Here is a 144,179-nt window from a genome sequence, read left to right as displayed (position 1 = left end):
GGCGCGGGGAGACTGGAGGATGCAAAGAGCTTCCAGCTGTGCTCAGCGAATGCAAACTTCATTAGTGGCCTAATCAAAGGGTGGAGAGTAACCGCCGAGAAGCGGTGTTCGGCTGCCTAAGGGTGGGATTCTGAGCCCATCCGACCTGGATTGAAATTCAGTTTCCTGGCCCCAGGCAGGTCAGAAACCAACAGAATTTTTATTTCTCCTGCAAAAGAAGCGAGGATCTTCCCGCGCACAAATGTGGTGGCAGCGGGGCTGCACAGGGGCGGCCTCGGCGCCCCGCCCCACCGGCCCTCCGCCCAATCCCCGCCCCCTCCCGCCCTCGGCCCCGCCCCGCCCCTCCCGCAGGGATGCCAGCGCGGCTGCGCGGGTGAGTGAGGGTCACGGGGTCCGAGTTCGCCCGGGAGGGGAGTGGGAATGCCGGGCCTCGCGGGACGGAGCGCTCCGGACGGTTGTGTCCCAGGCGGAAGCAGCTGCTGGGTGGCCAGCGGGCGGTCGCGGGGCGAAGGGGCGCGGGTCCCGAGACAAGCTTCCGAGGCACTTCCGGGGCTGCCACTTTCACTTTCTTTTCCGTTGAGGCGGCTCCGCTCTCTCTCCTGACTGACAGGAGCCGCCCGGAGGGGAGGGAGTTGGGCTAAAATCCCGGGCGCCGGGGGGCGCTCCTGGTCCCAGCAGGGAAAAGGGGCTCTTCTCCGGGGACGGCTAGCACCCGGGCTGTGCGGCGTCGCTCCTACCCCGCCGGGCCTGGCCTGTTTCTTCTGTCGCCCTTTGCAGGCTCAGCCTGGTGCCTCTGCCATTTCACCTCCCACTCGGGGGCACCCGGCCGGTTCTCTATCCCAGGCCCCCATCCCCAGCCTTCGGGTAGAGTGATGCTACCCGACTGGCCCCGGGGACACCGAAGCACAAAGAAAGCTCGGACCGCGCCAGAGGCCACCGGCCGGAGCTGAGTTGCTCGTGGTGGCCTGTCCTCTACCAGGTGACCCAGGGACAGCATTTCCCCGGAGCTGCAGCCCCCGCCTGGGGGGGATGGGCACAATCACGCGAGATGGACGAGAAGATCAAGAAAGGTGGGCACAGGCTGGAGGCGACTGAGAAACTTTGGGTGGGAGGGGGGCCCTGCCAGGACCAGGCCTCCCCTGCTCAGAAGGGCATTAAACCTCCCCTCCCATTGCCCTCTTGCCCCTCTCTTTCCTCCCTTGGGGCCCGGTTGCTTCCGGAGGCATCTTGTCATTCATTTATTTGATGCCTCTTGAGGCCTCCTGGGCCAGCTATGCTGAGAAGGGAGTGGGGAGTTATCCGAGGAGACAGGAGACCTCCCCTGCTGTGGGGAACAGACTTCTATTACCTGAATACTGGGGGTCCTTGCCTCCTCTCTGGCCCCCTCTGCTCACTGTGGTAGAACTTAAGTTAGGTCATGTGACCGTCCTGCTCATGTACCCCCCTGTGTTCCTTTGTTCTTAGGACAAGGCCCAGGGCCTTTGGATAGCCCACAGGCCTGCTAGCTTCATTGACCTCAGGGTCCTCCCATTTCCCCTCTTATTCTGCTGGAGCCCCAGGGCTTCTGTTCTAATCCACCCATTTCTTGCTCAAGACCTTTCCCTTTCTCTCCACCTGGAACGCTTTTCCCCAACTAGGTCTTCGAATATCCAGCTTCTCCTCCTTTCCGTCTGAGCTTCAGTGTCACCTCCTCCTAGAGGCCTTCCCGGATCTCCTCACCCTGTTCATTTCCTTCTTCAATTTGTTAATTGCTTACTGGGCTGGGAGACCCATGAGAGGGACCCTTATTATTTTGTTCACTGCCGAATCCTAGTTTCTGAGGCATTGATGCATCCATTAAGAGCTCGATAAATGTTTGTTGGGAGAGTTCCCCTGGTGATGCAGTGAGTTAAGGACCTGATGTCACTGCTGTGGCTTGGGTCACTGCTGTGGCACAGGCTCCATCCCAGGCCAGGGAACTTCTGCATGCCACGGGCACGGCCAAAAAGAAAAAATACAATAAAACTGGTATTGCACAATACAAAGATAGGTACTAAAAAAAAAAATGTTGGATAAATGAGTGTAAGTGTGGGAAACCTGGAGTATGAAGGGAAAACAGAACTAAATGAGCAGGGAGGGAGTGGGGGAGTATCAGAGAAGACCTCCCAGAGAAAAGGGACTTTTAAGCTGGATGCTGAAGGATATGTGGGAATTTACCAGGAAGACAGAGGAAGCAGCATGTACCAAGGATCACATCCTTCCTCAGCTCCTTATTCCTGGCTCCTAAAAAATAAACCCTGTGCTAACCTGCTTCTTCTGTGGATTTCAGCCGAGGAGATGGCCCAGAGGCTCACCCGAGCAGTGGCTGGTGGGGATGAACAGGTAGCTATGCAGTGTGCCATCTGGCTGGCAGAGCAGCGGGTGCCCCTGAATGTGCAACTGAAGCCTGAGGTCTCCCCGACACAGGACATCAGGTGAGGAGTGTGTGGCTGACCAGGGACTGAGGGCTTCCTGAACCCCAATGGGCTGCATTATAATCTTGCCTAGAGAACAGTTCTTCTTCCTTTTTTTTTTTTTTTGGCTTTTCTAAGGCTGCACCTGCAGCATATGGAGGTTCCCAGCCTAGAGGTCTAATCAGAGCTGTAGCCGCCGGCCTATGCCACAGCCCCAGCAACAGCAACGCGGGATCCAAGCCTACACCACAGCTCATGGCAACGCCGGATCCTTAACCCACTGCACGAGGCCAGGGATTGTACCTGTGTCCGGATGGATGCTAGTTGGATTTGTTTGTGCTGAGCCATGACGGGAACTCCCTACATCAACATTCTTATCAGCAGGAAGGAAGAAGGGAAGAAGGGCACCCTCCACCCACTCTCAGAAAGTTGCACACACTTCTTTTACTGAACCCCCATGGCCAGAACTTATTCTCACAGCCACTCTCAGCTTGAAGAGAGGCTGTGAACTAGAATTCAGGGGTTCTCTTAGCAAGGGCAGCAAGGGAAAATGGACACTGTTAGTCTGCCCTGGGAGGCTTAAACTTGATACTGAAACACTTAACACGTGTTAATCACGTAATAAACATTGGTGGGGTTTTCTCTGCATGATGTGGGGCCATGTCCTAATTTCACTGATTTACCTTTTTATTTTTTTCTGCTGCATAGTAAGCCAGTAGTTTTACAGTTTCTGATTTTCACTGGTAGGTCCCATTTGATTTTTTTTTTTTTTCCTTTTTTTCTTTTTAGGGCTGCACCCGCAGCATATGGAGGTTCCCAGGCTAGAGTTCAAGTCGGAGCTACAGCTGCCAGCCTACACCACAGCCACAGCAACGCTGGATCTCAGCCGTGTCTGCAACCTATGCCACAGGTCACGGCAACACCAGAGCCTTAAACCATGAGCAAGGCCAGAGAGCGAACCTGCAACCTCATGGTTCCTAGTTGGATTCATTTCCGCTGCACCACGACGGGAACTCCGCCCATTTGATTTTTTAAAAACAATTTTTTTGAGATACGATTGACATATTTAACAGTTTAAAGAATTCAGCAATTTAAAGAGTTCAAAGCTTTAAGTGTATTCACCACACCATCACCACACCCAATTATAGAACATTTTCGTCACCCCATTAAGAAACCCCGTACCCATTAGTAGTCACTCCTCATCTCGCTGCCTTTCCCAAACCCCCTAACCTTAGGCAACCAATAATTTCCTGTCTCTCTCTAGAGATTTGCCTGTTCTGGAAATTTCATGTAATGAAATCATACGCTATATGGCCTTGTGTGACTGGCTTCTTTCACTCAGCATCATGTCTAGATTCATCCATATTGTAGCATGTATCAGAACTTCATTCCTTTTTGTGACTGAATAATAGCCTTTGGATATACTGCATTTTCTTTATTAATCAGTTTATTGACATTTGGATCATTTCCACTTTTTGGCTAACGTGTAATGCTGCCATGAACATTTGTATCCAGGTTTTTTTTTTTTTTTTTTTTTTGTCTTTTGTCTTTTTAGGGCTGCACTCGCAGCATGTGAAGGTTCCCAGGCTGGGGTTTAATTGGAGCTACAGCTGCCAGTCTACGCCCCGGCCACAGCAACGCCAGATCTGAACCATGTCTGTGACCTACACCACAGCTCACGGCAATGCTGGATCCTTAACCCACTGAGTGAGGCCAGGGATCAAACCCGAAACCTCATAGTTCCTAGTGGGATTTGTTTCTGCTGTGCCGCAACGGGAACTCTGTATCCAGGTTTTCATATGGCCATATTTTCCCTGTTTTATTGAGATATAATTGAGTTCGTTTAAGGTATTGTGACTTATAATAAGAAATCTAGGAGTCCCCTGGTGGTTCAGTGGGTTCAGGATCTGGCATTGTCACTGCTGTGGCTGTGGTTTCTGCTGTGGCACGGGTTTAATCCCTGGCCCTGGGAACTTATGGGTGCAGCCAAGAAAATACATACATATATATATATATATATATATATGTATGTATATATGTGTGTATATATATATGTATATATATGTGTGTATATGTATGTGTATGTATATATATATAGCATATATATGATTGATATATGTGTGTATATATATATAAAATATATATCTTCTTTCTGTTCTTGGCACAGAGCTCCTGTTTTGTTTTTTTATAGTTGGTTCCTGGTAATCAGGAGCCAGATGAGATTGACACATAGCGTTTCTTAATATTGTCTGAGTTTCTTTTATTTGCCTTCTCTGTTTTTATTTTATTTTATTTATTTATTTATTTATTTTTTGCTTTTTAGGGCTGTACCTGCAACATATGGAGGTTCCCAGGCTAGGGGTCTAATTGGAGCTACAGCTGCCAGCCTACACCACAGCCACAGCAACACAGGATCTGAGCTGTGTCTGTGATCTACACCACAGCTCACAGCATCACCAGATCCTTAACCCACTGAGTGAGGCCAAGGATCAAACCCGAAACCTCATGGTTCCTAGTCAGATTCGTTTCCTCTGTGCCATGACAGGAATTCCTCACCTTCCCTGTTTTTAGTGCCATTAGTTTTTTAGGAAACCTGGTCTTTGACTCCCAGAATTTTCCCACATTCTCAGTTTATGAATTATCTCCTCATGGTGTCACTTATTATCTCTCACTTTCCTTGTAAACTTGCAGTTGGATCTAAAGGTTAGGTTAGTTGGGAGTTACTGCTAAATTTCCAGGAACTCTTCCTCATTTTCTGTTTCTTGCTGTTCTTGCTTTATGGGTGCAGCGTTTTCACAGATCAATCTGGAGGTTCTATGTGGACTTGACTGTTATTGTTCTGTACCCTAATTTTTCTGTTTCCTGGGGTCAGTTCTGTTTTTTCATTTTAGCCCTCCCTTTTCGTGCTTTTGTTCTTCCAAAAAAGTTTGAGCATCTTTGAGAAGATTGGTGTTTAAACCACTTTCTCTGGAATAATATTGTTTGGATTGAAATTCTGCATCTAACAGTTAATAATTGTGTACTTGGCAGAGTCAGTGTCACCTCTCTGTGCCTCCTCTTTTGTTTTTTTGGCCCCTCACGCAGGCATATGGAAGCTCCTGGGCCAGGGGTGGAACATGAGCCACAGCAGTGACAACACTGGATCCTTAACCACTGGGCCACTGGGGAACTCCTGTGCTTTCTGCTTTTATCTGTGAAATAGGGGTAAGCGCAGTACCTGCCTCATGGGTTCATTGAGAGGATTAAATGAGTTGATACAGGTTAAGTGCTTTGGAGAGTTGGCATAGAGTTAATACTAACTGCTGTGTCTTGGCTAAGGCCTGAGGGAGAGGGTAATAGAAGTGACTGGAGAGATTGGGGCGTGGCCGGAGCGTGGAGGCTCCTGTCTGGCACAGTGAGTTTGGATTTTATCCTAAGAGCCGAGTGGAGCCGTTTCAGGGGCCTAAGCAGTGAGTTCGGATACAGAAGGAGGCCCAGGGGCGTGGGAATCCAGGAGCTAGCTGGTGGCTGAGGTGGGACCTGCAGCCAGAGCCCTTGCCCTCTCCGCAGGCTGTGGGTGAGCGTGGAGGATGCACAGATGCACACGGTCACTATCTGGCTCACAGTGCGTCCTGACATGACGGTGGCCTCCCTCAAGGACATGGTGAGTGAGGGGGCTGAAGGGAGACATCGGGGCGGAGGTTCTCTCTTAGCCTGGTCTCTCTGCTCTGGACTTGTCCCCCACGCTCCCTCTCCTCCCCTGCCAGGTGTTCCTGGACTACGGCTTCCCGCCAACCCTGCAGCAGTGGGTGATTGGGCAGCGGCTGGCTCGGGACCAGGAGACCCTGCACTCCCACGGGGTGCGGCGGAACGGGGACAGCGCCTACCTCTATCTGCTGTCAGCCTGCAACACCTCACTCAACCCTCAGGAGCTGCAGCGGGAGCGGCAGTTGCGGATGCTGGAAGGTGAGGCTCTGCTCCTGAGTGGCTTGGACTCACCTGAGGTCGTAGGGCAAGAGGGAGCAGGGAGCAGAGCCCAGTGACTTGGACTTGCCTGGAGGACGTTGTCCGTTGTGGGGAAGAGAGGACAAAGGACATCCCAGGAGGGCTTTCATTTCGAGAACCATTTAGAGAACAGCCAGCCTTGGGGAGTGGGGCTGAGTTCAGTCCTGGGCCTGGCCATTTATCAGCTGTGTGACCTCGGACAAGTCCCTTCCTGTCTCTGCTCCTCAGTGTTCTAAATCTATAAATTGGATATGATGATAATAGCTGGTTTTTATTCTGAAATTTTTTACTTCTTGGAGTTCCCTGGTGGTTCAGCGGGTTAAGGATCCAGTATTGTCACTGCTATGGTGCGGGTTCAGCCCCTGGCCTGGAATTTCCACCTGCTGAAGGTGTGGCCAAAAATGAATGAGTGAATGAATAAATAAATAAATAAAACTTTTACTTCTCATTTTGAAGTATTTCAGACTTAACAGAAAAGTTGCAAAATTATACAAAGAATTGTATAATGAGTTCCCGTGTGCCTTTCATGTGGATTCCCCAGATACTAACATTTGATCATATTAGCTTTGCCTTCTCATTCCCTCTGTATAAAGCTATATATGCATAGATAATTTTGAGGAACTGTTTGGAGGGTACGGTGCAGCCATGATGTCCCTCTTTCCCTAAATACTTTAGCGTGTACTTCCTTTAAAAACGGGTCATTTTCTTACTATGTACAGTATCGTGTTTAGGAAGCTAACATGGATACAGTCTACTATCTCAGGTACCGAGCTTGCTCACATTTTACCAGTTGTCTCACTAATGACCTTTCTAGCAAAAGACCAGGCCATCGGCCGTGGTGTCTATTAGTCTTTCTCAATCGTTGGTCTCCTGTCTTCTCTTGACTAGCCTGATGTTCGAAGAGTCCAAGCCAGTTTTGGTTTTTGTTTTTCTGTCCATTATGTCCTCTTGAATGGATTCAGATTCAGTATTTTGGCAGGACCACCTCAGAAGTCTTGTTTGTTCCTTTAGGTGTGACACTTAGGAGCACAGGAGATGGGTTTTCAAGCAGAGGTGTTTTTTTCTCTGTTTAGGGCCGCAGGTGCAACATATGGAAGTTCCCAGGCTTGGGGTCAGATTGAAGCTACAGCTGCTGGCCTACACCACAGCCACAGCAATGTGGGATCTGAGCCCTTCTGCGACCTACACCACAGCTCACGGGCGACGCCAGATCCTTAACCCACTGAACGAGGCCAGGGATGGGACCCGCATCCTCATGGATACCAGTCAGATTCGTTTCTGCTGTGCCACAGTGGGAACTCCAAGCAGGGTTTTTTAAGCCGGGAGGACCCTGGAGGATTCGTGGGTGGAGGAGGGACTCTAACCCGGTAGGAGCCGGGACACTCAGCCAGGTCTGGGCCCACCTGTCAGGAGCATGCTGGTGATTCCTCCAAGAGGAGGGAGAGGACAGTAGCGGGGTCAGTGCAGGGCTGCGGTTCCCGGCTGGCAGAGGGTGTAGATGAAATGGGCTGCATGGATCTGCCATCCCCTGAACCCTCCTCCCCAGATCTGGGCTTCAAGGACCTCACGCTGCAGCCACGGGGCCCCCTGGAGCCGGTTCCCCCGAAGCCCGGGGCCCCCCAGGAGCCCGGGCGGGGGCAGCCCGATGCCGCGCCGGAGCCCCCGCCGGTAAGCCGCCCCGTGCGCGCCTCTGCGCCCCTGACCCGCTGGTCTCGGTCTCCCCGCACTTACCGTCCCTCCGCCCCCAGATGGGCTGGCAGTGCCCCGGCTGCACCTTCATCAACAAGCCCACGCGGCCGGGCTGCGAGATGTGCTGCCGGGCGCGGCCCGAGGCCTACCAGGTCCCCGCCTCGTACCAGCCAGATGAGGAGGAGCTAGCGCGCCTGGCCGGTGAGGAGGAGGCGCTGCGCCAGTACCAGCAGGTGGGCGCGGAGGTCCCAGGACAGACACCTGCAAACTGGACGGGGGAGGCGTAGGCCGGGAAGGAAGGCACCTCCACATGGCCGCCCGTGGCTGCCCCTCCCCCGTGGCCGTCCCCTCCTGATCACACAGCTGGTGGTGACCTTGTGCTTGACTGCGACCGGCCTCTTCCGAGGTCATCCTATCGCTAAGACCCTGCGCCCTGGGAGTGATGCACATCCGCGCTTTCGTGCCCCGCCCCCACGTGAGCCGTGGGGCCGCCCCTGGCTTTGGCTTAACTCGCCCGAGGCTTTGACTTACACATTGTGCACACCAGAGTACCTGGCCCTGACCCCTACACACTGGCTGAGACGCTGACCACGCCCCAATCTGCCACCCCTTTGTCCGCCTGTGACCTGGCTCCTGCCCCACTCAGCCTTGACCTTACCCTGAATCCTACTATTCCTACCTCCCCTTCTCCCCTGCTGTGGCCCACCCTGACTTCCTAGGACCCTGGACCTCGCCCGGTCGGCTCCGTGGGAGGTTGAGCCCGCCCCCTTCCTGCCCCTCACACAGCCCCGCCCCCACCATGACAGCCGCACGCACTGATTACTCAGATCCCTAACCCCCAGCGTTCCCCCATTCTGATCGGATGCCCCCACCCCTCACTTGTGTTTCCCTTGGACCCAGTGCTGCCCTTGTCCCACCCTCGCCATGACCTCACGGGTCTCATCTACAACCTTGGCCCGGACCTCGACCTTTCCCTCCTTGCTCTGCTCCCTTGCTTTATCACCACCCCCCATACCTCTGTCCTGTTCTGTGACCTTGACGTGGCTCTGCCGTCACCCCCAGGCTCCAGCCCTGCCCTGCTTCTTGGCAGGGATGGGAGCCCTGCTACCCCTGACTCTGCCCAGACCCCCTTCCTTTCCCGACACTCTCTCTCTGTCTCTCTCTCTCTTTCTCGCCTGGCTTTGCAGCTCTAACCTGCCCGTGCCTGGCCCGCCCCCTTGCCCGCCCCTGCCACTGCCTGCCCAGCCCCAGCCCCACCCCAGGATCCTGCCTTTCCTCCAGCTTTGCCCCTGCTGAGTGGTCTGACCCATCCCCTGGTCCTGCCCCCTTCCTGGTCTGGCCCGCCCCTAAGACCCTGACCCTGACCCTGACCCGTCCCACGGCCCTGCCCCCGTGTGCCCAGCGGAAGCAGCAGCAGCAGGAGGGGAACTACCTGCAGCACGTGCAGCTGGATCAGCGGAGCCTGGTGCTGAACACCGAGCCCACCGAGTGCCCCGTGTGTTACTCGGTGCTGGCGCCCGGCGAGGCCGTGGTGCTGCGCGAGTGTCTGCACACCTTCTGCAGGTGCGGCCCCGACCCCACCCTCAGCGACCTAGCTCCTCATGGCCACAGGTTACCCAGGGCTGAAAGAGGGCGGGGCTCGGCCGTCTTTGAATGCCTACGAAAACCTGTGAGGTAGGCGCGGTCTCACCGTTTTGCGGAGGAAAACTGTGAGGTGCAGAGAGGCCAGCAACCTGTTCAAAGCCACACAGCTCAGGGATTTTGGCGGCAGGACTTGCGCCCTTCCCAGGCCCATGCAAGGCCAGTGAGGCCCTAGCCTGACAACCTGTGCCGTCGCCACCCCACACCTCGCTGGTGGATGGATAGTCTGCCCTGTGAGGCTCCGCTGCTGGCCCTGGGCTGTGAAGAATGCGCTTCCCTTCACAGCCCACGTTTGATGAGCTTCCAGGGTGCCAGGGATTGGGCTGAGCCTGGGGATCCACGAATGAACAAAAAACCCCAGTTCCTGCCTCCTGGAACTTACATTCCCACTGGCAGGGCCCGTGTTAATCAGATCATCACTGATGTAATCGTAAATCGTGTCAAAAGCAAAGCCCCGCTGGAGTTCCCACTGTGGCACAAGGGGATCAACAGTGTCTCTGCAGTGGCAGGGACGTGGCTTCAATCCCCGGCCCTGCCCAGTAGGTTAAAGGATCCAGCGTTGCTGCAGCTGTGGCATAGGTCACAACTCCAGCTCGGATTCCATCTCTGGCTGGGGCGATCCATGTGCCATGGGGCAGCCAAAAAGAAAAAAAAAAAAAGCTAAGTACCACTGGATTATGATAAAAGCAACGGGGACCCTGCCCCAGGAAGGGGTCAGGAAAGTCCCTAGGAGGCCTCACTGGAGCAGACCAGGGAGGCCAAAGTGGGTGTGTGCCTGGGCTGCTGCGCAGCAGGGCCTCACTGGGACTGAAGCAGAGGGACGGAGAGGGTCGGGCATGGGGACAGAGAGGTAATAGGGAGGGCAAGCCCCGGGGCTCTTGGGCTTGCTCTGGATAGCAGGGGTGGGGGGCACATGGTAGACCCAGAGAGCCCAGTGAGGAGGCGCCAGTAGTCCCGCAGGTGAGGGGAGATGGGACCTGGGCCAGAGCGATAAGAGTGCAGTGGACAGAAGGGAACGTCTTGGTGGCATGTCGGTGGACAGGAAAAGGAAGGGAGGTTTTGAGGAGAAGACCTGGAATCGGCCTCACCAGTGAGGGGTGGATTCCTGGGGGATGGGGATCAGACGACCCTAACCTTCACCCCATCCCCTCCTCCCTCTCCAGGGAGTGTCTGCAGGGCACCATCCGCAACAGCCAGGAGGCCGAGGTCGCCTGCCCCTTCATTGATAACACCTACTCGTGCTCGGGCAAGCTGCTGGAGAGGGAGATCCGGGCGGTAAGGCTGGGTCGGGGGGCACAGCCCCGGCCCGGGGAACTGGGCTCTGACCTGGCACATGGGAACTGATTTGGGAGACCCAGTCTCAAAATGCTTATTAAGAGCCTTCTCTGTGACCTTCTCTGGAGGTTCAAGCAGTGGGCAGGACAGGAATTGGGGGAAATAGGTAGTAAGGAAACCAGCCTTATGCAGAAAAGAGAGCAGAGCTGTTAACAGAGGGGATTTCTGGGGCCAGAGTGGCCTGGGCGACCTCAGGTCAGATGCGCAGCCTCTCCGTGCCTCAGTTTTCTCATCTTGTTTGGGGTCAAAGAGTTAGCTTTTATTCTATTTCTATTTCAAGGCTTGTGACGATTATAGTAGGAGACTTTTATAAAGAATTCAGAGTGGGGAGTTCCCATCGTGGCGCAGTGGTTAATGAATCCAACTAGGAACCATGAGGTTGCAGGTTCGATTCCTGGCCTTGCTCCGTGGGTTAAGGATCTGGCGTTGCCATGAGCCGTGGTGTAGGTCGCAGACGAGGCTTGGATCCCGCGTTGCTGTGGCTGTGGTGTAGGCTGGCGGCAACAGCTCTGATTTGACCCCTAGCCTGGGAACCTCCATATGCCACAGGAGCAGCCCAAGAAATGGCAAAAAGACAAAAAAAAAAAAAAAAAAAAAATTCAGAGTGGAATTTCCATTGTGGCACAGCGGAAACGAATCCGACTAGGAACCATGACGTTGTGGGTTTGATCCCTGGCCTCTCTCAGTGGGTTGAGGATCTGGCGTTGCCATGAGCTGTGGTGTGGGTCTCAGACATGGCTCGGATCTGGCGTTGCTGCGGCTGTGGTGTAGGCTGGCAGGTGTAGGAACCTCCATGTGCCATGGGTGTGGCCCTAAAAAGCAAAAAAAAAAAAGTAGTAATGGATACATTTATATGTATGACTCATTCATTTTGTTGTACATCTAAAACTAATACAACATTGAAAGTCAATTATACTCCACTAAAACTAAAAAAAAAATTTCAGAGTATTGCTTGATGTATGGTAAGCTCTTGTATCAGTTAGCTGTTGCTGGGTAACAAGTCACTCCAGATTTAAAACAACCACAATTTATTTAGCTTAAGAATCCGAAAGTTGGCGATTGGGTAGGGCTTAGCTGGATGTTTCGTCTGGTCCAGGTTGGTCCTGGCTGAGCTCCTCTGGGCTTAACTGGTGGCTAACTGTGGTGGTCTGGTTATTGATGGTCTTATCTGTGATGCTGGGGCCCCTTTCCTCTTTGGTCTCATCCACCCCAAGCTGGCGAGGGCTCCTCACATGCTGGTGTCTCAAGGTTCCAAGAGCAGCCAATGCAAGAGCACTTCCCAAGGCTGCTCACTTGCTGCTCTCTCATTGGCTAAAGCAAGTCACATGCTTAGGCCCAGCGTCTGCATGGGAGGGGACCACTCAAAGACGTGGAATTGGGGAGACATGTATAAATTGGGGCCACTTCTCCAGCCACCTTTCACAGTGCTGTATGTGTCTGCATGTGTGTGTCTGCTGTTATTATTAATGTTCCTATTGAGCTTTATGCCCCTGATTGCTGTGGTCTTGAGTAAGTGCTTTCCCTTCTCTAGGCCTCCATTTCCCCATCTGTAAAGTGGACTGTTAGATTTGATCAGTGATTTTTTAAACTGCTGGAGAATGGCCTTCCCAGAATTGGGCATCTTGGGATTTCCAGACCAAAACACGAAGGCAGAGCCAAAGGTGGCCAAGGTGCAAATGGAAGATCCCGCGGTTTCTCCACTTCACTTCTGCCTCTCTTCTGTGATGCTGCTTAGAAGCACACCCCCCACCCCAAACTTTAGCAAGTATTTCCTGGAGCCCAAGGGATTCTGCCTCAGGGGAAAAAGGGCCGACAGAGAGGGTAGACTGTTGGAACTCCCAGCCATTACACTAAGAGCAGCCCCATTTTTAACTGCTATTTGTGGGGCATCTGAGAAGGGCAGCTCTGGGTGGATGCTGAGGTTTCTATGGGAGACCCCAAGACCCTTCCATACATCCGTAGGTCCATACATCCTGGCATCCATCCACCCTGCCAAGGGGCATTGTGATGGGGCCATGGAGCTGCGGGGCTTAGGCTTCCCTGGAGCCCCTGGGAGTTGACCCAAGCCTCAGAGAATGGTCAGGTGTAGCAGAGATTGAAAGGGGCAGGGACCAGCAGAGTAATGCAGTAAAGGTTGTTTTTACCAAAAACATGCCTAAACCTCAGGGAACCAGAACAGAAATCAAAAGGAAATCACCCACAAGCTGCCCTCCCAGACAGTCTGTGCATTTTCCCCTGTTTCCTTTGGTGCCTCTGGGCAGACATGGCTTTTTTTCTTTTTCAATCAGCTATGAAGGTATACTTTACACACAATAAAATTCATCCTTTGCGAGCATGCAGTTAGGTGAGTTTTGACAAATGTAACTCATGACTACCACCCAATCTGGATATAGAGGCATGATTTTTTCTTTTCTTTTCTTCTTTTTTTTTTTTTTCTTTTTTCTTTTTTTCTTGCTGTGGCATGCAGCGGCTTGATGTGGGCTCTGAGTTCCCAGACCAGGGATTGAACCCGGGCTGCAGTGGTGGAAAGTGTGAATCCTAACCACTAGACCACCAGGGAACTCCCAGGATGAACTTGTAGAAGTAGAATAAGTCTCAAAGGGTCAGGAAAGTTTGGGACAGTTGAAACATGATTGCCTCACGGCTTTCTCAGAGTGCAGTGTACCAGGAGGTGTAGTTTAACCATATCTTCCAGCATCACTTATTATTTTTGTCCCTTTAAAAAATTGTGGCAAAATATAAATAACAAAACTTACCATTTTAAGCACTTTTGAAGTATACAGTTCTGTGGCATTAAGTATAGTCACACTGCTATGCAGTCATCACCACCCTCCATCTCAAGAGGTTTTTTTTTTTTAGGGCCTCACCCACAGCATATTGGAGGTTCCCAGGCTAGGGGTCGAATCGGAGCTGTAGCCACCAGCCTATGCCAGAGCCACAGCAACGCAGGATCCGAGCCGTGTCTGCGATCTACACCACAGCTCACGGCAACGCCGGGTCCTTAACCCACTGAGCGAGGCCAGGGACCGAACCCACAACCTCAAGGTTCCTAGTCAGATTCGTTAACCACTGAGCCACGACGGGAACTCCATTAATCCACTTTCTGAATCGAGTTTTTAAACACTGCTGGGTTGGACTTTATGGGTTGGGGGCTTCCTGAGGGATGTTTGATGGTAAGGGGGCACAGAGCAATCTTCTGAACCCCGAGCACCAAGGTTGTGGTCTGCTGGCAGCTCCTGAGCCCCGAGGACTACCAGCGGTTTCTGGACCTGGGCATCTCCATCGCGGAAAACCGCAGCGCCTTCAGCTACCACTGCAAGACCCCGGACTGCAAGGGGTGGTGCTTCTTCGAGGATGATGTCAATGAGTTCACGTGCCCTGTGTGTTTCCACGTCAACTGCCTGCTTTGCAAGGTGGGGACAGGGACCACACTGCCTGGTCCCTCTGGTTCTGTCTGGAGCTCACAGCAGTTCCCTGCTCGTTCTCCTGGGATGGGAGCTATCCCACTGACCTCGTTGCCATGACTTAGAGATGCATACTAGCAGCTGGGCCTGGCTTGGGCCCTGAACTGAGCCTAAGCCTTGGACTTGAACCTTGCCCCCAGCCCACACCTGGCCTCTGATGGAATCTCAACCTAGACTGAGCCCTGCCCTCTGAAAAACCCTGGTCCTAGACTGAGCCCCAGACCAGGCCTCTGATTGAGACCGTGATCTCAGTCACAGACCAGCCACAACCCTGGCTCCAGACTGAGTGGCAACCACTGTCCTGAACTGAGCCCTGCCTGACCCTTACCTGCCCGTCCCTGCCTCTCAGCAGGTGACCGCTACAGAGACTGGTCTCTGGCAAATAGACAGGACGGAGCCTGGCTGCAGCCTAAGCAAGCGCACACTCAAGAGTGTTAGGCCTGCCACGGGGGCAGAACCTGGCTGGGGACAAGGGGCTGCAGTCCTGGGGAGGGGGTGATGTAGGGATTTCTGTGCCCATCAGGACTTGGCATAAATAGGTATATGTGATTATTATCATATGACTCCACCTTCCTGGCCTCAGTGTCCTCTTTTCTAAAATGGGTGTGTGGTTTACAAAGGAAGACTGTCACTGACAGCAACTGGAGGCCTTAAGGACTGTGTGGATGCCTGCTCTGGCCCTCACCTCCCCTGGCTTCCTAACCTCTGGGGAATCCTCTTACCTCGAGCCCCTCATCCTGCCGCAGGCCATCCACGAGCAGATGAACTGCAAGGAGTACCAGGACGACCTGGCCCTGCGGGCTCAGAATGACGTGGCTGCCCGGCAGACGACAGAGATGCTGAGGGTGAGGCTGGGTCAGGGCTGAGGGCTGGGGGGTTTGAGTTTGAGGAGCTACTGGGAGAGACGGGGGCGTCTCAGAAAGGGCTGTGCTTCACACAGCCCTGGAGACTCTGAGCTCCTGCTGGCTTCAATTCCATCCAGAGATGGGACTCAGGACAAGCGGTCAGGTGGCGAGCAGCAGGAAAAGTGCCGAGGGAGGGGGAGAGAGGAGGCTGCAGATGCAGAGAGAGGAGGTGGGATGCTGCCAGGCCTGGGCGGCGCAGCCTGGAGAGTGATTCTGAGATCCAGGAGGGTGGCAGGTTTCTCTCTACAGCGGGGCAGGGGCCAGGGAGCAGGCTGGGCCCAAGGTCAGCACCTGCTCTGCTCTAGACCATGCTGCAGCAGGGCGAGGCCATGCACTGCCCACAGTGCCAGATCGTGGTGCAGAAGAAGGACGGCTGTGACTGGATCCGCTGCACTGTCTGCCACACTGAGATCTGCTGGGTCACCAAGGGTCCCCGCTGGGGCCCTGGGGTGAGTCCCCGGGGAGCAGAGGGCTCAGGTGTGCTGTGGGGAGGGTGCCCGGGGAGTAGGGACAAGTCAGCCCACTGGCCAAATCTGACCCCATCACCTGCATTTGTACAGCTCCTGAACAAAGAACTTTTTTTACATTTTAAAAAATGGTTGGACATATAAAAAAAAAAAGACTATTTCATGACTTGTAAAAATTGTATGAAACCTAAATTTTAGTGTCCAATAAGTAAAGCTTTATGGGAGCCCCACTCATTCATTTGCAGACCGTCTGTGGCGCTTTTGCACTTCAAAGGCACAGGTCACCAGGCCAGTAGAGCTTAGATAACTGTCTGGCCCATTACAGAAATGTCTGCCCAGCCCTGCCCTGGAGGACAGTGGCCAAGGGTGCGGGGCGGGAGTCACAGGTGGAGGAGAGGGTTCCTGGCTGAGGCCCACGCCGATGTGCGGTTAGGCTGTTACCCCTTCTCTGAGCCTCAGTTTCTTATCTGTAAAATGGAGATGAGAGCAAGGCCTAGCTCAGGCTCACTGGCAGAATCAAATGAAAAATAATATAAGAGCAGCACTTAGTACATATGGTGCCTGTCACATGGCACACATGGCCGTGGTGGCTGTCATCGTGGGAGTGTGGCGGACAGATATGCAGGCGACAGTGAGACGGGTGGAGGCGGAAAGAGCCAGTGTGCTGACCCATCCTGAAGATGCAAAGATCCGTCAGGTCCTTTCTGGCTTTGGGTCTAGGGGTGTTTCGATGGAGACTACCTCATTGGGGCGCTAAGGGAGCCCAGAAAGGCTTTAACAGCTGCTTCCACCCAGTAGCTGAAGCCGAGAGGGCCGTTCTCACAGGAGGCGCGGCGCAAAGGCCCAGGGTGGGAGTGTGCACTTTGGGGGTGTGATGGAGTGCCGGGATGGGGCGCTGTCCTCGCTGCCCTGACCTTCTCTTCTCCCCGCTCATCCTCTAGGGCCCCGGAGACACCAGTGCGGGCTGCCGCTGCCGGGTGAATGGGATTCCTTGCCACCCCAGCTGTCAGAATTGCCACTGAGCTGAGGATGGCCTGGTCCCCATGCTGACCCAGCCCCACATCTGCAGGCTGCTGTGGGACAGGGCTGGTGCTTTGGCTCTGATTTCTGGCCTGGGAGGTGCCTTTGCTCTTGGCTGAGACAGGAGCCCTGAAGAGGCCCGGGCCCTTGAGCTGCGTGGATGGCCTTGTTTGCTGTGGGCGTCGTGGGGGGCCTGCCTGAGCTGGCCGTTGTCCACAGCCCCATCTGTCCCAGTGCCTTTGCCCTTCCCCAGGGGCCTGCCAGCCAGACCTTTCATCTCCTCTCTGCAGCTCCCACTCTGCCTAACCCAGCCTTAAACACAGCCCTGGCCAGAGGCCTTGCTGGATGGAGTCCACAGCCCCCATCCACCCCCTTGTCTGTTGAACCCTGTGCATTCACAGCCCGCCACCTCCCCTGTGAGCTTTCTGGGGGTGACTTTTTTTGGCTTTGCTGTTGGAGGCCTGGGGCCTCTTAGAATTGCTGCTAATCCTGCTCAGAGCCAGGAGGAAGACCTGGCAGTTTCCAAAGCACAGCATAGCTGGTCCGGCTTCCGTGGCTCTGTCTCTGCCGCCTGTGTAAGCTAATTAAAATGGTTTCCCAGGAAGGGATGTGCGATGTTGTGAGAGGCAGTGAAGGGGTCGTGGGCTGGGACTCTACACACGGTTCCCCAAGCTCTCCGGGAACTGCAGCTGACAGATGATGTGTTGGTCCTGTCAGTGCAGAACGAGGGTCGGCTAAGCACTGGGGTCCTTGCGCCGGATTTGGCACCTGCATGCCCTCTTGAGGTCAGCATTAGCCTGGACAGGTGACTTGCAGAGGTTGAGAGCCCACAAGGCAGGGTGTGCAGTCAGCCTGGGATTCAAGGGGAGGGAGGGGCTGAGGCAGCAGCTCAGGCTGGCAGGAAAGGCTTGCAGCGCACGTCTGGCCTCTCCGTGGGCATCCAGGGCTGGAGAACAGAGCTATTTCAGGAAGAGCTGAAGCTGCTGCAGTTGCAGGGTGAGGTCGTCCTCCTCATTTTTAACATCTCAGTCCTGGTATCGGTCCGGGACTCTTTACTAGGCCCACACTCAGAGATTAATGACACAGTTCTGGGTGTCCATTCTGTAAGTTTTTACGTCATTCTCAGACCCCTCCTATTCCCCCCTCCCCCCGCCCCCTGCCCATGTTGAGATCTGGTCTTTGAAAGGCCAGCACGCTGTCTGAGCTGGATCTGGGTCATCACTACAACAGGCGTCTCTGCAGTTCAAGGTCTGGACTCCAGGCTCCAGGAGTTGGGCCATGTCGTTTGGTCAGGTGGGAGGTGGGGAAGGGCTTCTTCTAGACCCTGGAAAGGTACCGCCTCTGTCCTTGGGAGCCAAGCCTCAAAAGAGTTGGACCCCAGGCTCTGGGAGCAGAGATCAGAGAACATGAGTGTGTCCTGCTCGGCGGTCTTGGCTGATAAGGGCATCCCCACCTGGGGAGCAAGAACGAGGCAGGGCCGCTGACCGGAGGAAAGAGCAGGCCGAGCAGAGCGGGGCTGCAGGGGGGTGCGGGGCCCCTGCTCTCAGCGGCTCCTCCCGCCTCCCTCCCCTGCCAGGGCCTGTGTCAGCGTCCCTCAGGGGCCTGCGCAGGAGGAAAACAGACCATTCTCTCGGTGCACAGATGCAAACTGGTAAGCCACAGGCTGTAACCAGTCTACCCAGTGTTGTCTCAGAATTTGAATTGGTTGCCAATACACACAAACACACGTTCACATATACATAAATACATATTTTATCTTTTAAGGGCCACACTTGCAGCACATGGAAGTGCCCAGTCTACGGGTAAAATCGGAGCTGCAGCTGCTGGCCTACACCACAGCCATAGCAACAGTGCGTGTCTGTGAACCGCATACACCACCGCTCACAGCAACACCAGATCCTTAACCCACTGAGTGGGGCCAGGGATTGAACCTGTGTCCTCATGAATACTAGTCAGGTTCATTGCTGGTGAGCCACAATGGGAACTCCAGTTGCCAATATTTTTAAATTGGAGCGGCTACATCAAAATCTAGATTCCGGAGTTCCCATCATGGCGCAGTGGAAATGAATCCCACTAGCAACCATGAGGTTGCGGGTTTGATCCCTGGCCTTGCTCAGTAGGTTAAGGATCCAGCGTTGCTGTGAGCTGTGGTGTAGGTCGCAGACGTGGCTTGGATCCTGTGTTGCTGTGGCTGTGGCTAGGCTGGCGACTACAGCTCCGATTGGACCCCTAGCCTGGGAACCTTCATATGCCACGGGTACGGCCCTAAAAAGACCAAAAAAAAAAAAAAAAAAAAAATCTAGATTCCTAGCTTCTCTTGAAAAAGTCCAAGTCCGGAGCTTCTCGGTCCTCGTTTCCACGTGGCAGGTCCTGTCACGTGATGCTCCTCTTCACCCGGCCCACTCCTCCCTCGAGCACTCCAGCGCCCTTGTACTGTTCCTTTTCCAGTGACTACTCGGTATTAATGACGCATTTCTTTACCCTTGGCTGATGAAAAGTGAGGACCAGACCAGCAGAGAGGGGACCACGTGGGCTGTGCCTTTTCCTTGGCACACTCCATTCACATCAAGGTGGGCAGTGAGTGTGTGTGTGCTGTGGCCAGATTGGGGGTCAGGAGGGCAAATGGAGGGGTGCAGAGCTGTCCCGGGGTTCTAGCCTTTGGTGCCATGCCAGCAGCTGAAAGATGGGCAGGCTCACAAGTGCTCCCTACTGCTGTGTCAAGCGGAGGTGCCTCCCACTCCCAAAGGGTCACCCCATGCCAGGCCCCAGCCCCAACTCCCCAGGGCAGACTTGAGCCAAACCCCATGGGCTTTGGACCGGGGCCTGCTGAGGAAGCAGCAGGAGGTTCCAAATGTTCTTGTACCACAAAGTCTTTCTCTCCAGGGGCAGAAGGCGAGGGGAAGCATGTTGCTCAGATAAACAGCAGCTGCTGTGGGCAGGAAGTGGCGTGTGGGCCCTGCAGCTCGTGCCAGAGTAACACGTGTCTTCTAGTGTCTGGGGCTGCCACGAAAGCCGCTCGCTTATAATGCAGGAAGCTGGAGGCCAGCCCACGGCCTTGCCAGCTCTCAAAGGCTGCTGGGCAGATTCCACCATATCTAAGTCTGGAGAAAAGACACTAGCAAGTAAATGGCCTTTGTGAGGACGGGGGAAAGGCAGCAGGAGCCACCAGCAGCAAACATAGAGGGGACAGTAGGGCAAAGGGCAGAAAGCACGCCAGGCCGATTTGGCAAAAGCCTCCAGCCTATTCTTCTTTCAGTCACCACGTAATCTGGGGCCCAAGTGCAAGGCAATTATAGATCAAAAGATGTTCACTGAAATGGGAACAAAACCACTCGCACAACTTCAGTTTGTAAAGCGTTTTCACAAACATCAGTTCATTAAACTGCCCATGTGGGATGGAACTATCCCTATTTTATGGCCACTGACAATGAATTTTAGAGATGTAGTGACTTGGAGAAGCTCACACAGCCAGGAAGGAATATATTTGCCATCCTGTCACCAGTACCCTCTCTCCAAACTCAGTTTTGATCACGGCCCATCCTCACCCCCAAACTGCCCAGAGAAAGAATCACAACTCCCTTCCATGGAGCTAAAAGCTCTCCCCGGCCTGAACCCCAAGTACCTTTCCATTGGCATTGCCCATTCCAGTTCTCAACAAAACACCCACTTTTTATTCAGCTATTATTACTATTATTTTTTTTTTCTTTTAAAAATTTTTTTAGGGCCCCACCCACAGCATATGGAAGTTCCCAGGCTAGGGGATGAACTGGAGCTGTAGCTGCCAGCCTACACCACAGCCAGATCTGAGCCTCGTCTGTGACTTACACCACAGCTCAAGGCAACACTGGATCCTTAACCCACCTGAGCAAAGCCAGGGATTGAACCCACATCCTCATGGATACTAGTCAGGTTTGCCAACCGCTGAGCCATAAAGGGAACTTCAGCTACTATTTTTACACTATTTTCCCTTCAGCCTTGCATGTTGTGCAGTATTTTCCGACACCACTTCAATTCTCCAACTGGGTGTCCAACAACTCAATACGGTTCTGATGCGAACTACCCGGAGTTCGCATCAGATGCCCCAAGTTAAAGGGCTCAGGCCCACAAGGCTGACCCACTTCAGACCCACCTGCAGATGGGGTGCCCAGACCCCTGACACTGCTGCATGCCCAGCTGCAAACTCAGTGGTTTCTACAAAACCCTCTTGTGTTCAACTTGCTAGAAGGGCTTATAGAACTCAAGACAACATTTTACTGGAGTTCCTATCGTGGCTCAGTGTGGTAATGAACCCAACTAGTATCCATGAGGAAGCAGGTTCGATCCCTGGCCTCACTCAGTGGATTACGGAGCTGGTGTTGCCATGAGCTGTGGTGTAGGTCGCAGATGCGGCTCAGATTCCAAGTTGCTGTGGAGTAAGTCGGCAGCTGTAGCTTTGATTCGACCCCTAGCCTGGAAACTTTCATATGCCGTGGTTGTGACCCTAAAAAGACAAAAAAAAAAAAGAAAGAAAGAAAACACTTTACTTATGTGTACTGATCTATTGTAAAGGACACAACTCAGGACAACCAAATGAGAGATGAATAAGGCAAGGATGGGGGAAGCGGGTGCGTTTCCCCCAAGCCCTCTCAGGCTTTGTATCCTCTTAGCACTTTGTTTTGTTCACCAACCCAGAAGCTCTCCGAATCTTGGAACTCAACTCGGAGTTTTTGTTTTGCAGAGCTCCATGTCCAACCTCCCCTCCCCTCCCTTCCCAGCTCAGTGGATGGGGCTGAAAGTTGCTCTCTCTGGTGACCTGTCCCACCCTAAGGTTATCTAGGGGTCCTACCTTAAGTCACCTCATTAGCATAAACTCAGGTAGGATTCAAAGGAAATTTTAAACAAAAGACACTCGCATCACTCAGGAAATTCTAAGAGTTTTAGGGGAACTGGGGACAAAACCCAAATATTTATTATACCACACACACACCTTTCCTTCAGTTTTCCATTTATCAAAATTCTCAACTTCTATGAAACTGCCACTGAAAACAAACTGCCCCTTTAGTGCACCTCACTGCTGTCCTGGCCAGCCCTGTGTCCTCCACAAGTCAAACCAAAGGACAGCACAGGCAGCTGGCCTGCGGTGGTGAGTCACGGTCAAGGAAATGAGTGATGCCTGCTCAGCCTTCAGCCCCCTCATGTCTCCCCTCTGGGTCAAGGAAACAGTAAAGAAGGTGAAACAGAAACAGGACTGCAGGTATTGTCCAAGCTCTCAGACAAGTCAAAGCCAACCCAGAGTCCACAGAGCATAGCACAACTCCAGGTCAGGGTGGACAGCAAAGGACATCAAGCCACTCTCAACAAGAACAACAGAAGAGATCAGTAACCATACATGGCTATTTATTTCATACAGGCTCTGTACAAAATATTTACACAGATTCTTTACAGAATAGTAAACCACCTGAAGGTAAAAAGATAATGCTTTCTTCTCATTGGCAGGGGAGAATCCTGTGGTTAGCAAAGCTATGAAACAAGTGAACTTTCTCCTTCCTAGGCCACAACGGTAGCAAATGCCACCTGCTTCCTGGGATCCAAAAAGCCCTGGCAGAGTTCCTGCTGTGGTGCAGTGGGTTAAATGGGTTGCTGCAGAAGTCTGGGGTTCTACCCTCAGCCCGGCAAGTATCCAGGGTTGCTGCAGCTGAGGCTCGGATTCAATCCCTGGCTTAGAAATTTCCATATGCCACGGGTGTGGCCATAAAATGAAAAACAAAAAACAAAAAGCTGTGGCCTTGGGCTCCTGATCACATGCACCCCCTTTCCTCTTCCCCATCAATTCCTTATTTACAGACAGGCCCAAGGGTCTTCGGCAGGGGGGCTGATGCTGTCCGTCTGGAAAGAGGATGTGAGGACAAACTTACTGTGGGAGAACCTGTCACATCATCTGGATCCTAGCAGAATTTCCTTTGTCTTGATGAATCTACCATTTTCTAGATTAATCATCGGCATCACACTCAGCCCAGTTGGGACTCCTGCTATGGAGAATGATCCATCACTTTGAGCTTTTTTTTTTTTGGCTGTAAAGTGCTTAGTGTAACTCAAGGGTAGAGAGACGCCTCTCCTAAGCACTCTGGGCTCGCGGCTCTTGCCAAACCAAAGGCCCTCCACTCTGCACACTATGGGTGTACGGGGAGGAAGCAGAGGTCTGACTGTGGTGGGTAGTGTGCTTCTGGCACGTTTAAGAAAACACCTGCCAAGAGAGAACAGTGCCCGCAACAGACCGGAAAACGAAAGTACACGGCTGCTTCATACTGTACACCTCAATTCCTCAAAGCAGCAAAAGGCACTTTTTTTTTTTTTTAAAGCCACAGTTAATCTAAAACAAACCTGGCTTGGCTTACAGGAAAAGCTGTACTGAAGAAGTGAATGATCCGTCTTGTTCCCTAAGGCCTAGAGAGTCCTCAGGAAGCCTGTGGTAGGAAGCTGGCTGTCCCTGGCTCCCAACACACTCTCCAGGCTGCAGTTTGTCCCTTTCTGGGCACTGGCAAGTTCCCAATGACATTTCCAACCAGGAAGGAGAGACCAGCAGTTGAGGAGGTGAGTCAAACCCCCACAACAAGCCAAAGTAGTAAGTAGGTGCCTACTTGAGAGAAAAACGGGAGGAAACAGGAAGGAAGGAAGGAAAGCTGGACAAGGAAGTAGGGGGCTGTTCATAAACAGTGACTCTGGCTAAAGTGAGATGTTACACAACTGAGCAGAAAAGAAACTCAGCATTTCAGAAGCTCATCTTTCTGATGAGAGCTTTCTTTCTTTTTTTTTTTTTTTCCAGAAGGAACTATTTAAAAGTGAGGGTACTTTACATGTTGGCTGTATATAATTCTAAAAATAGTAGCACTTTACATGTTGGATGTATGTAGTTCTAAAAATAGTAGTAAAAGTGTCTTTTATAAGCATCATTGTGTGGCTTGTGGAAGAGAATAGAAAGAAAAAAAAAAGGCAAAGCCAGCTGATGTCTGGGCCCTAAAACTTAACATTCCTTTTTGTCTGACTGGAAACACCCAAGTGAGTTCTAGGCTGAAAATAAGATTTACCGAGTAACCTAGTTCACATATGTCGCTTAGATTTCTGACCAGCTAGTGGAGCTATTCTCAGAAGGGGCCAATCTTGCTCCCGGGCTAGTCTCCTCTGCCCCCTCGCCTTCACTCCAAGGTCTGACTTCTTTGTCCAGCTGAAGCAGACAGGACGGATAGAAGGAGCCGCCAGAAGGGCATTCAGTGGTCCAGCTAAGATGCCCCCCGGTGACCAGGCCCAGTGGGTTCCAAAGGCAGCTGTGAGCTACAGAAACCCATTCCCTCCAATACAAGAGGAGGCCGTGGAGCGCCCGCTCAGAAGCCCACTGTGAGTGAGAAAGAGTTCTGTGCTCAGGCCCCCAGGTGCCCGCGTCACACAGGCTCTGCAATTGGCCTCTGAAGCAAAGGCAACCATGGATGGGGTGGGGGAAGGGTGGCAGGAATAGAAAACCCTCGACAGAAACCCTTTTAATAAAGGAAATTCCACCCCCTCCCAGTCGGTCCATGGAAGGGTGAGACCTTGATGTCATGTTAGAGGAAGTGTCTTCTCTGGCATTTAGGGAAACAGCTGCAGTTGAAACTTTGGGGCCCACTCCAGGGCACTCTTCACCACAGCCAGAGCAGCCGCTCCAAGTGCCACCGTCAGCCCCATCACCGCCAGCTTCACAAAGCGGTTGGTCCTTGGTTTGGTCAGGACATCTTTTGTTCGATCCTCAGGCCGCAGAAGTCCCCGAAACCGCTGCCTCAGCACCATGTCAGGCCTCTGCTGGGCTGATGCCAGCTCAAAGTCTTTGAAGGTAGAGGCTGCCGTTCTGCAGAGGAGATGGAGACGGAAAGAAGGAAAGAGGATAAAAGAGGAAGGAAAAAACCTAGATTAAACAGTCTGAGGGCAGAGCCATCCACTGCTCCGAAAACTCTTCTTTAAAAGGCCCATGAAGTCATGAGTGGGGATTGTGCTGGCTCAGGCACAGGTCTCTGGAAACAAGCACCCTCAGCCCTGTCCCCACCCGACACAATCTTCCACATTTTTGCTCACTTAACAACACCCTGTTCAACCTGGGCCTCGGCCGCACTCACCTCTCGGCCTGCTGCTGGGCAGCTGCCTCCCGAGCAAGTTCGGACGGGGGAAACTGCACAAAGAGGTCTCCTGCTCTACTGATCAGCGTCTCATAGGGCAGGTCCTGAGGGATCTGGGACAACAGGTGGTGGACCGAGGCCATGTCACAGTCACAGTCCAGGACTTCCTGCTCTCGATACAACACGATCTGTGGGGAGCGAGGCTCGCATCAGAGACCAGAACATACAGGGCCTTGGCCACTTCATTTCGTTCTCCTTAAAGATGAATTTAAATTGGTAATGAGCAGGGCTCACTTCAAGTATTCAGCAAAGTCTTGTATCCATCTGGGAAGTAATGATGTACGTATCTGAGTGTTTCTCCCACTGGCTAGACCTTCCTGCTAAGAGGCAAAACTTCCACCCTCTGATGTGAAAGGCTGACCTAATTACATGAAGGCAGATCTTTTAGGAGGAAGGAAGGAGAGGGATTACTGGAGATTCCTGGAACTCCAGCACAGACGGAGCAGTTCAAACAACATAGAGAGAATGGTCTTGCTCCCTTTAAAGAACAATGAAGAACGCTGTGAGCCCCCACCTCCAGCCTCATGCCTGACGATTCAGGGCCTTCTAACAACGGAAGTCCCCAACCCTGATAAAAGACATCTCAACTTTCTATCATAATACCTAAACACTTCTTTTCTTAAACCCAGAAGTTGGCCCTTTCTACTAGGTCCAGGCAATGTCAAGAGAAACCCTGATAGGAGTTCCTGCTGTGGTGCAACAGGTTAAGGATCCGGCATTGCCGCAGCTGCAGCTCGGATTCAATTCCTGGCCTGGGAATTTCCACAGGCCATGGGCATGGCCAAAAAAAGAAACATTGATAATTCATAACGCACATGAGCATTTTAAAGGTTCAGAAGAATCAAGCAGTAAACAAATCTGCTTAACTTTGTTAACCAGCATTTCCCAAAGTTAGTTTTACACAGAAGACGTTCTTCTCCCATGACTCTGCCATTGCCATTCTACAGAACAGTGCCCAGGGACGCCAGCCTGCCAAGTGCTGTCTTTTGCATCTTTCCATAACCACTGGGCATGTCTTTAGGGAAAATGATCAAGCTGGCCTGGGGGGTGCACACCTAGTGACTGGCTCATGGTCTGTACCTACCACAGCTGCAAAGTAAATGGGCATCAGCGGGTGGCAGGCCAGGAAGAAGTCGTATAACCGCACGACGTGCCTGAAGTCTGACAGGACGTGCCCAAACCAGGTGATGAGCCAGCTGAGCGCAAAGATGGTCCCCACCTCAGCACTAGGAGCAAGGAAGTCCAGATGTTAGCTTCCCTTTTGCGTCAAGCCTTCTCCCTCCCTGCGCCTTCTTTGTCCTCAGTGCATTTGGGAAATGCGCTTTCTGGAAAATTCAGCCACCTACAAATCAAGCATCTTCTCTTCACAAAATAGAAAGTCCTTACAATAGGAGTTCCCTTCATGGCTCAGCAGTTAATGAACCCGCCACGATCCACGCGAATGCAGGTTCGATCCCTGACCTCGCTCAATAAGGATCTAGCTTTGCCGTGAGCTGTGGTGTAGGTCGCAGACGCGGCTTGGATCTCCTGTTGCTGTGGCTGTGGTGTAGGCCGGCAGCTGTAGCTCCGATTCAACCCCTAGCCTGGGAATTTCCATATGCCACAGGAGCGGTCCTAAAAAGAAAAAAGAAAGTGTCCTTACAATATACCCAACATTATGACACTCATACCACATTGGGGCCCAGGTTGCCTTATCTCCCCGGAGGCTCTCCTAATGGCCAACAAATGTCAAAAATGTCAACTACAGGAACAGGAATCAGCTGTTTCCAGAGATTATACCATGATTTTCCTTCTGAAAAAGTCGCTCCCTTTTGGGAGGACACAGGCAATATTCTCAGGCTTGAAAACCGTGTTAATTTTATAGTAAACATGAGATGACTGAAACACCTTAAGACACAGCCATTATTTAAAAGAAGAGAGAGAGAGGCAGGCAATGGCCAAGGACACATTTCCAACTAAAGAGAAGAGAAAAGTCACATAAGATTTGCAAAGAAGTATTTCTTCTCTTTGGTATGAGGTGAAGAAAACTACCTTCACCTTGTCTCTCTCACCTGTGGATCCTACAGGACTTTGTGCTTCTCTGGCGGCAATAACCTCAAAGTCTACCTCTGCATACTTACCTTGTCCACCTCTCCCCACTAGATGTAAACTCCTCAAGGGCATGAGCTGTGACATCTCCTGTATCCCTTAAAGAGCACAGCACCCACAAAGTGTTCCAAGACTGTGTACAGAATTGACTTATCCAGAGTGCTGGTAACTGGAAAGGACAATTCGGAAGAACTTAACACTAATCAACATAAGGGGATGATACAACTGAGCTAGATTTGTGAGGAATAAACAAAGGCGAGGAGGAAGCTGAAGAGGGGGGTGTGTGCGCATGTGTGTGGACACACATAAATGCAGACACATATATACCTCTGCATGAAGTCATGGAGTTCTGGATTCACCTGGTCAATGATGGGCATCAGATAGTTTAATATATGCTTGGTGTTGTCCATTGTTGGGTCCATGAAATCCCTAGAGGGAGACAATCCAACGAGCTTGGTCAGACCAAACATTAAATCAGGGGTGGGGGCCGGCAGGGTGGAGTGGGCCTCGAACTAGAAAATGGGCCGGGCTGAAGAGATACCGCCAGGGGGGCTTGAGGAGCGAAGCTCCTTTGTGCTGGTACCTGAGGTGGTGGGTAGACAATTTTTCCACCAGGGATGTGGCCAGCCTCTCGCCTACCACCAGTAGAAACGTGACCACGATGTCGTGGTAGCCCTGGTAGTAGTGCAGCTGAGGGTTGCGCTCCAGGATGAGGAGGATGATGTCGATCAGCTCTTCCTGCAGCCCTTCCCTCTGCTCTTCTGGCATGCCTGGGGAGGGCAGGGCAGGGGAGACGCACCTGAATGCGGCAGGCAGCCTAGGAGGCTAGGAAGCTCGCTGGCAAGGCTAGGAAGACAGCCGCTGGTGGCTTTGCAGAGAAAGTGTTCAATGAAAGACAATAAATTACAACTGGGCAACCCATTCCAGGTCCACACACTGTTGATACCATCTGGCACACAGGAAAGATCCACAGACCAGCAACCTGACAGCGGGGGACCCAGCCAACACCACCTTAACCAAGTCGCCACAGTTCACACTGCCAGTGGTATGACCACTGGACAGCATGTGCCTCCTGATGCCCTGTAGTGAAGAGAACTCAGCCTCGTGTCAGTGGAATTCCTATCAAGACACCTCAATCTTTGAAGGAGGAAATACCAGACAGACCCAAACTGAGGGAAACTTTATATGATAACTGGCCTAGCATAAACTATAAAGGACGTTCCCAGGCTAGGGGCTGAATTGGTGCTGCAGCTGCTGGCCTACCCCACAGCCACAGCAATGCCAGATCTGAACCCAGTGAGCGAGGCCAGGGATGGAATTTGGTCCTCATGGATGCTAGTCAGATTCATTTCTGCTGAGCCACAATAGGAACTCCAAGCGTGATTATAAGAGTCGGGGTTGGAGTTCCTGTGGTGGCACAGTGGTTAACGAATCCGACTAGGAACCATGAGGTTGCGGGTTCGATCCCTGCCCTTGCTCAGTGGGTTAAGGATCCGGCGTTGCCGTGAGCTGTGGTGTAGGTTGCAGATGCGGTTCGGATCCTGCGTTGCTGCGGCTCTGGCGTAGGCTGGCAGCTACAACTCCGATTAGACCCCTAGCCTGGGAACCTCCATATGCCGCCAGGGTAGCCCTAAAAAGACCGCGAGAGCAGCCCAAGAAATGGCAAAAAGACAAAAAGACAAAAAAAAAAAAAAAAAAGAGTCGGGGTTCTCTGGGGTTTTTTTTGGCCACATCTGCAAGCCAGGTATTGAACCCATGCCACAGCAGTGACAATGCCGGATCCCTAACCCACTCAGCCACCAGGGAATTCCTAAGAGCTTTGTTAAAAAAAAACAAAAACAAAAACAAAACCAAAAAAAACAAACCTGAAGTATTTAGGGATGAAGGAGCACCGTGTATGTAATTTATTCTTAAATAGTTCAGAAAAGAATTATGCGTGTGTTTGGAGGAGAGAGAGAAAGCAATACTAAAGCAAATAGAGTAAAAACATAGAAGGAAATCTGGGTAAAAGCTACCTGGGGAGTTCTTTGTCCTATTTTTGTAACTTTTCTGTAGTTATAAAATGACATAAATACAAAAAATTTGAGATGCATTTTCCCCTCAGAACCAAACTAAATATCACAGTTAGTACTGATCTCTTTGATCCAAAGATACAGCTGGAAACAGGGGAGCCCATCCTGGGAGCCCTTTCTGAGAATGCACCCAGTTCTGGCAGTGGTCGGCATGGCTCCTCAGCTCACTTGGCTTTCAGCATAAAAACGCCGACCCCAGGCCTCATGACCTGCGTTTGAAGAATGGCACACAGCACAGCCTTCCTACACCATTAGGTTTTCCAGTCAAAAATAGATCTTGTGAGAGAAAAGAGCTAATGCAAGGCCCAGACTAAATTGAACAAAGGTTTTTAGGTGGAAGTAAAGCTCATCTCTTGCCATATTTTGCCCCACCACTTCTCAAAAAGGCATACTCTAAAAGATAAAAAAGAAAATGGAATAAACCAAGCACTTGGACAGGTACTAAGAGGAAAAAAAAAAATCAAACCTTATTTGAATTTTCAGTATAAAAATGGTCAGCCAAGCTCAGAACATGAATGTGAAAAGAATATGAAACCACATGGGAAGTTCAACCTACAGGAAGATCATAGACTGATGTCACATAAAAGGAAGAGGAATAAAGGGTTCAGAGAGAAAACAGGTTGCCTGGGGAAAAATATGGGATGCATCTGTCCTATGAGGTCTCCTCAAGACCAGTGGGACAGGAAAAGGGGACTGGACCCTAGGCATATACTTTATCACAACCAAGATGGTTCGACCACATTGGAATACAAGGGCCTTTCCAGGGCTCAAGGGTGTAGGCAGGAGAGAAGACCCTTTAACAGACAAAATCCAGCGCTACAGCATAGGTTCAGAAGAGTGAAGCAGTGGGTTTAGAGGCTCCTGTTCTCTCTAGCAATTCTCCTTTCTTCATGGACCTAAAGGTGGAATTGCCAAAGGAAGAGAAATTGATTATCAATATGGGTTTACTGGAGTTCTCACTGTAGCAAGGAGAAATGAATCCGACTAGTATCCATGAGGATGCAGGTTCAATCCCTGACCTTGTCCAGTGTGAGCTATGGTGTAGGTCGCAGATGCGGCTCGGATCTGGTGTTGCTGTGGCTGTGGTGTAGGCTAGCAGCTGGGTCCAGCTCTGATTGGACCCCTAGGGTGGGAACTTCCATATGCCATGAGTGCAGCCCTAAAAAAAAGTAAAAAAACAAAACAAAAAAACACGGGTTTACTGCCTGGTTTCCTTCATTGTGAAAGTAATTACTCATTACTCCTGGGAACGAGGAGGCAATTTTAGGCACAGACTCTCTACCACGTAGTGACTGGCTTTCCGTCCAGGCCAAGGGCCCCAATATATGTATATGTAAGACATCACTATTTATAAATCTAAGCAAATGAAGATATTAATAGTTCTTGTGAGTGACCACTTCCAAACCATTCTGCTCTTTAAAGCCAGACAGACTAATGGCTGTCTCAATTCCTATAAAGTCTTTTCTGTGGCTCTGAAGTGGGGGAGAAACCCCCTCTTCTCATTCACCACCTCTAGGCTAAGAGAAATTATTTTTGGCTCAGGCCTTCACAGTGGGGGTCCAACAGACTGGATTAATGCAAGAATGACTCAGCAGACTGGGAGCACAACAGGTCCCTGGGAGGCAGGATCCTGCATGTGGTCATGCTCTGTGCTGGGATGGAAACTTCCCGGAACGAGCAATCACCAACACAGGCAAGTGAGTGCGACTGAGACAGAAGCCCCCCGCCCAGGAAGACCCAGAGCACGTCTCACCAGGAGGGAACCGCCGTAGAGACCGCCGGACATCCAGCAGCACTTGCTGGTAGTCCTTGCTCAGCTGTCGCAGGTTCTTCCCTATTGGAGGAAAAGGCACACGTTACTGCTGGAACGTCTGGGAAGTCGAATTAAGGAGCAAAACATTCTGACACAACCCAAGAGGGCTGGAAGACACACTGCTGCTTTTTCTTGAAGAGCACATGACTCAAGACACATTTGAAGAGGGAGTCCTTGGTTCAGTTCCAAACATGCTGTTTCATGCAAGTCATGATGACAGTAAGAGGAGGGAGCACAGCTTATCCAGGAGGCAACAGAATGAGGTGGAAAGAGCGGCACTGAAGCCAGGAAGCCAGGAGCCCAGTGCAGGCTGCCACTGTGTATCACTGGGAGCTGCCCTGAATTTCAAAGCCCACCCTGTAAAATGGTGTAGCTCTGCAGTGGAGCCCTCTCAGATTATTATGTGGATCAAAGAAGATAATGAATGTGGAAACCACTGGAAAAATTCTAACATCTGTAAAGTCTACAGAGCACTGACCTGTTCAGAAAGGAGTATTAAGGTAAACTCAAAGATTCTATGGGATTTCCTGTCGTGGCTCAGCGGTAACGAACCCAACTAGTATCCAGGAAGACTTGAGTTCGATCCTTGGCCTCGCTCAGTGGATTAAGGATCTGGCTTTGCCATGAGCTGTGGTATAGGTTGCAAACATGGTGTAGGCCAGCAGCTTTAGCTCCAATTAGACCCCTAGCCTGGGAACTTCCATATGCTGCAGGTGTGGCCCTAAAACGACAAAGAAAAAAATTTCAGATAAACTCTGAAATTCTAAAACTAAGACACTGCAAAACAGGAGAGACTACTTGTGTTCAGGTGCTAAGCCCAATACGGGGTGAAAGTAAGGAGGCGGGCTCTAGCTGTTACCTGTATAATGAGTATACATTTCCTTCATAACTGAAATCAAAACTCACTAGAAGAGCCTGTACAATACAGGCTTCACACACAGACTTCATCTTATAAAGATATGGGAAATTTGGAATCTGACAGAACAGCATCTCAGGATTTACAGTATGAGTATGGCAATGCCTTTTCCTTCCAACCAAAAGCTCACTGCTCTGAGGCAGCCTGGTTCCAAAGATAATAACAATAACGACAACAATATAATAATAAGTGGCAACTTAAAATATCTACTCAGCTGTACCACGACACTGTGACAGTGTGAACTTTATTGGCAGAGGCTATTGGGGTTTTTTTTTTGTCTTTTTAGGGCCACACCAGAGGCATATGGAGGTTCTCAGGCTAGGGGTCTAATTGGAGCAATAGCTGCCCACCTACGTCACAGCCACAGCAATGCCAGATCTGAGCCACGTCTGTGACCTACACCACAGCTCGTGGCAATGCCGGATCCTTAACCCACTGAGCGAGGCCAGGGATCGAACCTGCAACCTCATGGTTCCTAGTCAGATTCGTTTCCACTATGCCACAACAGGAACTCCCGGCATAGGCTGTTTTAATCATCTCTAGTACTTACACACATTAGGAGCACAGCTAGTACTTGCCAAATGAATGAAAGAATCCCTAGCACCTGGACTTTTGCCAAGAAAGCAATAATGTTTGCGGAGTGAATGAATGACAATGTGGATTCATTGTTTGGAAGTACTTCCTTTTGTTTTTTGCATTGTATTCTAAGAAACTATTTTTTTTAGTACAAGGGCCTTGCAAATAAGTACACCTGTCCCTTGGTATTCAAGGGGGACTGGTTCCAGGACCACCAAGGATACCAAAATCCATGGATGCTCAAGTCCCTTATATTAAATGGTATAGTATTTGCATATAACCCCTGCACATCCTCCTATTACTTTATTTTTAGTAGTTAAAACTTTATTGGAGTACATTTGATTTACAATGTTGTATTAGTCTCAGGTGTACAGCAAAGTGAATCAGTTATATACATACACATATCCACTTTCCCATACAGGTCATTACAGAACTTTGAGTAGATCTCCCTGTGCTATACAGTAGGTCCTTGTTAGTCATCTATTTTACACATAGTAATGAGTATGTGTTAATCGCTTCCTCTTCCTATATACTTTAAATCACCTCCTGATTACTTATAAAACCTAATACAATGTAAATGCTATGTAAGCAGTTGACAAAGCAAGACAAATTCAAGTTCTGCTTTTTGGAACTTTCTAGAGGTTTTCTTTTTTTTTTTTTTTCTGCAATATTTTTGATGCATGGTTGGCGGAATCCTCAGATGTGGAGGGCCAACTGTAATAGCTTTTCACAGAATTATAGAATTTTAGAATTCAAAATGGTCTTAGCATTTCCTTACAAAAAGCTTTTTTTTTTTTTCAAAGGACTGGAGTGGTATTATCTCTCCCCATAGGTCCATATTTCTCAAAACGTAGTCCATCTGCATCAGAATTAGGTGGAGTGCTTGTGAGAATATAGATTCCTACAACCCACTTTCCACCCCCCGCCTTTTTAGGGCTACACCTGAGGCATATGGAAGGTCCCAGGCCAGGGGTCCAATGAGAGTTGCAACTGAGGTCTATGCCACAGCCACAGCAACACCAGATCCGAGCCACATTTGTGACCTACCTCCAAGCTTGTGGCAATGCCAGATCCTTAACCCACTGAGTGAGGCCAGGGATTAAACCTGCATCCTCATGATATTAATTGGGTTCTCAACCTGCTGAGCCACTGTGCAAACTCTAGATTCCTACAACCCACTTTTAAGTGAATGTAAACTGGAATATGCATTTTTAATAAACTCCCCTACCTAGCCAGTAAAAGCTACCTACTCACCTACCTAATAAAGGCTCATTCCATTTTTTAATAAAATTCTACATAGCAGTTTGGTCTTATTTTCAGAGTAGGCCCAAGTATATCCTAAAATGCTAGGTTTATTCATCTACTCTTGCTTTGAAATGAGCATAAAAAACAAAGACCCTGGACTTCTTTTTCCCTGCCTCCTAGACAAGCTCCCCTCATAGCACTCCCTTCCCGCGTTACCTGATGTAGGAGGTGGATCACTGGTGTTGACATTGAGGAGCTTGGGCCACACTTTCCGTCTGATCTCATCAGTCAGCAGCCCTCCTTCACTGATAGCCATGCGTCTAAGGGCAGCCACATCGGTGGGGTCACTGTTCAGAGCCTGGTAGATCTCTGCCACTTTCTTTTTCTTTTTGGCATTAAAGTCTGCAAAACAAGGAAAAGGGCATTAGGCACATATTCAGCATGTGTACATTTTCTGTTCAGGGCTCTATCTCCTTATTTGGTTTGATGTACAGATAGGTATATTTAAAGTGAATTTACTGATATTTAATTAGCATACAGTGTGTGAAACACTAAGGAGATATACCATATAAATAACACACAAGGAATTATAATAAATGCACAGTACATTCAGGCATATCTAACGGTTATTGTTTATGTTTTCCTAATAGAATGCTTGTGGCTTTCTTAAAACTAAACTTTACAGAGCATACATATCTCCTAATATAATTTTCCCTATTGTTTTTAGAAGAAAAATATATACATGTGTATCATCAAAATTCAATACTACGTTTTTTTCTTTTGTCTTTTTTGGCCCCACCCATGGCATGCAGAACATCCTGGGCCAGGTTTGAACCCACTCCACAGAAGTGACCCAAGCCACAGCAATGACACCAGGTCCTTAACCTGCTGAGCCACCAGGGAACTCAAAAAAGTAACTGTTTCTTAACAATCATATTAATTATGGATGATCAGGAAGTAATGTTTTAAGCATCTTACATACTTATATGGTAGTTTGTTATTTATACACAGGCATTTTACTGTGTTTAAATTACTCTTTTGGGAGACTTATTGAGAATTTGTGGTTAATGTGCATCATATTATAATTTTTCTATTAAAAATAATGAGGTAATAGGCTCTCAGAGACTTCATGCAGAAAGTCTAGTATAAGGAACAGAAAACACAAGAAAAATTAAACAAAACACCAAAGAGATGTCACAAAGCAGTGCACTATAATTGCCCAAAAAAGGTATGTGCAGACAGCAAAGAACTCAGAGACTGCTGTGGGTCAGGCAAATCAGAGAAGGCAAGAGTGCAATTTCCAAAGAAAGGGTAGGATTCTGAGAGGCTGGGAGAGCAGAAGGAAGACATGGAGACAGGAAACACAGGCTCTTTCATTAAACAGTAAGTGGGTTCATTAAAAAATGTTTATGTAGCACATACTAGATGCAGGGTACTAGGGCTAGTGTAAAGTGGAAGATAACACTGGGAGGCAGGCTAGGTTTTAGGGAAGACTATCTTTGGAAGTATGTTAGACTTTAGCAGGGACTAACATCGGAAGGCAGATGAGTCTTAGACAGATACTAAGCAGCTTTCCTCAGTAATGTCCTTTTTTTTGTCTTTTTAGGGCCTCACCCAAGGCATATGGAGGCTCCCAGGCTAGGGGTCGAATCGGAGTTGTAGCTGCTGGCCTACGCTACAGCCACGGCAATGCCAGATCCAAGCCACATCCGCAACCTACACCACAGCTCACAGCAACACCGGATCCTTAACCCTCTGAGCGAGGCCAGGAATCGAAACTGTGTCCTCATGGATATTAGTCAGATTCATTTCCGCTGAGCCACAGCGGGAACTCCAGTAATGTTTTATTCTGAGGCAACAGTCTACAAATTGTAGACTGACAAACCCGCACATTATTAACACAAATAAAACTTGGAACTAATGGCCGTGTTTACCTATATATGACAGCTGTGATATAAACTACATAACCAGCGGCACTGATTGGTTTGGAATTAACCTGCAATTGGAAGTGCAGGCAGGAAAATAATGCAGGTGCATTTTCACCCAGGTAAACCTGTTCTCCTGGCTAGACTGTCATTTCTCCTGGTGACCTAGCAGGTCACCATCTGTTTCGGCTTGTCTGAGAGATTTCTGGTTTATAGCCATAGTTCTGGCATAACTATTCAGAGTAAACCCCTTCTGCTATCTTGCACTCTCAAAAATGTCCCGAGTTGGACGCAAAATTAAATGGTTACTCTACCTAGAAATCATGAAAAATCAAGTCCCAATTAATTCCCTCTGTCAGCACAGCACCTAACGAGTCAAATGTTCTTCACAAAGTGCTTCAAGTTCTTGGCTTGGGCATGTCTCGCCTGCCATCCATCCATCCATCTATCCACCCATCCATCCATCCACCTGTCCATTAATCTATCCGTTCATTTATCAGCCCCCCAACTAATGTGCATCTACTTGTAGTAAGCACTGTACTGGGAATAAAAATACGAATATGACTCCTTCCCTCCCAGCCCTTGAGAGGCTCACAGTTGGTGGTGGGGGGCACAGTTACTATATATGCATAACAGAATCACAAAGAAATATAAAAATCCAGAGGTAAAAATGACTACTTCTGAGGCAATCAGAAAAGGCTTCACCAAGAATATACTCTGGTACCTCCTTAAAGAATAGTTTGCACAAGGACGTGTGTTGAAGGGAGAGCATTCCAGAAAGTCTGGTTATCCCACACTCAAGGGGAAGAAGGGTCAAAGGGCCATCCCTTGGAAGAGGAGGCTGTACGTTTTCAAAGAGGGATCGTGAACACAATAGGAAACAAACAAGACTTTATATAACAACATATATAAAGTCTGAGACAAAATATGAGCAGGAATTGAGATAATTTCCAACAAAGAAAAAATTACATATTAAAAAAAATTTTTTTTAACTTAAGAGTGTGCTGGTACTTTCCACACATCATAAATTGAAAATACTTAAATGGGAGTTCTCATCATGGCTCAGCGGAAATGAATCTGACTAGCACCCATGAGGATGGTTCAATCCCTGGCCTCGCTCAGTGGGTTAAGGATCCAGGATTGCCGAGAGCTGTGGTGTAGGTCGCAGACGTGGAGAGGATCTGGCGTTGCTGTGGCTGTGGTGTAGGCTGGCAGCTGCAGCTTCAATTCTTCCCCTAGCCTAGGAACATCCATATGTGGCCCTAAAAAGAAAAAAAAAAATCACATTTAAGCGGTAATACTAAATATTTCTTGAGTAAGCTGACATTTAGAAATCTTATTAACCTATTTGCTAAGAGTATGGAAAATTTTCCTCATTTTGTCTAGACATATATCCACCCTGCCCCTCTTTCACTTAAGCTATTCAGCAATCTGGGGGAAAAGGAAAATCGTTCGCTTGTGTCTTGGGGGAAATAACACTGTTTGTAATCAGCTGGATTTCCGGTGGGTTTTGGTAAATAATATGTCAGAATTTTAAGTACTTCTGAACCCACATTGCAGCTCTGATACTTATTTCTCTAAATGCTCTGGATTCTATTTAACTCCTGCATTTCAAATTTACGATCTTCTTGATTCCAATGCTCTGTGGGAACTCAATATATAATTTAGCGTAGCTATTGTTCCTCTGGAAACACTGGCCTAGAGTAAATGACATTATTTTCCCCATACTACTGTTAAGAATACCCTCACCGTACAACTCTAAATAGATTTGTAGGCTCTTTATCTAAAACCACTGGTGATTCTCAGGGTAGAATGCTGCTCAACTGTGGATTTTAGCTGGTGTCTGTTCAGATCATCTTCTGCAGTCCCATATTTTAGTGATTTAAATGTTAGTGGTAGATGAAGAAGGCATTCCTACATGTTCCGCCCCCACACCAAATATTGTATTGCACCTAATGTACAGGCTTTCACTGTGACACAAAAAGGGAGGAGAAAATAGAAAACTCAAGCGAGCTGGAGGTGTATAAATTACACAGCGATAAGGTCAACTGCTAAACTACACAATGAAGGAGAAAAAGTGAGCAGGTCTCAAGTGAACAACTAATTTACACATATCCTCTTCACCTCGGAAAGAAAAAAATTAGAGCTATGCTTGGGATGCTTGGAAAAAATGTTAAAAATTAACGTCTAGTTATCTATTTTAAAAGACATTTAAGATATGGATTTTGGGATAGGACACGTTTCTGGACTTTGGAATGCTATATTTGGGCTTGGGATAAAAGCCTACATTTCATCTGGAGATAGCATACATGAATCCCTTCTTCTCCAATTTCTTAATTGCCCCACTTATATGACAGATGCATTTTATATACTCCAAAGCTGCTATCTTCCAAATTCCTTTAGAGTAAAGGTCTTGGCTTTTATAACCATGACAGAATGGAAGGACTACCCTACAGCTGGCTGCAAAATATAAGACACTGCTATAAATAAATCATCTGAAAAGTACTTCATTCAACAAAGGAAAAACGAGTGGTGTACGCCCTACTTGGCCTGCTCTCCATCAAAATGATGACTTAAATAAGAGGCACCGAAACAATAGTTCCTAACAGTTCAGATAAAGATAGCTGAGTCTGGGAGTTCCCGTTGTGGCTCAGTGGTTAACGAATCTGACTAGGAACCATGTGGTTGCGGGTTCGATTCCTAGCCTCACTCAGTGGGTTGAGGATATGGCGTTGCCGTGAGCTGTGGTGTGGGTTGCAGACGCGGCTTGGATCGCCGGCGTGGGCCGGCGGCTACAGCTCCGATTAGACCCCTAGCCTGGGGACCTCCATATGCCTCGGGAGTGGCCCTAGAAATGGCAAAAAGACAAAAAAAAAGATGGCTGAATCTGTTATTGTCTCAAACCTCTCAACTCTGGCTCTGGAACCCAGGTCAAGATTTCTCCTTCCTCAAAGCAACAGGCATCTCCAAAAGCATTTGGCTTCGGAACTTAATATACCGGAAAGGACAACGACTAAAAATGAGCACTAGTTTACTTTCTCTAAAAGTCTTTCCATATTGGGAAAAAAACAATATTAGTGACTTAGATCAGGCAAATGATCCACATACTTAATAACCGAACCTGATGTGACAGTACAAAATTGCATAATGGTTATTTGGTTTAAGCTTGCATCTCAAGAAAACTCTGAGTCTTCAAATAGAAGTTAAGTAAGCAAACTGAGGCCTAAATCAAAACAATGGAAAAGCCAGTCAGAGGGACAGCCTCCCAGACATAAAGACACCCCCTTCAACTCCTGATACTGATGCTGGAAATTAACTTAAAAATTGATGCCTGAAAAAAAAATTATGCTTGAACTTCGTATCTATACCAGAGAAAGACAGTAGAAGAGGAAATCCTTTATTCTGAGAAAGATCCCTATAAAAACAAAACAAACTGTTTTGGAGGTCCTAATTAGTTTCAACAAACAGTACCCAAATCAGCAGAGATTCATTAACTACCTAAGAAATAAAGACAAGAACACATGAAGAAAGACTGCCTTACCCCCAAAATGCAGAAAAATGTTCTAGAGAGTAACCAATCTGATCATAACCTTTACAGAGGAGAGTTTATAGTGTTAGTAACTTCGCCATTTCTCCAGCATGATTAAAGACAAAGCAAGAACGAACAAGGAGTTCCTGCTGTGGTGCAGCAGAAACGAATCCAACTAGGAACCATGAGGTTGCGGGTTCGACCCTGGCCTCGCTCAGGGGGTTAAGCATCTGGCATTGCCGTGAGCTGTGATGTAGGTCACAGACGAGGCTCAGATCCTGGGTGGCTGTGGCTGTGGCTGCGGTGTAGGCCGGTAGCTACAGCTCTGATTAGACTCCTAGCCTGGGAACCTCCATATGCCGAGAGTGTGGCCCTAAAAAGCAAAAAACAAAACAAAACAAAACAAAACCCAAAACAAAAACAAACAAGAAAACCCCTTCTCATCTCTAAATTCCTCTCATTTAGCCAGAGAAGCAAAATCAAGGAAACTAGGGGGAAAAGCCTCACAGCCTAGGCACAGGGTTTACACTACAACAGGTCACAAGACTCATACCACTTGGGGCAATGACTATTATGCCATGAGGACAGATGTCACACAACACCAGCAAAGGGTTACAAGGCCAAAGGACCCAGAGAAGTAATATGAGGAGTGAGCCCATTTCCATGCAGGATTAGAACAGGAGAAAAGAGGGATAACAGAATGAACCCAGAGACAAAATGTGAATACCTGGTGCTTCATCAAACCATGGGCTGAATATGTGGTTGGTTCTATTATCTTTTCCACGAAAAGACGGAAAAGTGGGAAAATGACCTTAGTCCAACCCAGGGAGGGGAAAAAAGGGTATTTTGCTTGGTAAAGAGGAAACAATAATTTGAACTGTCCTGTATTAACAGTATGGAAAACATAATGGAAAATACAGTGCCCAGAGAAACCATGATTTCATGGAAATTACTGTTTAGTGTAAGACATTACAAAAAATAGAATTGTTCTTCACACAATTAGATAACATTACAAGAGGTGGCACAAGATTGAGACAGAAAATAGACTGGTGGCTGCCAGGAGCTGTGGAGAATGGGCTATGGGGACTGATGGCTTTTCTTTTTGGAATTAGAAATGCTGTGGAATTAAGACAGTGCGATGGTTGCACCACCTTGCCAGTGTACTAAGGACCACTGCACTGGACACTTTAAAGAGTGAATTTCGTGGTAATGAAAAGAAATCTGTGGTCCAGGGAGGCCGTGTCGATCCAGACCTGAAGTTTGGGAAACCGGCCTGACCACTAGGGAGGCGGCCCGGGGAACCTGCAGACGTGGCCCGACAGTCTCGGCCGGCCGGGGACGAGGCTTGGCCTCGGCTCTCAGGGACAGCCAGTTCTCCTCTCCAGATGTGACGAGGCCGGACTCGGGGCCCCCGCCTCGTCCTTCCCACGGGGGACCCGAGTCTGCCGCCAGGGTTCGTCGGGTCGCCTCAGTATCCTCTGACTCCCAATGCCAGGCTCTCTTCCCCTTCAGACGTGACCCAGGCCGTCCGCCTTTTCCTCCCTCACTGTCCCGACCCCGGCCGCGGCCCCGGGCGCACCCCGCGCGCTCGTCTCGGGGCCCCCATCCCGCGGTCCCCTCGGGTGCCGCCCGCGCCTCGGCCCGCTCCTCCGGCAGCCGTCCCCTGCCCCTGCGGCTGTCCTCGCAGGCCGCTCCCCGGCTCCCCGTCGGCTTCCGTACCTGCCTTCTCCGCGCCGCCGTCCCAGCGAGGAGACGTGGGGCCGTCACCCTGCGCACTCCGGAGGGCCATGTCCCGGGGGCCCGGGCACCGGCCCGAGCCCCGGCTGGTGGCGGAGCAGAGAGAAGGCGCGGCTGCAGCTGAGGCCGCGGGATTCGGCGCCGGCTCCGCGGGCCAAGCTCGGCTTGGTCAGCCCGCGGCGCGCAGGCGTCCCCGCGCGGGCCCCGCCCCGTGCCGGCACGTGACCATCCGCTGCGCTGGGGCGGGTGGCGGCGGGGAGGGCCGCGGTCGCCGGGACCCGCACGCAGGCGCCCTGAGCGGCGAGCGGAAGCGCGCAGGGAGCACACCCCTCAGAGTTAGTTCCAGCTCAACTTCTTGGAGTGTGGCGCCCTCGAACAATGTGTTCAGGAGATTTTATCATTTGTTTCGTTTTCCTTATCTATAAAATGGAACTGATGATAAGCCCCTGAACTTACAAGAGGTCTTGGGAAAGTGCTTAGAGCAGTACCAAGCATATAGTAACTACAATTTTTCGCTGTATCTTTTGCTTACCAAGAATTTTACTTCCAGTCTCGTTTCCCCACAGGTACTCCCATCATCGTACTTGGTGACTTCAGGGTTTAGCAGAACCATCGCTTATGGTTATGCAGGTTGGGCACAGCACAATGCCAGGAGCCGCTGTTCACATAGCCAGTATTCCCTTTCAGTTGTACAAAACTGGCCATTCATCCAAAATGCCCATCTGTCCTGTCAAGTCTTTGCCATCCTTCTCCGTCTCCAGTGACAATCCTTTCTCTTCTCTCCCTTATATAGGCCACCCATTCACTCCGTCAAACCCCTATTTTTGTGGCCAGAGGCTGCCCCGCCTCTGAAATCTCCAATGCTAGGCACCCCTCCCCTCCCCACGGAAATTTTCATGATTCTAGTTGCCCGATGACCCTGAACAGTAATTCTTTATTCCGAGGCCTCTAACCCATGGAATCCATTACTGCTGACCCCTCTTGATTTCATACCCATCCTGCCCAATTCGGGTTCCGTGGTCCGCCATCAGATAGTAAGTCTTTTTTAAAAAGGTCCTTGGGTCCTTGGGGTAGCTTTCATGAGCAGAAAAGACTCTGAAGTTAATTTGTTCAATTTATTAAAATTAGAAATCCCCAAGTCGAGTTTTTCCTTAATTTCAACTGACAAATTTTACAATCCCATTCAGAAATCTAGTAAATTTTAACAATCACTTTTTGGTACTGTAACTGAGCAGGACCCTATGGGGCCTTCCCAGGACAGAACCTCCCTTGCCCCACACCCTCCCCTCCCCAGGGCCCCTGTCTGCCTCTTGCCTGGAGGGAGACTTTAGCCTCCCAAGCCTTCCCTGAGTTCCAAAGAATAAATATAATAAGAAAAGTGAGAAAATGTAAAAATAAAGGAAAATAGTCAAATAAGACAAAAATAATAATAGTTTAGCCATTGAACAAAGTGAAGGACTTTTAGCTCCTCCTCAAGGGCTATAGATAATATTTCTGAGCCATATCCTTTGGGTTGTTTTGCAGATACTGAAACCCCCATTAGGAGGAAGAAGCACGGAGAAGAAGCCCACAAGCACGGAGACCCTAGATTGGTTGGAAACAGAAGGTTGATGTTGACTCTCAATTACCTCACCACTAACCAGTCAGGAGAATGTACACAAGCTGATTGTGAACCCTGCAATGCAATACTCTTCCCTCACTGTCTTTAAAAACTGATTTTGTGTGTGGGTGGGGGTGGGGGTTGTCTGTTTGTTTTTTTGCTTTTCAGGGCCGCTCTGGTGGCATATGGAGGTTTCCAGGCTAGGGGTCAAGTCAGAGCTGTAGCTGCCAACCTACATCACAGCTCATGGCAATGCCAGATCCTTAACCCACTGAGTGAGGCCAGGGATTGAACCTGAGTCCTCATGGATGCTAGTCAGATTCGTTTTCCACTGAGCCACAGCAGGAACTCCTCCAAAACCACTTTTTGAAACCCACTGGGAGTTCCATCCTTTAAGCACCAGCTGCCTGGACTCCTTCCTTGGTGCCCTGCAATAAATGCTGCACTTTCCTTCACCACAACCTGGTGTCAGTAGATTGGCTTTACTTCACACAGGCATCTGGACCAAAGTCTGGTTTGTTAACAGAACCATTAATAAATCTGGTCTATAAAGTTCCTTTGAACATTTGAAAATGCATATATAAATGTAATAATTCACTTTCCTTTTTACTTTTTTTTTTTTTTTTTTTTTGGCAGCACCTGCAGTATGCAAAAGTTCCCAGGCCAGGGATGGAACTTCCTCCATAGCTGCAACCTGAGCTGCAGCAATGACAACATTGGATCCTTAACCCACTGAGCCACCAGGGAATTTCCACTTCCTTTTTATTTTATCTTTTTAGGGCCACACCCGCGGCATATGGAGTTTCCCAGCTAGGGGTCAGGTCGGAGCTATAGCCACTGGCCTGCACCACAGCCACAGCCACTTCAGATCTGAGCCGCATCTGTGACCTACACTGAAGCTCACGGCAACGCCAGATCCTTTAACCCACTGAGCGAGGCCAGGGATTGAACCTGCGTCCTCATGGATACTAGTCAGATTCTGCTAAGCCACGATGGGAACTCCCTCTACTTCCTTTTTAAAAGTACCACATTTGCATGGATTCCTTAATGCAAAAATATCAACATTGAGAATTTAAAACATTTCTAGTCTTTATTCTAAATCATAGTTGAGATTGAAAAGAATTAATTGCTTTGAAGAATAAAGTCACCTTAATTTGGGAGTAACACACTCAAGCAATTTGGGGCATTTATTCCTTTTTTTTTTTTGTTGTTGTTTTTTTTTTTTTTTGGTTTTCACGGCTGCACATGTGGCATATGGAAGTTCCCAGGCTAGGGGTCAAATCAGAGTTGCAACTGCCAGCCACAGCCACAACCACAGCCACACAGGATCGGAGCCATGTCTGTGATATACAGCACAGCTCATGGCAATACCGGATCCTTAACCCAGTGAGAGAGGCCAGGGATAGAACCTGCATCCTCATGGATACTAGTCAGGTTTGTTGCCATTGAACCATAATGGAAACTCCTTTTCCCTTCTTCATTACTGTGCTGGCCAGTGAGCTGTCTGGATTCTTCCCTGCAGTAGTGATGGGACAGTGACTGGCTCCCCTCTCCACCATCACAAGTCTAGGGCTAAACAGTGTGTGGTTATTGTGAGGATTGGACCAGCTTGCATCCTCTGTAAAAACTGGAAAGTGGCTGGCCCTCAGGGAAAAAAGATACTGTCAAGTGTCAAGCTACTGTCAAGTGCTCAGCAGGATGAAGAACAGGATGTCCCATGGAGATAAACAGTTCCTATCCCAGGCTGGTACCCCATTTCTAGTTCATCACCAAGGAGGATGTCAGGATGACCAGGAATGCCAGTCATTTTGCCTCATAATTCCCCATGCCCACTCTCTCTGAAAGAAGCCTTAGGTGGTAGATGAGATTTTTTTTTTTTTTTTTTTATGGCCACATGTGTGGCATATGGAAGTTCCCAGGCTAAAGGCTGAATCAGGGCTGCAGCAATACTGGACCTGAGCTGCATCTGTGACTCTACACTGCTGCTTGCAGCAATGCCTGATCTTTAACTCACTGAGCAAGGCTTGGGATCAAACCTGCATCCTCATGGATACTATTTCAGGTTCTTAGCCTGCTGACCACAAAGGGAAAACTCCATGAGTGGAATTTTTACAAAGCTTTTCTGGGCGAATAGAAACTAACCTATGATTTCAAATCATTGTGATGGACATGCCCACTGCCCTGTGGCCTGGGCTTGAAACCTGTAGGTGAGCCAGAGCCTGCTGGGCTGGCCTGCCGTGGACACCAGGAATCATCAATATTTTGGAAGACCCCAAATCACAAACATGAAGATTAATGAAATGACTTGTTTGGTCAACAAATATTCCTGGTCCTTCCCTAGACCTAGCTCACGCTGGGACCCAGCAAAATGAAGCTTTATTCTCTGCTCTCCAGGACAGCTCAGGTTGGTAAGGGAAATGGACTCGTCAAGAGGTGACAAGTTCTAGGAAAGGGAAGAGCTTAGAGGATTGTAGAAGCCCAAAGAGGGGCACCAACCACGCAAAAGGGCAGCAAAAGTGGTGAAGGAAAACCTTCTGGGTTAGTGATTTCTAACCTTATGTAGAGGGATGGGTAGCAATAAGTTGCTCAATGTAAGTAAGAACATCCTAGTCTGAGAAAATAGCAGATACTATCATGACGCTTAGAAAAAGCAAATCATAGTCTAGAAACTAGAAGTGGCTTACAGCATAGTATGAAAAAGTTCAACTTTGATACTAGTGAGGGCAGAGAAGTGACAAATCAGGCAAGACCTTTTAAACCATACACAAGAGTTTGGACTGGATGGAGTCAGCAGGGTGAAATTAAAGATTTTTAGCACTGAATGCAGTCTTTTTTTTTTGTCTTTTCTTTTTTTTTTGGGCCGCACTCGCAGCACATGGAGGTTCCCAGGCTAGGGGTCCAACTGGAGCTGTAGCTGCTGACCTACACCACAGCCACAGCCACACCAGATCCGAGCCGTGTCTGCGACCTACACCACAGCTCATGGGAACGCTGGATCCTTAACCCAGAGTGAGACTAGGGATGGAACCCGCATCGTCATGGTTCCTAGTCAGGTTGTTTCCTCTGTGCCACTATGTGGTCTTTGATGTCATGGAGATAAACTCTTGTCTCCAATATAGGAGTCACTTCCACTTATCCATAAACAAATGTCTATAGACCAAACCAGTGCTAGGCTGTGAGGTGGGGTGTAGTGACAAATGTTGAATTGCTCAACTTCTAAAGGGGAAGAGACGAGAGAAACCAGGCAATTAATTGTAAAGCCAAATGAAAAGAGGTCACAGAGGGCAACCTAAAAGTCTGGGAGAACGTGGAAAATTCCAGAATCCAAGAGATTCATGATTGAGTATAGGGAACAGTGGGGGATCTGTTAGGTCTCTGTCGCAGGCAGGATTCTCAGATGGTCCCTAAAATTCCCACACCATGGTGTACATGCCTCAATAATTCCTTCCTCTTGAGTGTGAGCAGGACTTGTGACTGTAATGGAATCTCAGTTTCATGACTTGGTGATCTTATATGATTCTGCAGATGTAATGCCTTCCTTGGAGAAATTCAAAGCACTAGACATTCTCATACAGGCCGTTAATGAATTTGTGACAGTTTGTTTACACAGCCAAGTGACTGAAAGTTTCTCCCCTTCCCCAAAAAAAGCTCAGGCAAAGACTTACTGGCTCACATAACTAAAAAGTTCTTGCCCTTCTGTGGCCCCTCTCTCTCCATGTCTCAGGGGCCCATCTGCTCACGTTGACTGCGTTCTCCCACAGGCCTCGGGTTTTATAACATGACTCTGGCAGCTCCCAGCCTCACATACTTTCTTCATCTGACCCTGTGAAATACAGCTGAACCCTCTGTCTCAGCGCTTCCTAGGAAAGTCCCCAGACTCTGGGGCTGAGAATGGGAAAGATGTGGAAATGAATTTGTGATTCCCTAGGATTTACAGTACACATCTTTAATTACCCAGTTTGCCTTCCAATAATACTCTGACTTCACGGGGAGTATAAAGACCTCACAACAGTAGATTCTCATTTCCTCCCACTGTTCTTCATGCTGCTGTTACACGCTTTGCTTTGCTTCTTAAATCCCTTCCTTCTCGTCCCCTTCTACCCCACCCCTCCCTCACCAGGTACTTGCGGACAACTGCTTGACTACATTCTGTCACTAGGTTGGTTTGCACTGTTTAGAATATTATACGGATGGAATCATATAGTATATAGTCTTTTTGTCTGGTATTCACTTAGCATAATTAAGATTAATCCATGTTGTTGCATGTATCACAATTATTATCTTTTATTATTTTTTGGGGATTGAACTCTCACCACAGCAGCAACCCAAGCTGCTGTGGTGACAATGCTGGATCCTTAACCTGCCACTCCACAAAGAACTCCCATTTATTAATTTTTATTGGTTAGTATTTCGTCATATGGATATACTACAATTCATTTATCCATATTTAAAAAAATTTTATTTACTCAAATGAATTTATCACATCTGTAGTTGTATAATGATCACAACTTTAAAAAATTTTTATTTTTTATTATTTTATTTTTTTTGTCTTTTTGCTATTTCTTTGGGCCGCTCCCGTAGCATATGGAGGTTCCCAGGCTAGGAGTCGAATTGGAGCTGTAGCCACCGGCCCACGTCAATGCCACAGCAACGTGGGATCCAAGCCGCGTCTGCAACCTACACCACAGCTCACGGCAACGCGGGATCGTCAACCCACTGAGCAAGGGCAGGGACCGAACCCGCAACCTCATGGTTCCTAGTCGGATTCGTTAACCACTGCGCCACGACGGGAACTCCCTAAAATTTTTTTTAAATTAATTTTTTTTTATTACTCAAACGAATCTGTATTTTTAACTTATGCTAGCATTTTTTTTTTTTTTTCCTTTTTAGTGCTGTACCTGCAGCATATGTAAGTTCCCAGGCCAGGGGTCGAAACAGAGCTGCTGGCTTACGCCACAGCCACAGCCACAAGGGATCCCAGCAACTAAATCACAGCTCACGGATCCTTAACCTACTCAGTGAGGCCAGGGATCTAACCTGGTCCTCATGGACCACTGAGCCACGAAAGGTACTCCTATGCTAGCATTTAACATATATATTTTCATGAAGTACACAATTCATTGCTCATGTTTTTGCTTTAGACTAGGGGTTAACAAAGGATGACACACATGTAAGCCAAAACCAGCTGTCAGATTTTGTTTGGCCCATGAGCTGACAATGACTTTTACAATTTTTTTTTTGTCTTTTGTCTTTTCAGGGCTGCACCCGAGGCATATGGAGGTTCCCAGCAATCAGAGCCATAGCTGCCGGCCTACGTCACAGCCACAGCAACTTGGGATCCGAGTAGCTTCTGCACCCTACACCATAGCTCAAGGCAACACCGGATCCTTAACCCACTGAGCGAGGTCAGGGATGGAACCCGCATCCTCATGGTTTCTAGTCGGTTTCGTTAACCACTGAGCCATGAGGGGAATTTCTAAAATTTTATTATTTTTTATCGTGTGAACGGCTCTATTGTTTGCAATAGGAGGTGGAACATGAAGGACAGCTCTGGCTCCTTGGGTGGCTCCAAAGACCTAGTTGTAGCACTCAAAAAAACACACAAAAAAACCCCTCTAAATTATCTGCTCATTTACAGAGGGTTTGCTGCCTACTTTAGACTTAATTTTTTAAAGGTAATTAAAAAAAAAGTTATTTTCATTTATTCTATTTCTAGTACTTTTTTTGGCCACACCCACAGCATGTGGAAGTTATGGGCCAGGGATCAAACCCAAGCCACAGCAGTGATGACAAATCCTTAGCTACTAGGCCACAAGGGAACTCCCACTTCTAGTATTCTTAATTTTGTTTTGTAGACCCAAGTTTCTGTCTGGCATAGTCCTGCTGCCTGAACACTTCCTTTAACATTCCTATTTCTTCTAGCTTGCACAGTTTCTGAGAATTATTATTTTTTTTTGGTCTTTTTGACATCTCTTGGGCCGCTCCCACAGCATATGGAGGTTCCCAGGCTAGGGGTCGAATCGGAGCTGTAGCCGCCTGCATACACCACAGCCACAGCAACTCGGGATCTGAGCCGCGTCTGCAACCTACACCACAGCTCACAGCAACGCTAGATCCTTAACCCTCTGAGTGAGGCCAGGGATCGAACCCGCAACCTCATGGTTCCTAGTTGGATTCGTTAACCTCTGCGCCACGATGGGAACTCCCGAGAATTCTTTTTTAAATTTCCCTTTTTTTATGGCCAAACCTGCAGCATATGGAAGTTCCCAGGCTAGGGGTCAAATTGGAGCTGCAGCTGGGCCTCTCTCAAGCCAGCTCCAGCAGTCTCTCCTCTGGAAAGGCTTTCCTGACATTCTCCCTCCCTCAAAAGCTAAGTACTTTCCTCCTAAGGAGTTTTTCTTCTGACATCTTATCACAAAATTTACCTCCCAGAAATAACTGTAGCTAATATTTTGTTTTCTTCTAATTTTTTTCCGGAAGCAGCCTTTTCAAGTGGCAGGGGATTATTTGTTTTTACCTTCAAAGTCACCAAGGCTGACTCCTATCTCCCTGGGGGCACTCAAATCCTAGCCCCTAGCCTCTGAGGCTCATCTGTATCCAAGTCTGGTGTCCTGGGGCCCAATGTGACTTCAATACCCACTTACCTTTAGGATGAATTCTGTCTTCCTTTAAGCAGCCTGGGAATTTCCACTTCTTTCTTTGAAATTGGCTATTTATTTGAAAGTAAATTGCGTTATGTTAGACAGCATCCCATGTATTTGGAGCAGGAGGTAGGGAACTACCTGAGTTAGCTCAGTCTGCATCCTGACTATCAACGTGACTTTTCCCTGGGGAACAATTTTGTCTCCTGCTATTCTATTTGACAATAACACATTTCCCCATGGTCTTGTGTCTCATCTCTCCCAACTGCCAGTGTTTAGCATAGGACCAAGCTCATGGGCACCAACACATGTTTGTTGAGGGGAATACTTTACAAATAAATGAATTCTGGAATGACCGGTCAAGAAGATGAGTTCATAAGGAAATGTGATTCTGGGCTGAGGGGATGGAGCTGACTGGGTGAGCAGGGAAGAGAATGAGGTATATATCTCAGGGTCTGGAGACCTGTGGGCATTCAGGTTCTTCAAAGGACATTCTTCATAGGACGTTTACCATGGAGCTCCCAGAACTGTTCAACACAGAGAAGCCAAGTCCTCCTTTTCTAGATAAATCTACAAAAATGTTTATCTATAGCTGAGACTGACTCATAGGGTGGAATCAGGAAGCCACTTGCCGGCTGCTATGACTTTTCCTTTTCTTCATTAGAGGAGCCAAGAAAATTCTGTCAAAGCAGGTAATGCAAGAATGAGGCTGATTGAGAAATACCCAATCCCCTCAAGAACTTATCTAAGAAAGGGATTGGCCATCCTATAAACTCCCATCTGGGGGTGCTTGGGGAAGAGCTTCTTACATTGAAGCCACTAAGAATCCCTGGTGATTATGGCCACAGGGAGGCAAATTCAGCTTGTAATTTGCTACAGTGCAAAAATATTTGGCTTTTGGTAGAGAAATTAAAAATTCAGAAGAGACAGAGTGATAAGACTCTTAGAGCGGAAGAGTGAGGAGGGGTATGAACAAGGCAATGCTGGCCTCCATGCGAATTAGAAACTTAACCTGTATCTGTTGAAAAACTGTCATACTTAATGCATGTACTTTTTTCTTTTAGAACAAGATATTTTATTGCCATCTACTGTAAAATTATAGAAATAAACGCACAAATCTGGCATTCCTATAGACATGGCATCTTTTTTTTTTTTTTGCACATAATGTGCACAACTATACAGTTCAGAGTGGAAGCGAACATTTAGCACAACTCTACCATGTCAGACTTTCCAAACATTTATCATCTAATCTGAGTAACAACCCTACAAAATAGGTATTTGTACCCTGATTTTACATATGAAGATAATATTGGACCTCTGGGGCAGGAAGGAAAAGAAGAGGGGCGAAAAGGGATTCGTCTGTATTGGTAATGGGAACTTACCCATCAAGTGGGCAGTGGGTTCACGGGTGTTACAGCTTCTTTACAACTTAGTACATGTCTAAAATGTTTTACAATAATTTACATCACTTGTGAAGATTCAGAGAGGTTAACTACTAATCCGAAACTGCACAGCCAGAAAGAACTCTCATCAGAACCAGAGCATTTGGAGTTCTACTAGGTTGCCTCTCTGAAGTGGTTAAATTAAGCACAGCATCACAGGCTTATAAAATCAAGAAAGGAGTTCCCGTCATGGCACAGTGGAAATGAATCCGACTAGGAACGATGGGGTTGTGGGTTCCATCCCTGGCCTCACTCAGTGGGTTAAGGATCCAGCGTTGCCATGAGCTGTGGTGTAGGTCACAAATTTAGCTCAGATCTGATGTTACTGTGGCTCTGGCATAGGCTGACATTTACAGCTCTGATTAGACCCCTAGCCTGGGAACCTCCATATGCTGCTGGTGCGGCCCTCAAAAGACAAAAAAAAAAAAAAAAAAAAATCTAGAAAGCATTGTCTACTTTAAGACTGACTCCAGAACCAGGTTACCCTTTATATATCTGTTCTACTTGGAGAAAAGCCTGAGTTCCATATTATTATTATATACAAATGGTGGGAAGCAGGATATTGCAGCATTTCAGTCTATTAAATTGGTCAGGGTCACTGCTCAACCTTCAGCCACTTAAGATTTCACCAAGGGCTCACTAAATAAATAAATATTTTGTTATGTTAATCCAGTCTGGCTGAGGCTTATAATTACAGCTGCAAACCTATGAACGAGGTTCTTCTTGAGACATTGTTTATTCAACAATACTTCCACTAACTTACTCTGTGTGGGAGAGGGGGAAGATGAAACTGGGACCGGAGGATGGAATTACTATTTATTGAGCATCTATTATGAGCCTGGTATGGTGCTAAGCATTTTCCTTATGCTACTCCATTTGATCCTCATCAATTTTGAGGGACATTAACCCACTTCAAAAGAAAAAAAAAAAAAGTTGGACTTCCTGCTGTGGCACAGTGGGTTAAAAATCTGACTGCAGCGGCTAGGTTGCTACATAGGTGCCGGTTCGAGTCTTGGCCCAGCACAATGGATTAAAGGATCCAATGTTGCCACAGCTGCAGTAAAGGTCAAAGCTGTGGCCTGGATTCAATCCCTGGCCCAGGAACTTGCATATGCCACGGGCGTAGTTGTAAAGAAACCCTTTTTTTAAATGAGGATGCACAGATTAGTAAGACATACAAAGTCATCAAGGCGTTTACACGCAGGCAGGAGAGATAGACAAAAATAACGTAAAAAAAAAAGTTCGGGAGTTCTCATCATGGCTCAGTGGTTAACCTACATGAGGATTCAGGTTCGATCCCTGGCCACAGCCACAACTTGTGGCAAGGACGAATCCTTAGCCCGATGAGCAAGGCCAGGGATGAATCGAACCCGCATCCTCATAGATACTGTTCAGGCTCTTAACCTGCTGAGTCACAACGGGCACTCCAAAAAAAGGACAATTCTAATTGTAACCACATTTGACAATAGGTGAAACAAGATGAAATTTAAAGATTGAGAGGAGAAAAGCATTTCGAAACCTGTCAACCAATCTCCAATTTTCTCACTACTTTAGGACTCCAGTAATTAGACATACCCTGACCTTTTTGGCCATCCTGCAGCACATGGAGTTCCCAGGTCAGGGATCAGACCCGAGGTGCAATTGTGACCTATGCCACAGCTGTGGCAATGTCTGATCCTCTAACCCACTGTCCTGACGCTGCAGAGACACCACTGCTCCTGTAGGGCCACAGCAGGAATTCCTACCCTGAATATCTAACTTTACAAAATATATTCTTCTAATCAGCCCACACTAACAATTTAATCTTCCTATCTGCCTCGTGTAAAATAAGAATAAACGTTATATATTAAAGTTCATGTAAGTTAAGCATTTCAGATACAAGATTTTATACAATGGGTTCCTTTTATCTAAATCATGCTTCTCAACTCCCAATATTAATAACATATGGATGCCATAAAATAGTATGCATTGAACACTTAAAGGAATAGAAATTCAGGATAAAAGCTATTTCCTGATTTCAGTGTTTCAACTGTGGTAAAATGACAAAGAATACATGGTAATTCAAGTATATACTGTGTAGAATTTACTCATTTAGCATTAATAAGAAAGTAAACTCTGCCTCACCTCTTTTACCAGCCCTTCTGACAGTTTCTCTCTAAGCTGCCAAGTATGTTCCCATAAGCTCACCAACACACCTGCATTCCAGGCCCCAAGACTGCAAGTTGCCTCCTGCACTGGAGGTATCTCCAAAGCTGACCTTCCACAGGGCTGACTGCCATTCACTGAACACTGGTCTCTTCTGCTAACAAACAAGCTGCCTCCATGGACATGATTTGTGCACCACCTAGAAGTTTCTAAAATCAGTGTCAGAGTTGAAAAGGAATTCAGAAGATACCTCATTCAGTCTCCCGACTGAACGAACACACAGTCCGGAGAAATCCAGAGATCATGCTGTGAATTATTTGCGAAGCCAGGGCGAAGAACTAACCCTCAGATGCCAGACACTTGACATTTACTCTCATTCAATCCCAAAGAAGCAGTGGCTCCATTTTACAGATGATGAAACAGATTCAGAAGTAACCAGTCCTATTCAGCAACAACATCATGCTCTCTTCACTCTATCTCAATGTCAAAAACTCCAAGACTTCAGTGCTCCTCAACCAGCCTTAATCCATATCCCACTTCACATCTCCGTCAACCCAGTATTAAATTTCAAAGCACATGAGAACTAAGATCTATCACACGGTGTCGGTTGGAGAAGCATATTGCTCAGGCTGCAGGGACATTTTATTTGTTTAAATGTTTTTATTTAAAAAAAATTAAAGACCTTCATGGCACAACTTCTTCCCAGCACAGTTATGTTTTAGTTATACCAATTACAATACAATTACAACCAATAAATCATCAAAGTGGGGAGAGGGAACTTACGACTTCAAACTTAAAAAAGGAGGGTGGGGGCACTTCAAAGTTAAAAAATACTTAAAAAACCTTTCAGAGTAGTTGCCAACACAACTGTCTTAGATTGGCATTCCATTTCCTGCCATCTAATCAATGTAGACACAGGTAGTGCTGAGAAATGAAGTGTCCCAATACAAGGTATACAGATGAGGTAATTTACAACAACACAGAAGTTGTTACTCTGTAAACCCTTGCCCCCCACCCACCCACCCAGTTGGGTCTTTTTTTTTTTTTTTTCATGCTTCTGCAGTGACTCCTTATGTAGCATTTTAAAAACTTTTATTTATTTTAAAAGGCTCTTGGGTGGTATTTCAGAGTCCTCTGCATTCACCTTCCGTTTCTTACACGGTCTGATGCATGTCAGGAGGCTCAGCTGTTTGCAGCTCCCTGCATCAACCTCAGCTACACCCTAGGTTCTCTGAGCTACAAGGGGTGGGATGTGAAGTCCTGATTTATAACCCTCCTCCCCACCTCAAAAGAATTCATTAGTCATAAGTGTCCTGTTCAAATCACAATCCAGTGCAAACATAATCACAAATTGCATCTCTGGCACATCCGGTGCTTTGAGCTTCCGCACAAATTCAACATGGTAACCCCCCACAGCATTCTAGGGCATAAAGGGTCAAGAACAATAAATATCCACTGTAAGTGGCCACAAAGAAGAAAATCACCCTGCCACACAGAATGTTTTCCCTATGGTTGAGAAGCATTATAAAAGGAGGCTTTAGCTTCCTCTAAAGTTCACCATTATATTTACTAAAGCCGCCACCTTGATAAAGTTACTAGAGCCAAGATGGGTTACAAAGTTAGGTAAGTTCATTAAATTCAACTCCTCAAACAATTATGTTTATCTATGAGGCCCAAGTGAGAAAGGCTTGTGAATCTATAAAGGTAGGAGAATGGGGAACTAAGACTTCAGGCCTTAAAGCATGTTGGAAGAATTTTTCCTAGTCCCCACAAGCAGCTACTATAATGAAATACCAAGAGAAAATACAGAGCTGATGGTTTTGCTATTGTGCTTAAAAAACTAGGCTTCCTCAGTGAAGCACCTGATAAACTTAGGTGGTTGGATTACAGTGGAAAATCCACTTTACACACACACACAAACACACAAAAACTGGCGACTTCTCCCATCCCCAATCCCTGCACTGCTGAGACACAAAATGAATTTTATGGCAAAGGATCCTTAATCCCCAGAGACGCTTTGGCTTGTGGTGCTATTTTAAGGCCTCTCTGCCCTGCCCGGTACCATGGGTCGAACGAGGGGTGTATAAAAATGGGGGCCTTGGGAAGCCTCCACGGTACAGGGCTGCAGGCCCCTCAGATGTGAACGTGAGACACCCACCCAGCGAGACCTTTACACAGGGAACTTAAATCTAACCTTGATAAATAAAACCAAACGTTTATTTACACCAAAGAATTCCAACACTGGATCTTTCACATATGAAGGACAAAGTATTATATATATACACACAGCAAGGGGTGGCAGGGCTGTAACAAGAGAGTTTAGTTTTCCCACAATTACAGGTCTACCATTTCAGTTTCACTGGAGATAGTGGCTCTGCTCCTACCTCTCAGATACATTTACAAGACTGAGGGGCAGGTCTTCTCACTGGATGTGGCATGTGAGGGAAGGGGAAGGTAGGAGGAAAAGAAGGTAGAAAGCCTAAAATAAAACTCGGTGTGGCCACATCTCTCATTAGCTCTTAAAGAATTGCTAGCATGAAACATACATAGATGATTTTTTTTTCCTTTTGTAAAAAGCAATAAGTTATGCCCAGTAACTAATTGAAATCAAAATGGCTGAGTCAAAGAAAACTGAAAGACTTTGCCTTCCCCTCTCCTACCAGCTATAGAGCGTATTGGGAGATGAAAGGGGAGAGGACTAAGGTAAGGAGCCTGGGAGGTACAGTATTAAAGTTTGAAACTAAACTGAAACTAAATTATAAGTGAGTTGAATTTAGAGTTAGGTCAATAAGACATGATTCACACCAAACAGAATTTTTCAGAACCTGTCTGCACTTGGGGTACATTTTCAGCATCTCAACGTTAACTAAGACCTATGTCCAACAGATTCACCAGGATAACCCCACTGAAGCACTTTTGGAGTAAGGTGATATAAGTGACTAGCAGTACACTGTTCTTATAGGTTGGGTCCTCCCTTCCTCCTTCCTTCCCACCTCCCTTGAAGAAGCTACATTTGTGTAATCTCTGGAGAAGAGCATGAGATACAAACCCCCCAAGTGTGGCATGGTGGGGGAGTGATTGTGGGCATGGGAAGAATTCTTCACCCAAATGCAGCAGCCGGGATTGAGGCTGGTTTATCTTTGTTCTTTAGTGATGAGAAACTGAATTTGGAAGGGGAGAAAAGAATTTTGTCCGGGAAGTATTCCACCTGCAGATTATTTTTCAGGGAATCCCCTGAGTTATGAAAAGTTCGAGTTAAAAAAAAAAAAAAAAAAAAGAAAGAAAAAAGAAAAAAAGAAAATCAGCCTATTATAATTTTTTTTTATGACTGAACTACTATAAATCCACAAGCAACGGTTCAGACACGGTGCTTCTGAAGTATTTCACCCCTCCCCGCCAGGCGCAAGCTGCAGCAAGGGAGAGAGTGGACTCCCCAACCTCTCTGCTCAGGCATCAGGAGACAGAAGGGGCCATTACTGCTGAGCGCCAGCGGCAGCTGGAACAGGCATCCCGAGGGGGTTGGCAGCAGCAATCACTGGTGAGCCTGCCAGAGGTCCAAGGGGTGAAGGGGTTGGCACTGAAGAAATCCCTGAAAGAGAACAGCTGACAGTGAGCCAGAGACAACAACCATGGAAATCTTAAGTCACCTATTTTTCTGAGCACCTATCTCAAAAGTGACGTGATAATAATTCTCATTTTATTGAAGGCCTAGGTGTAGATTTTTTTTTTCTTTTTAGGCCCACACCTGCGGCATATGGAAGTTCCCAGGCTAGCGGTCTAATCGGAGCTACAGCTGCTGGTCTACACCACAGCCACAGCAACGTGGGATCCGAGCCATGTATTCGACCTTCACCAAAGCTCACGGCAACACCGGATCCTTAACCCACTGAGTGAGGCCAGTGATTGAACCCACATCCTCATGGTTCCTAGTTGGGTTTATTAACCACTAAGCCAGGAAGGGAACTCCTAGTTGTAGATTTTTACAAAATTAAATCTAATTTCAAATTAAATATTCACAAATGAAAATGGCAAGTTCTAATAAATTTAGTAGGCAGGTTAAGAAATCTTAAATTTGGAGAGTTTAAGCTGTTTGTCCAGAGTGCATGTCTAATGTCACAGCTATGCTTGGATTCCAACCCAAGCCTATCTAGGGCAGCACTATTTAACCAAACTAACAGCCACATGTGAATACTGATACGTGCTGATAATGTGGCTAGTGTAACTAAACAAATAACTTTAAAATTTCATTTGATTTTAGTTAATTTAACTAGCCACATGCGCCTAGTCACTAAATCTGAACAGCAGAAGGCTGGAGTCAAACTTCATGTGCTCATGACCACACTGCCTAGAGTTAGCCAGCACGGTCAGTGCAAAAAGGCTCACTTCCCTCTAAGCTAAAATGTTATTTCAGAATTTACTTCCATTTAGTTTCTTTCACCCAATGACTAAGTACCTGCTAGATTGCCCTCGACCAGCTGGTTCTTTAAATTTTCAAAACATTATAGATTTTGAACAAGTAATACAGTCATACGATTCAAAAATAGCAGAAAATTGAGTATACAGTGAGAATTCTCCTTTGGGTTCAATCCCCAGCCTAAGAACTTCCACATACCAGACATGGCAAAACAAAGAAAAACAAAAACAATAAAAAACAAACAAAATCAAAACAAACAAAACTTCTGAGTTTTAATGAAGCAACTACAATATGCCTAGTAGATTATATAATGGTTTATAGGGAATTATTATTATTATTATTTTTTGGTATTTCTGTCTTTATAGGGCCACACCCATGGCATACAGAGGTTCCCAGGCCAGGGGTCCAATCAGGGCTGTAGCTGCCAGCCTACGCCAGGGCCACAACAATGCCAGATCCAAGCTGCGTCTGAGACCTATACCACAGCTCACGGCAATGCTGGATCCTTAACCCACTGAGCGAGGCCAAGGATGGAACCTGTGTCCTCAGCAATGCCAGTCAGGTTCGTTAACTGCTGAGCCAAGAGGCGAACTCTGGAAATTATTTTTTATTGTTGAGGCATCATCACTTAGAACCCAAGCCACAGCAGGGACAATGCCAGGTCCTTAACTGCTAGGCCACCAGGGAACTCCCAGAGAACCATTTTTTGTTGTTGTTGTTGTTCTGGGTCACACCTACAGCATGTTTAAGTTCCAGGGCCAGGGATCAAGTTTGAGTCACAGCTGAGACAACAATGGATCCTTAAAGCACTGCACCAGGCTGGGGATAGAACCCATGTTGCCACAGAGACAACGCTGTATCCCTAACCCACCGTGTCACAGGGGGAACTCCTCTCTTTCCCCTCATTTTCTTAATCTTGCTTCTGAGGACCATGCCACCTACTTGTCACTCTAATCTATGAGATGAAAGGATTTTTTTTATGCTTCATGGCTTGTTGAGACTTTCAAGTCCCAAACAGTTTTTGGGATTCTGGCCTAGAAGAGACTGTATGATACCCTACTCAAGGCAGGGTCACTATGGTATATATCAAGTTTCAAAAGCATCCTGAAACCTGGTGGGGAGAACTACGCAGGTCAGTTGTCAATAAGGTAATTATTAGAGAAGAGGGAGCAAGAGTAAGAATAATAATTGACTTTTCTTTTTGAAAAATAAATTTACCAACGAACTGACCTGACATCATATTGGCGCTACTGACAGGTGTACTGCCCCCTGGCATGCTAGATGAGCCCATTCGAGCCTGGTCCTTCACAACAGTGTCTAGAAAAGAAACAAAAAGGTTAGGCTCTTACGATGCTTGAAAGATTAAACTAACCGTCTGGGGTCTTAAAGCAGTCATCTTTATTCTTTGCATCTTACTTATATTCCATATTATTGCCTTAGTAATAGAATTAAGGTGTCAACTGCCTTCACCATGAATCAAACAAGCAATATAAGATTGAACTATCTTTCTTGTCAAACTGTGATAAAGGCCAACTATTTAAACTAAATGACAGGAAGGTGAGGTAACTATCCACAGAGCTAATTTAAAACATAATCGATCCTGCTAGGGTTTAATGAGACAATACAATCTACCCTGACCTAGATAGTAATACATTATCAGAGTGAATTGGTTTTACTGCAGTTCACAGCTCAGCTTGTCAAGCATGATGCCAAGTAGGCCAAAACTACAGGTTTGTGCAAGTTAGTGCTATAACCAGACTTCACTTTCCATCTTGATCAGCCTGTCAGTCTGCTTCAGTTACAGGAGATTGAGCAAGAGTGTAATTGATTCACTAAAAACCTATCCCAACATTACCCAAGGAACAACCCAAAGTTAAAGCTAACATCACAGTGAGGATGGGCTGGGGCTAGGTGGGATTTTCACAAAGGACAATACACTCGCAAACCCAGGTCAAGGTGTTCATATAAGATTTTTAAGCCTCTCTGGCTCTCTCCAATGAATGATTAAGAGACAGGATAGATACAGGGCTGTATATTCTAATCCAACAACTCCAGACTAGCCATAGAGAAGTGTCACCCACACAGTAAGAAAAGCAGTTTATTTAGGAGTAAACATGTGTCAGGTACTCTGTTAGACAAGGCTCCTCCCAACAATTCTGCAAGACAGTTGCCTTAACTGTCCCCTTTGAAGAAATCATTGCAGGTGAAGTACCTTTTGCAACAAGCTAAGTAAGGAAGGTTGGAATTCCAGTTCTGTTCTGTAGGGCTCCTGACACACAGCTTTTTTCACAGCATATATTCTCCCCTACCCCGCACAGTCTGGAGGGCAGGCCTGTGCAGGGTCTGTGGACTGAACAGTTTTAACTCACAGAAATAGGGGTGCTCCATAGCCTCTCTTGCAGTGAGCCGTGACTGGTGGTCATATCGTAGCAGCTTGTCCAAGAAATCCAAAGCCTCAGGGCTGACAAGGTGCTGGTTTTCACTGTGGACAAAGCGTTCCCATCGCTTACGGGAGTGTCTGCAGAGTCAAAAGGGGGAATGAGATATGGACCAAGGGGCAGTTCACTGTGTACACTGTATGACTGTATGGACTAAGCTCAACAGTTCACTCCTACACTTTCCTTAGTGGCTAGGACCAGCCAATTGAAAAGAGATAAAAACTCAAGAGACTGGAGGAGTTCCTGTTATGACTCAGTAGGTTAAGAACCCAACTAGTATTCATGAGGATGCAGGTTCAATCCCTAGCCTCGATCAGTGGGTTAAGGATCCAGTGCTGCCGCAAGCTTGGTGTAGGTCACAAGTGAAGCTTGGATCCAGCATTGGTGTGGCTTCGGCGTATGCAGCTCGGATTTGATCCCTAGCCTGGGGACTTCCATGTGACGAAGGTGCGGCCTTAAAAAAAAAAAAAAAGGAAGGAAGGGAGGGAGTAAAAAATAAAAAAAACCCCACCCACAAGAGCCTAGTCTACCACTCTGCCACTGGAGACAACACACAACTAACTGGAGAGACTGGAAACAGCAGTGCTGCTCTAAAGAAAAATCTGGATCCTCATAATTTTAAGAAATAGAATTGAGGTTGCTTTATAGGACTGAATGCTCCTGCACAGCAAGGAGGGTCAGGTAACTGGGCTAACCAGGCCTCCCTCCACCCCCAACATTCCTGGCATCTCTGCCACTTGACCAGCAAAAGTTTTTGTATCAAGGAAGTTCACCCCGGCAGTTTCCACTGTGGCACAGTGTGTTAAGGATCTGGCGTTGTCTGTGGCGGCTTGGGTCGCTGCTGAGGCGGAGGTTTGATCCCTGCCCAGAACTTCCATATGCTGTGGGTGTGGCTGAAAAAGGAAAAAAAAAAAAGAAAGAAAAGAAAAAGTCCACCCGTTCATGTTGAGTGGTGAATGAATTACTACTGTGTTTAGTCATTATTTTTAGAGTCTGTTGCTTGCATATCAGTCTTGAAGCATGCACTTTTTATTACAATTTCTTTTTCTCAGAGAGGGGTTTTGTCATTTAGAGAGGCAGTTAAATCAAGAAATTTTGATTTCTGACTCAGCTGTAACCCTTCTAGAATCTACAGCCAGGATTCCTCTGACCATAACCTCTACACTGAGACTCCTGTAAGTGAATCTTGGAAAATGGCCATTCAATCCACTGTTTTTTTATCATATGCCTGCCTAGGCAGCATCCTATAGCAGTGTTGGCAAAGAGAATGTACCTATTTTGAGAATCCAAAGGTCAGTTTACACCCAAAGTGCTTAAGGCAAAGATGCATAATTTTGTTTTATGACTTACCTGCCCAAGATATCATTGAAACGTGGATCTAATTCAATGTTGTATTTGTCAATATAGTCATATAAATCTTCTGTCCCCAGAACCTTGGCTATCCTCACCAGCTAGGATTGAAGAAAGACAAAAAAAAAACCAACCAAGAACAAATTACATGATTAAATCAACAATTAACCATAACTGAATTAAAGAAAGGGACCATCGTTGCTATAGCTATGAATGTTACACTCAGTTTACCTCAAAATTCTTTCTACAACATGAATGGATTCCCACATAAAATTTCCTGTTATTACTAACGTGAAGCTATCAAACAGAAAAAGCAAACCACTATATAATCTGGTTCCTTTCCCCTGGTGAAGTCTTATTCCCCAACCCCACCCCACAACCCAGCTGAAGATGTTACTTCTTTTGGGAAGCTCCCCATGTACTCAGACTACTCACTCTCACTACAACTGCCTTTTGTACCCTGTCTATACTTCCAATCTGACATTTATGACTGTAACTGACTCTCTTATACACTGGGTTCCCTTAGTAGATAGACTATGAAGAACTTTTTGAGAAGAGGGATTATTCTTTCTTCTTTTTTTCCATACTCCTCAATCCTGCATGGCACCTGATAAAAGAGTTGCTGATTTTAACTGAATTCAGGTGGTATTCTTCAACTCATATGAAAAATGGTCATTGCATTCAAACAAGGCAACAGTAAGAGCCACAAGGCCCTAGCACCACTCCAGGTTTTTTTGAATGAAATGGTCCCTCAATCTCAAGGGGAAGAAGTATGGCCAGAATAAAAAATACCATTTATGTTTCTACTGACAAACATCAACTCAATCAGTTGTAGACAAAAGGATCACATATAAACTAACATGCTGGAGAAAACATTCCTAACCCTAACGGAAACTCACAACAGGAGATTCTAAGATAACATCTGCTATTTTAAACTATAATTCTTTTACATATTTTATAAAATATCTTACAAGCATATCTCACAGTTAAACAGCAATGCAAATTAAAGATGAGGGGGAAAACTCTAATTTCAAAAAGCTAAACCAATAGTTCCTAAAACATCAATCTATGAATCAATGTTGGATTGGCTGAACAAGCCATGAACTGAAAATTATTATAGGGTCCACACTCTTGGAGATTCGATATAGCTCTCAGGAGGGGGCTGGGCATCTATATTTTAGTAAGATACACTGCAATTTCTAATGGATAAGCCGAACTGGCCATTGCTAGGTTAGACCAGTACATTTCCTAATAGGAACAACATATATCACCTGGTCATAATTGTCATGTCCATGGAAAAATGGCTCCTTCCGGAAGATCATACTTGCCAACATACAACCCAAGCTCCACATATCCAAACTATAATCGTACATCTGCATTAAAGAAAATGTTGTCATCACACATGAAAAAAATGCTCTTTTTTAAAGATGAAAAAAAAATCACTCCATTGACTAGAAGTCTAAATACCAATAACATCTTCATGTACTTTTTTTCAGTCTTTTTTTGAATTCCCCACTATCCCTGCTTTAAAACAATCTGTGCATACATACAATTTTAAAACACTTTTTTCACCCCAATTGTTAGGCTATGGAAACCTATGTTAATGAGTATCATTATTTTATTGCATGAATGTTTCAGAATTTAATCTTTAATTTTTTTTTTTTTTGCCATTTCTTGGGCCGCTCCTGTGGCATATGGAGGTTTCCCAGGCTAGGGGTCTAATTAGAGCTGTAGCCGCCAGCCTACGCCAAAGCCACAGCAACGCGGGATCCGAGCCGATTCTGCAACCTACTCCATAGCTCACAGCAATGCCGGATCCTTAACCCACTAAGCAAGGCCAGGGATCGAACCTGCAACCTCATGGTTCCTAGTAGGATTCGTTAACCACTGAGCCACGACGGGAACTCTAAGAATTTAATCTTTAATTTTAGGAATTTTTTAGGTATAAAATGTTTTCTGAACTCAGGATTATATCTTCAAGACCCCAGAAAAACAACTTCTAGGACAGAGCTTGAACCTAAACACCTGGGAGGACTGGGGCATGAAAGGTACTCCTGAAGATTTTGTTTCTATGAGAGTGCTTTTTTTCTTTTTTGATAGAAGGAACATCTCCTTAAGAAGAGACGTTTACTCAAGGTTGGTTAAATCTAGCTTACAATGCTCAAACCAGCTCTGGAATTTCTGATTAGAAAAAGTGTCTTTGGTGTACTTTCTCTTCAGTTAGGATCAAATGCAGCTCTATTCATATTCTACTGACATGACAATATAAATGTAGGTGATAGCAGGTGAACTAAAGTGATTCATATTTTACATTTATATAAAAGAGACAGTCATGGATGTGCACAAATGGACTACTCAAAAGTGTAAAAAGACATTTTTGGGTTTTTTTTTTTTGGCAAATTATGTGCAAAATAAACACAGGACCAAGATTTTATCTGCCCTTCTTACCTGATAGTCTACAAGTAGCTCAGGACCTTTGAAATATCGGGAAGCAACTCGGACGTTATATTCTTGGCCGGGATGGTAAAACTCAGCCAAACCCCAGTCTATTAGCCGGAGCTGAAAGAAAAAAAAGATAACAATGAATGATTTTATGTTTCAAGTTACGTCCCCCCCACCAACTGCCATTAAAATACTCTCTTAAAAACACCAGCCATTTCACTCTCTGTTGAAGACTACCTATTGCCATTTTAGGATGAAAATCAAACTCCTTAGAGTCTGACATACTGAGTTCTCTCCCAGGTTCCTTTGCTCCAGTGAGACTTATAGATCCTGAAAGATAACAATCTCATTCTGTGCATCTGCAAATTTCTTAACTGCTCATCTGACTAGAATGTCTCCACTATTCAATCTAGACTCCTACTGTGGTGAACATCTCATCTTTTGAGTTAAGAAAGCCTATTCAATGAAGTCTTTTCTAATTATACAAACCATTGAACAAACCACTGAACCAACCATTGTCGTCAGTCCTGCCCTCAACCTCAGATAAATTTAACAGAATCCACAACTCTTTGTTGTATATTTGTTTTCTACCTTTCTTTTTCAATATGGACTATAAGCTCCTTGAGGGTAGGGGCTGTTTTATTCACTTTTGTTAATTTTTAGAATGCAGTGTAATACACAATACAGAGAAGAAAATTTAAAAAATTTGTTGAGTGAATGAAGAAAAAAAGCCACACAAAATAGCTCTTACCAAAAATGTATCCTGAAAGTGGAAACAGCAGTAACAAGGACAAGAGGCAACCTAATTTGCTCTTTGTGCAAATCATGACCAAGATTTAAAGTGTGAGCAGCAGGGCCTGAGTAATGCCTAACTGCCCTAGCTCCATCTCCAAAAGTTCACTGTTAATTAGTGTCTTCTTTTAGTAAACAAAGGGAAATACAGTAAGTTCCCAGACTAGGGATCGAACCTGTGCCACAGTGGTGACCCAAGCCACTGCAGTGACAACACTGGATCCTTAACCCACTGTGCCACAGAAGAACTCCTCTTCAACTTTTTAATATCAGTGCTCCAGAGCCGTATCCGAGCCTCCTATCTCATCAGTAAGTATTTCCAGACGACTTTTTCTTTTTCTTTTTTTGTATTTTAAGGGCTGCACCCGTGGCATATGGAGGTTCCCAGGCTAGGGGTTCAATCGGAGCTGTAGCCGCCAGCCTATACCACAGCCACAGCAACTCAGGATCCAAGCCATGTCTGTGACCTATACCACAGCGTACAGCAACGGTGGATCCTTAACCCACTGAGTGAGGCCAGGGATCGAACCCAAAACCTCATGGTTCCTAGTCGGATTCGTTTCTGCTGCGCCACTACGGGAACTCCCCCAGATGACTATTTCTGGTCTCGTGGCTTCATACCCAGTATCTTACCTTTTCCCACCTAAACTCTCTTATCTAGCCCCTGCTGCTTACCAGCCATCACCTAACAGACATTTCAAAACTGAATTTATTCCCTACAAAATCTGTTTCTCTCACAGACTCCTCCCCATTTGTTATCTTAAAGGTAATTCCACTTATCCTGTTATTTAGGTCAAAAAATTTTCACCCTGGACTCTTGCCTCCTTTCTAGTCCATATGTAACTTGTCAACAAATCCTGATAGCTCTACCATATTCTGATCATATCAACATGTTCACTGCCATTGACCTGGTCCATGCCATCACTAATACCTGTTTACTCCAACAGCTACTTCTCTTAATTGGTCTGCCTCTCACTCTTGCCCCCAATTCTCCACATAGGAACCAGAATGATTCCCCCCCACCTTTTCCTTTTTAGGGCCACACTTGTGACACATGGAGGTTCCCAGGCTAGGAGCGGGATCTGAGCTACATCCGAGACCTGTGCTGCAGCTTGAGGCAATGCCAGATCCCTAACCCACTGAGGCCAGGGATCGAACCTGCATCCTCATGGATACTAGTCCAGTTCGTTACCACTGAGCCACAAGAGGAACTCCCAGTGAACTTTTAAATATGCAAGTGAGAACTTACTTTCTGCTCAAACCCTACAAAAAACTATACTATTTAGCTCCCTGATTTCATTTCCTTCCCTGATTCCCCATGTTCATTCTATTCCAGCTCTATATGTGTGCCGTTCCAATAAGCTAGGCACACTCTTGTCTGAGGGCTTTTGAACCTGCTGTATCTTTCTGAGACTGCATGGCTGATTCCTCTCACGTGTTCTCTAACTTCCTAAAAAAACCTTCTACCACCCTGTTTAAAACTGTAACACCCTCTGATACTCCATATTCCTGTTTTATTTTTCTTCTACATCACTTTTAAAGTTCTATCCTATCAGTCGCCCCCAAATGCAAGCTCCTCTGGACAAGAATTTTTGTTTATTTTTGTCTCATGCATATACCCCCATCTTCTAGAACAATACCCATTACATAGTGTACGTTTAAAAAAATACTAATTGAATGAACAAATGACCTATATCCCCAAAGCCTACAATAGAGAGCCATCACTGCATGCAAGAGGTGGGCCTGGTTCACCTTAAATGGGAGTTCCTGTCGTGGCGCAGTGGAAACGAATCTGACTAGGAACCATGAGGTTGCGGGTTAGATCCTTGGCCTCGCTCAGTGGGTTAAGGATCTGGCATTGCCGTGAACTGTGGTGTAGGTTGTAGACGCGGCTCAGATCTGGCGTTGCTGTGGCTATGGCTGTGGTGTATGCCAGCAGCAACAGCTCTGATTAGACCCCTAGCCTGGCAATCTCCCTATGTCACGGGTGCGGCCCCAAAAGGACAAAAAACAAACAAACAAACAACAAAACCCACACCCCACACAACCTCCCCCCAAACAAACAAAAAACCCCCCAGAAATGTTATAGTGAGGCTTTCATTATAGGTAGTTGTAGAGCTCAGAGGCCTCATGATATCTGCTAGTAAGCAGCGTTTTTCTAAAGATCTGATCCATTTCACAACTATACACACTTATTCTCACAAAAATCTAGTGGCATTCAGGACAAATACTGTTACTTATATACCCACTGTATAGGTAAGAAAAAAAAAGTTTTTCAGTAAATAAGACTAAAGCCCTTAGGCCCCCTGCCCAAAACTGTTTTATCCACTATACTAATCTATTTTATTTTTGATAATATTCTTAGGAATATAAATGAATGACTTTTTTTTTTTGGGCAGCATGGAGAAGTTGCCAGGCTAGGGATTAAACCTGTGCCACAGTAACCAGAGCCACAGCGGTGACAGTGCCAGATCCTTAATCCACTGAGGAAACTCTGAAAGAATAATGTTTTAAACCTTCTGATTTGTCAATTCGTTCATTCACCAAATACTTATCGAGTGCCTAATAGGTACCAAGAACTATGACAGAAGCTAGGGATAAAATGTTAAAGATGGGCTGTTAACTCCATCATGTTCATAACTAAAACTTATCCATTGGTGCAACCACTATAGAAAACAGTATGGAGATTCCTCAGAGAACTAAAAGCAGTTAATTACCATCTGATCCAGCACCAATCCCACTCCTGGGCACCTATCCAGAGAAAACCAAGATTCGAAAAGATACATGTACCCCAATGTCCACTGCAGCACTATATACAATAACCAATACACTGAAGCAACCTAAATGTCCATTGACAGAGGAGTGAATAAAGAACATGTGGTATAAATGCACAATGGAATGTTACTCAACCATAAAAAAGAATGAAATAATGGCATTTGCAGCAACATGGATGGACCTAGAAATTATCATGCTAAGTGAAGTTAGTCAGACAGTGAGACACCAATGTCATATGCTATCACTTATATGTGGAATCTAAACAAAGGATACAATGAACTTCTTTGCAGAACAGAAACGGACTCACAGACTTTGAAAAACTTATGTTTACCAAAGGAGACAGGCTGGGGGGATGGGCTGGAGGTTTGGGATGGAAATGTTGTACAACTGGGTTGTGATGATGGTTGTACAACTATAAATATAATAAAACTCATTGAGTTAATAAGTAATGTACAATATGATCAATATAATTAACACTGCTGCATGTTATATATGAAAGTTGCTAAGAGAATAAATCCTAAGAGTTCTTATCACAGGAAAAAAATACATAAAGAAATAAAGGAAACTGGAGTTCCCACTGTGGAGCAGTGGAAACAAATAAAACTAATATCCATAAGGATGTGGATTCAATTCCTGGCCTTGCTCAGTGGTTCGGGGATCTGGTGTTGCTGTGAGCTGTGATGTAGGTTGCAGACATGGCTCGGATGCTGTGCTGCTGTGGTGTATGTAGGCTGGCAGCTGTAGCTTCAATTCGACCCCTAGCCTAGGAACTTTCATATGCCATGAATGCCGCCCTAAAAAAAAAAAAAAAAAAAAGGGGTAAAGAGAACTTATCTATCACTTTACCTTTCTGTGCTCATGATCAATCATAACATTATGGGGCTTCACATCTCTGTGCATAATCCCCATACTGTGACAATAATCCAGGGCCTGTGGGAGGAACAGGCAAGAAGAAAGAGTTAGCTCAGGTGAGAGTCATTTTTTTAACCTTTACTTTTTCCTCCATAGTTTTCCTTCTAGTTTCACAACACTCCTAAGAGTCAAAGTTAGGACAATCACTTCCATAGGTATTTTCCAAAGTCTTGTTCAAGGTCCCATGGTCAAGCAAACCCAGTGCCCTCTAAACTCCAAGTTCTATTCTTGCACAGTTGTTTCAACATCCTTTTTTGTTTAAAAAAAAGTTTCAAACCATACAACAATTGCATTATTTCTAATTTCTCCCCTATACCTAAAGCCTGGATTATTTTCACAAACACAGCCTCCTCAAAAGAGGAAAACTTCTATCAACCTCTTATTCAAAGAATAATTCTTTAGCACCTAAGAGTCTACAAGAGAGCTTGGCAAAAAAATGACCCATGGGCCAAACATGGCCTGAGTTTGTTTTTGTGGATGTTTTATTGGAACACAGCCATTATCTATTTGTTTGCATGCTGCCTATGGCTGTTTTCATGCTATAATGGCAGAGCTGAGTAGTGTGAGAAAGACCCCATGGCCCACAAAGCCAAAAATTTTACTGTTTGTCCCTGTAAAGAAGTTTTCTAGCTCCTGATTTATGACATCAACTCCCCTGGTTTTGCTAATCTAAGTCTTTAAGCCAGCGATGTCATTAGCTGGGTTCTTGTCCTTCCTGAAGGGCAACTTGGGTTCCTATGGTTTCCAAAGTTAGGCAAACACATCCTTAACTTTGTGAGGTCCTGCTTGCCCTAAGACTGCATGAGCCAATGGAAAGACCAAATATTTCTGCTGGCATAGTCTCTTCAGGGTACTTCTCAGGTTCAGGCTTTATACCAACTCTGATTTTGTAATATATTTTAGGCAACTCTTAGTGATTTCATCTATAAAGCTGGTCTTGCGACTACTGGATGCAAGATATTTGGCGATTCCACTTTAGAAACCAAAGTTCATTCTAAATCAGTAATCTCTAAGCAGAGATTTACATAATCCTTAGGAAAACAGCCTGAGTTAAAGTTTACTGTTTTACTTCTTCAATTTTAAAGTGAAATAAAGTAAACTTATTTTTACACGTTTTGACAATTTAACTGTAACTTTCATAAGAGCAAGAGAGAAGTTACATATATTTGCTAAGGAATCCCAGTTCTCTTCTAAATACCCTTTCCAGAGCATTATCAATCATATTCTTATTAGACCCCATTCCATAACCCTTATATCAACAGAGTTCTGGTGCTATTTATTAAATATTTCTATAGAGAGACCCCCACAATGTAGTTTACAAAGTCAATCCACTGGCTTTTCCACAGTCATCTGGATTATTTAACAAAAGGGAGATTAATCTAAAGATATTTAGTATACAAGGTTCCCTTACCTTTAGAATCTCATACATGTAAAATCGAATATCATAGTCTGTTAACGTCTGGTACAATTGCTGTTAAAGACAAATATAATATTTAAGCCATGAAACAGTACTGGTAAGAAGGCATTTTCTCAATCTCATTTGTAGTAACTCGAATCAAGACTTGGTTCATTTACCATTATTCCAAGATCTGTCTGCTTACCAGTCTCTTCTCCAATTTAACATTAATTTTTTTTGGGCTCAGCACGAGGAAGTTACCAGGCCAGGAACTGAGCCTAAGCCACAGCAGTGACAACAGAGTCCTTATCTGCTAGGCCACCAGGGAACTCACTAACTTTAAAAAGATACTTTGGGTCTTTATGTGCAAAAGTAAAGAATTACTTAAACTCGTATCTCTGAAGCTATAATCCACTTTTGGGAACATATCAATTTTATACATGCAACATGCACTGATACACATTTGCAATCTAGTTTGTTTTTCATTTATCTCCAAATTTTCTCGTAAAAGGCATTTGGGCAAGGTCATAGCCTTCTTAGTAGGGAATTAACCCATCTTTGGCCTCCACAGTTACAGGTTCTGCAGATCATCAGTGGACCTACAGACAGCTTATAGCTAAATCTTGTTGAGCCAATTTAACAGAACCTATTCTTGTCCCAATTTGAAAGTAAACTTTGAACATCTGTCATGCATCATTTCCAGTTTCCCAAATGGAAAAAAAAAAAGTACATGTCATCAAATGGTCAGTGATGTCCTCTGACATTTTCCTTAAAGTTACTCTGACTGTAAAACAATTCTTACTTTTTTCCTTTTCTCAGCAAAAGAACTCACCCATTTACTGATATCTAAACATTCTTGCTACTAGACTGGCGCAAAGGCAAGTCAAATACTTTTACAAGTTAAAACCCATGACAGTGCCCACATTCTTCTGTTGTACTAGTATTGAGAACATGTTTGAAACTGGCTGGAAGTCAGAGCTATCTGCTGCAGAGGTTTGTTTTAGCAGAATTTACCGCACCATTCCCCACCCATCTCTTTTTAAGCTTCTTAGAGCCCAAGTTTCTCAGGAACCCTAGGGTACAAGCAAGCTGTTCTTCCTTTCACATACACAGTACATTCCTTCTTGAACTTTGCCTTTTTTTTTTTTTTAAAGAGAGATGCCCTAAGACCAGATTCTGACTGAACATGAGCTGTTGCTTTCATTAAGTTTAACATTAGTAGAAACTGTCAAATAACTGGTAGAGGTGCTGAGAAGTAAACATTGGTTATTAAAAAGAGCACTAAGCAGGAGTTCCCACTGTGGCTCAGCAGGTTAAGAACCCAGTTAATATAAATATCTATGGGAGGATGTGGGTTTGATCCCTTGCCTCGCTCAGTGGACTAAAGGATCTGGCATTGCCTCAAGCTGCAGTGTAGGTGGCAGATATGGTTTGGGCTGCTGTGGTATAGGCTAGTGGTAATAGTCCAATTTGACACCTAGCCTGGGAACTTTCATATGCCACACCTGTGGCACTAAGAGAGGGCACTAAACAAATTAAAGGGCAAAATACCAAGATGTGGAAAGTGGACACTGCTTGTACAAGAGTATGTCCATCTTTAAATTTAGCCCTGTAAGGATGAGAAGTGCTTTTTAAGCAAGTTAGAAAGAAGCTCTTCTAACAGTAATATCCCTAAAAGATTCTCTATATGATCTAAAAACAGCTTGAAATGGTTGCTTATACATTATACCTTGAAGTCTGTGTTGTTTACGTGTTCAAAAACCAAGGCGGGAGTTCGTGACTAGGGGAAAGAAAAAGAAAACTCACATTAGCAATAGCCCTGGCAGCTTTAGTGGGCACAATGTTTGCGGACGCTACGTGGTGAATTTGGCAGTCCTCGCTTCAGTAGTAGGAAACCCTCTATTGCTACAAGCCCTCCCCACTCTGATCACCACCACACTTAGGTCATTTTGGGGATGGATTTCAAACAGAAGACATGGAGCTGAAGTCTCACCAGGCTCTAGGCAGCCCGACAATGCGCCCATCGCCCATCGGCATCGGACCTGAGTTTGCAAAATGGATTAACACATTTCAGTTTCCAGTGCTATCAGTCTCTTAGCCTAGAAGAATAAGAAATAGTCTGTGGGTGGAGGTCTCTTTGAAAGAAAGACCCAAACTAGTTAAATGGTATAACTGATTAAGCACTTTTAAAGCAGGACTTAACGGTAGAGGGAGGAACAGAAAGAGGCCAGATGTGCTCAGGGTCAAACACCACATCAGCCCTGGTGGGCCCTACAAGCGCCTACTATACTCACCACAGGGTCTTTTACAATGTCTGCCAGTGTGATGATGTTAGGACCGCCTCGCAAATTCTCCAAAATCTTTATTTCACGCTTAATTTTCTTCTTCTTTACTGGCTGAAAGGGTAAAAGCGTATCATTAAAATACATTATTTCAGGATATTTTAACAGGTAATGTAATAAATAAACAGCTTACTTAGGAGCTCCTTGAAGGAAGGAAATGTGTCAGACTCATCTCTGAATCCCCTTCTCCTAGCCCTGTCCAGGTACTCCGCAGGTACTTAGCAAATACTGAATTGAAACAAAAAGAATTCCACTCCATAGACTAAATAAAACTCCGTAAATTAGCATTTAATTCTAATCATCAGTCCCACTATGTTAACTTTAAAAAACCACACAAACTAGGAATGTAAAGGGTGTACCTTGAAAAATCTTTTCATTAATTAAGATGAAACATGGGGCTCTTTCCACCCTGTCCTCTAAATCGTATAAATACCCCCACAGAAGTGAAGGAAACCAGGAGCAACAGCAAAGATGGCCAAACCATTTCTGTACAGTATAACCTTCTGGGTTGAATGTGGTCTTGGGAATCAGACTGCCTAATGCGAATCCTACTTTCATTACCTGTTAGCTGTGTGCATATGGGCAAGTTATATAGCCTCTCTAAACCTTTTATTACAGGTGAAATGATCAATAAGAGTACCTATCTCATCATATTATTGCAAGAATCAAATGAGGTATCTGAAAAGACCTGTGAATATGGCTAAGACATAACACATAGTATCTGCCTAGACTTATATAACCGATATATTTTTCATTATTTCTTTGTTTTCAGCCATCATTTCCACATCTGTTCTGGTATTGAAACCCTTTTGATTTTTCTGAGAAGGGCTTTGGTCCAAATGTACCTCTTTCTTTTTCTTTTTTCTTTTAATTTTTTGGTCTTTTTTTTTGCCATTTCTTGGGCCGCTCCCATGGCATATGGAGGTTCCCAGGCTAGGGGTCTAATCAGAGCCGTAGCCACTGGCCTACACCAGAGCCACAGCAACATGGGATCTGAGCCTCTTCTGCAACCTACACCATAGCTCATGGCAACGCTGGATCCTCAACCCACTGAGCAAGGGCAGGGATCGAACCTGCAACCTCATGGTTCCTAGTCAGATTCGTTAACCACTGCGCCACAACAGGAACTCCAGCCTCTTTCTTTTTAAATAGTGGAAAATTTAAAAAAGAAATATAATACAAGCCACATGTGTACTTTGCATATTCTAGCATCCACATTTAAAAAGTATAAAGAAACAGATAAAAAATTCATTTAATTTTATTTTTTTCGTTTTTTCACAGTGGGAAGTTCCTGGGCCTGGGATTGAACCCACACTACAGAAGTGACCCGAGTCACAGCAGTGACAACACCAGATTCTTAACCTGCTGTTTCACTAGCAAACTCTGAAAATTAATTTTAATAATAAATTTTAGTTAGCAAAAATATATCCAAAAATCTTATCAACATATAAATCAACATAACAATTACTAATGAGCAATTTTATGTTTCTTTTTGTTCTAAGCCTTTGAACCTGCTTTATTTTATCCTTATAGAGTATCTCAATTTGGATCAGCCACATTTCACATTTCAAATGCTCTCAATAGCCATACATGACCTGTGTCTGCTACAGTGGACCATGCAAGTCTTTCCTATGGTATTGGTCACCTCAGACTACTGACACGCTGCACCCTCTTCTTAACTGTTGTAAGTATTTATCTCTTCATTAACAAGACTACTGTTTACTAAATTTTAATGATCAACCTGGGTTTTTCGATATATAGATTATAGACCTGCCAAATCAGAACTCTGAGAATGCAGCTGGAAATTTATTTTTAGAAACTTCCCAGGTTGATGATCTAGGAACAAGCAAACAATACCTGTAGAATCTTAACCATATCTTAAGTCCTAAATGGACCATCCTTAGAACCTGGCTTTATAGCTGTGCAGCTTGGAAAAAGTACTTAAGTGTTTCTAAACTTTACACTTGCCTTACAGAATTGTGATATAAATATCACAGCTAGAACAGGGCCCAGTACAGAGCAGACATTCAATAAATGGAAGCTGTTTTTACTAATAGTGTATTCCACATTTAATTCAATCCATGGCCTCAGCTTTGCTTCTATTAAAACTCAGTGCATTGGCTGGGAGACAAGCTGATCATAAGTTTTCTTTTTGCTTCAACTATCAGATCTTTCTGATCTGCTAGATTATCTAGGAAATGTTTCTATCCTCCAAGAACTATTCCATCAATCTCTCTCCTGTTTTCTACTAAATCACTATCTCCCAACTGCTGGACAATGGCAAAAAGCTATTCTTAAACCCTAATTTAATGTGATCAATGCAAATTTTGTCTTAATAAATAAGGGGAGATTTAAATATAGTTAGGAATGAACTTCATTCATAACTGTACCGTCTAGCTACATAGTTACAGTAACATATATAGTACAATTAGGAAAAAAGACTGAGCTGAAAAAAACAAAAAAACCCATAAACTTTCCACACCACCCTTCACTCAAGACCACCAATGGCTCCCAACAACCCAGAAGAGATGAAAATCATATTTTTTAAGACTGGAAGGAAATGCGGAGATTTATCTTTTCTAGGCCATCATCAATTTATTCTCCTGGAGCTCCCGTCGTGGCGCAGTGGTTAACGAATCCAACTAGGAACCACGAGGTTGCAGGTTCGATCCCTGCCCTTGCTCAGTGGGTTAAAGATCCAGCGTTGCCGTGAGCTATGGTGTAGGCTGCAGACAAGGCTTGGATCCCATGTTGCTGTGGCTCTGGCATAGGCCAGTGGCTACGGCTCTGATTAGACCCCTAGCCTGGGAACCTCCATATGCCGAGGGAGCGGTTCAAGAAAAGGCAAAAAGACATTTAAAAAAAAAAAAATTTATTCTCCCTTTCCAAGTTTACCTCCCATGTACAGTCATATGACAGCTTCCATATGAAATGTTTCTCTCATTTATTATTATTTCTTCCTCTTTTCTTGTATATTCTAGACCATGTTTCCCTTTCACACTCCCATGCAAACGATCCACACCCTCTTCCCCAGTCAGGGCCTGAAAACAGCTCCAGGGAGCTTTGCCCAGCCACCACTCTCTTCTGAACTGTAGGACTTACTGTTTGTGCCTTTCATATGACTCTAAATAATATGCCACCTCATTCTACCATATACTTTTCCATAGGAAAATCATTTATAATTATACAGAACTTTAGTTTCCAGTTTATTTCTATATACAATTTTATATTTGATCCTAAGAGTTCTGAGAAAGATAGGCAAAGTAAGACTATTTCATCTTCACAGATGAGCCAACATGTCTTACAGAAGTTAAAAGGACTATCATGGCTAATTATTTCATTTTATTTTATTTTTTTGTCTTTTTGCTATTTCTTTGGGCCACTCCCACGGCATATGGAGGTTCCCAGGCTAGGGGTCTAATTGCAGCTGTGGCCACTGGCCTACACCAGAGCCACAGCAACATGGAATCCGAGCCGCGTCTGCAACCTACATCACAGCTCACCGCAACGTCGGATCGTTAACCCACTGAGCAAGGGCAGGGACCGAACCTGTAACCTCATGGTTCCTAGTCAGATTCGTTAACCACTGCGCCACGACGGGAACTCCTTTTTTTTTTTCTTTGTATGGCTAATTATTTTAAAAGTTTGGATTAGAATCCAAAACATCCTGATTTCCAGCCTAGTTCTCTTTCTACACAGGATAAGATATAAGTACTTAAACTCTTTGGTTCCCAAAAGGTATGGCCAAAACACCCCAGCAAATTCAAAGGCTCCATGGGATTTTTAATTTTTGCAGGAAATACCAATTAGTATTTGCTATCTGACAGTCACTGAGTACACTACCAGCTTGAAGTAGCCTGTAGTTTCAATATTAGATTACTCTACATTCCTTTTGATGGCATATTTTTATGAAGCTAGGTTTTCAGCAGGTACTTTGACAAAAAAAGCAAGTACTGTGCAAAATTTAATATGCAACAGGAAATGAGGCTGCTCGTGTCCAGTCTGATTCCAACATTTAAGAAGCTGTGAAGTAACTACCGTGTATGCTTATCTGAATAGTAATTAATTATGATTACATAAAAATAAAACTACTTTTTTCTTATAATTTATTTGCATAATTTAAAAAATGGCTACCACATTAAAATACAAATACCTTTTAAAAAAGTTATTTGGACTTCACTACTTAATATTTCTTTTGGCTTGGAGGCACTACGAAAGTTACTGAGGCAATATGGGTTCTATAAATTGAGAACATCTGGGACCCTCTGCTTCTTGTGTCAAATACGGAAAAGTTCCTATGGCAAAGAACTACATTCCTGGTATATGACATACACAGTACAGTATGATTAAATCACAATTTGCAAACCAGTAGCCCACTGGCCAAATCTGGCCTGTACAGTATTTTAGAAAAACTCTTGAGCTAACATTTAAAAACCAGGGGAATTAGTATACAAGAATAAATATCTAGTTTCTTTTTGCAAAACAGAATCAGCCACACTGGACTTGGAGCACTTGCTGTAGTTCTTATCACTCACATCTTCTAGTGTCATCTGTCTGCCCTCTAAAAACCTACATTTGTGACTCCTCATCCTTACAACAGTAGAAGTAACAATATATTGAAAACAAAAGCATGAAACATAACTAAAACATATGAAATAGGAAATCAGTGTTAGGCAAGACCTAGGAGAGAGAAGACTGAATCCTTACTCCCTTCCTCTGCTTATAATAACAATCCAGGAGTTCCCGTCGTGGCGCAGTGGTTAACGAATCCAACTAGGAACCATGAGGTTGCGGGTTCGGTCCCTGCCCTTGCTCAGTGGGTTAAGGATCCGGTGTTGCCGTGAGCTGTGGTGTAGGTTGCAGACGCGGCTCGGATCCCGCGTTGCTGTGGCTCTGGTGTAGGCCGGTGGCTACAGCTCTGATTTGACCCCTAGCCTGGGAACCTCCATACGCCACGGGAGCGGTTCAAGAAATAGCAAAAAGACAAAAAAAAAAAATAATAATAACAACAATCCAGCTGTATGACTGGGGTCAAATCACTTCTCTTGCTTTAGTTTCCTGATCTGTCAAATAAAAATAATCTCTGCTATCGATTTCAGAGGAACAATAAAGTGATAAAGCACTTCAAAAACTCTTTCAAATGCTACTTTAAAAAAGGTATCACTATTACATAAAAAAAAAATCTAAACCCCAAAACTTCTGAAATTATAATCTCTCTCTTGTACTTACCTTGAGAATTTTAACAACAACTTTTTCATTATTTGTGATGTTGATGGCTTCAAATACTTCACTGTATTTACCCCGGCCTAATTTTCGAACCAGCTGGTAGTCATCTTGATTTCTGCGAACAAAATGATTCAAAGTGACAATGACTTTAAAAATTCAAATTATTAAGCACTAATTCAACTTATAAAACTATAACCAGCAGAGTAAAAGAAATAAGAGGTATTTCAAATAATTTCCAAATTAGTTTCTTTGTATTTTTAAAAACTTTGGCCAATTAAAAATGTGTGTGCCAAATCCTAGAATTAAAAAAATTCCAAAATGTTATCTCTGTTGGCACATTACACACAGCTAACCTGTGTGGGGGTTTGTTATGTACATTTCTTTCCAACAACAGACAGCTTTCCCTTGGAAAATAATTTTTACATATTCCTGTCCTGGTGTTGGCATCTAGCAGAATGTCAATACATGCTGTAAAAATATTTCAATTCAGCCACACTTTGGGAGCAGCTGATTTTAAGTGGGTCACTTTGCAGATAAGTGGCTTTTTCAGACATATGGGTTTAACTTCCTTCTTGCCCTCCAAGGCTCTGAGGACAATCCATGTGATGGGAGTTTGTAAACCACACTATAGATCACAGACCACAGTTAGGTGCCCCCTGCTCTACTTTTACCCACATTTCAAGACTACTATGCAACACTGCAGGAGAAAAAGAATAAGGAAAATGCCAACATTTTCTCCCTGTCTCTCCTTACAACTCAGGAGATTACTCTAAAGAAAGACAAACATAGTCTCTTCAATAAGGCCTAAATACTATTTACTCCTGCTGGAAAATCCAACATATAAAAATCAGCCATTCATTTTCCTTAAGCAGCTACAAAGAAAGTGAATGAACAGGAGTTCCTGTTGTGGCTCAGTGGTTAACAAATCCGACTAGGAACCATGAGGTTTCAGGTTCGATCCCTGGCCTCGCTCAGTGGGTTAAGGATCCGGCACTGCTGCTGGCTGTGGTGTAGGACAGCAGCTACACCTCCGATTAGACCCCTAGCCTGGGAACCTCCATATGCTGTGGGTGCAGCCCCAGAAAAAGACAAAAAAGAAATAAAGTGAATGAACAGAGAAGACAAAAGGTACTAAGGACAATGGACAATGTAATAATCACGGCAGACTTAGGGAAAGAAGCTCTTGGTTCTGAGTTCTCTTGCCAGGAGAAGGCATAGAAAACAAATGTCAGTAAGCAAATAGCACCATGACAAAATCCCAAAAGGCTTGTTAGCATCACCTAATCACTTAATTTGAAGAGAGTGGAATAGTAAAACTCAGGTATTCACACATAAAACGTGTGAAGAGGAAGAAGACTGTTAGATTATCAATAATGATTACTTATTGGCCTTATTCCATGGTTCTTGATTTTTTTTTTTTTTTTTTGGCCATGCCCCTGACATATGGAAGTTCCCAAGCCAGGGGTTGAACCCACATCACAGCAGTGACCCAAGCTGCTGCAATGACAATGCTGGATCCTTAACCCATTGTGCCACAAGAGAACTCCCTCTTAATAGTATTTTTGAAGCACACAGAGGCAGGATACTTACTGTTAAGAATCATGGCCCAACCAGGATTAAAATATACTGACAATTTTTGGAGACTATCTTTAACCACTTAGTCTATGAACATCACATGTGGTCTGACATAAAATGTAGTTTATGGGAGCTGCAGCTTTATGAGTTTTTCAATTGCTATCTTTTTGGGGGGTTTTTCTTTTTTTGCTCTCTCTTGCACTTGAATGTTAAGGTGTCACCAGATTAGTTAAATACATATAATGGTGGGACAAAAAATACAAAACGTCCAAATGAGACTGCACAGAGAATTAGGAGGGCAAACACAGCTGTTCAGGCAGACTGCAACTGTTCAGGATGGAATATGTGCTGAATTCCATGTTACACAGGGCTAGCCTCATGATAAGAGCAAATGTTTTAAGAATTTAATTTTGCTTTTCATCAGAAAGAGGACACCTTTCTGGAGAACTGCATCATCCTTCACTATCATCATGGGACAACATTCTCTGACCTCAAAATTACTTTATATAAGAGCCTGGTATTTTCAAAGTCTTTCAAATATTAATTTTCACCTAACTGCAAAGCTCTTAGTTGAGCAAGCTTTATACACAGAATATATATATCAGAGGAAAGAAGAGATTGAAATGATTTTTAAATGGTAAACCCATCAAAACTTAATTTGCCAAAGCAACACCTTGCTTCTTTGTTGTAGAAGAAAACAAAAATTGGGTTCGATCTTGAAGTTTATAAATGCACAGTCAGAGAGGCTTCCTGACATAAATCACTCAACAAATCCACAAGAGTCAGCCCTTTGGGTGAGTACAGTGAAATAAATGGAAATTATTACCCCCATTCCACCACATGTGACTCGTAATCCCAGTACTCTCGGGGTCTGTGCGTATTAACATCTGTGTAAACTCTGGCCCTGCTTGGCACGGGTCCCGACATGTCAGACAGGTTGGCGGACAAAGCTGGACTTGATGTTTGGAGATCTGGCAGTCACCGTGTTAAGAGGCAGCTGGAGGTAAAACCTTGTTTCAGACCTGTTTTCTTCAGACTGCAGAAACAAAACACACAAAGGCCAAGAAGCCACTTTAAAAAAGCATATGAGAAGTAAAGAAAATCATTCTACAATAATGGCTTCAAATATACCCCTTGGCTCTCCTACCGTTAACTAATGAATATATCCCAACTGTGCCTCCTAGAACATGGGGAAAGAATAAAAAACAAACACACACCACCAAACCCCCTAGAAACATACATAAACATAAACGGGCCTTAATTCTATTCTACAAAGCAGCCTGTGACCTCCTCATCTAACCTAAAGTCTGGATGTTCTTTATAGTGAAGAGCACAAAACCCCTCAAGTCTGATTTTAATATTTGATAAAACCAGGAATGGAATAAAGACTTGTTCCCATACATCAAAGTTTAATGTCATTTTATTATTTGGGTAACCTTATGTAATAAATCAGTAGACTGGTGATCACCATTTGAAACATACACTTGATTTCACTGAAAAAGAGATCAGTAATTTCCTTCTGATTTATTTAATATGAGTAAGCTTAATAAAAACTGGTAATATATATTGGCTGAAATAATGCAAAATTTGACACAGAGGAAAAGCAGGTGAAATTTTAGAAATATGCTTTCTACCAAATTGTTAAACTAAGTCTCCTTTATCATGTCTTCCCCAACCATACCAATCTATTATCTCCGTTTTCTGAGATTCCTATAGCATTTGTTGATTCCCTTTACTCTGCATTTAATTAAGAATGTACTGAGGGAACACCTTTCTATTTGTTAGACAGGATGCTGCATGATGCCTAAATCACTGATTAAGGCCAACGAGATTTAAAAAAAAATGTAGTCTCCAAATGTCATAACCTGAGGAAGACACATCACCTATGTATTTTCTGGCCAAGATTATGTAACCTCAATCTAATTACAAGGAAAAGAAATGAGGAAACTTCTATTTTTAAAAAGTCAGCGGTTGGGGGACAATATACTGCGCTCTTTGAAACTGTCAACATTATAAAACATAAAGCAAGGCTAAACAGACATGACAGCTAAATACAACGTCCTGCCCTAGACTGAATCTTGTAATGGGGGGGATGCTATAAAAAATAATACTATCAGATCAAGTGACACAACTGGAATTTAGATAGATTAGGGTATATGGAAAAGTACACTCACACAAGCACATGGGTTAAAATATTACAAATAGGTAAATCTGAATAAACGGAGATACAAACGTTCTTTGTACTATTTTTACGTTGTTGAAACATATTATTTTTTATTTTTATTTTTTGGTCTTTTTGCCTTTTCTGGGGCCATGCCTGTGGAAATTCCCAGGCTAGGGTTTAATCAGAGCTGTAGCCACTGGCCTATGCCAGGGCCACAGCCACACAGGATCCGAGCCACATCTGTGACCTACACCACAGCTCATGGCAACACCAGATCCTTAACCCACTGAGCAAGGCCAGGGATAGAACCCGCAACCTCACAGTTCCTAGTTGGATTCGTTAACCACTGAGCCATGACAGGAACTCCTCATTTAGCATATTTTTAGGGTTCATCCATGTTATAGCATATGCCAAAATTCCCTTCTTCTTTGAGGCTGAATACTTCCACTATATATATATACCACATATTATTTATCCATTTATTCATCAACAGACACTTGGGTTGTTTCCACCTTTAGGTTACTGTGAATAATGCTGTGATGAACACTGATTTACAAATACCTTCTGGAGTTCCTGCTTTCAATTCCTTTGGGTGGAATTTAGATCATATGGTAATCCTGTTTAATTTTTTGAGGAATCAGCACACTCTTCCACAATGGCTGCATAATTTTATATTCCCATTAGCAGTGCACAAATGTTCCAATTTCTCCACATTCTCACCAGTATTTACATAATGGATTTTTTTACATAGTAGCCATCTTAAAGGATATAAAGTGTTATCTTGTTGTGGTTTGACCTGTACTTCAATAATGATTAGTGACGCTGAGCATTTTTTCATGTGTTTATTGGCCATTTATGAATCCTCTTTGGAGAGATGACTATTCAAGCCCTTTAGCTTTTTTTTTTTTTTGCTTGTTAGGGCCGTACCTGCGGCACATGGAAGTTCCCAGGCTAGGGGTTGAATGGGAGCTACAGCTGCCAACTGATGCCGCAGCCATAGCAGCTCAGGATCCAAGCCTCGTCTGCCACCTAAACCACAGCTCATGGCGACACCGGATCCTTAACCCACTGAGCAAGGCCAGGGGTCGAACCCACATCCTCATGGATCCTGGGGTCCATTAATCACTGAGCCACGAAGGGAACTCCCTCAAGTCCTTTAGTTTTTAACTGGGGTTTTTTTTGGTGGTTGTTAAGTTGTAGAAATTCCTTATATATTCTAGACATTAATCCCTTATCAGAATATTATTTGCCAATATTTTATCCCATTCTGTGGGTTGCCCTTTATTCCGCTGATTCTTTGATCACAAAATTTTAATTTTTGTCTTTGGCTGTGCCTGAGGCATGCAGAAGACCCCAGGCCTAGGATCAAACCTGAGCCTTGGCAGTGACAATGCTAGATCCTTAACGCTCTGAGCCACCAGCAACTCCAAAACTTTTGAATTTCGATAAAGTCAAATTTGTCTATTTTGTCTTGTTGTCTGTGCTTTTGGTGTCATATCTGTACTATTTTTATTTCTGTCTCATATATAAAAAGGCAGCATCTGCAGCATATGGAGGTTCCCAGGCTAGGGGTTCAATGAGAGCTGTAGCCACACCATAGCCACACCAGATCCGAACTGCATCTGCAACCTATACTGCAGCTCATGGCATCAAACCTGCTTCCCCATGGATACTAGTCTGGGTCATTACTGTGGAGCCACAATGGGATCTCCTGCCTCATGTAAATTTGAAGTAACTTCCAAGTAAAAAGTTTTTAGGAAATGGGTAAAAGAAAACTGCAGCCAAGAAAGAGGGAAATTTACTTAGGATCACATAGCTGCTTAACAGCAAAGGATGAGAAACCAAACTTCCCATTCCTGTGACAATAATCTTTTTTGCCACGTAATAGTAAACTAGTTAGATAACAATAACATCTCTCAGCATTCGCTGTGTGCCTTGTGCAGATTCTTTTTTTTAAGTTCTTACTACACAAGGAAATGATAAGAAAAAGTTATTATTATCCTCATTTTACAGATGAGGAAAATGAAATAAACGAAGTTTAAGTAACTTGCCAAAGGACACACAGCTAGAAGAGAGCTGACATTCAACCAGACTAAAACAGAGAGAACTGTATTCACCTCACAGGTTTGTGGTGATTCAATGAGTGTAAAGTGTTTAGAACTATGCCTATTTGAGAGCTCTAAGAGACCCTTTTATAACAATCTGCATGTTCTTTCCAATGTTCTATTTAAGCTGGAGTTTAGCCAGCACACTAAAAGATGAGCCAGAAGAGATGTCTCCTCATGTCCATGATTTCAGTGGCATAAACCTTTCAGAGGAAGAGCAAGACACTGGGATGGGGATTAATGCTATACTTCAGAAGTGTGACCAACAGTGATACTCTCACTTCCCCCACATACAGGAGATCGAAAGATCCATGTGTCTACTTATGCATTCTCCCATTCATAAGCCCCCCTAAAATTTGCCTCTGCTCAACTCTAGGGGTCTGTAGGTAGAAAATTTAAATAACCAGAAAACAATAAAATCATTCAGATACTTATTAAAATGTCTTAACTGTGGCTCTCAAAGTCCTTCTCCTATGAACTTTTTGTGAAATCAGCACAAATTTAATAACTGGGATTAGATGCAACGAGGTGATGAAACAAGCAGTGGAGTCCTGGGTTCAAATTTATTAGTTGGCTATAAGATCTCTATTGGGCTTCTTCCAGCTTTAATGCATCACTTATAAAACCTGCCTAACTGCACTTGCAGACTGAAGGGAAGATCAAGTGAGATGATAGTCCAGAAAGGGCTCAGAAACACCAAACACATGTAAATTTTTTTAAATGATTACTATGCTATTGCTCTTTAGTGAAAACTAGTAAGTAGAAGCCTAGCCTTAAAAGGCTGCAGTCTTCATTCTTAGCTTTCTTCAAAAATACAAAAATTATAGGAGCTGTGGTTAACTCCCAGCCTCTGAGGGCCAACTCATGGGTGGACATGCCATTACAAAATGAGACCTCGTTTCTGCCTGGAAATCATCTGACTCACATGGAAAATATTCCCCAACTCCCATTTACTAGCCCACGAATCGATCACACTCATCGCCCAGGCTTCCTCTGTTCTCTTAAGGCCTTAGCATTCTCTAAGAAGACTAGAACTAGACTATTCACTAATGAAACTCTTGAGATTTTCAAGTACTTGTTTTGACTGACCTTTGCAGTTTTCTGCCTCTTCAGTTGGGACCTAATTTATGAACTAGTGAATTTGATTCTCTACTGGGAGTACAACTAGTTGTTTTGTAGTACCCCAAAGAGGTGCTTCACTTTACTGTTATGCATATCAAATAATTTGCTTAGAGTAAGAGCCATTCACAGGAGTTCCTTTGTTAATTATGCAAGGAAGAGAAAACGGGGGTAGGGGAGGGTAGAGGGTGTGTGTTCTTGAACTATTTACTGCTCAGTAACTTCAGATAAATAAAATGATTCAAGGAGGGATGAGGGAGGGTGTTAAGGGGAAAAGAGGGGGTGCAAAAAGATAGAAAAAAGAGGATAAACATTATTCTATTCAGAAATATTATTTCACTTGTACAGCTGCATGTATATATATTCACATGCAGCCTAAGATTAAGGAAACAGTGATGGCCTAAATTTCTCAATTATAGATTTGGTTCTTTCAGACATTGCTTCCTTCAGTCATCCCTTAGATATATGCACATTGCTATGGAAAAATACTCTGCTAGACCTTTGGGATATAGTATCAAGCAAGGCCGAACAGGGGTTAGATGAATATACTTTTAAGATTTTTATCTGTAGATTAAGGACTATGGAAATTCACTGAAGGGTTTTAGGCAGGAAAGTGACCTATATGTACATTCTGAATAAGTTTACTCTGGCAAGGTGTGAGACAGGCAGAAAGAAAAGATTCAGGAAAACAGAAAGTTGGCATTTAAAGCCAAGTTGGTTGGCCTCTAAGGTTCAAGTTTTTTCACTCTATATTACTTATCACTTTCTACCTCACACACAGTAGTCTTCAAACCTTAATTTCCTTATTAGGCCCTTACCTCCTTGAAGTCAAGATCCATATCTGATTCACCTTTTTACTTTACAGTACCTAGCTTGCCTTTGCATTTTGTAGAGTTCAGTAAATATTATTGAGCAAATCAATGGTGGTTTATTTTCAAAAAAATGAAATGAAAATGAAGTTGCCTCTAAAAGGTAGGGCATCCCTAAACAATTCAAGTCATCTGGTACATATAGCTAAGAAAATCAAAAGACCAACTCAAGTTCTTGAGTAATTTTCCCTTCTCTCCCCTCCATCCCAATGTTACAGCTTCTTCTGTTAAATAATAGGGCCACAGTTAAGACTTATTTTTTTTTCTCCCACAACAATTAAAATTAAGAGAACACTAGACAAACTTCAGCAATTTTTACAAGGGATTATCTTAATGTTGGGAAAAGTACTTGAGTCCTGAATATCCTGATGGTCAATTCTCCTATCCATCATTTGCAATACAAGTATACTTAAGAAAACACGATTTACAGAAAAACCATTACTTTTCCTAATAATTTTCCTTTTAAAAAACCTTACTTAGTCCTTACTGTATTACACAAAAGGAGATGTAATTTTCGTGGCTAACAATTTCAGATCACTACTTCTATTTTAAAAGCCCTCAGAGACAAACTCTGAAGACATGGCTAAGTTTTGTTTGTTCAATGCTTAGACTAATAAAAGCCAATTAATCAACTGAAAAGTTATCTTGTCAACAAAATTCTCCCTACTAAAGTCAAACCACACCTACAATCAAAGTCAATTACATGGCTCTGCTTGATCTATTTAATAAAATGCAGGGAAATGAAAACTTCATTAAACCACCAGGCTAAAATATGTACTGTTAAAACCATAAGTTTATTGACATAAATGTAACAGAACTAATTAATTTCAATAAAAACTCCTTTTGCCCTCTTCAGCCAATCTTTCCCTCTAATCTCTTCTACTCCATGTGATTTCTGTTTTTCAATCTGGCAACTAAAAAAGAAAATTAGAGATTAAGTAAATGGTCCAATATCAGAAAACTGCACAAATCTAATCAGTAATTTGTGCTTTTATATTTCTTTTATAGCTGCACCTGCAGCATATGGAAGATCCTGGGCTAGGGGTTGAATCAGAGCTACAGCTGAGGCTACACCACAGCCACAGCAACGCCAGATCCTTAACCCACTGAGTGAGGCCAGAGATCAAACCTGTACCCTCACAGAGACAATGTCGGGTTCTTAACCTGCTGAGCCACAATGGGAACTCCAACTAACATATTTTTATAGATCAGTTTTCTAGTATTAAAACTGTAGAGGATTATTCTGGAACTTTAAATTTAAAAAGTCTACCGTCAAGCTGTGATACAGTTTTATTAGGTCTTTTAATCCTAATGTTTATTAGGGTCTCCATCTTAAAAAAAAAAAAAAAAAAAATCCTTCTTCCATCCCTAGATCAATCATGGTGAATGAACAAGGTCTCATATTCATCCAGACAGGACAAAGACTTCTACAGTAAAGAATGAGGAATAGCAGTTGTATGAAGGAAAAAAGCAACATTGAAGCACTGCTACAGAGAATAACTCTTCTTAGCAATCAAGCAGCATAAACTGGTTAAGAGGATTTGTGGAAGAAACTCAGGGAGAGAATAACTATGTGTATGTTTTTGCCTTGTGGTAGAAGCAAAGATAAACATATAGTCATACAAACTTGCCCTTTCTCCTTTCAAAGTGGCATTTCTTAGAAGGTCAATGAACACCAAAAAAAGCATAAGGAGTTAATACTATCTGAATTACTTGCTTGAAATGTCCATGGTTGCCCTCAATTTCCAATTATCTCTTCCTTTCAAATCAAGAGCATAATGTTCACTCATTAAGCATTTATCTAATACTTATTATGTACCAGGAAATGTCTGCTTCATTGCCAGGAAGGGATCCTTTCTTTAAGCCCTGGAGAATAAAGAGAAAGCAACTCTGCCCTCCAACAAAGAAAACAGACCATTATAATCTCAAGTGATCAGTGCTTGAAAGAATTAAATCAGGGTGCTCTGCAGGAACTGAAGGGAATTTAAGTCACCTACCAACCCATTATCGTCCATTCAACAAATATTTATGGAGTACCCCAATGTTTGAGAAAGGCAGTCAGGGAAGAAATAACATCTAAGCTCAGTTTTGAAGGATGCATAAGAACCTTTCAGGTGAAAAACATCAAAGCAAGGAATTGTAAAGCAAAATTTTTTTTGATTTGTTTGTTTTAGGGCCGCACCACGGCATAGGGAGGTTTCCAGGCTAGGGGTCGAATCTGAGCTACAGCTGCCGGCCTAAGCCAGAGCCACAGCAACGTAGATCCTTAACCTGCTGAGAGGGGCCAGGGATCACGGTCCCTAGTCAAATTTGTTTCCCCTGTGCCACGAACGGGAACTTCTAAAGCACAATTCTTTAAATTAGGAATTTTGAAGATCTAAAATTTTGTACCCCAAAATGACCAAAAGCTGGAACAACCTGTTATCGCCTATAAGAAGTACATCAGATCAGCAACCCTTTTATATCTGATGTGGAAAACACTAGTGCACTCTACTTGATTATTTCTGTGTGTACGCCTCTTTCCCCAAATGATGATTAATTCACAACCACTGCACTTTAGATCTCATCTCTTCCATTCTCCACTCCTCAAACAAATCAGTTCAACTGCTGAGATCACAAAGCAAAATATCTAAAATTAAAAAAACAAAAAAAAACAAAAAAACAAAACAAAAAACGACAATACCCAAAGCTGGTGAGGATGTAACAGAAACTAATTCACAGTAACAGCTAGAGGGTGTGGATGATCCCTGAAAGTGTAATAGTTTCTCAGTTTTCAAAGTAAGAAATCAAGATTTGTGCAGGTAATTTCCTGTTTTCAGTAAAACAGTGGGCAAGGTTATGTAGGTTAACTCTCACAATGAGAACCAAAGAGAACACACACACTCTTTCTCACATTCTTAAATAAGACTGACAAGCATACAGCCAAAAGTGAAGAGAAAATGATGTGAGCCACATGGGAAGTCCCAAAAGTGAAGAGAAAATGAGAACCGAGAAAAGTAAACAAACAAGGAAGCCCAAACGGTCTTTGCTGACCCCTGAAAATTAGAATTTTGTTCTGACAGAAAACAAAGCCCACGGCTCTCACAAGGTGAGGCATTCTTCTTCATAATAAGGAACTAAATAAAAAATAAATAAATGGAAGCAAGGGAGGACAAAGAGGAGATCCTCACCATAATAAGTTGACGTGAGAGTTACAACCTTAGGATGGGAGTGAACGGGGAGTGGAAGATCCAAGGAAGAATTACAGCCCTACAGAGGGAATATATGATCTGAAGCTTGTTTTAAGGTGGTCCCTGGACAAGCAATGTCTGCGCGTACCTGACAGGAGCAAGCTCTCTATGGTGAAAAGTATCTTGCTATGGTCCTCAAATCAATCCTACAAATTTTTAATTACTCAAATCCAACATCCAGCTTGTTATCAAAGATCTTAAGCATTGATGGAAAAGACTTCAAGAGTAAGAACTGGCAGCTTGAGAACAGAAAAAACCGAGACTATTGATCTTGGACCCAAGCAATGAAATAACCTGGTTGACTATGCTTATAGAAATAAGCTTCAGAATATTTGAGGTGGACAGGATGCGTTACAGCATCCTGTAAACAGCAGATTTCAAAATGTAGACAAATAAAACAGAACTTTTAGAAATAATTACTGAAATAAATGAAGTAACTTTAATAGTAGATTCAACAAAGACGAAAACTGAGGAAGTGAAAAACAGGCTAGAAATTATTTATAGTACAGCAGAAAAGCCAAAGCTATGAAAAAATAAGAGACTAATAATACCGTGAAGTAGACTGATACACTTTTAATTGGCACTAGAAGAAAAGGAGAAAATGGGACAAGGCAGAGGCAACAGTTGAAGAGATTAACACTTGAGAACTTCCTTGAAGCAACTAAACACAATCACATTCCAGAAAACAACAACTATCAAACAAGATCAATAAAAAGAAATCCACAACCAAACATATAATAAAACAAAAGAAAAATGAAAGATAGAAATTTGAAAGCAAGCAGAGAAGCTAGATTGCATTTAAAGAAGCAACATTAGAACAGTTGTTTCTCCAAAAGCAACAATGAAGCCAAGACAGTTTCCTCAGCGTGCTAAGGAAAAAACCTGCAAAAATAAATTTCACATGCGGTAAATATCTCTAAACAAAGAAAATAAGGATAAATAATTCTATATGGAAGGTCTGAGTTGAAAGAGAAAATAAAGAGCAAAATTTATGGAAAAGTTGAAATACCAAATTATGATTAATATTATACTTTGATAAGTTACGGCTCCAAGTTATAATATTTATGATGATATCTACTTATAGAACAAAAAATACCATGTAGTTCCAAACTACAAAGATGTGTGTGCGTGAATGGAATGATAAATATCCAAAAATGCTAAAAAAGAGAAGAAAAAAATCCCAGAACATAAGAAACAGAAAAAAACTGAAATATGATTAATTTTGTTAAATATAAATGAATCAAATCACCCTTTGTAAAAGACAAAAGACTGTCGGACTGGTTTAAAAAAGAAACCCAAATGAACTAGAATTACCAAACCAGGTTTCTGGTTTTGTTTTTTGCTTTTTAGGGCCGCACCCGCCACATACGGAGGTTCCCAGGCTAAGGGTCCAATCGGAGCTACAGTTGCCAGCTTACACCACAGCCACAGCAACTCAGGATCTGAGCTGCATCTGCGACCTACAGCCTACACCACAGCTCAGGGCAACACTGAGTGAGGCCAGGGACTGAACCCAAAACCTCATGGTTCCTAGTCAGATTCGTTTCCACTGTGCAACAACAGGAACTCCTACCAAACCAGTTTTGAAAAAGAAAAATAAAGCTGGAGGAATCATATTATCTAATTTTAAATTATTTATTACAAAGCTTACAGTTATTAAAACAGTATGATTAGCAAAAAGGATAAAACATAAATCAATGGAACAGAATAGAGTACAGAAATAGACCCACACAAATATGGCCAACTGATTTTTGACAAAGATAGAAAAGCAGTTCAATGAAGAAAGGGTGATCTTTTTTGTAAATGGTTTGGGACACTTGGACACCCATGCGTAAAATCATAAGCTTCAATCTAAACCTCACACCTTATTAAAAAAATAATTCATAATTGCTTGTGGATCTGAAAGTAAAAATATCAAACCTTTATAGAAAATCTTGTGATGTGAGATTAGGCCGAGTTCTTAACATGACACCAAAAGCACAATCCATCAAAGCAAAAACTAAAAAACTGGACTTTATCAACACTACAACATTTCTTTCTTGTCTTTTTTTTTTTGGTCACACCTGTAGAAGTTTTGAGGCCAGGCATCAAACCCGTACCACTGCAGTGACAATGCTGGATCCTTACCCCACTGAGCCACCAGGGAACTTCCAATACTGCATTTCTGCTCTATGAAAGACTGAACAGAATGGGAAAAACACAAACAGACAAAAAAACAAAAAAAAAAAACTATAGATAGAATATATTTGCAAATCATGGCAAAAGACTTGAATGTATGTTATATAAAGAACTCAACAAAAGAAATACCAACTAAAGAACAGGCAAAAGATCTACACAAACATTCACAAAGGATCAAATTAAAATGAGATACACTACAGAGCTACTTACAAAAATCTGTAGGCAAATGTTGATGGCAGCTTTATTCATAATTAGAAAAAAAAAAAGGAAACCAAGACGTCCAACAGATGAATGGATAAACAAATGGCTGTGTAATCACACAATAGAAAAGAAACTATTGATTTCTACGACATGAATCTTAAATATATTCTGTTAAGTAAAGGAGCTAGATCCAAAAAGCTGGATATTCTACGTTCCCATTTATACGACATACAAAAAAGGGCAAAACCATGAAGACAGAGAACATAAGTGACTGACTCATGGAAATGCAATTTTTCTCTTTAATATTGTAGATGCAGATTTATTACTCTTAAGTATTGTCAAAACCCACAGAACTGTACACCACAAAGAGTGGTCATTACTGGATGCAAATTCCTATTTCTGTGCAGTTTCCATTTCTTTACAGCATCTAAAAGCAGTGTCAGTGAGTCAATGCAAGTAACTAGTGCCCAAATCTTGGTTTCTCAATACCTTTCTCCTAGGGCTCTCTAGGGAAATGGCTGATTCCAAAATTGGGGCAGGGAAAATACAAGACAGCCTGGTAAATATGTAATCAAAGGGGTATGAGAGCCAACCCAAAAGAGCTCCAACTGCAAAAGCTTGAACAATCCAAACAATACAAAGACAGTATTAGATTATAACCCCCCAAAATAATATCCATATAAATAATTAAACTTTAAAAATCTTCCTTACACAAGAATTCAACTTATACATGTAGAAAGAAAAAAATAGAAAATTATCATTAGATCAGCACAGTAATCGCTGCAGACAAGACCCAATGACTAGTGCTAAAACTGGTTAGTAAAACTTAGAAAAGGTTATTTGCACAGCCTCTAAGTGTCTCCTCCAGGACACTCATTAATTACTCTGATGGTTTTAATATATGTCCACAAATCATTCTACAATCTCACATCTTCTCCAAAACTAAGTTTTGAAAATCAAGGAAAGATTGAGGAAGTTTCACTAACTGGAAGAGACTGAGGAGACATAATAACCAAATGTAATTTGGTGTCGTGGATTAGATTCTAGAACAGAAAAAGGACATAGCTGGTAAAATCCAAATAAAGTCCACAGTTTAGTTAATAGTATTGCATCAATGTTATTTCTTAGTTTTAATAAAGTGTCATGGTTATGTGATATGTTAACATTAAGGGAAGCTGAGGGAATGGTATATGAGGATTCTATATTTGCAACTCTTCTGTAAATCTACAAGTTAAATACAGACAATATTAGGTGCAACACAGCACGTGGAACAACTGAATACTCTCTTACATTGCTAGTGGGAATGCAAAATGGTATAGCAAAGCCCTGCTAGAAACAGTTTGGCAGTTTCTTATAAAGTTAAAAATTTTCACATAACCTGGCAATCCCACTATGTTCTTAAAGGCCTTTACACCAAACACGTACATTTACAGCAGCTCTATTCATAATCATCAAAGAATCTTGTGTGGATAAGCAAACTACAGTCCATCCACACAGTGGAATTCTATTCAACAATGGAAAGGAACTAACCACTGACACACACAACTTCGATGAATCCCAAAAGCATTTTGCCAAAGAGTTCCCATCGTGGCTCACTAGTAACAAACCCATCTAGGATCCATAAGGATATGGGCTTGATCCCTGGCCTCACTCAGTGGGTTAAGGATCTGGTGTTGCTGTGGCTTCGGTTGCGAATGGCAGCTGCAGCTCTGATTCGACCCTGGGAACCTTCATATGCCACATGTGCGGCCCTAAAAAGACCAAAAAACAAAAAGCTATTTGCTGAGTGAAAGAAGCCAGTTTCAAAATATTATATATTACTTGACTCCATTTATATTATATAACATTCTTGAAAAGATAAAACTACAGTTAACTGAGAATAGAACAGTGGTTGGGAGGCTGGGTAATATGAGGGAGGTGATGTAACTGTTCTGTGTATTGGTTGTAATGGTGGTTACCCCAATCTCTGCATTAAAATTTACAGAACTGGGAGTTCCCGTTGTGGCGCAGTGGTTAACGAATCCAACTAGGAACCATGAGGTTGCAGGTTCGATCCCTGCCCTTGCTCAGTGGGTTAAGGATCCGGCGTTGCCGTGAGCTGTGGTGTAGGTTGCAGACGCGGCTCGGATCCCGCGTTGCTGTGGCTCTGGTGTAGGCCGGTGGCTACAGCTCCGATTGGACCCCTAGCCTGGGAACTTCCATATGCCGCGGGAGCAGCCCAAGAAATAGCAAAAAGACAAAAAAATAAAATAAAATAAAAAAATTTACAGAACTGTGCACACAAAAGGCGGAAAATCCTATCATATGAAGGGCAAATTTGAAATAGCTAGAGGAAAAAGCCCAAAACTGATATAAGAAATGAAAATCCCGGAGTTCCCATCGTGACTCAGTGGTTAACAAACACTACTAGTAACCATGAGGTTGTGGGTTTGATCCCTGGCCCCGCTCAGCAGGTTAAGAATCCAGCGTTTCTGTGAGCTGTGGTGTAGGTTGCAGATAAGGCTCGGATCCCTCGTTGCTGTGGCAAAGGCCGGCAGTGGCTACACCTCAGGTTAGACCCCTAGCCTGGGAACTTCCGTATGCCGAAGGTACAGCCCTAAAAAGACAAAAAAAAAAAAAAAAAAAAAAATCCTGAATAGTCCCATAACCATTTCCATTTCAATCAGTATGGTAACTGGCTATCAGTTTACCATCTCCATTCTATTCTAATGTCTTCCTACTGCACAGCTTAACATTTCTGTAACACCTTTTTAAAGGTTGAAAACTAAAAATGTTAAGCAAACAAGTACTGAACACATGCCCCCCCTCTTCTGTGTCTTTATACTTTATGTCCTCCAATACAGCTTGTTAGGGGAAACCCTACTCACCCCTCAAGAATCAACAAGTTCTGTACCCACAATGGAGCCTTTCCACACCTCTCCAAAATGAACCAAAGCACTTCCTCTACGGGGCCAAAACACCTCCACATATTCATTACATTATCATACATTTTGTTTACACACTTCTCACTCCCCACTGGATTATTAATTCAAGGACCTGAACCATAATTTATTTCTCTTAGTATATGCCCTGTATTTTTCACATTGCCTAAGCATGTTGATATGTTGCATAAATGTTTGATGAACTGAATATTAAGACAGTAATAGATACTATTTTGGCAAAAATCAAACTTGCTTGCACATGGACCTGCCCCTGTTCAAAAGTGAGAAAAGCAGTGTGGTTGTGTGACAGATATCTGAGCTGCAGCTGATTTTAAAGATGCTCTTCAGTCTTACATATAAATGTTATCACATCCATCACTAACACCAGAGGTAAAATAGTCATACACACTATCACTTCCCAATGAGAGGTGAAGCCAGTCAATGTGTGAAGAGAGATTTCTTTGGAGCCATAAGCTTTTTTATGAGGCCATGTAATTTACCCATGTGATAGAACAGTGCCCAACAATCATTGATAGAGCTACAGAAACAGTTCAGTATTCTATTACTGAAAAAATATGAACCTTGGATTTATAATGAATCATGTGGTTGTAGAAAGAACAAAAATACTGGAGCCACTAAGGCCATATATGGACCTTGGATCTGTCATTTAACATACCTGCTTACAATGAGGAAACTGCGGAACATAAAGATTAATATCCTCGGAGTTCCCATCCTAGCTTTGCAGTAATGAAACTGACTAGTATCAGAACGCACGTTGGATCCCTGGTCTTGCTCAGTGGATTAAGGATCTGGTGTTGCTGTGAGCTGTGGTGTAGGTTGCAGACACCGCTCGGATCCTGCGTTGCTATGGCTATAGCATAGGCAAGTAGCTACAGATTCAACCCCTAGCCTGGGAACTTCCATATGCTGCAGGTACAGCCCTAAAAAGACCAAAAATAAACAAATAAATAAATACAAATTAAAAAAAAAAATTCCTCTACCGTCCCCTCCTTTACTGTCATGGAGGTAGGTTATGCAGGAGACCACCATACTTCCTGCAGGTGATCAGTAAGCAATTACTAATAGGGTGGGTTGTCCTAGACTCGCTAACAACACAAGACAGATTGGAATCAAGGGCAACAATCATTATATGGCTTCCAGTTCTAAAGAAGTTTGAATGCCTATGCTTACACTGCTCCTTGGGATTTATGTTTATCACTTTTAAACCTAACAAGTCCAAGACCTAGATAATACCTTTCCCATTTTACAGAAGGTAAATCTGAGCAATTTTTGCAATGTTAGAGAGAGCGGTGGCAATTTTAAGTATTCTGTCTAGATTTACAGCCTATTCATTCTGCTTTATAGCAAATATATACATCCGACTTGGCTCACACAGTATTTTTTCTTCCAATTTTAAAACAGAAAAGGTCATACAACATCACATCCATCATCTTAAGGTGTACAATTCAATGGTTTTTAGTATTGTTATAATGTGCAACCATCATCACCATGTGATTCCAGAACAGTACCTCCAAAAGAAACCAAATATCCCATATTAGTCATTCCCAATATCATCCCACTCCTTAACAACAACTAATATGCTTTCTGCTCTATGGATTTGCCTATCCTGGATCTTTCATAAAATCAGAATCATACAATATATAACCTTGTGTGTCTGCCTTCTTTCATTTACATGTTTTCAAGATTCATCCATCATATAGCTTTTATAGTAGTTCATTCCTTTTATAGCTGAATCCACTGTAAGGATATACCACATTTTGTTCATCATTCATCAACTGATGGACGTCTGGGTTGTTTCCACTTTACAGTCATTATAAATAATGCTATGAACATTCTTATATAAGTTTTCCACATAGTGGTTTTAAAAAGTGAATTAGCTATTAAGTTGAATTATGTGTTAAAGATTTTCATAACAAATATTTTTAAGTTTGACTTGGTTGCCAACACTAAAAGAAAATTAACCTTCAGTCTCTTTTAAGAAGGAAGGAGAAAAGGTAGGTAGGTCTGTCTTTCCGGTAACAATGATATTGCATTCCTACAGACAAAATCACCTGGATCTGCTGACTGATTATCCAATGGGCTCTAAAACCAACCCACTGGAAGATGCCATAGGTAAACCTGGACAACTCTATACATTTATTTTACTGGCCCAACTCCTGCAGGTATTTCCGTTAGCAATCCCTGCTCTATACTAAATAAATTTATAAATATATAATAAAAAACTACATATTTTTAAAAAGGTAACTGGGGGAAAATATGGTCAAAGAAAATGTTTGGCATTATCAGATGCAACAGCAAGCACATTTAAGCTCTCAATTTAGGACCATTTACTCCTTGATTTAGTTCCCATAACTAGTCCAATTAGGACTTAAAACAAAACCTTGGAGTAGCACGCAATATGCTTTTTGCCAATTAAACACAGAACTTTGGAGTTCCTGTTGTGGCACAGTGGATTAAGAATCCTACTGTAGCAGCTTGGGTTGCTGTGGAGGTGGGCATTCAATCCCTGGCCCAGGAAACTTTGATGTGACACAGGGCAGCCATAAAATAAACCTAAAACTTTTTACAAAATTAAAAAAAAAGAAACATGGGACTAAAGATTTATAGAAAAGATCTTATGGTCAAGACCCCTCCTCTGGGAGTTTCTGCTCTGCCACAGCTGCAGTGTAGGTCAAAACTGGCTCAGATCTGACCCCTGGCCCAGGAACTCCATATGCTGCAGGGCAGCCAGAAAAAAAAAAAAAAAAAAAAAGACCCCTCTTCTGTACTCCAATAGCACACTTTGCTTACCTCTTCCATCTAGTACCATCAAAGTACTGTTTACACGTCTGTCTCGTTAGCTAAATAAAGCTCCAAGAGCAGAGAATAATGCCTTTGTATTCTTAGAAGTCTACCATAGAAGCTGATAGGTAGAAAATGGTTCAAAATATTTGTTGAAAGAATACTGTGACAAATGATAAATCATACAAATGTTACTATATTAAAAAATAATAAAAAGGGGAAAGAAATTTTTTGGACTACACAAATTATTTCAAAATTGAGTTCATCAATAAGATGAGAGGTCCATGAACTCTCTAAAAGCAAGCAGACACAAGTGGCATGTGCAGGTATATGTTTTGAAGAAAAGTTCTGCAGCTTTCATTACAGGCTGGGAGGAAATTTGTAAACTGCAGAATTAAGAACCACTGAATTAGACAAAAGGAAAGGTACATTTTAAACATTGTAAAATATCAATTTTAAAAGGTGAAGTTGAGTTCCTGCTGTGGTGCAATGGGATAGGTGGCATCTTGGGAATGCTGGGATGAAGGTTCGATTCCGGGCCAGCAGAGCGGGTTAAGGATCTGGTGTTGCTGCAGTTGCTGCGTAGGTTGCAACTATTGCTAGGATCTGATCCCCGGCCCAGGGAACTCCATATGCCATGGGGTGGCCAGAAAATAAAAAATAAAAGGTTGACTTGATAATTTACTTAAATATTAAACAATTCAATTTCTCAAGTATATCCCATCCTTTTCTGAAGGAAGAGAGGAAGACAGTGTATCCTAGGCTTCAATTTATGTTCCAGCATAAGACCCATGCTTGATGAATGATTAACAAATTGTCAGCTTCAGAAAAGATACAGTGGCATTCAGAGTCAGTTGGGTGAGGACACTAGTTTTAAACAAGAACTTCAATTCTGCTTCACATTACTGCTTTAAAAAACAACTTGAGGAGTTCCCGTCGTGGCGCAGTAGTTAACGAATCCGACTAGGAACCATAAGGTTGCGGGTTCGGTCCCTGCCCTTGCTCAGTGGGTTAAGATCCGGCGTTGCCGTGAGCTGTGGTGTAGGTTGCAGACGCAGCTCGGATCCCGCATTGCTGTGGCTCTGGCGTAGGCCAGCGGCTACAGCTCCTATTAGACTCCTAGCCTGGGAACCTTCATGTGCCGCAGGAGCGGCCCAAGAAATAGCAAAAAAAGACAAAAAAACAAACAAACAAACAAAAAAAAACAACTTGAATTTCTTTACAAGTGTCCAAACTTTAATCATTTAGAGCCTGACATTCTAAAGTGTATTCCTTTAATTATATGTGGAAAGAGAATTACGTGGGGGTATGAGAGATACTTTTAAAATGGCCTTTCCTAAACTTAAAGCCAAGACTTTTCTTTTTTCAGCTGCACCCGTGGCACATGGAAGTTCCTAGGTCAGGGATCAAATCCGAGCCACAGCTGTGACTTACACCAGTTTCAGCAATGCTGGATCCTTAACCTACCACGATGAACCTGTGCTGCCAGAGACAATGATGGCTCACTAACCTACTGCCACAGCAGGAACTTCAAAGCCAAGACTATTTGAGATAGGCAGCCTCTTGAATCTTAAAACTGTTAAAATACTCAATTACTGCATTTTCTAATTTAGTGCTTACAGCCTTTTAAAAAGTCAAAATACAGGAGTTCCCGTCGTGGCGCAGTGGTTAACGAATCCGACTAGGAACCATGAGGTTGCGGGTTCAGTCCCTGCCCCTTGCTCAGTGGGTTAAGGATCCGGCGTTGCCGTGAGCTGTGGTGTAGGTCGCAGACACGGCTCGGATCCCGAGTTGCTGTGGCTCTGGCGTAGGCCGGTGGCTACAGCTCCGATTCAACCCCTAGCCTGGGAACCTCCATATGCCGCGGGAGCGGCCCAAGAAATAGCAACAACAACAACAACAACAAAAAAAGACAAAAGACAAAAAAATAAAATAAAAATAAAAAATAAAATAAAATAAAAAGTCAAAATACAAAGAGAAATAATATTTATAGACAGACTGGGATAAATGATCAAGACTTTCAGACCTGAGGTCACTGGTTTGGAGGCCCTACACCCCTGCACGAATGGCCAAAAGGCTGAGGGGACAAGCATCTCAGCCTGTTATTCTCCCTGAAAGAGTTCACTGGCTGAAAAGCTGATTTAATTAACCTACAGATCATGAGCTGAAAAGTCAAAACCCATGCAGGGGGCTGAGAAAACTATTTCATAACTCCCCTTTATTTCAAGAGATGTGCGGGGAGTTTTCGTCGTGGCTCAGTGGTAAGGGGGGGGGTTTGATCCCTGGCTTCGCTCAGTGGGTTAAGATCCAGCACTGCTGCGAGCTATGGTGTAGGTTGCAGATGTGGCTCGGATCCTTTGTTGCTGTGGCGTAGGCCTGCTGTTGTGGCTCTGATTCAATCCCTAGCCTGGGAACTCCCATATGTTGTGGGTGCAGCCCTAAAAAGCAAAAAAGAGAGAGAGAGAGATATGTGATCACCTCTTGCAGCTTTCAAGCATAGTCCACTGTATACCATCATTTCTCCTAGGAGATCATCTATTTGGAGGCTACTGGCACAAAAAAACCTATCAAACTATTGTCATATTAAGTAATGGTGTATTTATTTTTTTTAATTGGGGAAGAATACACAGGTCAAAAAGGTTAACAAATAGCTCCTTGAGTTTCCCATTCCTACTCCAATCCTCAAATCCTAAGACTCCAAATGCATACTGAATAAGTGAGAAAACTACCTGATCCAGTAAAGGGTCTAAATTCAGAACATAAATATTCACAATAACACCTGATAACTCATGAATTCATCAAGTTACTAATTGCGTAAACTTGCAGGATTTTCAAGACATTATAATCCTAATGTATCACATTGAACCTTTTTTTAGTCCCATCTATAAAATTTAAAAGATTCTTGTTTAAAGGCTATACACTCAAGCATTTCAACACAATAAACCAGCAAGTATGGAATAACAAAAATTATCAGCAATTGGGCCCTCTGTGTGAATTTTATTTCTCCACCTTAAAGCAAGAAAAGGAATCAAAGTGTCAGTGTTACATAAATAACATAGCAACAGTGGGAGGTCTTCCAATTAAGGGAAGTATTATAAGAATACCCAGGCATGGAAAAGAAGGTGAAAAAGAATACTTACATACACACACACATATATTTATATATATATATATATATTTATATATATATATATATACACACATATATGAATCACTTTGCTATACACCTGAAACACTGTAAATCACCTACACTTGAATAAAAACAACCCCCCCCCCAAAAAACCCCAAGTAGTTTGATTTGTAGTAACATAGTTCTCCCTCAAACACCTGACAGAAGTTTGAAGTACAGTACTGTCTCCAACATAAACTATAATAAAAGACGGACAAAGAGGTTATCATCTACGTATCTTTTTACCGGGCAACACAAGCGAAACAAAGTCACAATCTAAAACTTTATCCCTGGCCACACCCTTGTGGAACCAAAAGACAGAAACACTATTTCTCCAATTCTGCACACTGATTCGACAACAGCCTACCATAAATACTACAATGAGATGTGTTGCTTTAAATTTGGAGGCAAGGTGGGGGGTGAGGGATGTGAGTTCATTATTCTCTTATCTGAATAGACTGGCCATGAGGCCACAGTGGTATACAAAATCATGTTTGAAAAGATGGAAGAACAGCTCCCAAGGAAGATGGCTATTTGTATAAATTCTGTAGAGAGTCATAAATACATAGTGTTGTAAGGTACTGATCCTGCTCTGCCTAAGGAGTGTATGATTTAAGAATACAGAGTAAAAAAGTGGATTACCTGAGAGAGCAGGACACGAGATATGTTAATGCAGGAAAAAGTTCTCCGAACATATTCCTAACACACAATACACAAAGCAATCCCCAAACTGTGATCAAATAACCACTGGGAATAAGACCTCTGATCCCAGGTTCACAAGTCCGTAGGTGAACAAACCTTGAACTTTCCCCAGGTCTGAGATGGGACTGTTTATTTTTTATCTAGATGCAAGAGAACCCCAGATCCCTCAAGACTAGATAACCACTCTGGCAATGCACACTGTAGATGAGTAACTGAGGCAATCTACACGGGCATGAGTTATATACTGACGCACCCTAAGCAGCAGCAATTCAGTACCTCACCCACATAGCAGGCCACACCAGAAACAGGAAGTACAGATCAAAAGGCCTCATTAAAAAATAAGAACCTCTGGAGCTCCCCCAGTGTTGTCACCGCTTTGGTACAGGTTCGATCCCTGGCTCAGGAACTTCCACATGCCATGGACTAGGCCAAAACCAAAAACAATACAGTACAAGAACTCCTGTAAGCAGAAAATGAAAATCACTTTTCATTTCTGGCAGCACTACCAATGAACACACTGTCTGACAGGGAAGGGCATATGGAAGTTCTCAGGCTAGGGGTTGAATCTGAGTTGTGGCTGCCAGCCTTCAGCACAGCCACAGCAATGCAAGATCCCAGCCACATTTGCAACCTACACCACAGCTCACAGCAACATTGGATCTTTAACCCACAGAGCAAGGCCAGGGATCAAACCTGCATCCTCATGGATACTAGTCAGGTTTGTTACCACTGAGCCACAATGGGAACGCCCCTGACCCTTATTTTAAAGATGAAGAAACAGAAGCCTAATGAGTAAGTTGCCCAAGGTAGTAGTTATTCTAATTGAAGAGAGGACAAAATCCAGGCTTGAGAGAGGTTAAGTAATCTTCCACAAACTTGGTCGGTCTCACTCCAAAGCTGGAGTTCTTTCCAACTACCCTGCTGCCTCCTTCCTTGCTGCCTCCTTCCTTCAAACCCCTCCCTGCGCCCCCAATCTCAGTTAAATAATTCCATTAAGAATGAGAATTCTCAACCCACTACCCACAAAATTTCTGCAGCTCTTTCAGAAACTATAAGATACAAAGCCAATGTACATCTTCATAAGAAAACACCCCAGAAAGCTACTAAGTTGTGGAATGATATATACATTATTACAAAATGTCACTCAATTTTAAGTTTGAGGTCAGGGCTAGAGATCCTTAGCACCTACCTGAAATATAGCTGGCACTCAGGGTTTGTTGAGAAAGAGTAACATTGTATGACTGGTTATAAATTCCAAATGGCTATTTTGTACTTTCTGACATGATATATCTTTAGGAAAATAATTTTCTTATTCTATTTCCTTTTTCTTTTTTGGCTGCACCCATATGAAAGTTCCCGGGCCAGAGATCAAATCCAACCTGTAGCTGTGACCTACACCATAGCTGGAGCAATGCCGATCCTTAACCTGGTACACCACAGCAGGAACTCCTACCCATTCATTTTTAACAAGGTTGCTTTCTTAAAATTTATAGAATATTAATGGGATAGCTAAATTGAGAAATGCCCATTAGTCATCAACTTCAGAAAAATTTCAAGTGTTCACCTTTCCAAGCAGATTAGAATGTTTCAGCTAATAAAAACCTGTCAGAAAAATCCACAAGACCAGAAAGTGTAAAAAGAAAAAAGTGGCCAATATAAAGGTATTTAAGATGTTACACATAAAATTATAAAACATTATTCTATGTGTCCCTGGTATTTAACCCTAAAACCCTCACTTCAGATAACACAATACTTTCCATGCAAGAAAACACTATCAACGTTAATGCAAAAAAAAAAAAAGCTTGCCCACCACAGTAACTGTTGCCAAGTAGGTTTCTTAAATCCAAGGCTGAAAGACACACAATTTGTAAAAATGAGCGACCCATCGCTCTTAGCATGATACCATGAATTCTTTCACACTAAACTTTTAGACTCAATCCTTGATTTCTACAACGTTAAGGAAAAAAAGTTTGCTCAACAAATAGGACAGCTAGAGTTCCCGTTGTGGCTCAGTGATTTAATAAATCTGACTAGGAACCATGAAGTTGTGGGTTCGATCCCTGGCCTCACTCAGTGGGTTGAGGATCCAGCATTGCCGTGAGCTGTGGTGTAGGCCAGCAGCTACAGCTCCGACTGGATGCCTAGCCTGGGAACCTCCATGTGCCGTGGGAGCGGCCCTAGAAAAGGCAAAAAAAAAAAAAAAAAAAAAGACAAAAAACAAACAAAAAACAAATAGGACAGCTGGAATCTACCCTGCAGCATACCAAGTACTTAAGAAAAACTACCAATGATCTATAAAGAGATGTAAATATACCCTTTATTACAACAACACGAGTTCCTTTTTTTAATAATCCTAAAGAAATTTCATCTAAAAAGTTAGCCAGCCTAGATTTCTATTAAGAAATAACTCATATTATAGTACCACTTCTGAAATTATCCATTTTAGGAGCCCAAAGAAAGTTAGGTGTACGAACACACTAATACTCTTGCTTAACAATCTACCCCTAAGTCACCCAATGAATTGTGATAGATCAAGGATCAAATCTGGTTTCTCATTTTAAATCAAATATCACAAACATTACCTTAAAATGCTAAGTCCCTACCTAATCCAACGCCAAATTATATTCTTAGTTTTTGAACTTGTGCAAACTGTACTGTAAAATTTATGCAAAAGCTGTCACACAATTGTCCAAACAATTATCATAAATGTTCTAACAGTCAGCATCTTTTGGGCATTTACTGTGTTAGGTACTATACTAAATGTGTTGCATGCATTATCTTGATCAATTCTCACAATGATCCCATAAGGAAACAGGCACAAAGAGATCCAGAAGAAGGACAAGCCAGTGGTACACAGGGAATATAGTTCAGAAGCCATGAAACTCCTTTGCCTGGACCAGAATTCTAGGCCAGCTGTAGGGCTGAGATACTTGGTTTAGTCGCCCAAGCTTCATGTGGCCCAATTTCCTTTAATCTAAACCTAAAAGTCAAACAGCTAATCATACCCTGAATGCTCTCATTTTGTAATCATCTTTCTATTCAGGTAACTAATTCAAAAAGAAACTGATTTTTTCTATCCTCTGAAGTTCCTCTTACTGAAGTTTAGAGTCCACATTTTATTAATCTAATCAATAGCATGTTGATCAACAACAGCAACAAACCTTTCTTAAAAGCTAGAACTCCATTCTGCAATTTTAATGACCAAATCTCATTTTTTTTAACTGTACTGGCTTAAAAAAAATTGAGATATAGTTAATCTATAACGTTGTAATAATTTAGGAGTAGAGCAAAATCATTTAGTTTTAGATCTATATCTATACATACATCCAAATCTTATTCTTTTTTTTTTTTTTTTGTCTATCTTTTTTTGTTATTTCTTTGGGCTGCTCCCACGGCATATGGAGGTTCCCAGGCTAGGGGTCTAATCAGAGCTGTAGCCACCGGCCTACGCCAGAGCCACAGCAACGAGGGATCTGAGCCGCGTCTGCAACCTACACCACAGCTCACGGCAACGCCGGATCCTTAACCCACTGAGCAAGGGCAGGGACCGAACCCGCAACCTCATGGTTCCTAGTCGGATTCGTTAACCACTGCGCCACGACGGGAACTCCCCCAAATCTTATTCTTAACCTCAAATAACGACAGGGAGAAAAGACCTTGCGACAATTTTGGGTTGGATGGGAGGCAGGAAAAAACGGATTACAGCATATAGGTGGTTATCAGTTCATAAAAAATAATCAGTCATGGGAGTTCTCATTGTGGCTCAGTGGTTAACGAACCTGACTAGTGTTGGTGAGGACTCGAGTTCGATCCCTGGCCTCGTTCAGTGGGTTGAGGATCCGGTGTTGGCGTGAGCTGTGGTGTAGGTTGCAGATGCAGCTCGGATCCTGCTTTGCTGTGGCTGTGCCATAGGCCAGCAGCTATAGCTCCAATGCCACCCATAGCCTGGGAACCTCCATATGCTGTGGGTGTGGCCCTAAAAACACCAAAACAAACAAACAAAAAAACCCCCAAAACAAAAACCCAACAGTCATTTCCATCTCTTCTAAAAAAATAGGAAGTCTTTAAAGCACTGTCATATAACTCAATGTTCTATTCACCCAAGAAAAATGAATGGTCCAAGATGTTTATTACAGGCATGCAAGAATCATCAATTTACAGTAATTCTACCAAAGTGGCCTAGAGCTCTAGAACATACATTTTACCAAGCTGGTCATCTAGCTTGGATGCATCTAATGACAGTAGTAAAAGAATGATTAAACATTTAAGAAGAATCCTAGGTTCCACTCAACATCATTATTCTGTGAAGTCTTCCAGGACCAAATCACTTTATAGAAGACTCTTTGTTGCCTTTATTCTCTAGAAAATAATCCCCCCAAAATTCTTAAATAAAAAATCTGTAAAACCCCTTTAATTAGTTTTCTATTATTGCAATAACAAACTACATAAAACAACATAATTTATTATCTCACGGCTGATATAGGTCAGAGGTGAGGTAGGCTCGGCTGGATCCTCTGCTAAAATCAAGGTGTCTGCAGGGCTGTCTGTGATCCTTGGTAAAAACTGGGGGTGGGGTTGAGGGAATCTGCTTTCAAGCTCATTTAGATCATTGGCTGAATGTGGTTCCTTGTGGATATAAGACTAAGGTCCCTATTTCCTTGCCAGCTGTCAGCTGGGGCTGCCTGCATTCCTTCTTGTGCCATGCGGTCCTTTCCAGTAATGGCAGGTTAAGTCCCTCTCATGCTTCAAATCTCTCTAACTCCAGCTGGATAAAGTTTTCTGCTTTTATGTGAATAGACTAAACCTATACAGAAAATCCAGAATAACCTTCCTATCTCAGGATCCTTAAATCACAGTTACATATCTGCAAAGTCCCCTTTGCCACAAAACAGTAACAAATTCAGATTGCAGAGGTTATAGCAGACATTTGTGTTGGGAGGGCCTCAATTCGAAACTCCCAAATCTCACCATCTAAATCTAATATGGCTAAAGCTCTGGGTATAATACAATAGGTGCAACTCCTGGGGCTCAAGTCCTAAAAACAAAAACAAAACAAACAAACAAAACAATTTATCTGCTCCCAACATACAATGATGAGACAGGGAAAAAGTTATTCCAGTTCCAACAGGGAAAATTAAGAGAAAGCAGATCCACCAATCCAAAGAAGTTTCAAAACCTGGGTAAACTCCATTCCATTTCAAAGCCAGGGAAAACTCTTCTGGGGCCTTCAGCTCCATCTCTCCAGGCTCTTGGTTCCACCCAGAATCACTCTTATTTTTTCATTAACATCTGAGTAGTTTCACCAGCCTTCTTCCTACCAGTAAAATTGGCGGGCGGGATGTGACAGCTCTCTTTAACTTCCTACTCTTTTTCAATTCCAGCTGGCATTGTTTCTGCTAATATAAAATGCTCAAGGAGTTCCCTTGTGACATAGCAGGTCAAGGACCTGGCATTGTCACTGCAATGGTTTGGGTTGCTACTATGGTGCAGGCTTGTCCATGGCTCAGAAACTTCCACATGCCATGGGTGTGGCAAAAAAAAAGAAAAGAAAAGGAAAAAAAAAAGCTCAAGAATCTAGCAGCTTTACATGAATTTGCTCGAATTTGTTGGTTTACATGAAATGAGGTCACTGTTAAGACTCACACCCACAAATAAACGAGGCTGTACCTTCAATACTTTGCTTGGAAATCTCAGCTAGATATCCAGGTCCATCACTTGTAAGTTTACTTTTCCACATGACCACAGGACACAATTCTAAGCTTATCTGCCACCATGTAACAAAGATTCTCTTTCCTCCTTTCCAATGCACACCTCATTTCCACCTGAGCCCCCACTACTACTATCAATCTGTTGTAGGCCTTTTCTATTTTGCTCCTCAAAAATGTGTTGGCCTCTTCTGCCACTTCCACATTTTTAGGTAACAGTACCCCACTCCTGGTACCAAAATCTATACTAGTGTTCTATTGCTGCCATAACAAAACCACAAACATAGTGGCTTAAAACAATAGAAATTTATTATCTCACAGTTTCTGTAGGTCAGAAGTTTGGTGGGCTTCTGCTTAGGGTCTCACAAGGCCAAAATCAAGGTGTTTTCCTTGCTGGACACTGAGGAAGAATCCACTTTCAAGCTCATTCAGGTTGTTGGTCAAATTCAGTTCCTCTTGGTTGTAGGACTGAGGTCTTCATTTCCTTGCTGGCTGTCAGCCGGGGCTGGTCTTTGTTACTAGAGGCTCCCCGCATTCCTTCTCATGCTTTCCATGTGGCCCCCTCTAGCAACAGCAAATGGAGTCCCTCTCATGATTCGATTCTCTCTGATTTCCCCTTCTGCCCCAACTCTCTGACTCCCAGCTGGAGAAAGTTCTCTGCTTTTAAGAGTTCATGTGATTAGACTGGGCCTACCCACAAATCCAGGATAATCTTCCTATTTTAAGATGCTTAACCCTAATTACATCTGCAAAGCCCCTTTTACTACCTAACATATTTACAGATTCTGGGAATTAGAGTTTGGATATCTTGGGTGGTGGTGGTCATTCTGCCTACTACAAAACCAAACCCTAAGTTTTAAGGCTTTAAACTCAGTTCCCAAAGAAAATCTCTCCTTTATCCAAAAGAGAATGTGAAGTGAAGGGGTATGTTCAGAGATAGAGACAATGGTAAAATCAAGGACTCACCCTGGAAGAGAGTGACTAGGCAACAAGAGAACTAAAAATACACTGAAAAAAAGAAGCTGCTACTTGTTTCATCCCCAATAGCAAGGCAATTAACCCATTAGGCAGAAACTAACCTACTGCTCCCCCTTAAATGTGTGATACTCTTCTCTATCGTATTCCATGATACACCTAGCCATGTTTGGTTTTTGTTTTTAAACAAATGTTACCCCAGGGTGACCTAATTTTGTAGTCAGCTGATCAACCAATCTATGCAAACTTCAAATATTTTTATTCTTTCAAGTCATACACCCTTCCCCAGTAGCAAAAGAAAGTCAAGTATTTCAGTCACAGGGGGGAAAAACCTGCCTATGTAAAACTGCAGGTAAACTTTTAAAAATGACAATGAGGAAGAACTAGTGTTGGTCTTGGTCTTTCAGCCCAAGGTCCACCAAGCCAGTTAAGCCAAGTGACTTACAACAAAAGAAAAACACTGCAACAACTACAAATATAATACTCTGAAGGCTTGCCTGTAAGATTACTGACCATAAATTTTACCTAGAATTGAGGAACCTCAAATATACCATTTAGTTCCTTTAATAAAAGTGAGCACTTACCACCTGCAGGGCACTGTGGTAAGCACTTGACACAAATTATCTTATTTATTCCTCATCATAAACTTATCATCTAGGAAATATCATCACCCCCATTTTACAGATAGGAAAACTGAGGCTTACAGCTAAGTAGCAGTGGCACTTATATTTGAGAATCTAGATATTTACTGCCACTCCTTAGATGGAATGGGGTCTTCCAACTCTTAGAAAAATCTTCCTTTTCTAGCTTTCTTCTCATTTTCTCTCTCCAAGACCCCTTCTCATAAAATTTAGCAGTTGAAAGTTAATCAAGTCTTCCCTAATTTGCCACCTCTTTTCCAAAACTCTTGCCTTCCCACAAGAGCGATAGCCAAGAAACCACTTCTCCTGACCCTGACTTTGCTTCCCCAAAAACAAACTACATAAGCTCCACCCATGACCTGCCAAGGCTAGAAATGTTCCAATGCTGCAAAAACAAAAAACAAAAAAAACGAAACAACCCCCCCCACAACAACCGAAAAACAAAAACAAAATTAAAGTCCTACTCTTCAAAAGGTCACAAACTAACATGTATACTCTCAGTCAACCTTTCATTCGAAATACCTCTCCTCTTCCACCAAGCTCCCAACTAACCCTTAACTTCATTCAACTCTACCCGTTCTGCCCCACTACGTGGTTCCCTTCCCCTTTATCCCCAGTGACCTCGCCCCGGGTCCCTCCACCTTGCACTCTAGTGTGCAGGTGGGAAGCCCAGCCTTGCCCAGAGGGACCTTAGTAGGCCCTCACTCCAGCTGCTGTGCTCCGCGAGAGGGCCCACCCCAGCCTACACAGCCGGCACCACTCCCCTAGGCACCCTCCTCCAGCATCCCCCCTGCGGCCCCACCCCTCAAGCTCCCTTCCCCCTCTGGCGACCCCCTCCTCCAAGTTGCCCCCTAGTCTCCGCCCCGACCCAGCCCTCTCCCCAGCAATAAGCCGGACTCTCGAGAGCCAGTTCCCACCCTCACATCAGCCTCTGCCCCCCAGCCTCACTCCCCGCCCTAGGGGATGGCCCCAGGCCTCCCCGATGGGCTGCAGGGGCCCCGGCTGGTGTGTGTGTAGAGGGGGGGGCAGGGGAAGGCGAAGGGCCGCTCGGGAGTCCGCTGGAAGCGTGAGAGGCGGCCGCGCCCCACTGCCCCATCCTGGGCCCAACCCCACTCCACAACGACCTCGCCTGGCGACTCCCACGGTACCTGTGGTGGAAGCGGCAGCGGTGGCGGCCGCACTCCCCTCTCCTCACACAGACAATATGGCGGCGGCGGAGGAGGAGACACACGGCTCGGCCGCCAGCCGCAGGGCCCAGAGCGAGGCTGCAGCCGCCGCTGCCGGAAGCGGAAACCCCCTCGGACCGGGAGGCGGGGCGGGACCGCTTCCGACTCCGCCCCCAGCTGACTGTAGCAGAGTGCGGCCATGGTGGGATGTCCTATTGTACGCTAGGGGTTCAGTTCCGGACCAGGGTGCAAAATGGAAGGAGTTCTCGACATAAAGCATAAAAGCGAAGCTTGTAGTAATTAAGCACATTTTATTTCAGCGCCTGTATGAACTGACGAGAGAGAGAACACGAACCTCCCACTAAGTGTACAGTTGGTTTGACCCAAGGTAAGATGGCGGTCCCTAGTTTCCCGCACTTCACCCCGCTGGCGAGTCCTAGCAGTCTGCAAGCTGGCCCGCCTTTCTTGAAAAGAAGCATGCGCGACCTGCAGAGCTGTAGAGCGAAGCATTTTGGGAATTGAAGTCTCTTGCTGTGGTCCCTCGTTTAGGGTCAGGGCTTTAGCAGCACATTTTTTTTCTGCTCAGACTTCGAGTTCTGGAACAAGTGAACGAAAGTTGGACCCCGGGAGTGGTGTGGCGCAGGAGTCGAGGAGGTGATGGTACTAGCCCTCTAGAGATTGAGACCCGGTTCCTCCCTCATACAGGAGTCCTAGTTAGAGCTGCCCATGCAGGATAAATTTTCTCCCTTCGATCTGCCGCTCCTCCACCCCGCTTGCCTGAGCTATCTTCCTAAGGCAGCTACAGGGCACTTTCTACCGTGCAAAACTGATCTTGACGTCCTCTTGGTTGAAAACCTTTCAAGGCTTTCCTTTGTGCAGCAAAGACAGCCCAAGCTCTTCTCTTGACATCCAAGTTCCTGCATAATTTGGACACTCCCCACACCCTATCCCCAGCCTCTTCTACCCCTCTTACTTCAGCTTCCTGATGCGCCCACTCACTAAAACTGCAGACTATTCCTGGAACTTATCTGTGTTGCCTCCTTCCCTTTGCACGGGCAGTTACTTCTGTTCCTGTCACCTCCTGGACCGGCTAACTTCTGTATGTTACTCGAACTAATTCAGGGATCCTTTCCTTTGTGGATCTTTCCTCCCTTTAGTTCCTCCAGACCTAGGCACCGTTACTCAGCAACCCTAACCTGCCCCTTCCATCAGACTGTGAGCCCCCAGTGGACAGGGCTGAGTCTGATGATCACCCTGTTCCCTGCAGGCCCTGCTAAAAGCTGGTGTCTTAAGTGTTACTGAGAGGAATTCAAGTGTTAGCCTCAGACAGAGGTGTGAGGTCTGGAACAAGGGTGAGGAGGCTGGGTTATTTTGGTACCAGCTCTTATCCCTGAGCTGCCTCAGAATAGCTGCTTGACCCAGGGATGGCCCTCCCCACCCTCTCCAGTCCCCCTTTCACAGTTCGTCAGCTGATTGGCACCTCTGCTCCCAAAGAGACAATCTCCTCCTCTGTGGGATGAGGGTGGTGGCAGCTGTAGACGTAGTGATGGCCTCAAGGAAGTGGCCATGACCCTTTTTGGGGCTCGTCTGTCAGACAGGTCTGTGGCATTTGACCTCAGGGGGCTGAGAGTGCACCGAAATGGCACTATAGGTGCCCTCAGGCTGGTGGTTATTCTTCCTTTATGGGGCTTGGTTTCCCCTCTTGTGGACTGAAGCAGTTAGACAAGATGATTCCAAGATTTCTGTGAAGCCCTCTTCCAGGAAATGACACCTTCACTTAGCTTTTGGACCACTTCTTTTCAGCTCTTGTGGTTCCTCCGCGCCCCCCCCCCATCTTTGTTCGCATTCAATTCACAGCTGTTAATCACTTGTCATGCACCAGACAGTGTGCTAGGTGCTGGGGATGTGGTATGAGCAAGACAGATACCAGTTCCTCATGAAGCTCACCTTCTAAAGTGATAAGTAATGCAAAGGTAAACAAAAGAGTAACAAAATAATTTCAGGTAGCAGTAAGTGCTATGAAGGAATAAGATAAATAGCTGTGGAAAAGAATGAAAAAGGGGGAGAACCTCCAGTTGAGTGGTTCAGAAAGTCCCTCTGAGAAAAAAACAGTAAGAACAAAGGTCCTAAGGCATGAGAGAGCTTGGTAAGATTGAGGAAGGAGGCCAGGGTAGCTCTGGAATTTCATCTGAAAAAGAATGGGAGCAGTCCTAAGACTTAGCCCTCACACCTTTCTTGGGATCTCACTGCTCCTGCAGCCTCAGTTCTTCATTCTTCCACCCAACTCCAGCCTCCGCCCATCACATCCTTAAGAGGGCTCGCCCAGGCACATTCATACCACGCTTCGAACTGTGCAGAACACCAACCCCAACCCCAACCCCTGCCATCTTCCAGGCCAGCCTGGTATAGGTCTCTGGTTCCAAAAAGCTTTCTGTCTCTACTGTTCACTGGTTATCGAGTCTCCAAAGACCAGTTCAGTTATCTTCAATACTTATTCTTCTTGACCCTCTACTGCACAACTCTCAGGCTAAAGCCCCTTCAAACAACAATAACAACAGCCACAATCACAGTTAAAATGTTCACAGTACTTGTTCCGTGCCATTCACTGAATGTTCAGCACCTTATTTAATCCTCAGCCGGATGAGGTAGGAGCTAAAAGTATCCTGTAGTACAGACCAGTAAATTGTAGTTCAGAGAGATTATAGGACATGCCCAAGGTCACATACAAGAGATGGAGCTTGCATTCTAGCCTGGGCCATAGGCACTGCCCTAAGAACCTAAGCATGTCGACTTTCTATTGTTGCTTAAGCAAACACTCCAAAATAGAGTGGCTTAAAACAGCAGTACTCCGCCTCCCCCCACCGCCGCCCCCCCATAAGTGGCAGGTGGAAATTCGTGGGCCAGGGATCAAACCCACGCCACAGCAGCCACCCAAGCTGCTGCAGTGACCATGTCAGATCCTTAACCTGATAGGTCATCAGGGAACCCCAACAACTGTAATTTTTTTGCTTATGTTTGCATAGATTGGCAGTTTGGCCATGTCTCAGGTGGAATAGCTCTTTTCTGCTATAAGTGGTCTTGCCTGGGCTTACTCCTATATTTGCAGTCAGTTAGCATGTTGGCAAGCTTACTGGTCCTATATGGCCTCATGCACATGTCTCCCAGGTGGCTGGGTCTGCTGGCTTGAGTGCCTGGGTTCTTCTCCATGTGGCTTCTTTAGCAGACTAGCTCAGGCTTCCTCGTGATGGCCTCCAAAAGGAAAAAAACTAAAGCAGCAAGGCCTCTTGAGGCCTAGGCTCAGAAGTGCTGTAGCATCACTTTCATTGCATTTTATTGAGCTGGCCTGTCACATGGCCAGCTCAGATTCAAGAAACAGATTCTGTCTCTTGATAGAAAAAAACATCAAAGTCGTATTGCAAGGAGTTATATGAGGATGTGTGAGCATGGGGGGTGGATCATTGTGACCATCTTGGTAAACAACATAGCACACTAAGTGACCGTGGGTACAGAACTGGTTAAGCAAATTGTGGTAGAGCTAAACATGGAGCTCTTGATAAGGAGAGCTAATATGCACTTACTATATGTCAGACACTACACAAGATGCTTTATGTGTGTTCACTCATTTAGTCCTCACAGCAGCTCTGTGTGACAGGTACATGTTTATCCCCTTCCAGAGATTAAGCACAGCAAGCCTCAGAGAGGTGTACCACGTGTGCGAGGTCACACAGCTAACAAGTGGCAAAGCTCTTAAAAAGGATGAAGACTGGAGATCCTGTTGTGGCTCAGGGGGTTAAGAACCCGACATAGTATCCATGAGGATGTGGGTTCAATCCCTGGCCTTGCTCAGTGGGTTAAGGATCAGGTGTTGCCAAGAGCTGTAGTGTAGGTCACCAATGTGGCTTGAATCCGGCCTTGCTGTGGCTGTGGATGTAGGCCTCAACTGCAGCTCTGATTCGACCCCTAGCTTGGAAACTTCCATATGCTGCAGGTGCAGCTGTAAAACAAACAAACAAAAAAAGCAAAAGACGGGATGAGGACCATTGATTTCTAGGCATGGAAAGCTCTCCTTGCGTACTATTATAGGATAAAAAGCAAGAGACGAAAGTTTGATGAGAACACATTTTAAAAAAAAAAATTTTTTTTTTTTTTTTTGCCTTTTAGGGCTGCACCTGCAGCATATGGAAGGTCCCAGGCTAGGGGTTGAATTGGAGCTGCAGCTGCATGTCTATGACACAGCCACAGCAACTCGGGATCTGAGCAGCATCTGTGACTTACATCACAGCTCACAGCAACACTGAATCCTTAACCCACAGAGCAAGAGTTGAAGCCCTCAGGAATTGAACCTCATCCTTATGGACACTGGGGGATTCGTAACACATTGAGCCACAAAGAGAACTCCCAAAAAACACACTTTAAATTGGGCATATGTATATTTAGACAAAGTTCAGGAAGGATTTACCACAAACTCTTAATGGAGGTAATTCAGAAGAGGAAGAGTTCCTGTTGTGGCTCAACGGTTAACGAATCCAACTAGGAACCATGAGGTTGAGGGTTTGATCCCTGGCCTTGCTCAGCGGGTTAAGGATCTGGCGTTGCCGTGAGCTGTGGTATAGGTTGCAGACATGGCTCAGATCCCATGTTGCTGTGGCTCTGGCGTAGGCCGGCAGCTGCAGTTCCGATTTAACCCCTAGCCTGGGAACCTCCATATGCCGCAGGAGCGGCCCAAGAAATGGCAAAAAGACAAAAAAAAAAAAAAAAAAAAAAAAAAAAAGGAGAGGAAGAGGAAGAAACTTTTACTTTAAAAATTGCTGTGTGCATTGTGTTAATTTTTTGTTTTTTGTTTTTTTTTACAATAAACGTAAATTTTTATTTCAACACCCAACAAAGAAATAAGCCTTTTAAAAATGTTCATCATGTCTCTCATTTCTTTCTATTTGGTATCTGCATCTGCTGGTGGCTGTTGTGGTTGTTTTCTTTTCTGACTCTACGCCAGCCCAGTCCCTTATCAACTCTGGCCTGAAGTTTTGTGACTATCATGGGGGCCCCGCCTCTCCTCCCCCGCCCCGCCCCATGTGCTCTGCATGCTGCTACTGGAGGACAGTTTATTAACTACCATGGTCCTTTCTTGCTCAGGAGTTTTCAGTGGCATTGCATGTCTTCAGGGAAAGTCCAAACCTCTTGACCTTGTGTATGTGGCATGTGTGAGCTTGATCCCAACTTGGTTGGATTCCAGCTGTCATTTACTAGCAGGATAATCTTGGGGCATGTTATTTGACCTCTTTGAGCCTTAGTTTCCTCATCTGTTAAGAAAGAAGAAAGAGAAGAAGAAAGAAAAGGGAGAAAGAAAGGGGAGAGGGTATAGCATGACATATCTGTTTTTTTTCCTGTTAGGATTCCATATGCTGATTACATTTGTTCAGATTTCTCTTTTTTAACTGAAATGTAGTTGATTTACAATATTATGTTAGTTTTAGGTGTAGAGAAAATGGTTCAATTGTGTGTGTGTATTCTCTTTCAGATTCTTTTTCATTTTAGGTTATTACTAGACGTTGAATATGGGTCCCTGTGCTATACAGTAAATCCTTGTTGTTTATCTGTTTAATATATGGTAGTATGCATCTGTTAATCCCACACTCCTAATTTATCCCTCCCCCACCTTCCCCTTTGGTAACCATAAATTTGTTTTCTTTGTATATGATTGTTTTTTTTTTTTTTTTTTTGTCTTTTTTGTCTTTTTTTTGCCATTTCTTGGGCTGCTCTCGCAGCATATGGAGGTTCCCAGGCTAGGGGTCAAATCGGAGCTGTAGCCACCGGCCTACACCAGGGCCACAGCAACGCGGGATCCGAGCCGCATCTGCAACCTACACCACAGCTCACGGCAACGCCGGATCCTTAACCCACTGAGCAAGGGCAGGGATCGAACCTGCAACCTCATGGTTCCCAGTTGGATTCGTTAACCACTGTGCCACGACGGGAACTCCTGTTTCTGTTTTATAAGTAAGTTCATTTCTATTTTTTTGATTCCACATATAAGTGATATCATATAATATTTGTCTTTCTCTAACTTTACTTAGTTTGAAAATGTCTAGAACCATTCATGTTGCTGCAAAAGGCAATAGTTCATTCTTTTTTATGGCTGAGTAATGTTCCATTATATAGAGAGTTCCCTTGTGGCACAGTGGGTTAAGGATCTGGCAGTTGTCACTGCAGTGGCTTGGATCGATGCTGCTGTGGTGAGGGTTTGATCCCTGGCCCAGGGACTTCCACATGCTGCAGACACGGCCAAAAAACAAAAAATTCATATATGTATGTGTATACACACCCCCCACACACATACAACTTTCTTATCCATTCCTCTGTTGATGGACAATTAAGTTGCTTCCACGTTTTGGCTGTGGTAAACAGTGCCACTAGGAACATTGGCGTGCAGCATAACATATCTTGCAACAAATTAAATTACTATTCAATAACTGTCAGTCTCTCCTCCAATCAGGGCTGGTGGGTGCTCCCTATTCTGTTCACATTAGGTGTGGCCATGCAATTTGGTTTGGCCATTGAAATGTAGATGAAAGCGATAATGTGCAAGTTCACCCTAGGCCTTAAGAGATCAATCATGTTTTCAATTGCCTCCTTGGATTTCCACCTCTGCCGTAAGGATGGGGCTGTCATTAATGCATTCTATCTTTTGAAACAGAGTCCCGATCAAAGTTGTCATAGGAAAGTTTGGGGTAAGAATAGTTTTGTAGTTTAGTTTGTATTAAATTTTAAATTTGTATTTTTTAAATGAACTGTCTTCATTAAAAAAAAATGTTAGAATCTCTTTTGAATGTCAAAAAGCTAAATATGTAGGAAGAAAATGATTTGTGACAACGTAGGGAAACAATAGCTTCAATCCAAATCCCCAGCATCAAACAGGCTGATCCAGAAGAATGAAAGACAGAGAGTTGGGGTTCATCAGTTATGAACCCGCCTAGTATCCATGAGGATGTGGGTTCGATCCCTGGCCTCGCTCAGTGAGTTAAGGATCCGGTATTGCTGGGAGATGTGGTGTAGGTCACAGATGTGGCTCGGATCCCACGTAGCCATGGCTGTGGCTATGGCTGGCAGCTGTAGCTCTGATCTGATCCCTAACCTGGGAACCTCCATATGCTTAGGCTGCAGCCCTAAAAAGCTAATAATAATAATAATAATAATAATAATACGGAGGAGTGAAAGACACATTTTGTAACCAAGCACAACTTAGCCCAGCCAAGATCAGCCAAACCACAAATGACTGCAGGTGGGAGAAGGAGAGATCAGTAGTTGCTACTGTTAAGACATAGACATCGGGGTGGTTTTTATGTAACATTATTATTATGATATACCCAGCACATAAGGCTCTTGTTAGGATTAAATCAGGGTGAAGCCCTTAAAAATATGCTGGCATATATAGCAAGGGTACAATGAATGCGAGCAATTATTATGGGGGGGTGCAACTATGAACAAAACAGTCCCTGTTCTACTGGATGTCGTGTTTTGTGGAGTGACGTATGCTCTGTTACATGCTGATGAGCACTTTGGAGGAAAATAAAGCAGGGAAAGGAGAAGGGAGTGCTGTGGTGGAAACTCAAATAGGTAATCAGTGGACACCTTGCTGGGAAAGTGGTTCTCGAGGAGCCCAAGGGTAAATGGGATGAGATTGTTCCAAGCAGAGGCTGGGCAAAAACTGTGAAGTGGACTTATGCCTGGTGGGTTTAAGGAGCAGCCAGTAGGCAGGGTGGCTGAGCTGACTAAGTGAGGGGAAGATGATGTCAGGGAGATTCCTCTGGGACTGGTTCCTACACACCTTTGTGGGTCTTTGTAAGGACTTTGCCTTCTGCTATGAGAGAGGTGGGCCATATTGGAGGGTTTTGACCAGAGAGAGGAGAGGACCAGCTTTGCATTTTTACAGATTCCCTGTAACTGTTGGCTATGGGATAAATGGAATGTGGATGGGGGCTGAAGCAGGGAGACCAGGTGGGTGGTTCCCACCACAATCCAGACAAAAGTTGGCGATGGTTTGAGCCCAAGTTGGACTCTGGGGTTATTTTGAAAGGAAAGCCAGACTGAAGATGAGGTGTTTGAGAAAGAAAGGATTTGAGGATAACTCCAAGGTTTTTGTCCAGAAGAGTTGAAGAAAGAAATTTGCCATTAACCGAGATGAGGAAGGCTATAGGAGGAGAAATTTTCTACAGGGGAAAGGAAGGGAGAATAACAATTCCGTTTGAAACTTGTTAAATTTGAGGCACATGTCAGACTTCCAAGTGGAGATGCCTACTTAGAAGTCGCATGTATGACTCCAAGCCCAGGCTGGAGATAAAATTTTAAGAGTTGTTATGAACTGAATTCTGTCTCCCCAGAATTTTTTTCTTTTAATTTTTTATTGTAGTTGATTTACAGTGTTCTGTCAATTTCTGCTATATAGCAAAAAGATCCAGTTATACATATTCCCTGGAATTTATTTGTTGAAACTCTAACCCCTAGTATGAGTGTGTTTGGAGATACGGCCTTTAAGGAGGTAATTAGGTTAAATGAAGTCAGAAGGGTGGGGCCTTAATTCAATAACCGTTATAAGAAGAGGAAGAAACATCTAAGTGCCCCCTCAATGTGGTGTGTGTGTGTGTGTGTGTGTGTGTGTGTGTGTACAGAAGAAAGGCCATGTGAGAGCACAGGAAGAAGTTGGCAAACTAGGAAGAGCATTCTCACCAGACCGACCCTGCTGGCACCTTGATCTTAAACTTTCAACCTCCAGAACTATGAGAAATAAAAAATAAATTTCTGTTTTTAAGCCACCAGTCTGTAGTATCTTGTTATGGAAGCCTGAGTAGATCAGTACAGGAGTCATCATTGTGACATGGGTTTTAAATGCGTGAGTCTGGATGAAATCTCTCATGGAGTGAGCCTAGACAAGAAAGAGGGCAGGACCAAGGGCAAGGAGCCAACAGAGGAGCCTGCGAAGGAGCAGCGAGTGACCTAGGTGTCCTGGGATCCAAGTAACAAGAACATTTCAAGGGGGGAGAATTGATGATCTGTGTCAAATGCTGCTGAGAGGTCAAGGAAGATGAGAACCAAAAACCGATTTTGCCAAGTGGAGGGCATTGTGACTTTGATGGGTAAATGGGGGTGCAAAAGCCTGATGGGAGTGGGATTGAGAGGGCGTAGGAGAAGGTATAATTACTTACGTATACGCATATGAGGAAAACGGAAAGCACTTAACAGTAGAAAGCCAACTGATAAATGTAAAAATAGAGAAAATGGAAATTCTAGTAACAATTATTTCTGGATGGAGTCATAGGGGTGCTGCAATAGTGGAGTGAAGGTTGAAAAGAAAGAGGATATATGCACAGTTTTTAGACTATCTCCTCACAAGATACCTACTAATTACAAAGGGTAAAATAGTAACTTCACAGTTGGAGAAACCCAGCAGATGCCACATCAACCAAGTGACCAAGTGAACATCGCCAAGTTGTGGGGCAAATCGACCTCACGTCCCTCCTGCTATGATGCGCTGAGGAGGACGCAGTATCCTCTTAGTGGTATTTCTGCCAAAAATGCATAACTAATTCATGAGGAAACATTAGACAAATCTAATTTGAGGGACATTTCTGCAGAAGGACTGGCTTGTACTCATCAAAAATGTTGGGGTTGTAAGATACAGACTAAGGGGCCGTTCTAGATGAAGGAGAACTGAAGACACTCAAGAATGAGGTGTGATGTGAGATCCTGGACCAGGAAAAAAAAATTGTTGTTATTTACTGTAAAAGATATTAGTGAGACTACTGGTAAAATGTGAATAAGGTCTGGAGATTAGATAATAGTATTATATCAGTGCAAAATTCTCTGGTTTGGTTATTGTAAGAGAATGTCCTTACTCTTAGGAGATACACACTTGTTTTTAGGGGTATTGGGAATCGTGTCTGCACTTTACTGTAAAAGAGGCCAGGAGAGGGGGGAAGAGAGAGAATGGTACAGCAAAGGTGGTCAAATCTGGGTGATTGGTATTTGGTTATTCTTTGTGCTATTTATACCTTTTCTCTAGTGGAAGGAGACATGGAGGCAGTGGGTATAGACAGTTTTTGAGCGGTTTGGCTGTGGGACTGAGGATGGGGTGGTAGGTAGAAAGCAAAGTGGGATCAAGAGAAGTGACTTAGATGCAGAAATGCTAGCATGTTTTTATGTTGATGAGGATGAGTCAGTAGTTTGGAAATGATGATGCAAGAAGGAGCAGAGAGTGGCTCAGAGAGAGAGGGAGAGAGGGAGAGAGAGAGAGAGATGGGTGAGGTCTCTACACAGGGGAGGGTCGAGCACGGCTTAGAGCACAGGGGGTGGGTCCCTGGTCACAGGAGAGAAGGCAGAGTATTTATAAGTGGGTACCAGTGAAGAGAGGCGGGTAGCTGTGTAGTGGAAGCTTGTGGAAGTGTTTTCTGACTGCTACAATTTTCCCCTCAGAATAGGAAGCAGGGTCCTCCGCTAAGAGCGAGAATGGGGGAGAAGGTGATGGAGGTTTGAGGAAAAAGTGGGAAGCGATTGCCTGGGGAGCATGAATGGACGAGGGGGCCGTAGTATAACTGTCAGGCAGGGCTGAGGACCCCACCGAGACTAGCCGTCATGCAAGTAAAGTCAGACCAGCCCCCCTGGTGGTGTGTTGTTCCTCAGCCACATTCCACGGCAGGGGAACAAGCGCACAGGGACAAAGGATGCCAGTCAGTGGGTGTTTAGCCAGAGAAAGGTGGGGCCATCGCCAGGGTGTGCAGTGCATGGGAATAACAATGCTCCGGGGCTTTCATCAGCGAGCAGAGAAGTGAGGACACAGGAGAAGGTGGTAGGCTCAGTGGACCAGAGGTCCCGGGGGGGGGGGGCCTGAAGGCTTGTTGACATGGAGGTACTGGAGAGAGCACCCTGGCAGGATCAGAGGTGACCTTCATTGAGTTGGTTGCTTGAAACTGAGAGGAAGGAGGGGGTGCAGGTAACAAACGTGACAGACCGGCTGCCCTGGGCCACCAGCGTAGAAAGGCCACATATTGGTGCTCCCAGCCAACAGCTAGTCATTAAGCCTTCAGATGTGCAGGGGCCTGCCAGCATCTGACCGTAACCTAGCAGGAACTGTCCAGCTGATCCTTTCAAACTCCTGATTCACACAAAAGTGAGGAAAAAAAATATTTGTTTGAAGCCACTAAGTACTGGAGTAATTGTGATGCAGCAAGAGAAACCAAACAGGAAAGTTCCCATGTGGTGCAACGGGTTAAGGATCCGGCATTGCTGTAGCTGTGGCACAGGTAGTAACTGTGGCACGGGTTTGATCCCTGGCCTGGGAACCTCCGCATGCTGTGGGCAGGGCCAAAAAAAAAAAGAAACCAACAGAACTGCTTGGTCTACACTGGTTTCAAGGGCATGTAAACTCCTAATGCCCTAAGGCTTGTGTTCTCCGTAAGCCAGTAACTTCTCCCATTTGGTAATTGGGCACCCCAGGGTTCAGAGAGGTTTAGTGACTTGCCCAAACTTGCACAGCTAGTGAGTCATGAGTTGGGCTGTGAGCAAAGACAGTGTGGCTCAGAGCTTGTTCTCTCACTAGCCCAGCAGACATACTGTCCCCAGCTCACAGCACTGCATCTGGCATGTGCCAAACAGTGGACTGAACTGTGCCTGGGATTTCTGCTGCCCTCCATCCCCCGCTTCTCTCCCCACTCCCAAGTTCCTCCTCAGGTGGTCTCAAATGTCTTAGTCCACAAGCTGGAGGAGATGCACCCCTCTCCTTTGGGTGGCCCTTCATCAACTTTTCCTGATCACCCAGAGTGGGCAGACACTTCTAGGTTCTCAGTACCTTGGGGAAGCAAGTCAGCATCCCCACTAGGGTGGGCCTCAGTCGAGTGGGGAGATGCCAAGTAACCAGAAAAATCTGTCATCACAAGCTAGGATGTTGAGGGAGGGGGTCTGAGCGTGCTCAGCAGGAAAAGCTGTCCCAGGGGAGGGAAGGAGGAAGAGTTTGCCCTGTGAAGCAAGGAGGGGGCCGGGATGGGGCTGAGCAAGGAGAAGGAGCAGCATGAGAACAGGTCCAGGATAGGAGTGTGCTGGTGCATTAAAGGCACGTGGAGGAGGCGGGTGGGGCCTGAACACACATGCGGAGGGGGGGCGAGTGGAGGGAACTCTGGGGGAAATGAGGTGAGGGAGGTGGGCAGGGCCCGGTGCAGCACGCAGAGGCGTTGGGCTAAAAACAATAGGGAGCCGTGGAAGGTTTAAGCAAAGGGCTGACTTAACACTTAAAATTAAGATTTCCTTGGTGGTTGTGTGGGGAGCAAGAAGGGGAGCAGGAGGTGGACCCCATGAGACGTGATGGTGTCACAGAGCGGGAGCAGTAGGGGAGAGTAGAAGAATGGATTGATTTGGGATCTGTTTTGGATCCCAAGCCCAGCACGAGAAAAGGAGGTCCAGTGATTCCCCAGACAGCCCCCCGGCTCTCCCAGCCCACCGGGGGCTATTACATTCTACCTCGTGGGGGTCACATGTGGGTGGTTGGATTGGGCAGTGGGTGCTAGGATGGGTAACCCCTGACCTTTGCCTGGTGACCTGTGAGTTTTGAATTGGGCTTTGAAAGAGCCATTGGGATGGTATGGGGCAATGGAGACCATCCCCTCGCCCTCATTTCACCCTGGGCAGGACACTTCCCCTCTGTGAGCTGCTAATGTGGAAAGGGACAGTACCTTCCGCACCTGATCCCCATTGTACAGATGAAAATTATCCCCATTTTAGAGATGAGCCCACTGAGCTTCAGAGAGGAATGACTGTCTCAGGTCACACACGAGTTAGTGACACAACCAACATCAGAACTCAGGCCAGAACCTGTGCCCTTGACCTCTCTGCTTCCCCGTGTGCCCCCACTGTTTGCTGGCCTGAAGACGTGACGATGATTGGCTGGCACAACATGGTATTTCCAGAAGGCCCTGGAAATCCAGGGCTGGATGCTGGGAGGGGGGGAGAAGCATGGGTTTGGATTCAATTTCCAGTTCTACCCAGAGACCTTATTCTGCTGAATCTCAGTTTCTCCCTCTGTAAAATGGGTAACTCTACATGTTGTGTAACACCTGGTTGTGGAACTGTGTGGATGTAAAAATTCCTTAGTGCAAGTCGCTTCCCTATCATGGTGCCTTTTTTTTGGCGGGGTGGGGGGTTACTCTGCAGTGCATGCTGCTGCTGTGATTGTTATTCAGTATAACAGTGGGTATAAATCCTATGAATTTTTTTTTTTTTTTTTTTTTTTTACAGCCACACCTGTGGTATATGGAAGTTCCTGGGCTAGGGGTGGAATCAGAGCTGTGGTTAAAATCTACGCTAAGCCACAGCAACACCAGATCTGAGCTGCATCCTCAACTTAGGCTGCAGCTTGCTGTAACATCAGATCCTTAATCCACTGACCGAGGCCAGGGGTTGAACCCTCATCCTCACGGTTGCTAGTCAGGTTTGTTACCACTGAGCCACAACAGGAACTCCCCATGATCCTTTTAACAACAATTATAATGCTTCTTTTCTAAAATGAATTTCATAAATGCCCTATTGACACACATACTTTTAAACATAAATAATACACTAATTGTAGTATAAAAAATAAATTGAAAGTAACTTAGAATAGATCAATACAGAACTATTTGGGCACAATATTGTCACAGAGTACAGTTAGCCCTTTGTATTGTGGCTTCTGCATCCGGGATTTAACTAACCTTGGACTGAAAATATTCCGGGAAAAGTTATATTTTCAGAAAATCCCGAAAAGCAAAACATGAATTTGCCACACTCTGGCAACCATTTACATAGCATTTACATTGTGTTAGGTATTGTAAGTAATCTAGAAATGGTTTAAAGTACACAGGAGGATGTGTGTAGGTTATATGCAAATACTATACCATTTCATATAAGGGCCTTGAGCAACTGTGGATTTTGGCATGCTTCTTTTCTAAAATGAATTTCATAAATGCCCTATTGACAGGAGCCAATAGGTCCTGGAACCAATCCCTCTTGGATGCTGAGGGATCACTGCAGTTGGGAGGCATGGCTGTGGGCAGAATCACCCTGACTGTGGGCTGAGTCAGTAGCTCTGGCAACTCAAACACCAAAACTGACTCTAGGTAAAGTTCTGAACCAAACATAGCTTGGTCTGTTCCCAACTTATGTGGAGGATGCTTTCCTGGCAGATGCAACTCTGTGTTAAGATCAAGTAAATACTGTGCTGGAAAAGGCAAATGTATAGACAATAAAAAGATCAATGTTAGAGTTCCCGCCATGGCACAGCAGGCTAAGGATCTGATGTTGTCACTGCTGTGGCTTGGGTTGCTCCTGGGGCTTGGGTTTGATCCCTGGTCTGGGAACTTCCACTTGCTGGGGATGTGGCCAAACAGAAAAAGATCAGTGGTTGCGAAGGATTTGGGAGGAGGGCTGAGTAGGTGGCGCACAGCGCATTTTTAGGGCAGTGAAACACTTCCGTATGACACTTGTCACGGTGGATTCTGGACATTATGCATTTGTCAAAGCCCACAGAACTGGAATTCCCTGGTGGCGCAGTTAAGGGTTAAGGATCCAGTGTTGTCACTGTAGTGGCTCCAGGTCGCTGCTGTGGCGCAAGTTGGATCCCTGGCCCAGAAACTTCCACATGCCACAGGTAAGGCCAAAAATAAAACCAAAAACAAACCCACAGAACCTTACAACCAGCATTTTGAATCTTTTTTTTTTTTTTTGTCTTTTGTCTTTTTGTTGTTGTTGCTATTTCTTGGGCCGCTCCCGCGGCATATGGAGATTCCCAGGCTAGGGGTTGAATCGGAGCTGTAGCCACCGGCCTACGCCAGAGCCACAGCAACGCGGGATCCGAGCCGCGTCTGCAACCTACACCACAGCTCACGGCAACGCCGGATCCTTAACCCACTGAGCAAGGGCAGGGATCGAACCTGCAACCTCATGGTTCCTAGTCGGATTCATTAACCACTGCGCCACGACGGGAACTCCAGCATTTTGAATCTTAATGTAAACCATGGACTTCAGTGAATGAAAATGTATCAGTATTGGTTCATCAACTGTAAGAAATACATCACACTAAAGCAAGGTGTTAATAGTAAGAGAAACTAGGCATGTTGGGGAAGTGAAGTATAAAGGTACTTGGTACAATTTATGCACAAATTTTCTGTAAACCTAAAACTAAAATAAAGCCTATTAAAAATTAACAAAACAGGAGTTCCTGTCATGGTTCAGCGGTAATGAACCCGACTAGTATCCATGAAGACGGGGGTTTGATCCTTGACTCAGCTCAGTGGGTTAAGGACCTGGTGTTGCCATGAGCTGTGGTGTAGGTCGCAGACGCAGCTGGGATCTGCTGTTTCTGTGGCTGTGGCCAGCAGCTACAGCTCTCAATGGCCCTCTAGCCCATTGAGAACTTCCATATGCCACAAGTGTGGCCCTAAAAAGTCCAAAAAAAAAAAAAAAGAACAAAACCAATCAAACACCCCATATATTGTGTTTGCTGTGAAAGAGAATTTGGTCCCAGGCTCAAATCATTAAAAAACAAAGTTTTCACCTATGCTGATGACCAAAGGGACCTTTGAACACCAGCTAGGACTGGGAATCTGTCGCCAGATGTCTGTGTTCCTGCTCCCCTCTTGCTCTATGCCTGGGGTACCCCAGTCACTGGTGGCTGTCCAATGCTCCTGGCAGTGCTGCTCTACTTGGGATCCTGGCATTGGACACTTGCCCTCTGTCCCTTGGCCTTGAAGAACATCCTTTAGAACTCACAACTGTCTGCTTGCTGATCTTGGGCAAGGTGGCTGATGGAGGCAAGGTGGCCAGACTGAAAAGTCTCCTCAGCCTCAGGAATGCCAAGATGCCGCAATGGACACAGCTCACCAGAACTGTGTCCTCGGCTTCCAGAACTACTTTGAATATGGATTCCAGCCACTTACTCATTGTGTGAGCTTGACTGGGTCACATTGCTTTACTTCACCTCAGTCTCCCTGTTGATGGGAAAGAAGATGATAAGACCTGCCTCACAGAGTATATTCGCTTGTCCAATAAATAGCTACTGAGCACCTACTGTTTGTACTGAAGCTATAACAGTGAACAGAACTAACACCCCTGCCTTATGAGACCAGGGAAGTCATGGTCTCATAAAGAGGATAGACAAAAATCAGATCAATATATAGGGAGGAAGGAGTTCCTGTTGTGGCTCAGCTGGAATGAATCTGAGTAATGAAGACTTGGGTTTGATCCCCAGCCTCGTTCAATGGGTTAAGGATCCGGCGTTGCTCTGAGCTGTGGTGCAGTTTGCAGATGCAGCTAGGGTCTGGAGTTGCTGTGGCTGTGGTGTAGGCCAGCAGCTACAGCTCCAATTTGACCCCTGGGAACTTCCACATGCAGCGGGTACAGCCATACCAAGAACAGATATGGGGAGAGAGAGAAGACAGAATCAAAAGGAGTAGGGCTAGAGTTCCTTGGTAAATGTAGTCAAGAAGGCTTCCCAGAGGAGGTGGCATTTGAACAGAGATCTGATTGAAGCAAAGGATCGAGCCATGCAAATCTGTGGGGAAGGTCATTCCAGGCAGAGGGGACAGCAAGTGCCAAAGCCCTGAGGTGAGAGTATGTTTAAGGAAGTGAGCTGGCAGGGAGTCCATGAGAGAGGAGAGAGGAAGAGAGGACAGGAAGATAAGGAGAGACCGCGTGTAAGGAATCTGGGTTTTATCCCAAGTGTAGCTCGGAGAAAACTTGAAGTTATTCACTACAGAAGCTCTCTTACGTAGCATGTCCTTGCATATGAAAAAAAGTGGACAGGCACACTCTAAAGCCACCCTCTTGTCCATGACCATGGTCTGTGTCTTTTTGGTGGAAAGTGGCCTTCCTCTGCTGGCTGGCATCCAAAAGGGCTGGTGGTGTGACAGCCAGGCTGTAGTTTCCCAAACGTAACACCAGGTGGCGACTCCAGGTCGTGTTTGTAACTTTCAGGTTCTTGATGACAGAGCTGCCCCTTCCCAGACCTTGGACATCATCAGGGTCACCTGCAGGGCTTGTTAAAACCCAGATTGCTGGGTCTTAGTCTCAGAGTGTTTGATCAGAGTGTTCGATCCCAAGGATCTGCATTTCTAACAGGTTCTGGGTGATACTGATGCTGCTGGTTCAGGGACCTCAGTGTCAAAACCTGAGCCCTGAGGTGGAAACCAGGACCACTTCCTTCATTTCACAGGTGGGTAAAAGAGGAGTCTGACCAAAATTCTCCAGTATCTTCCCATTATATATAGAATTAAATCTCAGTCTCTTACCAGATCCCTCCCTCCCTCCTTCCCCACCACAATTCAGGTCCCAGTGTCTTTCTCACCTCATCTCCTGCCACTTTCTAAACAATGGCCACTCTGTTTCTCTCGGTTCCTCGAGGCTGGTTCCTGCATCAGGGCCTTTGCACATGCTGTACCTCCCACCCAGGATGCCTTTCCTGCAACCTTTTCGTTGGTTGGCATCCTCTCATTTCTCATGCCTCCTCTGCTAGTGAGGAAGCTGGTGGCTCTGCTCCTGCTCATCCCCGTTCTTTTCCTTTTAGTGCTTGTGGCGATGTGTAATTGCTTAGCCTCTATCTTGGTTAATTGTCTCCTGTCTAGATTCTAGGCCCTTCAAGGTAGGGACTGGGTTTGTCCTGCTCTCTGCTTCAACCCAAGGACCTAGGACAGTGCTTGGCAGCAAGTAGGCCCCCAGGAAATTGTTGTTGAATAAATAAAACTAAATCCTTTTTCCAGACTCTACCGGAGAGCCAGGTGACTGGGGACTTCTACGTAAATGATACTTATAGATTGTGTGCTGTTCAGTATTGCCTCACCCCAGTCCCGGCCCTGACAGAGTGCTCTGGAAGGAAATAAAGATGAATAAGACAATGTTTGTGCTATGCGTAGATTTATGTTACAAATGATTTTTGTCCAGTAGAAAAGACCACCCTGAAGGTGCAGTTGTTTTGCACGGCAGAACATTAGCTAGTTTCACTCCACAATCCTTTTTTGGCATTTTGTCTTTCACTGGTTAGAAATAGTTCAGGGAGTTCCCATTGTGGCTCAGTGGTAACAAACTCAGCTAGTATCCACAAGGACGCAGTTTTGATCCCTGGCCACGATCAGTGGGTTAAGGATCTGGAGTTGCCATGAGGTGTGATGCAGGTCGTAGATGTGGCTCAGACCTGGCGTGGCTGGCAGCTGCAGCTCCGATTCATTCCCTAGCTTGGAAACTTCCATATGCTGTGGCAGCCCTAAAAAGACAAGAAAAAAAGGAAAAGAAATAGTTCAGGAGTTCCCGTCGTGGCGCAGTGGTTAACGAATCCGACTAGGAACCATGAGGTCGCGGGTTTGATCCCTGCCCTTGCTCAGTGGGTTAAGGATCTGGCATTGCCGTGAGCTGTGGTGTAGGTTGCAGATGCGGCTCGGATCCCGCGTTGCTGTGGCTCTGGCATAGACCGGGGGCTGAAGCTCTGATTCGACCCCTAGCCTGGGAACCTCCATATGCCACGGGAGCGGCCCAAAGAAATAGCAAAAAAAAAGACAAAAAAAAAAAAAAAAAAAAAAGAAATAGTTCAAACTCTCTTATACTCTTTGAACCAGCTTCACCTTCCCGCTGATCAGCAAAATGCTAATGGATTGCATATAACTCTGGCACAGGCTTACTTATTATTTGTATGAGAGCTCTGTTTTTAACTTTTAAAAAGTAAGCCTTTGTGAGAGAGACCGATCGGCCCGGTTTTCCAGATGGATCTTTTGAGGATCACAGAGGGAGGGTATTCATTTCCATGTGCAAAAGTGGTGAAGCTGGGACTTGAGTTGTGTCAGCTTGACCGTCAAGCCCCAGTCCTTCAGTGACGCCACATTTTATGTGTCCAGTGCTGCTGGGCACTTTATAAACTCTTCGGATTTAATTCTCACAACTCAACCAATGGCGTGTCACTGTCTCCATTTCAGTAGTATCCAGTCTATTTTGTTGGTGGTTGTTCAGCAGTTAGTTGTAATGTTGGTGTTTTCGTGATAGCAGATGAGCTTAAGTCCTTCTACTCGGTCACCTTGTCACAATCTTTCTATCTCCATTTTAGAGCTGCGGAAACTGAGGACCAGAGTTGGGAAGGATATCACGCAGGGTCATGGAACTCTCGGAAGCCCAGCATCAAGCCTTTAGAATCAGATGGACCTGACTTTCAACTCTGGTTCACACCCTGCTAGCCATGTAACCTCTGGCAAACTGCTCACCTAATTCTCAGAGCCATAGTTGGGTGGAAATAAGAGCCTCTTCCATGTGGTGGTTGTTGGTAACATTTACAAACAAATCTGGGCCCCGGGCCCCCAGGCTGTCATTGACAGCAGCTTCTCTTGTTCTGGAATCAGGAGGGAAAGAACAGTTGATCTGGCATTGGCTCTTCTCAGACTGATCGGCGTCAGAAGGTCCTGGAAGGATAGGTAAGTGTCTGGGGAAAGCCAGAGGGAGGAGTTGGTGAGCTGGCATGTGAGGGAGCTGTAAGGGGTCTCAGGGAGCTCAGGTGTAGAACACTGGACAGGACTCTGGTCAGTCAGCCAGGGACAGCAATTGGGCCTGGGCTTTGGGGTCAGACAACCTGAAACTCTCTGGACTCCAGCTTCTGGATTTGTAATAATGGAATTGTAGGAGTTCTTGTTGTGACCCCGTGGTAAAGAACCTGACTAGTATCCATGAGGATGCAGGTTCGATCCCTGATCTCGCTCACTGGGTTAAGGATCCGACATTGCCGTGAGCTATGGCATAGGTCACAGACATGTCTCAGATCCCACATGGCTGTGGCTGTGGCTGTGGCTGTGGCTGGCACTTGCAGCTCTGATTCCACCCCTAGCCTGAGAACTTCCATATGCTGTGGGCGGGGCCCTGAAAAGCAAAAAAAAAAAAAAAAAAAAAAAAGGAATAATAATGACTCCTCCCCATTTTGGATTACTGTGAGGCCCCTGGGGACAGTGGGCTTAGCTGGAGGGGTGCTATTCTAGCATGCTCCCTGTGACCTTAACCCTGTATAAATGAGACGGACCCTTGACCGTGGCTGTTCCGAAACCTGAGGAGGTTACTGATCGTGTAAGGATAAGGATAATAATGGTAGAGAACATCTGGGGCCTCTGGGAGCTTCCCCCTCAGAGTTCTGGGTCTGTTGGGTCAAAAACATGCCCAGCCAAGGGTCAACGCTGTTGCATTGCACCCTGTGTTAAGACCAACTCTCTGTCAAGCGCTCTGTTAAATGCTTGACATGCTTTACTGTGCTCTTCCAGAACCCTTGAAGGAGATGATGTCTTGACCCCCATTTTTCAGTTGAGGAAACTGAGGCACAGAGAGGCCAAGTGACTTGTCTAAAACAACACAGCCTGCAAGTGGCAGAGTGGGAACAGGAGCACAGAGAGCCTGGTTCCCGAGCTGGCCTCCGCGTGGAGAGACCACACAGCCAGTCAGAGGCTCAGAGGCCTTCGGAGGGACTGGAGCCTCCTCTGGCCACTCCTACCTGGCCTTGCTTCCCGCTATGGCCCCTAGAAGTGGCTGGAGGTGAGGGGAGAGGCTGGGTGGGGCGCTGAGCCTGAGGGGGAGGCTTTAGGGCCCAGGCCAGGGAGGCAGGGAAGGCGAGGATGGAGGGAGGGGCCTCTGTCCCTCCAGAGCAGCTGAGGGGAAGATAAAGGCTGGAGGAGACGTTGCTTGGGCCCAGATGAGGAGGAAAGGAAGAGGCTGGGGGGCGGAAGGAACAGCTGCTGGGAGGAAGCAGGGTCCGGAGTCCCAGGGGAGAGGGCCAGGGTGAGCTGGGGACAGGCCAGGCCCTGGGCCTGGGGTTCTGGACCCCTGCCACCCACACTCCACAGGCGGCCAGACCCTGGACCAGGCAGAGGCTTTCCCTCAACAGGTGCCCCTTCACGCATGTGCTAGGCAAAGCTGGGGCCACCGAGGCAAGCCCAGGGCCCCTGCGCCTAGCGGCTCACAGACTCCAAGCTCATCTGAATGGACAGATGGGCACTGTCCAAGGCATGCACACATCATTCATTCATTCAACAAACATCCATGGAGGGCTCAGCATGTGCCAGGCTGGCTCCTAACAGGAAATGAGGTCCTTCTGAAGAGACACCAAGTTCCTCTTCAAGGAGCCTCCAATCTCACGGGGAAATGAATAAGACACAGAAATCAAGTTAGTGTGCAAATCAGGACAGGCTGTAAAGCTGGGGAGCAGATGATGAGTGGTTGGAGCAGAGCTGTTTTATGAGAGTAGTCAGGGAGGGCCGCTCTGAGGAAGTGACGTTTAAGCAAAGATCCGAAGGACGTGACATAGCAGCTCTGTGAATCTGAGGGAAGAGTGGTCCAGGCAGGGGTCATGGCCAGTGCCAAGGCCCTGGGATAGGGGCGTATCTGGCATGGGTGGGGGACAGTGAATGGCAAGGAGGCTGGTGTGGCTAAAGGCGGGTGATGGAAGGGGTAGTGAAGATGAGGGCAGGCAGGGGTGGCATCAAGGGGCAGGTCACATAGGGCCTCCAAGTCTCCTGTAGGGTCTTTAGCTATTTCTTACATGACATAAGAGTTTTTTTTTTGTTGTTGGAGAGTTTTGTTTTTTTTGTTTTTTTTTTTTTTGTCTTTTTAGGGCCACACCCACAGCATATGGAAGTTCCCAGGCTAGGGATCAAATTGGTGCTGCAGCTGCTGGCCTATGCCACAGCCACAGCAACATCAGATCTAAGCTGCATCTGTGACCTGCACCACAGCTTGTGGCAACACAGGATCCTTTAACCCACCGAGTAAGGCTAGGGATCGAACCCTCGTTCTCACGGATACTAGTCGGGTTGGTTACCGCTGAGCCACAATGGGAACTCCATGTCAGAAAGTTTCGAGCAGAGGGGTGTGTGATGTGACTTGCCTTTTAGCAGGATTCCCCTGCCCCCATCCCTCTGGCCGCCACTGGAGCAAAGATGGGAGTTGGGGCAACAAGGGCTAAAGCAGGGAGCCCAGGAGGAGGCTGGTGCTGCTGGCTGGTCGTCACAACAATCAGGGCACTAACTTTCAATGGACTGAAAATGAATTGTAATCTGGGTCAGGTGCTATTTGAAGTGCTTGATATTTCCTGCTTTTTTAATCCTCACTATAACTTTTAGACAAGTAGTTGTTTTCTTAAATCAAATGTTCACTTATATCTGCACAGATTATCTCCTCCCCTTTTATTTTGGTTGCACCTGCAGCATACAGACATTCTAGGGCCAGGGTTTGAACGTGTGCCACAGCAGTGACCCGAGCCATAGCAGTGACAACACTGGATCCTTAACTTGCTGTACCACCAGGAAACTCCTCTTTTTTCTTTTTTCTTGAGGTGAAATTCACATAACAAAATTCACCATTTATTTTTAAAATTTTTAAATTATTTTTATTTATTAAAAAAATTTTAAATTATAGTTGATTTACCATGTTCTGTCAATTTCTTCTGTACAAAAAATGATCCAGTTATACATATATATATATATATATATATATACATATTCTTTTTCTTATAATATCTTCCATCATGTTCCATCAGAAGTGATTGGATATCGTTCCCTGTGCTGTACAGCAGGGCCTCATTGCTTATCCACTCCAAATGCAGTAGTTTGCATCCACTAACCCCAAACTCCCAGTCCATCCCACTCCCTCCATCTCCCCATTGGCAACCACAGGTCTGTTCTATATGTCCATTAGTTTGTTTCTGTTCTGTAGATAAGTTCATTTTGCCTTATTCTTGATTGCACATATTAGTGATAATACATGGTATTTGTCTTTCTCTTTCTGCCTTAACTTCACTTAGTATGAGAATCTCTAGTTCCTTCCATGTTGCTGCAAATGGAAAAGTCACCATTTAAAGTGTACAGTTCAGGAGTTCCCGTTGTGGCGCAGTAGTTAACAAACCCGACTAGGAACCATGAGGTTGCAGGTTCTGTCCCTGGCCTTGCTCAGTGGGTTGGGGATCTGGCGTTGCCGTGAGCTGTGGTGTAGGTTGCAGATGTGGCTCAGATCCCACGTTGCTGTGGCTCTGGCATAGGCCGATGGCTACAGCTCTGATTAGACCCCTAGCCTGGGAACCTCCACATGCCGCGGAAGTGGCCCTAGAAAAGGCAAAAAGACAAAAAAATAAATAAAGTGTACAGTTCAACTCAAAATCTTTATAATATTTTTGGAGTTTACTTAATAAATTTTTCCCTTTAGATACTTAATCTCTCTTTGAAAATGAATCTTCTCTAGATTCTGGCTAAGAAATTTAAAAGTGCTAATTAATTCTTGTAATATCTAACACTCATTTGCCGAGTTTTAAGAAGCAAGTAATACAGAAAATACACTTAACCAAGAAAAAAAATTTCACATAATAATGCCAAAAAAAGAAAGCGTACAATGCAGTGGTCTTTAGTATATTCGCAGTGTTGCACGACCACCACTTTTATCTGGTTCCAAAACATTTTCATCACCAAAGGAAAACCTATATTTTTATCCTCATTTTACATTTGAACACATGGAGGCCAGGCAGGGAGGCCACCAACCAGGAAACAGGACAGACAAGCCGCTGCAGGTGTGGGAGGAGGGATGCGCTGTCAAGCTCCCTTGGAAGGGCTCTGAGCCCTTTCAGTTACCCTCAGTCACCCCCACGTATTGGCACCAAACTGACTACTGACTTCCCAGGAGGGTGTGCTTGTGCCCTAGCTAGGCTTTTGTTTGTGGAAGGAGTGGGGAACTTTCTTTTTTGTTTTATTTTTTAAATTTGTATTTATTGATTTTTTTTTTTTTTTTAGGGCCACACCTCTGGCCTATGGAAGTTTCCAGGCTAGGGGTCGAATCACAGGTGCAGCTGCTGGCCTACACCACAGCCACAGCCACGCTAGATCAAGCCACATCTGCAACCTCCACCAAAGTTTGCAGCATCGTAGGATCCTTACTTAGCCCACTGAGCGGGGCCAGGGATCGAACCTTTTTCCTCATGGAAACTAGTCAGGTTCTTAATGCATTGAGCCACAATGGGAACTCCAAGCGGGAGGGAACTTTCAGGCCAGCAAAGAGGGAAATCATCAGAAAGGTTGAACAGTGGCCCCAGCACCCTCTCACACGTGGCATAGAGTGGGGTACAGGGCTCTGGGGCCAAGCTGAGTTCAAGGCCCCCTCCCCCTGGCCGCCAGCTGTACCATCTTGAGCAAGACCCACTCCCCCTTCACCTTTTTCCTTTTCTGTTAAAGTGGACACGCTAAGAGCACCTGCTTCACTGGGTGCTGGGGGAAGTGAATTACCCAGAACTAGAGGTCAGCGCTTCCCTTAGCATGTGCTCCATGAACAGCAGCCCACCTTCCCTGCTTGGCACCCTCCACACCTGGAAAAAAGCTAAGCAGAGACCTAAATGCACCCCGAGTGTTGGGCCTTGAGAGCCCTTTGGGAGGAGGCTCCCTCCATCACCAAAAAGAACACGGTCCACCTCCATCCCGTGACGATCTTAAATCCTCAAGGTTGAGAGGAGGATGCTGATTTTTTACATCAACTGCATCAGGAAATAATTAATATAAAACCTAAGGGACCCATGTTATCCATTTAAAGCATATCTTTCTGGAGTGCCCTGGTGGCCTGGCATTGTCACTGCTGTAGCTTGGGTTCGATCCTGGGCCCCAGAATTTCTGCCTGCCGCATAGGCAGGCAAAAAATAAATAAAAGTATCTTTCCATGAGTTTTGACAAATATACACCCTGTGTAGCCACCGCCCAATCAGAATGCAGTACATCCCCATCACCCCCAAAATCTCCCTCGCGTCCCTCACCTGTCACGCCCACCCCCTGGCCCCCAGCCACCACGAATCTGATTTATCACTGTCGCTCGCTTTTGCCTCTTCTGGAATTTCATATAAGTGAAACTAGACAGCATGTATCCTTTTGTGCTTGGGACCCTCCCCAGCAGGGACACCTGTCCCCCAGAAGCCAGGATCCGGCAAAGGATCTGGGATGCTCGTGACGGCATTTCCCACCTGGGCTTGATGGCAACTCCTGGTTGGCTTCGCTGGGATTCTCAGCTCATTGAGTCCCCAGGGCCCAGTTTTGTGCCTGAGACCAGAGGTGAGGCCATGCCCTAGCCTAGGAGTTAGTAAAATATATGTGTGTGTGTACGGGTGAGTGCATGTGAAAGACAGACAGAGAATGAGTCTGTGTGAGAGAGAGATCAAGGTGAGTGTGCATATGTGTGAGAAAATAAATGTGGGTTGGGAGTGTGTGTATGTGAGCATGAAAGATCACTCCTGCCCAGGCCTGGCAGCTGGACTAACGGTCCATTTCCCCCAGGTCTGGCGGCCTCCTCCAGGCCCCCAGCTGCCCTGATGGGCCAGGCCAGCCCCCCCACGGGAGCCCCCAGCCGCTCCCCACTCGGCTTTCCTTGTATTGTGCGCAGCCTGGTTCCTCGAGGAAATGGGGCGGCTGCTGGGTGCGGGGGCGGCCGCCAGCAGCCCCACCCCCTTCCCCCCATTGTCACTCTTGGCTTTGGCCCCTAGCCCCTGCTGCCGACACTAAAAATAGACTTGTTCACAGGGAGACGGCCGCACCCCTGAACGGGCTTCCAGGCTGGGCGTGAGGTCGGGGTCGCCAGGACAGAGCTGTCCCTGGGAGGCGAGGTGTCCCCATCCAGTGACCGGAGTCAAAGCACATAGGGCCGTGTGACCTCAGGTCACCTTCTTCCCCTCGTGAGCCTCAGTTTTCTCATCCGTCAGATGGGGATAAGGACACCTACCTGCTGGGCTTGCTCTGAGAGTGAAGAGAAGTGTGGTTGTGCCCCGAGGGCTTTGTTCCTGTCCTGCTCGATGCCACCTGAGTATCTGGAGAGCCTGAGGAGGGCAGAACTTGCCCACCTCCTCATCCCGATCTTCAGTGGCTGCCCAGGGCCTCCAGCTTCCCCTTCAGGGGAGCCGAGGGCCTGGAGAGCCCACCTGGGAGTCTAGAGGCATCTGCAGGTGAAGCCATGGGATACCTGGCAGGTGTCATCTCTCTGCGCCTCTGACATCTCTGTGAGCTCACGCCGTGACTTCTGCTGCCCAGGCTGGGACTTGAACCCATGTCTCCAGCCTCTGAAGGCTTGTGTTTTTTCCGCTTTGAGGGGCCGTGTCTGTTCTGATGACTCTGCAGACTTCCTGGCCGGATCACCTTGTCTTTCAGTCCACAAACATGTGATTCATCGTGAAGGAAGACGGGGGCAGTGGGTGTTGAGGCCTGGGCTCCGGGCTGGGAAGCTCCCCTCCAGCCCACGGGGGTGGACAGCTGCCCTCAGCTGCCACCATGGCCACTGAGCTGGGCCTGCAAAGGAGGAGTTATCAGTGTGTCCTTCTGTCTGTCTACCAGTCTACCAAGCTCTTTCTTCCTTTGTGTTTTTTTTTTTTTCTTTAAGCACGAAATATTTCAGACAGCTTCTGCTGTATAATTTTAGAGTCTGACACTCTTAGAATTACTCTTGTCACAGTTGCAATTTGATATTCTGTAACAATCTCTGTCCCCCACTGACCCTTGGCCCTAGGGCAGGGACTGAGACTTTATTATTAATCCATGCATCCCCGAGACAAGTACAGTGGGAGGGTCCTCCCAGGCAGACCTTGTTCTTGTGCAGGTTTGTCTCCATCCACTTGTACCTGGAGATTCGTGGGGCTGTCTTGTCACCTAGTTTTGTTGTAAACCTTGTCCATGGGGTTCAGGTGTGCTACCTGGCTGCCCTGTAGATTTGGATGTGAGGATCTGAGAATATCCCAGAAGCTCAACTCATTTAAAAATGAAAATGGCTTCATATCAAGCAGAGACTTTTAAATTTTTTGTGTCATGGATCCTTTTGGCATTTGATAATGGGATGGGCCCCTTCTCATAATCATGGTTTGTTTGGTTTTTTTTTCCTTTTCCTTTTTTTGTTTGTTTGTTTGGTTTTTTTTTTTTTTTTTTTTTTTTTTTTTGGCTTTTCAGGGCCACACCCACAGCATATGGAGGTTCCCAGGCTAGGGGTCCAACTGGAGCTGTAGCCGCTGACCTATGCCACAGCCACAGCAATGCCAGATCCGAGCCATGTCTGTGACCTACACTACAGTTCACGGCATCACCAGATCCTTAACCCACTGAGTGAGGCCAGGGATTGAGCCTGTATCCTCATGGATGCTAGTCAGATTCGTTTCTGCTGAGCCGTGACGGGAACTTCTGGGCTTTTTTTCTCCTTTTTCGGCCACACCAGTGATATAAGGAACTTTCCAGACCAGGGCTCGAATCTGAGCTCCATCTGTGACTTTCACCACATCTGTGGCAACACTGGATCCTTAACCCACCGAGCTGGGGCCAGGGACTGAACTGGCAACGCCACAGAGACAAGCTGGATCATTAACCCACTGTGCCACAGCAGGAACTCCCATCATAATCATGTTTTTTAAGCACATAAAATAAAGTGCAGAGGATGACAATGGAAGCCAATCATACCGAAATGCTATTAGCACAGTAGCAGCAAGGGTTTGTGCTGCAGTAATAGACAAGCTTCTGCATCACCACGATAAATAAAAGGTGTGCAGGCAGGTTTGGGGTCTCAGAGAACTTAAACAATATGTGCGAAGGTCTGCAAGCCCTGCGATGTCAGATGCAAGTGTCTTCAATTTCTGTTGTGACCAGGTCACTGCGGACCCTGGCACGGCTCACGGTCCACGTCCCTACTTGGAGGACATGCTGCATTTCAGTCAGAGGTTAGTGAATATAGTTATTTTGTTTCCATCCAAGTTCATAGAGCCCCTGAGTTCTGGACCCAAGTTCAGAACCCTTGCTAAAAAGTACGGCTGTCTCTCTTATTTTATTCCACTCGTCTCTTATTGAAAAGTCACCCTGTCTCAGCATTTTCTCCAACCCCATTATTGCACAGATGGGGAAACTCTGACTGGGGTGCAGAGCCCCGGGTCCTGACACTTGCCCAGCTCCCCCACCAGGCTGGTGGCAGGGAGACCTCCAGGAGCAGGTTGGCAGCTGGTGTCCTGTCCCCAGAGTGACCTGGCCCCGCCTGTGGCCTGCACCCCGCCTTGGCCGGCACAGCTGTGGATGTGACAGGAGGCTTGGCTCCGATTCACTCAGGCACATTCCTGGCCCAGCCACTATTATTTTTTTTTTATTTTTTATTTATTTTTTTGTGACTCGTTCTCCCACACCCGCAGCCCTCACCCCCCTTTTCCTCAAAAATGCTCCATCTCTCCCCAGAGGGTCCCTTTGGGCGGCGGCTCCTGGAGGGAAATGCGGCCTGGATTTCCTGGAACATGCGGAGCTGGAGTCCCAGCACTGGGAGGAGGGAAGCTGCTGGCAGCAGAGCAGCACCCCGCCCCCAAACATAATCGGGTTCCTTGGAGAACGGGGGTGGGCCAGAGCCTCAGTGTTCCCCCTCCGCCGGGCCCTCCCAGCACAGGCACCTACTGCCTCAGTGATGGTCTGCTGAGGTCGGGGTAGTGGGTCGCCCCCCTAGGGAATCACAGCTCTGTGACATTTGGGGCTCTGTGACCTTGGACAAGCCACACGTTCTTGCAGAGCTCTGGTCTCCTCACTCCTTGGTGTGGGGCTTGTGATCAGCACCTGCCAAGTCCACTGAGGCGAAGGCTGTGCACCAGCCCTTCTCAGACCAAGAGACTAGTATCAGCAAGTGAGGTGTGGGGGGAAGCTGGGGATGCAGGTCTGGGGGTCACGTTGCGGCAGGTGTGGTACCCTCTGTCGTCCTTCCTTCATTCATGTGACAAATATTTGTTGAGCGCTGACCATCGTGCCAAGCACTGGGGCTCAGTGGTGAACACAAGAGACCAGGTCTGTGTCACCTTCTTGGGGCTCACAGACAGTAAAGAAATGAAGGCCCCCGTATGGTCAGCAGGGGATGAGTACTATGGGGGAAGCAAAGCAGGGTGCGAGAGTTGAGGGAGGGGCTCTGCTGGGGGAAGTGAGCTGAGACGTGAATGACACAGGCCTGGCTGCAGAGCAAGCAGTGGGTGCAGGAGGCCTGGAGGTGTGAGCAGGGGAGGCCAAGAGGGAAACACCTGCATGGGTGGCAAGATGGGCAGAGAGATGCTGGGGGCTTGTAGCCGAGGCAAGGGCTTTGGCTCCATTCATGGAAAGTCACCAAGGGCTCTGACATGCTTAGTGTCATGTCTATAAAATAAACCACAGGGCTTGGGGGTGGGGTGAGGGGAACTTCAGGAGAAGTGCCCATGGAGCATAGGCTTTGAGACCGGGCACAGCCCCTTCCCAACTCTGCAAGTGAGGGTGGGGAGCTCTCTTCCTCAAGCCTCAGCTTCCTCCTGAGTGGAGGGGGTGCTCATGGCACTAGGCGGCTAAGAGGAAGGACCATGAAGGGTGTAGCTCCAGCTTTCCACCCTGGAGCTGCTCTTTCTGTGAGTCTGAAGCCACTTGCTTGGGCGGTAATGAGGGCTGGCTTTGAACTTGGGTATGTTGGGTGTGGCTTTGAATGAGGCTGCTCGGCTCCTGGGGATATGGGGGGTCATGACCTGGGATGGGGAGATCCCTGAGTTGTCTGCAGCCCTGGTCCCTTTCTGGGGGGCAGGGAAGAGGGTTGAGATGCACGGGTGGAGGAGGCTAGCCCCCCCCCCCCCGCCCTGAGTATCTGAGCAGTCTCAGGATGCCCTTCCCAACTCTCTCCCCTCCCTAGAGGGGGCTGGGACCCATCTCCTCCACCCTCAGCCTCGGTTTCCTCATCCGTGAGGTGAGTACAGCCCATCCCAGCCCTGGTGGTGATGGGAGGGTTCAAAGGCAGGGGTTTGTTGTCCCTGAGGTGCTTGGACAGGACCCTCGTGGAGGAGGAGGGACCCCACCTGCCTGGGCACCATTCTCAGCCCTTCTACGCATTAGTGTAAAGCCAGTGGAAGCGTGTAAAGCCACTTCCACTCCACTGGAACCTTAAGTGACATTCTTTGCTCTCCAGATGAAGAGCAAACTCCCATAGCAGGTGCATAGGCCTCCTGGCTCTTATTCAGCAACGCCAGTTTTATTCCATCATCCTGGCCTCTGCATTGATCCTTATTCCCTTCCCCCTTGGCCCAGTAAACTTCCACGTACTGTTCAGCTCAGTTTAACTGCCTCTTCCCAGAGGAAGCCCACCCTGACCTACAAAGTAGGTTGGGTCTCATGTTGCTCGGTCCTAATGGTGCCGCCTCCTCTCCCCATAACACCCATCACTTCTGTAATTTCATGGTGCGATCACCTGCTTATTGACCGTCTCCGTGTTAAGACCGTGTGTCCCATGGGGGCAGGGATGCTGTCACGTTCACAGCTGTGTCCCCAGCATCCAGCACCATATCTGCCCATAGCTGATGCCCAGTAAATGCCTGTTGGATGATGGAGGAAAGGAATCCTCTTGACAACTGGAGGAAGGAGGTAGTATTAATCCCCTTTTACAGATAAGAAACCGCCAGCGCAGAGAGGTTAAGTAACACGCCCCAAGGTCACATCGCCAGAGCACAGCCAGAGTCAAGAGGGTGTCTGTCTGGGGACGTCCCCCTGCCAGCAGGGCTGGGAAGGTGGGCAGATGGGGTGATGTGGAGAGGAGCTAGAATCATCTGGACAGGGAAGGGATGTGGGGGCGAGCCCCACCCATCCGTGTTTTCTCCTCGCTATGGTGGTTTGCGGCTGTTTTCCTAAGGGCGACTCAGGTGACCTTCAGGTTGGTCCCAGGGGCCGGCTGGGTGGAGGGCCCGGTCTGGCCCAGGCTGCTTTTCTCGCCCCTTTGCCCGCCCGCTGGCTTCACGCACAGATTACAACTTCCCCTCCGCGGCTGTCTTACGCAGGCCACCTCCGGCTCGCCATTGTCTCATTGTTTGCCGAGGGAAGCTCCAGGAGGAAATTAACCTGCTGCTCACCCCAAGCAGGGAGTTTCACCCCCAGTCCCCACTGGGAATGCCTGGGGCGGGCAGGAGGGGGTGGGGGCAGGTAGTGGACAATACAACAGGCAGTCTTGAAAGGAGTGAGCTTCCAGGCAGGGAAAAAATGCAAGCAGAGGCTCCAGTCCCTGGCAAAGGTTTATTAGGCCCTATCCTGAGCCAGGCTATGTCAGGGAACTGGAGATACCGATGTGAGACAAAGATCTTCTTAAGGACATGGTAGCTAATGAGAGGTGCTGTGCAGGGCTCTTGAGGTTAAGAGCCTCTGAGGGCTGGGCAGAAACAGAAATCTGAAGGCATGGGGCAATGGGGAGTGGAGGGGTATATGGCAAAATGAAGACTGCACGCATCTCCTCGCAGCCTTTAGATTCTGATTTCATTTTAACAAGGTGCTGATGAAACAAAGTGAAACCCCCCAAGCGGGTGTCACCTGCAGATTCCCAGTCTAGACTTTTATTGCTTTTATTTTTTTTCTTTTTTGGCCTCCCCACGGCATATGGAGTTCCCAGACCAGGCATCAGATCCGAGCCATAGTTGTGACCTAAGTCACAGCTGCGGCAATGCCAGTCCTTAACCCACTGTGCCGGGTGGGGATTGAACCTATGTCCCAGTGCTCCCAAGACACCACCAATCCCGTTGAGACACAGCGGGAACTCCACGGTCTAGACCTTTAGAAGAGATTTCTTGTTCTGGCGTGAAATTGGGTCATTAGTTTTTGTTGGTGTTCCATGCCTCATCCCCACCACAGACTTTACCTGGAGCTGTAGCAGGCACTTCCCAGCACACTGATTGGCATCCCATTTCAAGCCCTGTCAGTCATTTGGCTTTTCTGAAGCCTTGGGAACTCTCAGCCAAGACTTGGGAGGAGCTGACACCCCCAAGGGCAGCCCTCCATGGGGTGGGGGTGGGGGAACGGGAGTGGGAGTTGGTGGAGAAATGTCTCAGCCGCTTATCCACTGGAGGTGATTCCCCTTGGCCACTCAGCAAGTCAGCAGTGAGATAGGGCACCTGTCGCCCTTGTTGAACACTGGCTCAGTCACTCCCCTTTTTATTCCTTTTCCTCCCTTCCTCGTCTCATTCTCCCAGATCCATCTTGCTTCCTGGGCTCCTTGGCACCCAAATCCTTGTCTCAGGTTCTGCTCTCAGGGGAATCCAAATTAAGACAATCTCTAACGTTCTTTCTGAATACTGTTTTTGATTGTAAAACCTAATGTGATTCTAAGATTGAATGACTTTAACGCTGCTTACAAGTTCTTATAAGTGAACCCATCTGTGATTCCAGAATGGCATCCTTGTAACGTGGTCAAAACACACCTCTCAGCCGTGTACTCAGACATGCAAGAAATGTAACATGCCATTTTCTATAAGGATTTTGCTTTTCCTGAGCTTCTGCTTTTCCTGGTGCCCCAAAATGCAAACTTCAATCAAATCGAGGTGAAAAAAGTAGTCATTTCAGATTTGAATGAAATTGAGTCAAGCTTTCCCCTTCCTCCCTTTTTTCCTGTGTTGATTTAAGTCCTAGATGGGTGGGAGCATCCTGCTCTTGGCCGGGGGTCAAGGTGGGATCCGTGTCTGGTATTTCTCAAGGTGTAGCAGCCCATCTGGCCCTCCAGCATGCCTCCCTCACTGGCATCCACTGGGAAAATCCCCACCCACATTGGTACTTTCACTGCTAGGATCAAAGAGGTATCGTTCCTCCTGGGCCACTAACTATAACTAGAGTCACAGCCATTCCACTTTCAATCACCTGGCAAAAGATGTGAGCATTTTTTTGCACCTTGCAAGGGCCTGGTACACATATTCATCATTCAAGCTAATATATTTGTTGAGCATCTACTGTGTTGGGCATTTTGCCAGGCACTGGGGACACACAGCTGAAAAGACAGACATAGTCCCTTTCTTTGTGTCATTCACAAATTAAATGTGTGTATACTTAGAACTTACATATTGTGAAGTCTGTTATGAAGGAAACAAATAGGGCAGGCAGAGAACAGCTCTTTGGGGAGTTATCCTTTAAGCCAAAACTAAGAGTCTCGGGTCAGGAGAAGCCACCAAAAGACCCATCAGGAGATGTGTGGGTTGTGTCTGTAGCTGTGAACATTTTGTAATGTTGAGATCTCCTGTATGTCTTTTAAACTTTCCCGTTTCCCTGTTTGTTGTGGCCTCCATCACCTAGACGTAGATAGATAGAGATAGGAGGTGATAGTGAGGCAGAAATGGAAGAAATTCTTTTCTGAGCCTCAAGCCCAAAGTGTTTGGTTTGGAAGAATCATGGAAATATAGTCAAAAGCCCCAGGAGTTAGAGGATATACAATTTATGCTATAACTACTAGAGTGAGATGAGTACATGAGTCAAAATTGGAGGTTTTCCTCTTTAGGAAATGAGATAAAGATTATCTGGGTGGTGGGGAGAAAGGAAGTGTAGCAAAGATATTTAGTCCTCATGCAATTATTGGACTTCCCCTTCTTATGTGGCTGCAGATGGCCATGCAACTGAAGACTACATTTCCCAGTATCCTTTGCGGTTAGATGCGGCCGCATGACCAGGTTGTGGCAAAGGATGTGTGGACCCAATGGTGTGTGCAACTTCTGGGTCAGGTATTTAAAGGAAAAAGGGTCATTCTCCCACCACTCCTCTTCTGTTCTTGCCAGCTGGAGGTTGACAGGGTGGCAGAAGCTGGAGCAGCTGTCTCAGACCACAGGATGGAAGGCACATGTGAAGGGTGTCAGAACAACAGAATGGAAGAAGCCAGGGTCTCTGACACCATGGGACTCCCTATTAGCTGCATGTCTTACCATCCGCTGGTTAGTGAGAGAGAGATCAACTTCTGTCTTGTTTAGGTCATAGTTTAGCCTGCATCACCGTAGCTGAATTAGCGTCCCAAATAATACAGAGGGTCAGATATAGGAAACTACGGACTGTATAGCTACTGGTGTGTGACTCTGAAAAAACAATATGGAAACCTCAGGTAACCTTGAGGGATCAGAGATCAGGACTTACAGTCTCACTCCTGGGTTAAACCTAAGGAAGCCATGAACCTAGACGCCTGAGTAGGTGTGCAGGCCGCCTGGACCAGGAGCCTTTCTGCACACACAAGGAGGTCGGGGAGTAGGTGACCTGAGAGCAAAGTGAAAGACGAGGGTGGGGGGATGTGCTTGGGCTGTGGCATGGAAATCCTGTGAAATCAGATTGTTATGATCATTATACAACTACAGATGTGATAAATTCATTTGAATAATAAAAAAAAAGAAAAAAATATATATAGAAAAGTGAAAGACGATCCAAATTTGACCACAATTAAGTTTCTAGCACTCCAAAGAATGGAGGCTATTTATTTTGAATGTGGCCTGAGAGTTACACACCTGTTTTACTCTTCCTCCTCCGTCTTCATCTTCATCTTCTCCTCCTCCTTCTTCTTCTAAATTTCTCCAGCAGTTTCATCAGTACATTTTTGCTGAGCACCAAGGCTCCAGGTCAGGTCCCAGCCCAGCCATCCACCTGTTGCATGGCCTCAAGCATGTTGCATCACTTCTCTGACCCAGGTTGATCACACTGGGAACATAAAGGAGTTGAACGCCAGGACATCCAAGGTGGCTCTTTCTACAATGATTCATGTTCTATGGTTCTTCTCTGTGTCTGATACTGAAGGGATTCAGGAAAAGCATGATAAAGTGACTGTGTTCCAATTCATGACAAAACAAGACAAAAACACATGGGCATACAAACACATATATACACTTGCATGAACGTGGGTAACCAACATCACAGTAGCCAAGAGGAAATAAAGGATCAAGGTTTACCACAAGCTTTGGAATTGAACAGACTGGGGTTTCATCCCTATCTTCATCACTAACTAGCTGCTGACCTTGGGCAAGTCAGTGTGCTTCTCTGAGTCTTGACTTCCTCACATTTAAAATGAGGATAATAGGAGTTCCCGTCGTGGCGCAGTGGTTAACGAATCCGACTAGGAACCATGAGGTTGCGAGTTCGGTTCCTGCCCTTGCTCAGTGGGTTAACGATCCGGCGTTGCCGTGAGCTGTGGTGTAGGTTGCAGACGCGGCTTGGATCCCGCGTTGCTGTGGCTCTGGCGTAGGCCAGTGGCTACAGCTCCGATTCAACCCCTAGCCTGGGAATCTCCATATGCCGCCGGAGCGGCCCAAGAAATAGCAACAACAACAAAAAGACAAAAAAAAAAAAAAAAAAGAGGATAATAATACCTACCTTTATTTTATGTTATTTATTTTTTATTTTTATTTTTTGGTCTTTTGTCTTTTTAGGGACACACCCATAGCATATGGAGGTTCCCAGGCTAGGAGTCTAATCGGAGCTACAGCTGCTGCCTACACCACAGCTCACAGCAACACCAGATCCTTAACCCACTGAACAGGGCCAGGGATCGAACCCGCAACGTCATGGTTCCTAGTTGGATTCTTTCCACTGTGCCAAGATGGGAACTCCAATACGTACCTTTAGAGTCCTCACGGAAATAGTATGTAGAGTGTCAAACTCAATGCCAAGCCCATGTGGGGCTCTCAATAAATGGTTGTATTGATGAGAATTGTGAATCATGGTGGGAAACAGTGAGATGTAGAAAAGAGCAGAGTGAGGAGTCTATTCAAGTGTAGAATAGAAAAATCCCCGAAGGATCTTTTTCTCTCCTGTGGGGAGACACTTGGAAGTGGCAAGCCATGAATGGTGCAGGGATGTGTAAGATAATTAGCAAAGGGGATGAGGTAACACTGGAAGGAGAAGGAGAAAAGAGACACAGGAGCAAGGTGGAGCCATGCTTGAGAAAATCTCTTCCTCTCCCTGG

The 144,179-nt window shown here is 45.3% G+C and overlaps 3 protein-coding genes and 1 long non-coding RNA gene across 7 annotated transcripts; 2 read left to right on the top strand and 2 right to left on the bottom strand.

The window, feature by feature from the left end:
* Positions 331 to 17,541, top strand: RBCK1 (RANBP2-type and C3HC4-type zinc finger containing 1). 2 transcript variants are annotated; one of them, XM_021078286.1, is made up of 13 exons: positions 331 to 373; positions 980 to 1,070; positions 2,309 to 2,453; positions 5,982 to 6,075; positions 6,179 to 6,377; positions 7,963 to 8,084; positions 8,165 to 8,338; positions 9,457 to 9,668; positions 10,910 to 11,021; positions 14,315 to 14,494; positions 15,292 to 15,390; positions 15,756 to 15,899; positions 16,859 to 17,541. In XM_021078286.1, exons 2-13 carry the CDS (start codon positions 1,049 to 1,051, stop codon positions 16,937 to 16,939), a joined length of 1,584 nt encoding a protein of 527 aa, XP_020933945.1. In that variant the 5' UTR covers positions 331 to 373; positions 980 to 1,048; the 3' UTR covers positions 16,940 to 17,541. The 2 variants fall into 2 exon arrangements, with proteins under 2 accessions (XP_020933945.1, XP_020933946.1); XM_021078287.1 differs by having other exon boundaries at positions 335 to 373; positions 9,508 to 9,668; positions 16,859 to 17,537.
* Positions 23,258 to 41,180, bottom strand: TBC1D20 (TBC1 domain family member 20). Its single transcript, NM_001244620.1, is given in 8 exon segments — positions 23,258 to 24,792; positions 25,058 to 25,245; positions 26,202 to 26,343; positions 27,533 to 27,634; positions 27,789 to 27,975; positions 31,031 to 31,111; positions 34,044 to 34,229; positions 41,001 to 41,180. Coding segments are annotated over 8 exon segments (1,212 nt in total). The 5' UTR covers positions 41,071 to 41,180; the 3' UTR covers positions 23,258 to 24,536.
* On the bottom strand, positions 53,492 to 108,599 carry CSNK2A1 (casein kinase 2 alpha 1). Of its 3 annotated transcripts, XM_005672820.3 has the most exons (14): positions 108,438 to 108,588; positions 105,993 to 106,237; positions 79,335 to 79,544; positions 76,937 to 77,048; positions 71,660 to 71,761; positions 71,095 to 71,145; positions 69,381 to 69,440; positions 67,904 to 67,987; positions 63,497 to 63,607; positions 62,320 to 62,421; positions 61,049 to 61,149; positions 59,630 to 59,778; positions 58,491 to 58,577; positions 55,039 to 56,435 (listed from the first exon to the last, which is right to left on the bottom strand). In XM_005672820.3, the coding sequence occupies exons 3-14, from the start codon at positions 79,433 to 79,435 to the stop codon at positions 56,320 to 56,322; spliced, it is 1,176 nt and encodes a 391-aa protein (XP_005672877.1). In that variant the 5' UTR covers positions 79,436 to 79,544; positions 105,993 to 106,237; positions 108,438 to 108,588; the 3' UTR covers positions 55,039 to 56,319. The 3 variants fall into 3 exon arrangements, with proteins under 3 accessions (XP_003134407.1, XP_005672877.1, XP_020933851.1); XM_003134359.5 differs by lacking the exon at positions 105,993 to 106,237 and having other exon boundaries at positions 53,492 to 56,435; positions 108,438 to 108,599; XM_021078192.1 differs by lacking the exons at positions 105,993 to 106,237; positions 108,438 to 108,588 and adding an exon at positions 99,909 to 99,975 and having other exon boundaries at positions 55,042 to 56,435.
* Positions 108,638 to 136,346, top strand: LOC110257457. Its single transcript, XR_002340068.1, has 3 exons — positions 108,638 to 108,843; positions 127,558 to 127,918; positions 136,118 to 136,346. It is a non-coding gene; the product is annotated as an uncharacterized LOC110257457 (long non-coding RNA).

This window comes from Sus scrofa, chromosome 17 (assembly GCF_000003025.6).
Source record: "Sus scrofa isolate TJ Tabasco breed Duroc chromosome 17, Sscrofa11.1, whole genome shotgun sequence".
In the NCBI taxonomy this organism is placed as follows: domain Eukaryota; kingdom Metazoa; phylum Chordata; class Mammalia; order Artiodactyla; family Suidae; genus Sus; species Sus scrofa.
Note: the sequence above shows the minus strand (reverse complement) of the source record. Positions and strands in the feature narration are given on the sequence as shown.

Coding starts and splice junctions, on each gene's coding strand:
- RBCK1 (XM_021078286.1), top strand. CDS start 1,049: ATGGACGAGAAGATCAAGAAAG. Junction 6,378..7,962: donor GCAGTTGCGGATGCTGGAAG/GTGAGGCTCTGC, acceptor CCTCCTCCCCAG/ATCTGGGCTTCAAGGACCTC. Junction 15,391..15,755: donor AGACGACAGAGATGCTGAGG/GTGAGGCTGGGT, acceptor GCTCTGCTCTAG/ACCATGCTGCAGCAGGGCGA.
- CSNK2A1 (XM_003134359.5), bottom strand. CDS start 79,435: ATGTCGGGACCCGTGCCAAGCAGGGCCAGAGTTTACACAGATGTTAAT. Junction 69,441..71,094: donor TAAACAACACAGACTTCAAG/GTATAATGTATA, acceptor TGTCTTTAACAG/CAATTGTACCAGACGTTAAC. Junction 56,436..58,490: donor TAGCGCCAATATGATGTCAG/GTCAGTTCGTTG, acceptor GTTCTCTTTCAG/GGATTTCTTCAGTGCCAACC.